The sequence below is a fragment of the Pituophis catenifer genome, unplaced genomic scaffold, assembly GCF_029215685.1.
Source record: "Pituophis catenifer annectens isolate HBS135680 unplaced genomic scaffold, rPitCat1.0.hap2 SCAF_2, whole genome shotgun sequence".
Classification (NCBI taxonomy): Eukaryota; Metazoa; Chordata; class Lepidosauria; order Squamata; family Colubridae; genus Pituophis; species Pituophis catenifer.
Genome location: NW_027256882.1, coordinates 31,107,816 through 31,251,994, shown reverse-complemented (window position 1 = coordinate 31,251,994; position 144,179 = coordinate 31,107,816). Strand labels below are relative to the sequence as shown.

At 43.1% G+C, this 144,179-nt stretch overlaps 3 protein-coding genes, 1 long non-coding RNA gene and 5 pseudogenes across 6 annotated transcripts; all 9 read left to right on the top strand.

Annotated features, from left to right (window-relative positions):
• Nucleotides 1–19,056, top strand: part of LOC139312053 (zinc finger protein 585A-like) — a 26,126-nt pseudogene extending 7,070 nt beyond the window's left edge.
• Nucleotides 19,057–19,840: 784 nt separating this feature from the next.
• Nucleotides 19,841–33,964, top strand: LOC139310065 (zinc finger protein 850-like; annotated as a pseudogene).
• On the top strand, nt 28,931–55,818 carry LOC139312035 (zinc finger protein 268-like). 2 transcript variants are annotated; one of them, XM_070936559.1, is made up of 4 exons: nt 37,986–38,045; nt 42,468–44,554; nt 53,409–53,412; nt 54,827–55,818. In XM_070936559.1, the coding sequence occupies exons 2-4, from the start codon at nt 42,781–42,783 to the stop codon at nt 55,740–55,742; spliced, it is 2,694 nt and encodes an 897-aa protein (XP_070792660.1). In that variant the 5' UTR covers nt 37,986–38,045; nt 42,468–42,780; the 3' UTR covers nt 55,743–55,818. The 2 variants fall into 2 exon arrangements, with proteins under 2 accessions (XP_070792659.1, XP_070792660.1); XM_070936558.1 differs by lacking the exons at nt 37,986–38,045; nt 53,409–53,412; nt 54,827–55,818 and adding an exon at nt 28,931–28,985 and having other exon boundaries at nt 42,468–45,324.
• Nucleotides 55,819–63,738: 7,920 nt separating this feature from the next.
• LOC139312046 (zinc finger protein 850-like) lies at nt 63,739–80,207 on the top strand (annotated as a pseudogene).
• LOC139312051 (uncharacterized) lies at nt 73,859–77,931 on the top strand. The gene is made up of 3 exons (XR_011599962.1): nt 73,859–73,966; nt 74,416–74,558; nt 77,517–77,931. It is a non-coding gene; the product is annotated as an uncharacterized lncRNA (long non-coding RNA).
• A 5,311-nt stretch (nt 80,208–85,518) lies between the features above and the next one.
• On the top strand, nt 85,519–101,185 carry LOC139312039 (zinc finger protein 850-like). 2 transcript variants are annotated; one of them, XM_070936565.1, is made up of 4 exons: nt 85,519–85,586; nt 90,438–92,565; nt 95,394–95,400; nt 99,713–101,185. In XM_070936565.1, exons 2-4 carry the CDS (start codon nt 90,921–90,923, stop codon nt 100,707–100,709), a joined length of 2,649 nt encoding a protein of 882 aa, XP_070792666.1. In that variant the 5' UTR covers nt 85,519–85,586; nt 90,438–90,920; the 3' UTR covers nt 100,710–101,185. The 2 variants fall into 2 exon arrangements, with proteins under 2 accessions (XP_070792666.1, XP_070792665.1); XM_070936564.1 differs by lacking the exons at nt 85,519–85,586; nt 90,438–92,565; nt 95,394–95,400 and adding an exon at nt 96,269–96,335 and having other exon boundaries at nt 99,083–101,185.
• Nucleotides 101,186–106,304: 5,119 nt separating this feature from the next.
• LOC139312029 (zinc finger protein 585A-like) lies at nt 106,305–118,995 on the top strand. The gene is made up of 3 exons (XM_070936552.1): nt 106,305–108,200; nt 110,141–110,683; nt 115,146–118,995. The coding sequence occupies exons 1-3, from the start codon at nt 106,489–106,491 to the stop codon at nt 116,803–116,805; spliced, it is 3,915 nt and encodes a 1,304-aa protein (XP_070792653.1). The 5' UTR covers nt 106,305–106,488; the 3' UTR covers nt 116,806–118,995.
• Nucleotides 118,996–121,652: 2,657 nt separating this feature from the next.
• On the top strand, nt 121,653–126,262 carry LOC139312024 (zinc finger protein 271-like; annotated as a pseudogene).
• A 2,514-nt stretch (nt 126,263–128,776) lies between these two features.
• LOC139312026 (zinc finger protein 850-like) lies at nt 128,777–142,051 on the top strand (annotated as a pseudogene).
• The last annotated feature ends 2,128 nt before the right edge of the window (nt 142,052–144,179 follow it).

The following is a 144,179-nucleotide window of genomic DNA, read 5'->3' as shown; positions in this document are numbered from 1 at the left end:
GTAGCCAAAGGGGAGAGCAACCTGACACACACCCCCTCACGCATCTCCACGCAGCCCCCCAGTGATGGGAGTTGTGGAAATAGGGGGCTGTAGTTTCCTTTCAAACCTGCAGTAAAACAAGTTCAGGTGATCTGCCAGTTATTGATTTCCTTCAGCCTGGGAAGGAGGTTTGCTGTAACCGGTGATATTTTTACGAGTTTTCCACATGTTTGCTGGTTCATTTCTTGAGAACTGATTCTTTAGCTTTTCAAAGTAGCTTCTTTTTGCTGCTCTGATCTCCCTTGTTGTTCTGGCCTGATTGTACAGCATTTTATCACCTTTTCTGTAGGCTTCCTCTTTGGAATGACATAGCTACTTAAGTTTAGCTCTGTTGCTTTCCTAGCCATTGTGACCAGGGAAACACACTGTAAAAGAAAACTTTATCGCAAGTTCAAGAAGTTTGTTTGATGGGCCCCATTTGGGCATTATCACTTAGGGGTGTACTCACTTTTGTTGCTAGCGATTTAGACATTAATGGCTGTGTGTTGCGTTATTTGAAGGGACAGCGCATTTACATTGTTATACAACTGTATACTCACTACTTTACATTTTAACCAAGTGTCATTTTTGTAGACAGAAAATATACATGGATTTTCTACATACATACATATGGTACACATAGATGGAGGGATGTGTTTCTGTCTATTTTGTGAATATATGTGTATCTTTCTTCCTATCCTCAGTATTTCCAGGTATCTATATGATTATAATAATTTGCAATGCTGACAATCTGTGATTTCCACGAGTCAACAATAGAATTTCATGATTGTGTGAAGATTTGAACTTAGTCTTTTATGTGTCATAGTGAATGGCAGTGGCTAATCTGCTGTATTTTCTGGCGTATAAGACAATTGGGCGTATAAGATGACCCCCGACTTTTCCTGTTAAAATATAGGGTTTGGGCTATACTCACCGTATAAGACTACCCCTCTTCCAACGCACACCAAATAAAAATTAAAAACATCAACTGGCTCACCCACAATGTAAAAGCAGCTGTGTGCTAGACCTAAAATGGCTCCTGCAACAAGCAGGAACCTCACCCAGCCACAAAAAGCCCAAAAAAACAACTTTCACACTTTACACACACAAAATTCCACATACAGCTTTGTGAGATTTTGTGTGTTTGTGTAGTTAGAGTGAAACACTACAGAAACATACTAAATCTCAGAAAACTGCACAAATATTATTTTATTTTATTTTTATTTTTATATGAAAGCTAAATTTAAAACTTCCTAAACTTTAAATGGCTAGGTCTAAAAAAGAACAACTAAAAAAAGCCCCAATTAACTATTTTTTTTAAAGCTCCCAAAGGGGAAAAAAACTTACCCAATAGAACAGGGGTCTCCAACCTTGGCAACTTTAAGACTTGTAGACTTCAACTCCCAGAATTCCTCAGCCAGCTTTGCTTTGCTGGCTGAGGAATTCTGGGAGTTGAAGTCCACAACTCCCTGCCTGCTTAATTGCAGGCAGGGAGGTGCTTACTGATGGAATGGATTCAGGCAAGAGAAGCAAGGCAAGTGTTGCGACTAGCAGCTGAGGTAAGCAAGCTGGAGGGGGAAAACTTTTTTCCTTTGACATGGCTCTGGCAATCCCAGCTGAGTTGCCTGATTAGCAGGCAATCAGGCTGGGATCGCCAGAGCCATTTAAGGCTCATCAGAGCCTTTTGGGCTGGTCTGCCTGGTTACAGGAGAACGACACCCAGCATATAAGACGACCCCTAACTTTTGAGAAGATTTTCATGTGTTAAAAAGTCGTCTTATATGCCGGAAAATACGGTACTAGTTTGGCCGTGTTTGCTTTTTCATTGTTATGTATGCTTTTTTTCTTGTTTTCACATCTTGCAACCATATTATAAAGAGTAATTAAAGTATGTCTTTTATGTGAATCTTATAGGCAAAGGGAATGCCAAGAGGAGCCTTCTGGACAGCAGAGAATAAGAAGGAGCTTTAAAAAGGAAAGCGAATCCGGAACATCTGGTAAACAATGTCTTTTCCCTTTCCTCCAGAATACCACAAAACACTTCTCCTTCCCCAGCCATTAAAAGACAAGAGAGAAAAAAAATAGGAAAAGAGTTTTGCGCCAATAAATAATTATTATATGTGGAACTCAAGGAAACATTATATGAAAAATAAAGGTGGAACATTTCCAGATTCAGAAAAAGAGGAAATATCTATAAATCTGTGGGGAGGAAGAGCTCATTCCAGACAATAATGCAGGCCTCACCCTGTGAGGAAACAAACAGCTTGAACCATTCCAGAAGAGATCACAAATATTTTTGAGCACCTCAAGAATCTAAGAGTATCAGTGGTGGAAAAGTTCCACAGATATGCATATAGTAGGAAAAACACAGATTGCAAAGTAGAGCTGATTATGCATCAGAGGATCCACACGGGTGAAAAACCATACAAATGCCCTGAATGTGGCAAAGTCTTTCGCTACACTTCCCAACTTATTGAGCATAAAAGAACCCATACTGGAGAAAAGCCCTACCAGTGCTCACAGTGTGCCAAACAGTTTAGTAAGCATGCTAACCTGGTGAGACATAAGAAGACTCACACTGGGGAGAAACCTTTTGATTGTCCTAATTGTGGGAAAAGCTTCACTCAGAATTCTGACCTGGTAAAACACCAGAGGACTCACACAGGAGAGAAACCATATGAGTGTCCACATTGTGGAAAAAGTTTCAGTTACAACTCTTACTTGATGATACACAAGAGGACACACACTGGAGAGAAACCGTATAAGTGTCCAGAGTGTGGGAAAAGTTTCACTCGGAATTCCAACCTGGTGATGCATCAGAGTACTCACGCTGGGGAGAAGCAATATGAGTGTTCGGATTGTGGGAAAAGTTTCAGTCGGAATTCTAGCTTTGTGAAACACCAGAGAACTCACACAGGAGAGAAACCATATGAGTGTCTATACTGTGGGAAAGCTTTCCGTTGGAATTTTTATCTAGTGATACACCAGAGGACTCACACAGGAGAGAAACCATATGAGTGTCCAGTTTGTGGGAAAAGTTTCAATCAACATTGTAACCTTGTGCAACACCAAAGTACTCACACAGGAGAGAAACCATATGAGTGTCCAGATTGTGGGAAAGCGTTCAGTTGGAATTCTGACCTGGTGAAACACCAGAGGACTCACACAGGAGACAAACCTTATGCGTGTCCAGATTGTCGGAAAACCTTTAGTCGTAATTCCTACTTGGTTATACACCAGAGAACTCACACTGGGGAGAAACCGTATGAGTGTCCAGATTGTGGAAAAAGTTTCAGTAATAAATCTAACCTTCTGAAACACCAGAGGACTCACACAGGAGAGAAACCATATGAGTGTCCAGATTGTGGGAAAGCTTTCAGTTGGAATTCTGACCTGGTGAGACACCAGAGGATTCACACAGGATGAATTCCTGGATTGTGGGAAAAGTTTCAGTTGGACTTCCTACCTGATGGAATAATAGGGAACAAATGTTCCAATTGTCAGAAAGCTTTCGCAACTAGGTCTAATTAATAAGTCATGTCTGTTTACACACAGATCAGAAGCCATTCAGATGCCCAAACTGTGGTCAGTGTTTCGGTCACAATTCTACTATTATTAAAGAAAAGAGGACTCATACAGGAGAAAAACCATCACCATTCTGATTGGAAGGAAAGCTTGATGGGATCTTACAAAACTTTCAAGAGTTCGCAAGGATATACATTGCTTGTTTTCAGCTTGCTGGATTATTTTCTGCCAAAAATCCAAGTTTATTTACACATGAGAGATTCAACTGGAAGAAATGCTCAGACACAAGAGGATTTGCTTGCAAAAATCAGTGAATTAGGAGTTGAACAAGAGTTTTCTGAACGCATAGTAAGAAACTAAATATAATTACGTATAATTAGAATATTCCTAAGGCATCAAACCATTCTTATTGTATCCAATTTGATATATTAAATAAAAGGAGTCCTGGAGGCGTAGTGGTTAGAATGTACTATTGCAGAGACAGTAACCATTCCAAGATACTGATAGTCCTTGACTTACAACCATTCATTTAGTGACCATTCAAAGTTACAATGTCACTAAAAAAATGAGTTATGACCCTTTTTCATACTTAGGACCATTGCAGCATCAACATTCAAATGCTTGGCGACTGATGGTTGCAATGTCCTGGGGTCATGTAATCCCCTTTTGTGACCTTCCGGCAAGCCAAATCAATGGGGAAGCCAGATTCACTTAACAGCTGCAGTGATTCCGTTAACAAATATGGCAAGAAAGGTTGTAAAAGGGGCAAAACTCACTTAACAACTGTCTCGCTTAGCAACAGAAATTTTGGGCTGTGTCGAGGATTCTTGAATTTTATTTCTCATCTCATAGCACAACTCAGTTGAGAAATTTAACTATTTTAATGTCTTGCCTGATTCTTTTTAATCAAACATGTCTTAATATTGAACATGAGGGAGGGGATCTGAGTTGGGAGGTCCAAGCTCTTGTTCTGACCCAGCCTTCACAGAAACAAGAAACAGACTCTTCACAAAGAAAACCCCCTTTTTCAGGGGTGAAATGCTCCCGGTTTGGACCGGCTAGGGCGAGTTGAGAGCGATGGTGGCGGGCAGTTCGGAGAACCGGTAGCAAAAATCCCTGCCCCCGCCCCCCATGCCCAGCTGAGCCGGGCGATCATCAGAGGCTTTTTTTCTTTTAAATGCCTCTGACGAGCCAAGCACTGATGATCCCAGCTGAGTTGCCTGATGGCAGAGGGTTTTTTTAAAAACCCTCTGATGATCAGGCAACTCAGCTGGGATTGTCAGTCTTTTGAAAGCATTTTTTTTACATGGTTTTACATGTAAAAAATGGTTTTAAAAGTAAAAAAAAAAATTGGCCACGCCCACCCAGTCACATTAAACCCCCCCCACCAAGCCACGCCCACAGAACTGGTAGTAACACATTTTAGATTTCACCACTGCCTTCTTTATTTACCTCTTGCGAATTAATTGCATTCATTCACCGAAAGTCCAGACAAGAATCCTGCAAGGAGTTAACTGCAGCAATAGACCTTATCAGTTCATTACGAGAGCTCCCAGCCAAACAGTTGTTTCCTACAACCACCACTCCCCTTTTCTTCTATTTATTCCCCAGCCAGGGTGGGGCCATTCAGCATCCCACATTTGCTTTGTTTCCCTAGTAGACTCTTTGTCCTTTGTTGTTCACCTCTCTTATCTGCTCTGCGCATACATGCATCTGGAACAGGCCCCAGCTGTTCTTCCTCCTCATTCATGTCTGACTGTAAAGGCAGCTGCCTCTCCAGTGGCTGGGAAATGCTGGATGGCCCTGGCTCTGGCTCTGTGTCCGATGCTGAGCATCCATCAGTGCCTTCCCCAGACTCCAGAACTGGCCAAAGTTCTTCCCAAACCTCCTCATTCCCAGGTCCTAAACTCCATGGCTTAGGACCTGGATATTTACGAGACTGCCTTCTGCCACCGAGACCCTCCCACCAGCCAGTATGCTCCCACAGAGGGGGGCTCCTTGGGGTGCCGTCGGCCAAACAATGTCGACTGGCGGCCCCCAGGGGGAGAGCTTTCTCTGTGGGAGCACCTGCCCTCTGGAACGAGCTCCCCCCGGAGATACGGACGATTCCGGATTTACGTACTTTCCGCCGGGCCCTCAAAACTTTTTTATTTCAACAGGCCGGGCTGGCCTAACTCTCCATTTGTTTAATTTTAATTTTAATTTTAAATGGGGTATTTTAATTGTTGGGCCAAATTGTTTAATATATTTTTAAATTGTTTTTAAACTTTGTATGCTATGTTTTTTACTTTTGGCTGTTTACCGCCCTGAGTCCTTCGGGAGAAGGGCGGCATATAAATTTAAATATAAATAAATAAAATAAATAAATTGTCCGAGTCTTCCTCCAGCTCCTCTGGCAGCTGGTGGGACAGAACAGCTGTTTCTGAGCTTCCTTGCCTCTGCAAATGGAGATGTAAGCATATGTGCACGCTTGCCTTCCACTTGTGTGGCCCGGTGGTTTGGGACCCCTATCCTAGGATCAGAATTTTGACCCCCATTGTGGTAGTAAGTCGAAGATTACCTGTATTATATACACTAAAGATTCAACTGTAACTGCAATGGAGAAATGGTTGGTGAAGATGATGGAATTTTCAGAGACAACTATATTGATTTCCTCAATCAGAGAAAAGACATTCTCTACATTCATTACTGATTGGAAGTTTGTCAGAGATTTGCGTGAAAGAAAAAAAAATGAAGTTATCATTAACAGTTGTGATTATAAAAAGAACAAACCAGGTAATAGAAAAGAGGGTTTTTTTGTAACCATAGAGTAAGAAGTAATTTTGTATTTCTAATTATAATTGCTGTAAAGGAGATTGGAAATAACTTCTCTTTATTTCTATCTTTTTCTTTTTACACTTTTAATTTCTTTTTTCTTCTATTTGGTGTATTCGTGTTAGTTTTTAATCTTCTGTTTAAAATTATTAATATAAATTAAAGAATCCAGTGTAAGAGTCAAAGACACTGAATGGAAACCATGAGTTCCAGCGTTAGATTAAGCAGGAAGGTGGCTGCGAGGTGCTATGAAATCCCAATTTGAGATGCCGATTCAGAGGCTGAAAATATGCCCATGCAGATCGGTTGGCTGGCAAAGGGAGTTTAAAATGAGAAAACAGCCTCTTTCTTGGCTCAGGATGCCAACCAGGGACTGCTTTGTATGCTCTCTTGAGTTCCTGAATAAAAAGGGAATCAATAAAATGTATTCATTTTAATTTATTAAATGTATATGCCTCCTATCTGATTATTACAATGTCATAAACAGCAGTATAAAACTATAAGGTTAAAAAGATCAAAAATGGAGCGCATATGTTGAGGTTATTTTATTCCAAATCCTCCATACAACAGCTCAGAGCCAATTGCTGAAATGGCCACTATCACCGTCCGTACCTTATTAGATCTGCATTGAAAATGGAAGTTTAGGGTGTCCCTCTAAAAAGGTCAGCCTGGTGATTAGTCGGCCATGTGCTTTGGTGGGAATGTCAGGGTTCCAAGCCCTGGTGGCGCAGCAGACTAAAGCACTGTTATTAACATCAGCTGCCTGTAATTACTGCAAGTTCAAATCTTACCAGGCTCAAGGTTGACTCAGTCTTCCATCCTTTCTAAGGTAGGTAAAATGAGGACCCGGATTGTGGGGGCAATAAGCTGACTTTGTATAAATATACAAAAGTATGAAGACTATTGCTTAACGCATTGTAAGCCACCCTGAGTCTCCGGAGAAGGGCGGCATATAAATCAAATAAAAAAAACAAAAAAAAACATACCCATATCAAACAAAACTCTGAGGCAGGCAATTTCCTCAAAGAATAGGTTTATTGGATATATCATATTGGCACAGGCTCAAAATATTCCCGCAGTTTTCACCTAAATAAAAGTAAACATTTGTCACTTTCTCAAAACAATCAGTCACATTATCCAATCAGGATACTGTCCAGTTGCTAGGTGACTCCAGTCCCCTACTGAGCACCTGCAGGAATGTCCTCGGTTCCCACGAGAAAGTATTTTGCTTTTTAGAATAGAATTCTTTATTGGCCAAGTGTGACTGGACACACAAGGAATTTGTCTTGGTGCATTCGCTCTCAGTGTACATAAAAGAAAAGATACATTTGTCAAAAATCATAAGGTACAACACTTAATGATAGTCACAGGGAAACAGTCAATATAAATCTTAAGGATACCAGCAACAAGGTTACAGTCATAGTCATAAGTGGGAGGGGATGGGTGATAGGAATGATGAGAAGATTAATAGTAATGCAGACTTAGTAAATAGTTTGACAGTGTTGAGGGAATTATTTGTTTAGCAGAGTGATGGCGTTCGGGAAAAAACTGTTCTTGTGTCTAGTTCTGGTGTGCAGTGCCCTACAGCGTCGTTTTGAGGGTAGTAGTTGAAACAGTTTATTTCCAGGATGTGAGGGGTCTGTAAACACTACAAAAAACACTACAAAAAACAAACAAACTACAACACCCCAACTATCTCTATTCCCTCCTTTCTATCCCTCTTCTCCGGTGTGTCACCACTGAAGTCTCAAAATGGCCTCAGTCAGGCCAGCTTCACGATTGATAGGGATATTCTACTTTTGCTTTTTGATTTCACTTGATATACATTTCCACTCCACATTCCTTCCTGGACATACTAAGTTGCCATGCAAAGCCATTCCCTCGGCCTTAGTTCTTTCCCTAAATATTTATCAGTCTCCTATTTCTGGCTATTGCTTGCTCTCGTGTTTCATCATTTTGGATATGGATGGTGGCATTTCATTAACTTAAACATAAGACTGCAGTTATGACTTTTCTGTTAGAAGATAGATACATAAGCTCTACTCGGCCCCACCAGTCTCTTGATCTCATCCTGTTCTTGAACGTCTCTCCATATTTGTACTGTTAAAATACATCAGTTTGATTCAGAATATAGTCTGCATTCTATGTTGCAAAGCTGCTTTTTCAGGAGGCAACTGGACTATAAATCCTTCCATTCCCCACTTATCTTAGTTAGTGTTACTGCAGTCATTCGCTTAAGAAACATGGGAAGAAAAGTCATAAAATGATGGAATACTCACTTAAACTAATTTTTCACTTAGCAACATAAATTTTGGGCTCAGTCATGGTCCTAAGTCAAGGACTACCTGTATGCAGATGACTAGGGCATGATTGACCGTAACCAGGGTCTGCAGATCCAGGAACAGCCACAACTGGCTCTCAAGTGAATCAGTAATAAAAATGTTAGGATGTAGAGAGTTTTTTATCTCCAGTGACAGCCAAACCCTGCTAAAATGCAGGAATCTTTAGATCAGCTTCCAGCCTGCAAACTAGTGACCTCCAAGTGTTTTGCCCAAGCAGCCTGGGAATTCTCAAGGCTGAAATCATAGTAAGTCTGGAAATTGGGAAGGCTGCTCTAGTGAGCAGGGAGCATAATAGACAGAGAGGATGATAGTGTCTTCTTTTAAGACCCAGCAAGCACCCAGCTAATCTGAAGAAGCTAGAGCTCGGATGATCTTGCTATTGCTGGCACTCTATGGTTAGGCCATAAGCGCGCCTGGATAGTGGCAAATAAGAGTAGAAAGCGCCTGTAGCTGAACAGAAAGGAATTGAGATCATAGAGTCGCGGATGGCTAGTGAGACTGGAAAGCGCCGAGGAACCTCGTCTTCCGGCCTCCTAACGGAGGGGAGCGGCGGCGGCTGGACTTTCTCCTGGGTCGAAGCGGCGGCTGGAAGGTGAGTGGAGGGCAGGTGGGCGGAGAGGCCGGGAGCAAGTCGGGCTCTTCGGTTCGCTCCACGTTGTAGTAGCAGATCAACAACTACGCGGAAATACGTCTCCTCCTGCATATCCCCCCCCCCACCCGCCCAATTTTATTCCCCCGCCCAGAGCTTCACCTTCTAAGTTGCCTGCAAGTTTCTGTTGCTGGGGAGATTTCAACTACACCGTCGCTTTAGGGCCGATTCCGGGTGTTTTTTATGATCCTCTTGTTCTGCTTGCAAGGGAGGAAGTTCACGGGCAACACCGGCGCTTCAAATCTTGCAGAGGCTTCGCCGTCGCAGGATCAGAATAGAGCTGGAAGGGACCCTGGAGGTCTTCTAGTCCAGCCCCGGACTCTCAAGCAGGAGATCCTATAATACCATTTCAGGCAAGTGATTGTCCAGCCTCTCCTTAAAAAACCTCTAGTGATGAAACACCCACAACTTCTGAAGGCAAAGCTGTTCCACTGGCTAATTGTCCTCAGTGTTAGGAAGCTTCTCCTTAATTCCAGGTTGTTTCTCTCATTGGTTAGTTTCCATCCAGTGTTTCTTGTCCTGCCTTCTGCTGCTTTGGAGAATAGGTTTCCCCCTTCTTTATGGGAGCCTCTGAAATACAGGAATACTGCTGTCATGTTACTCCTAGTCCTTTTTTCCCTCTAGACTAGCCATAGCCACATCCTCCAACTGTTTTTCATGTTTTAGCCTCCAAAAGAAAGTTGCTCCTCTCTGCACTTTTTCCCAAAGTGTCAACATCTTTTATGTAATGTGATGATCAAAACTGGATGCAGTATTCCAGGTGTGGTCTTATGAAGGCTTTATAATTTGGTACTAATACTTCACGTGATTTTGATTCTATGCCTCTGTTTATACAGCCAAGGATTGTATTAGCTTTTTTGGCTGCTGCCTCACACACTGCTGCCTCACGTTTAAGTGATCGTCCATTAAGACTCCAAGGTCCCTCTCACAGTTACTGTTTTGGAGCCAGGATTCACCTAATCTATACTTGTACCTTTGGTTTTTTCTGCCCAGATGTAAAGCTTTGCTGTTCTCTTCATTAAATTTCATTTTGTTGGATAGGGCCCATTGTTCAAGTCTCTCAAGATCTTTTTGGATCCTGAGCTTGTCTTCTGGGGTGTTGGCTGTTCCTGCCAGTTTAGTGTCACCTGCAAATTTGATGAGTTTTCCTTCTATTCCCTCATCTAAGTTATTTGGGAAGATATTAAAGAGTACTGGGCCTAAGACAGAACCTTGTCATACCCCTCTGCTTACTTCCCTCCATGTAGATGTAGTACCATTAAGGACTACTTGTTGAGTACAGTTGGTCAGCCAGTTACAAATTCATCTGGTGGTGTTGCTGTGTCCCCCACATTTTTCTAGCTCAGCAAGAAGTAGGTTGTGGTCTTTGTGTACTTTGTCGCTGGTCTCCTAATTTAGTCACTTTATCAAAGAATGAAATAAGATTGGTTTGGTATGATCTGTTTTTAATAAACCCATGTTGGCTATAGTTATAACTTTAGTTGTTTCTACCCTGTTTCCCTGAAAAGACATCCTCTGATAATAAGCCCAATCAGGCTTTTGAGCGCATGTGCTAAAATAAGCCCTCCCTGAAAATAAGCCCTCCCCGAAAATATTTACACACATGCGCAGCCAGTCGCCGCCATTTCCTCTGGTTAAGGTTAGGAAAACAGAGCTGGAAATCAGGTAAGACGGTAAGAAGAGCTCCATCTTGCTCCTTGCACCCCAAAATGATAAGACCTCCCCGAAAATAAGTCTAAATGCTTATTTCAGGATTCAAAAAAAATATAAGACAGGGTCTTGTTTTCGGGGAAAGACAATAGATGTTCACAGATTTGTGTTTTGATTATTTTTTCCAGTATCTTTCCAGGTATTGATGTTAGACTGATTGGTCTGTTGTTTTCTGGGTCTGTTTTTTCCCCTTTTTTGAAGATGGGCACCACACCAGCTCCTTTCCAATCCTCTGGTAGATCCCCAGTGCTCCAAGATTTTATAAAGGTATGATACAATGGTTCTGTCATGCCCCTATCGGAGTCTGACTCTGAGATGGAAGAGGAACAGCTGACAGAGAGCGAGAGAGTGGCTCCATTGGCTGTGGAGGAAACTGGGGAAGGGCAAAGTCAGGCTGGGCAGAGCAGGGGAGAGTTAGAACAAGGGAGAAAGTGTTCTGATGAAGACCAAAGCCCACCCCCTCCTCATCTTAGGGCATGTAGGGAAGAACAGAGAAGAGAGCAATGTGGGTTGCATGGCTTACGAGAGAGGAAAGGGCCCCGATCCCCTTCACAAGATACACCTGGAGCTGGAGTTTAAAAGGAGAGGCAAATGGGAGGGGCAGTTGTCAGGAACAAACACTGAGTGCATGTTCCTGTTCACTGCTTTATCTGAATGGTTTAATTTACAGCCGTGCTACTTCAATTCTGGAATTCCTTATCTTGCTTGCCCTGCCAGATTAATCACCTTAACTTGCCCTGTTGGATTTATGATTGGACGTTTTGTCTGCTTACAGGTTTGTGGAAGGGTTTTTCCCCAGACTGGAGAGTAAAGGGATGTTGGGGGCAAAGTTTGGAGCTAATAAAGGGACTTGTACTTATTTTTTGGCAGTGTTGCCTTTGTGCCACGCCCCGGGTCATCACAAGTTCTGAGCTAACATCTGCCAGCTTTTTCAGAACACTGGGATATAATCCATCAGGTGATTTATATTGATCAAAGTCAGACAGGGGTTCTCTTACCATTTTCTTACTTATTTTAATTTTTATTTCAAGCCTGTCTTTTACAGTTATATTTTTGGTAGGTTGGGCAATAGTTTCATTTTGTGTGAAGACTTACGCAAAGAATGCTGCTCTGCTTTCTCTCTACTGCCTGTTAGTTTCTTGCTATCTTCACTCTTTAGTGAACCAAGTCTTTCCTTGACTTTTTTTTTTTTTGTTATTTATATGTTGAAAGAAACATATTTTTATTCTTTGACTTTTGTTGCAAGTCTTTGTTCATTCTGAGCCTTTCTTTCCTGAGTTTCTCTTTGCAGATTCGGGCTATCTGCTATTCTGTCTTAATTATGTGTCCCGTTTTCCATTCCTTGTACTTATGTTTTTTGTCTTTCAGTTTATTAGAGAGATCTTTATGCAGTCGTTCTGGTTTCTTCTTGGATTCCTTGTTTTTCTTTTTAGTGGTATTTTGTTGGACTGGGCTGATCATATTTTTCAGCATTTCCCTTTTTTCTTGAGTTGTTTTCCCCTTCAGGATTTTTATGCATGAAATTTGTCAAACAACGTTGTCAACTAAGTTGGTTAGGAATCTGTTTGGTCTCCCACTTGCTGCTGAATTTGTCTCCCTATTGATATCAGGGTAGTTACCTCCCATTATTACAGTGGTATGTTTCCTACATATAATTGTTAATTGATTAGCAAAGAGTCCATCTATTTTGTCTGCTTGGTTGTGTGGCCTATAGTATATTCCTATACCAATGTCATTTTTCTTTCCTTTTATATTGGCCCATATGGATTCTAGGAGGTTTTCATCCTTGATTTTGTGTATTTCTGTAGAGATGTAGTGATCTTTTATATATAATGCAACTCCACCTCCTCTTTTGTTAGATCTGTTTCTCTTGAATAGTTTATATCCCTCTATCAGGACATTTCAGTCATGAGTTTCATATCAGTAAGTTTCAGTAATATCAACTATATCATATCTGCCTATACAGTATATCACAGAAGTGAGTACACCTCCTCAGATTTTGTAAATATTTAAGTATATCTTTTCATGTGACAACACTGAAGAAATGACACTTGGCTACAATGTAAAATAGTGCGTATACAGCTTGTATAACTGTGTAAATGTGCTGTCCCCTCAAAATAACAGAACACACAGCCATTAATGTCTAAGCCACTGGCAAGAAAAGTGAGTACACCCCTAAGTGATAATGTCCAAATGGGGCCCAAAGTGTCAGTATTTTGGGCATAGAGTTCACCAGAGCCTCACAGGTTACCACTGGAGTCCTCTTCCACTCCTCCATGATGACGTTACAGAGCTGGTGGATGTTAGAGACGTTGCACACCTCCACCTTCCGTTTCAGGATGCCCCACAGATGCTCAATAGGTTTAGGTCTGGAGACATGCTTGGCCAGTCCATCACCTTTACCCTCAGCTTTTTTAGCAAGGCAGAGATCACTTTGGAGGTGTGTGTGAGGTCGTTATCATGTTGGAATACTGCCCTGCCCATGTTGTGCCCCGTACGTTGCCTGTGCAGCTAGTAGCTGATTCAGACAGCGAGGAGGCTGGTGTGCTGCGCCAGCAGCCTGTGCAGCTGGCACTCGAGTTGGACAATGAGGAGGCTGGAGAAGATGTGGTGCCAGAGGTGGGGATTCAGCCAGAGCCTTCAGAACCTCCAGAAACTCCCTTAAGTAAAGAGGACGAAGAGGAGGAGCCTCTTCTTGATGCACGGGCGCGCAGAGCTGCCAAAAGGCAGGAGTGGCTCCTCAGGAGGAGGTCTCCTCGGGAGTAAGGCTTGGGCTAATTGGCCACTCCCTTAGCCTATTTAGGGAGGAATGCCGATTGAAGTAATTTGCAGGGAACAACTTCGTTCACATACCTTCCTGTCTTGTCTTGCTTATCTTATCAGCTTCCTGCAAATTGCTTCTGGGCATTGTGGCAACCACAGTAAGCTTTCAGTATTATTCTTTGAATTCTTGGCAACAGTTAATTAACAGCCATTGTTGTAAAAACTGGTTTATTTAGTAAACTAAGGTTTTAACAGACTTTGTGTGTGCTGCGTTCTTTGGGGTCTACGTTAGCTGGGGCAGAACAGTCTGGTCCAGTCTCCGAATGGAGGTAATCATGCTCTGCTTCAGTATGTCACAGTACATGTGTTCCCTCAATGGATTGTACATTCCTCAGTGCCGGCAGCACTCATGCAGCCCCGGACCATGACATTCCCACCAACATGCTTGGCTGTAGGCAAGACACACTTGTCTTTGTACTCCTCACCTGGTTGCTGCCACACACGCTTGACACCATCTGAACCAAATACGTTTATCTTGGTCTCAGCAGACCACAGGACATGGTTCCAGAAATCCCTGTCCTTAGTCAGTTTGTCTACAACAAACTGTTTCCAGGGTTTTTTGTGCATCATCTTTAGAAGAGACTTCCTTCAGGGACAACAGGCCTGCACACCAATTTGATGCAGCATGTGGCGTATGGTCTGAGCACCGACAGGCTGACCCCCCCACCCCTTCAACCTCTGCAGCAATGCTGGCAGCACTCATACATCTACTTCCCAAATCCAACCTCTGGATATGACACTGAGCACGGGCACTCAGCTTCTTCTTATAGCCTAGGCCATATTTATGTACAGCAACAATTTGTTGTTTTAGATCCTCAAAGAGTTCATTGCCATGTTGACCTCTCAGTGACCAGAATGAGAGGGGGGGGGGGGATAACACCAAATTTAACACACCTGTTCACCCTTCACATGTGAGACCTTGTAACTTAATTGATCACATGACACTAGGGAGGGAAAACGGATATTTGGGCCCCATTTGGACATTATCACTTAGAGGTGTACTCACTTTTGTTGACAGCGGTTTAGACATTAATTGCTTTGGGTTGCGTTATTTTGAGGAGACAGCATACATACACTGTTATACAAACTGTATAGTCACTATTTTACATTGTAACCAAGTGTCATTTCTTCAGCGTTGTCACATGAAAAGATATACTTAAATATTTACAAAATGTAAGGGGGTGTACTCCTGTGATATACTGTATGTACTAATACTTCAAATTCACCCTGTTTATTCCCTAAGCTTTTAGCGTTAGTGTATGGATGTTTCTTCCGTGCATGCTCACATACTGTACCTATTTCATTTTGTAGAAAGAAAATACACGTGGATTTTCTACATACATATATATGATACACACAGATGGAGCGGTGTGTTTCTGTCTATTTTGCGAATATATGTGTATCTGTGTTCCTATCCTTTGTATTTCCAGGTATCTATATGATTATAATAATTTGCATTGCTGACAATTTGTGGTTTGCACGAGTCAACATTAAAATTTCATGATTGTGTGAAGATTTGAACTTAGTCTTATGTGTCATAATGAATGGCAGTGGTTAATTTACAGTTTGGCATGTTTGCTTTTTCAGTGTTATGTATGTTTTTTTTCTTGTTTTCACATCTTGCAACTATATTATAAAGAGTAATTAAAGTATCTCTTTTATGTGAATCTTATAGGCAAAGGAAATGCCAAGAAGAGCCTTTTGGACGGCAGAGAATCAGAAGCAGCTTTAAAAAGGAAAGCAAATCTGGAACATCTGGTAAACAACATCTTTTTCCTTTCCTCCAGAATACCACAAAACTCTTCTCCTTCCCCAACCAGTAAGAGACAAGAGAGAAAAAAATAGGAAAAGTGTTTTGCGCCAATAAACAATTATTATATGTGGAACTCAAGGAAACATTATATGAAAAATAAAGGTGGAACATTTCCAGATTCAGAAAAAGAGGAAATATCTATAAGTCTGTGGGGAGGAAGAGCTCATTCCAGACAATAATGCAGGCCTCACACTGTGAGGGAACAAACAGCTTGAACGATTCAAGAAGAGATCACAAATCAGTGGTGGAAATGTTCCACACATATGTATATTGTGAGAAAAGCACAGATTGCAAATCAGAGCCGATTATGCATCAGATGATACACACTGGTGAAAAACCATACAAATGCCCCGAATGTGGCAAAGTCTTTCGCTACACTTCCCAACTTATTCAGCATAAAAGAACCCATACTGGAGAAAAGCCCTACCAGTGCCCACAGTGTCCCAAAAAGTTTAGTAAGCATGCCAACCTGGTGATACACCAGAGGACACACAGCGGAGAGAAACCATATGAGTGTTCAGATTGTGGGAAATGTTTCAGTAAGAATTACAACCTGGTGATACACCAAAGAACTCACACAGGAGAGAAACCATATGAGTGTTCGGATTGTGGGAAAAGTTTCAGTAATAAATCTAACCTTCTGAAACACCAGAGGACTCACACAGGCGAGCAACCATATGAGTGTCCAGATTGTGGGAAAAGTTTCAAAAATAATTCTAACCTTGTGATACACCAGAGAACTCACACCGGAGAGAAACCATATGAGTGTTCGGATTGTGGGAAAAGTTTCAAAAATAATTCTAACCTTGTGATACACCAGAGAACTCACACAGGAGAGAAACCATATGAGTGTTTGGATTGTGCAAAAAGTTTCAGTCAGAACTCTAAACTTGTGATACACCAGAGAACTCACACCGGAGAGAAACCATATGAGTGTTTGGATTGTGGGAAAAGTTTCAAAAATAATTCTAACCTTGTGATACACCGGAGGAGTCACACAGGAGAGAAACCATATGAGTGTCTATACTGTGGGAAAAGTTTCAGTCAGAACTCTTACCTGGTGATACACCAGAGGACACACACGGGCGAGAAACCATATGAGTGTTTGGATTGTGGGAAACGTTTCAGTCAGAACTCTTACCTGGTGATACACCAGAGGACTCACACGGGTGAGAAACCATATGAGTGTCCAGATTGTGGGAAAAGTTTCCAGAAGAATTCCAATCTGGTCATACACCAGAAGACTCACACAGGAGAAAAACCATATGAGTGTCCAGATTGTGGGAAAGCTTTCAGTTGCAATTTTTACATGGTGAGACACCAGAGAACTCACACAGGAGAGAAACCATATGAATGTCCAGTTTGTGGGAAAAGTTTCAATCAAAATGGTAACCTTGTGCAACACCAAAGTACTCACACAGGAGAGAAACCATATGAGTGTGCAGATTGTGGGAAAGCTTTCAGTTGGAATTCTGACCTGGTGAAACACCAAAGGACTCACACAGGAGAGAAACCATATGAGTGTCCAGATTGTGGGAAAAGCTTTAGTCTTAATTCCTACTTGGTAATACACCAGAGAACTCACACTGGGGAGAAACCATATGAGTGTCCAGATTGTGGGAAAAGTTTCAGTAATAATTCTAACCTCCTGAAACACCAGAGGACTCACACAGGAGAGAAACCATATGAGTGTCCAGATTGTGGGAAAAGCTTTAGTCATAATTCCTACTTGGTTATACACCAGAGGACTCACACAGGAGAGAAACCATATGAGTGTCCAGATTGTGGGAAAAGATTCAGTCAGAAATGTAGCCTGGTGATACACCAGAGGACTCACACGGGCAAGAAACCATATCGGTGTCCAGATTGTGGGAAACGTTTTCAGCAGAATTCTAGCCTGGTGATACACCAGAGGACTCACACGGGCGAGAAACCATATGAGTGTCCGGATTGTGGGAAAAGTTTCCAGCAGAATTCCAATCTGGTCATACACCAGAGGACTCACACAGGAGAGAAACCATATGAGTGTCCAGATTGTGGGAAAGCTTTCAGTTGCAATTTTTACCTGGTGAGACACCAGAGAACTCACACAGGAGAGAAACCCTATGAGTGTTCAATTTGTGGGAAAAGTTTCAGTTGGAATTCTGACCTAGTGAGACACCAGAGGACTCACACAGAAGAGAAACCATATGTATGTACAGATTGTGGGAAAAGCTTTAGTCATAATTGCTACTTGGTTATACACCAGAGAACTCACACTGGGGAGAAACCATATGAGTGTCTATATTGTGGGAAAAGTTTCAGTCAGAAATCTGGATTGGTGATACACCAGAGGACTCACACAGGCAAGAAACCATATGAGTGTCCAGATTGTGGGAAAAGTTTCAGTAATTATTCTAACCTCCTGAAACACCAGAGGACTCACACAGGGGAGAAACCATATGAGTGTCTATACTGTGGGAAAAGGTTCAGTCAGAGCTCTAGCCTGGTAATACACCAGAGGACTCACACGGGCAAGAAACCATATGAGTGTCCGGATTGTGGGAAAAGTTTCCAGCAGAATTCCAATCTGGTCATACACCAGAGGACTCACACGGGACAGTAACTGTATGAGTGTCCAAACTGTGCGAAAAATTTTAGTCAAAATTCCAACCTACTGATACAGCAACGGACTCACAAAGGAGAGAAACCATATGAGTGTCCAGATTGTCAGGAAAGTTTCAGTTGGAATTCCCACCTGGTGGAATAATAGGAAACTGACATAAAAGAAGAGCCCTTTGAATGTCCCAATTGTGGGAAAGCTTTCACAAGTAGGTCTAAACTAATAAATCATGTCAGTTTACAAACAGATCAAAAGCCATTCAGATGCCCAAACTGTGGTCAGTCTTTCAGTATAAACTCTAGTATTATTAAAGACAAGAGGACTCATACAGGAGGAAAACCATTAGCTTTCTGATTGCAAGGAAAGCTTGATGGGACCTTAGAAAACTTTCAAGATTTCACAAGGATAAAGGTAATGTTTCCCCTCGTACATATGTGCTAGTCGTTCCCAACTCTAGGGGGCAGTGCTCATCTCCGTTTCAAAGCTGAAGAGGCAGCGCTGTCCGAAGACGTCTTGGTGGTCATGTGGCCGGCATGACTAAACGCCAAAGGTGCACGGAATGGAATGCAAGGATATACATTGCTTGTTTTCAGCTTGCTGGGTTACTTTCAGCCACAGCCAAGTTTATTTAGACATGAGAGACTCAACCAGAAGAAATGCTCAGACACAAGAGGATTTGCTTGGAAAAATAAATGAATTAGGAGTTGAACAAGAGCAGAAAACTGCATAGAACGCATAGTAAAAAACTAAATATAACTATGTATAATTAAAATATTCCTAAGGCATCAAACCATTCATTGTATCCAATTTGATATATTAAATAAAGATAGGAGTCCTGGAGGCGTAGTGGTTAGAATGTACTATTGCAGAGACAGTAACCATTCCAAGATACTGATAGTCCTTGACTTACGACCATTCATTTAGTGAACAATCAAAATTAGAACATCACTGAAAAAAGTGACTTATGACCCTTTTTTGTACTTAGGACCATTGCAGCATCAACATTCAGATGCTTGGCAACTGATGGTTGCAATGTCCTGGGGTCATGGGATCCCCTTTTGTGACCTTCCGACAAGCCAAATCAATGGGGAAGCCAGATTCACTTAACAACTGTGTTACTAATTTAACAGCTGCAGTGATTCAGTTAACAAATGTGGCAAGAAAGGTTGTAAAATGGGACAAAATTCACTTAACAACTGTCTCACTTAGCAACAGAAATTTTGGGCTCAGTCACGGTCATAAATCAACGACTACTTGTATGCAGGTGACCAGGGCATAATTGACCGTAACCAGGTTCTGCAGATCCAGGAACAACCAAAACTGGCTCTCAAGTGAATCAGTAATAAAAATGTTAAAATGTAGGAATCTTTAGATCAGCTTCCAGCCTGCAAACTAGTGACCTCCAAGTGTTTTGCCCAAGCAGCCTGGGAATTCTCAAGGCTGAAATCTTAGTAAGTCTGGAAATTGGGAAGGCGGCTCTAGTGAGCACGGAGCGTAATAGACAGAGAGGATGATAGCATCTTCTATTAAGAGCCAGCAAGCACCCAGCTAATCTGATGAAGCTAGAGCTCGGACGATCTAGCTATTGCTGGCTAGATGGCGCTCTATGGTTAGGCCATAAGCGCGCCTGGATAGTGGCAAATAAGAGTAGAAAGCGCCTGTAGCTGAACAGAAAGGAATTGAGACCATAGAGTCGCGGATGGCTAGTGAGACGAAAGCGCCGAGGAACCTCGTCTTCCGGCCTCCTAACGGAGGGGAGCGGTGGCGGCTGGACTTTCTCCTGGGTCGAAGCGGCGGCTGGAAGGTGAGTGGAGGGCAGGTGGGCGGAGAGGCCGGGAGCAAGTCGGGCTCTTCGGTTCGCTCCACGTTGTAGCAGCAGATCAACAACTACGCGGAAATACGTCTCCTCCTGCATATCCCCCCCCCACCCGCCCAATTTTATTCCCCCGCCCAGAGCTTCACCTTCTAAGTTGCCTGCAAGTTTCTGTTGCTGGGGAGATTTCAACTACACCGTCGCTTTAGGGTCGATTCCGGGTGTTTTTTATGATCCTCTTGTTCTGCTTGCAAGGGAGGAAGTTCACGGGCAACACCGGTACTTCAAATCTTGCAGAGGCTTCGCCGTCGCAGGATCAGAATAGAGCTGGAAGGGACCTTGGAGGTCTTCTAGTCCAGCCCCGGACTCTCAAGCAGGAGATCCTATAATACCATTTCAGGCAAGTGATTGTCCAGCCTCTCCTTAAAAAACCGCTAGTGATGAAACACGCACAACTTCTGAAGGCAAAGCTGTTCCACTGGCTAATTGTCCTCACTGTTAGGAAGCTTCTCCTTAATTCCAGGTTGTTTCTCTCATTGGTTAGTTTCCATCCAGTGTTTCTTGTCCTGCCTTCTGGTGCTTTGGAGAGTAAGTTTCCCCCTTCTTTGTGGCAGCCTCTGAAATACAGGAATACTGCTGTCATGTTACTCCTAGTCCTTTTTTCCCTCTAGACTAGCCATAGCCAAATCCTCCAACTGTTTTTCATGTTTTAGCCTCCAAAAGAAAGTTGCTCCTCTCTGCACTTTTTCCCAAAGTGTCAACATCTTTTATGTAATGTGATGATCAAAACTGGATGCAGTATTCCAGGTGTAGTCTTACTGAAGTTTTATAATTTGGTACTAATACTTCACGTGATTTTGATTCTATGCCTCTGTTTATACAGCCAAGGATTGTATTAGCTTTTTTGGCTGCTGCCTCACACACTGCTGCCTCACATTTAAATGATTGTCCACTAAGACTCCAAGGTCCCTCTCACAGTTACTGTTTTGGAGCCAGGTTTCACCTAATCTATACTTGTACCTTTTTTTTCCTGGGTCTGTTTTTCCCCCTTTTTTGAAGATGGGCCTCACATCAGCTCCTTTCCAATCGTCGGGTAGTTCCCCAGTGCTGCAAGATTTTTTAAAGATATGATACAATGGTTCTGAGATAACATCTGCTAGCTTTTTCAGAACTCTGGGATATAATCCATCAGGTAATTTATATTCAGCAATGTCAAACGGGTTCTCTTACCTTTTTCTCATTTCAATTTTTATTTCTAGCCTGTCTTTTTACAGTTATATTTATGGTAGGTTGGGCAATAGGTTTTTTGTGCATCATCTTTAGAAGAGACTTCCCTCCAGGACAACAGGCCTGCACACCAATTTGATGCAGCATGTGGCGTATGGTCTGAGCACTGATAGGCTGACCCCCCCCACCCCTTCAACCTCTGCAGCAATGCTGGCAGCATTCATACATCTACTTCCCAAATCCAACCTCTGGATATGACACTGAGCACGGGCACTCAGATTCTTTGGTTGACGATGGTGAGGCCAATTCTAAGTGGAACCTGTCCTGTTAAACCACTGTATGGTCTTGGCCACCGTGCTGTAGCTAAGTTTCAGGGTCTTGGCAATCTTCTTATAGCCTAGGCCATCTTTATGTAGAGCAACAATTTGTTTTTTTAGATCCTCAAAGAGTTCATTGCCATGAGGTACCATGTTGACCTTCCAGTGACCAGAATGAGAGAGTGAGAGAGGGATAACACCAAATTTAACACACCTGTTCTCCCTTCACACCTGAGACATTGTAACACTAATGGGTCACATGACACCAGGGAGGGAAAATGGCTATTTGGGCCCCATTTGGACATTATTACTTAGAGGTGTACCCACTTTTGTTGCCAGTGGTTTACGCATTGCTTTGTGTTGCGTTAGCACATTTCCACTGTTATACAAGCTGTATAGTCACTATTTTACATTGTAACCAAGTGTCATTTCTTCAGTGTTGTCACATGAAAAGATATACTTAAATATTTACAAAATGTGAGGGGGTGTACTCACTTCTGTGATATACGGTGTGTACTAATATTTCAAATTCACCCTGTTTATTCCCTAAGCTTTTAGCGTTAGTGTATGGGCGTTTCTTCCGTTAATGCTCACATACTATACCTATTTCATTTTGTAGACAGAAAATACACATGGATTTTCTACATACATACATATGGTACACACAGATGGAGCGGTGTGTTTCTGTCTATTTTGCGAATATATGTGTATCTCTGTTCCTATCCTTTGTATTTCCAGGTATCTATATGATTATAATAATTCGCATTGCTGACAATTTGTGGTTTGCGCGAGTCAACATTAGAATTTCATGATTATGTGAAGATTTGAACGTAGTCTTTTATGTGCCATAATGAATGGCAGTGGTTAATTTACAGTTTGGCATGTTTGCTTTTTCAGTGTTATGTATGTTTTTTTTCTTGTTTTCACACCTTGCAACTATATTATAAAGAGTAATTAAAGTATCTCTTTTATGTGAATCTTATAGGCAAAGGGAATGCCAAGAGGAGCCTTTTGGACGGCAGAGAATCAGAAGTAGCTTTAAAAAGGAAAGCGAATCCGGAATATCTGGTAAACAACGTCTTTTCCCTTTCCTCCAGAATACCACAAAACTCTTCTCTTTCCCCAGCCAGTAAGAGACAAGAGAGAAAAAAATAGGAAAAGAGTTTTGCGCCAATAAACAATTATTATATGTGGAACTCAAGAAAACATTTTATGAAAAATAAAGGTGGAACACTTTCAGATTCAGAAAAAGAGGAAATATCTATAAGTCTGTGGGGAGGAAGAGCTCATTCCAGACAATAATGCAGGGTCACCCTGTGAGGAAACAAACAGCTTGAACCATTCCAGAAGAGATCACAAATATTTTTGACCACCTCAAGAATCTAAGGCTATCAGTGGTGGAAAAGCTCCATAGATATGCATATAGTGGGAAAAACACAGATTGCAAAGTAGAGCTGATTATGCATCAAAGGATCCTCACAGGTGAAAAACCATACGGATGCTCTGAATGTGGCAAAGTCTTTCGCTACACTTCTCAACTTATTGAGCATAAAATAACCCATACTGGAGAAAAGCCCTACCAGTGCCCACAGTGCAACAAAAAGTTTAGTAAGCATGCCAACCTGGTGAGACATCAGAGGACACACACTGGAGAGAAACCATTTGAGTGTCCCGATTGTGGGAAAAGTTTCAGTCAGATCTCTTACCTGGTGATACACCAGAGGACACACACAGGAGAGAAAGCATATGAGTGTCCAGATTGTGGGAAATGTTTCAGTAACAATTCCAACCTGGTGATACACCAGAGAACTCACACAGGAGAGAAACCATATGAGTGTCCGGATTGTGGGAAAAGTTTCAATCAGAACTCTTATCTGGTGATACACCAGAGAACTCACACGGGCGAGAAACCATATGAGTGTCCGGATTGTGAGAAAAGTTTCAAAAATAATTATAACCTGGTGAGACACCAGAGGACTCACACTGGGGAGAAACCCTTTGATTGTCCTGATTGTGGAAAAAGTTTCAGTCAGAATTCTGACCTGGTGATACACCAGAGGACTCACACGGGTGAGAAACCATATGAGTGTCCGGATTGTGGAAAAAGTTTCAAAATTAATTCCAAACTGGTGATACACCAGAGGACTCACACAGGAGAGAAACCATATGTGTGTCTATACTGTGGGAAAAGTTTCAGTCTAAACTCTTACTTGGTGATACACAAGAGGACACACACTGGAGAGAAACCATATGAGTGTCCAGTTTGTGGGAAAAGTTTCAATCAACATTGTAACCTTGTGCAACACCAAAGTACTCACACAGGAGAGAAGCCATATGAGTGTGCGGATTGTGGGAAAGCGTTCAGTTGGAATTCTGACCTGGCGAGACACAAGAGGACTCACACAGGAGAGAAGCCATATGAGTGTCCAGATTGTGGGAAAACCTTTAGTCGTAATTCCTACTTGGTTATACACCAGAGAACTCACACTGGGGAAAAACCGTATGAGTGTACAGATTGTGGGAAAAGTTTCAGTAATAAGTCTAATCTTCTTAAACACCAGAGGACTCACACAGGAGAGAAACCATATGAGCGCCCAAAGTGTCAGGAAAGTTTCAGTTGGAATTCCCACCTGGTGGAATAATAGGGAACTGACACAAAAGAGGAGCCCTTTGAATGTCCCAATTGTGGGAAAGCTTTCACAAGTAGGTTTAATCTAATAAATCATGTCAGTTTACACACAGATCAAAAGCCATTCAGATGCTCAGTCACAATTCTACTATTATTAAAGACAAGAGTACTCATACAGGAGAAAAACCATCAGCTTTCTGATTGGAAGGAAAGCTTGATGGGATCTTAGAAAACTTTTAAGAGTTCACGAAGATAAAGGTAAAGGTTTCCCTCGCACATATGTGCTAGTCATTCCCAACTCTAGGGGGCGGTGTTCATCTCTGTTTCAAAGCCGAAGAGCCAGCGCTGTCCGAAGACGTCTCCGTGGTCATGTGGCCGGCATGAGTAAACGGCAAATGCACACAGAACGGAATGCAAGGATATACATTGCTTGTTTTCATCTTGCTGGATTATTTTCAGCCAAAGATCCAAGTTTATTTAGACATGAGAGACTGAACGAGAAGAAATGCTCAGACACGATATTTGCTTGCAAAAATCAATGAATTAGTAAATGAGAATTAGGATTTCAACAAGAGTTTTCTGAAAGCATAGAAAGAAACTAAATATAACTATGTATAATTAGAATTTTCCTAAGGCATCAAACCATTCTTATTGTATCCAATTTGATATATTACAGAAAGATACGAATCCTGGAGGTGTAATGGTTAGAATGTACTATTGCAGAGACAGTAACCATTCCAAGATACTGGTAGTCCTTGAGTTACAACCATTCATTTAATGACCATTCAAAGTTACAACGTCACTGAAAAAAGTGAGTTATGACCCTTTTTCATACTTAGGACCATTGCAGCATCAACATTCAGATGCTTGGCAACTGATGGTTGCAATGTCCTGGCGTTATGGGATCCCCTTTTGTGACCTTCTGACAAGCCAAATCAATGGGGAAGCCAGATTCACTTAACAACTGTGTTACTAATTTAACAGCTGCAGTGATTCAGTTAACAAATGTGGCAAGAATGGTGATAAAATGGGACAAAACTCATTTAACAACTGTCTCGTTTAGCAACAGAAATTTTGGGCTCAATTGTGGTTGTAAGTTGAAGACTACCTGTAATAAAAACAGTTGCCTTGCCCCGCCTGGATACTAATATTCTGCAGTAATATTTCTAAAGATACATTATTTCATGAGAGTCATTCATTTTGTGATGATAGGCCCTAATTGCCCCTCTGCGTGGACTATTTGCTGTAGTTAATTGATGAACTTAGTTACTTGGGACTCTGAGATGGATGGCATACAAATTTATTTGCTGCAGCCAGCAACAATCTCCAATCGACCAGTGCGTTCCCACAGACAGGGCTTCCTTAGGGTGCCGTCTGCCAGACAATGTCAGCTGGCGACCCCCAGGGGGAGAGCTTTCTCTGTGGGCGCACCCACCTTTTGGAACCAACTTCCTTTGGATGGCCCCTGACCTTCACTCGTTTCGCCGTGATTTGAAGACCTGGTTATTTCGTAGCCTGGACTGATGGGGGGGGGGGTTCCTAATAGTTTTTAAATTGATTTTAAATTGTTTAATTCGGACTTTTTAATTTAATAGTGTATTAATGTTATTGTGTATTTTACTGTTGTGAGCCGCCCTGAGTCCATTGGAGATAGGGCAGCATATAAATCACATTAAACTTAAACTTAAACTTAATAAGTAAATAAATGTGAATATACTTAGAATGCAGACGGACAAATGCACAATAAGTATTTTGTGGTTCTTTGGTTCTTTGAAAATATGAAATGCCTTCATTTCATGTAAAATATAAATAATATACAGATGTGGATACTTTTTAATGACTGTGTTTTAAATATTTCTAGAAATGTCTTCCTCAAAGAAAAGTCTAAATAATGTTGGTTGTCTGTTCCACTACAGTTTAATTCTTGTTCTCCAGGGTTTTCTCACCTGCAGTTGAAATATTTCAAATGGTGCGATGGAACTCTCACCTCACAATCAGGAGGCTGTGAGTTCTAGCCTAGGTAGAGGCAGATATTTCTCTCTGTACACAATGGGACTATATCTGCTACAAACTCTGCATTGGTGACAGGAAGGGCATCTGGCCAGTAAACACTCAGCTCCATTCAGTTGCCCTGACTCCACCCCGCAAGGAATACATTGCAAGGTCATTAAATGATAGAGAAAAAGATAAAGGAATTCCGGGTTAATTGACAGATTTGGGATCTCTAATAACTGCACGCCCTGCATTTTGGGGAACAGACTGGACTCTGCCCAATAGCCAGGTTGGTTGGTATTTGGGAATTATGCAGCTGGTATCCATATTAAGACAGAGACACTGACGGTAGTTTTATATAAATTATTTAATATTTATATTTAAAACAAACAAGGTAGACACATCGCTACATCCTGAGGTAAATCATTAGGTAAATCTCAGAACAGCATACAGAGCACACAGAAGAAAAAGGCGGGAAAAAAGGGAAAGGCCCCCTTTACACCCAGCAACCAATCATAATGTAGACAGCCTCATGCAGGATCCCACACTGTTCAACCAATCAACTCTCACTGGGTGTTCTGGTCCACTATGCACTTTACTGTTCCAGCTTTTAAATTAAATATCTGAAGAGCTGGTCTCCAAACAGGCTTGAACTGTTGGCATGAAATGTTGCTTAGAGAGTTTCTGTTTAGAAATCTATCTAGCCAATCTTGCTTCTTTCAACATCTTCCCCTCAGGACACCAAAACAACTAGACACAAAGATACTTTCTTCCCTCATGCCACCACTCTACTAAACATCCAACTCCTACACTACTGTCTTCAGTGGTGGGTTTCAAAAATTTTTACTACTGGTTCAGGGTGTGTGGCTTAGTGGGCATGGCATGGGAAGTATACTGTAAAATCTCCATTCCTACCCCACTCCAGGGGAAGTATATTGTAAAATCTCCATTCCCTCCCCAATCCAGGGGAATGTTACTGCAAAATCCCCATTTCCTCCTAATCAGCTGGGACTCAGGAGGCAGAGAATAGATGGAGGCGGGGCCAGTCAGAATTTTTACTACTGGTTCTCCAAACTACTCAAACTTTCTGCTACCAGTTCTCCAGAACTGGTCCAAACCTGCTGAAACCCACCTCTGACTGTCTTCTGCCCAAAGGTTTTATGTCTATTATTCTTGTCTTCTTATCCTTCTCATGTTTCCTACTACCTTTTCCTATCAGTATATTATTGATCAATTGTATCTTATGATTTATGATTGCCTTATGATGTATGACTATCACTTTGTATGTACACTGAAAGCGTATGCACCGGAGACCATTTTCTTGTGTGCAAAGCATACTTGGCCAATAAAGAATTGTATTCTATTCTTGCCAATTTTTGATTATTTTTTTTCAAATTCCATGTCTGACTACAAGCACTGAATTGCTCCAAGTCTCTCTGCCTTCATTTTTACACCTTTCGTTTTCCATAAAGATTTATCCAATGGCTTGCTGAAATCCAAGTATTCCATCTGCACAGCATTTTGCTGATCTGGTAATTTAATTGCTTCAATCAAAAAAAGGCAATGAGGTTTGTTTGGAAAAACCTGTTTCTAACAAACCCATCCTGGCTTCTACTAATCACCTTGCTTGTTTATAGGTGTTCACACATTCTCTGCTTGATTATATTTTATCCAGGATTTTTCCAGATATTGATGTCAAAATGATTGGCCTATAATTTCCTAGATCATTTCCCCTATTTTTGTAGTTTGGAATCACATCAGTTCTTTTCCAATACTCTGGTATTTCTCCTGTCTTACATAAACTTTCAAAGATTACATTCCGTGGTTCCAAAATTATATCTAGAATTCTAGGCAATGCTGCAATGCAATGCAATGCAATGTATCTATTTATGATGGTTGCACTGTCCCAGGGTGATGTGCTCATCTTTTGTGATCTTCTGACAAGCAAAGTCAATGGGGACGACAGATTCACTTAGCTTAATTAGTGTTACTAACTTATCAACTGCAGTCATTTGTTTAAGAAATACGGGAAGTCTTAAAATTGTGGAATACTTACTTAAACTAATTTCTCACATAGCAACATAAATGTTGGGCTCAGTCAAGGTCATAAATCAAGGACTACCTGTATGCAGGTAACTAGGGCATGATTGACTGTAACCAGGGTCTGCAGATCCAGGAACAGCCACAACGGGATCTCAAGTGAATCATAAAAATGTTAGGATGTAGAGTTTTTTATCTCCAGTGACAGGCAAATCCTGCTAAAATGCAGGAATCTTTAGATCAGCTTCCAGCCTGCAAACTAGTGACCTCCAGGTGTTTTGGCCAAGCAGCCTGGGAATTCTCAAGGCTGAAATCTTAGTAAGTCTGGAAATTGGGAAGGCGGCTCTAGTGAGCAGGGAGCGTAATAGACAGAGAGGATGATAGCATCTTCTATTAAGAGCCAGCAAGCACCCAGCTAATCTGATGAAGCTAGAGCTCGGACGATCTAGCTATTGCTGGCTAGATGGCGCTCTATGGTTAGGCCATAAGCCCGCCTGGATAGTGGCAAATAAGAGTAGAAAGCGCCTGTAGCTGAACAGAAAGGAATTGAGACCATAGAGTCGCGGATGGCTAGTGAGACGAAAGCGCCGAGGAACCTCGTCTTCCGGCCTCCTAACGGAGGGGAGCGGTGGCGGCTGGGCTTTCTCCTGGGTCGAAGCGGCGGCTGGAAGGTGAGTGGAGGGCAGGTGGGCGGAGAGGCCGGGAGCAAGTCGGGCTCTTCGGTTCGCTCCACGTTGTAGCAGCAGATCAACAACTACGCGGAAATACGTCTCCTCCTGCATATCCCCCCCCCCACCCGCCCAATTTTATTCCCCCGCCCAGAGCTTCACCTTCTAAGTTGCCTGCAAGTTTCTGTTGCTGGGGAGATTTCAACTACACCGTCGCTTTAGGGTCGATTCCGGGTGTTTTTTATGATCCTCTTGTTCTGCTTGCAAGGGAGGAAGTTCACGGGCAACACCGGTACTTCAAATCTTGCAGAGGCTTCGCCGTCGCAGGATCAGAATAGAGCTGGAAGGGACCTTGGAGGTCTTCTAGTCCAGCCCCGGACTCTCAAGCAGGAGAGCCTATAATACCATTTCAGGCAAGTGACTGTCCAGCCTCTCCTTTATAAACCTCCAGGAGGCAAGTGTGTTCACATTTCCAGCGTTCTGGTTGTTAACATATGTGCAGCCCACCTCTGGATAGGGCCCATTGTTCAATTCTCTCAAGATCTTTTTGGATCCTGAGCTTGTCTTCTGGGGTGCTGGCTGTTCCTGCCAGTTTAGTGTCACCTGCAAATTTTATGAATTTTCCTTCAATTCCCTCATCTAAGTTATTTGGGAACATATTGAAGAGTACTGGTCCTAAGACAGAACCTGGTCGTACCCCACTGTTTACTTCCCTCCATGTGGATGTAGTACCATTAAGGACTACTGGTTGAGTAGTTTGTCAGCCAGTTACAAATTCATCTGGTGGTGATGCTGTGTCCCCCACATTTTTCTAGCTTAGCAAGAAGTAGGTTGTAGTCTACATTGTCGCTGGTCTCCTAATTTAGTCAAAGAATGAAATAAGATTGGTTTAGCATGATATGTTTTTAACAAACCCATGCTGGCTACTAGTAATAACTTTATTTATTTCTAGATGTTCACAGACCTGTTTTTTGATTATTTTGTGAATGATACAATGGTTCTGAGATAACATCTGCCATCTTTTTCAGAACACTGGGATGTAATCCATCAGGTGATTTATATTGATCAATGTCAGACGGGGTTCTCTTACCATTTTCTTATGTTAATTTTTATTTCGAGTCTGTCTTTTGCAGATATATATATTATATATATAATATATATAATTTGATTTATATGCCGCCCTTCTCCGGAGACTAAGGGCGGCTTACAATGTGTTAAGCAATAGCCTTCATTCTTTTGTATATTTTATACAAAGTCAGCTTATTGCCCCCCACAATCTGGGTCCTCATTTCACCTACCTTAGAAAGGATGGAAGGCTGAGTCAACCTTGAGCCTTGGAGAGATTCGAACCAGCAGAAATTGCAGGCAGCTGTGTTAATGACAGGGTGCACTAAACCACTGTACTATCAAGGCTCTTTTTGGTAAGTTGGGCAATAGTTTCATTTTCTGTGAAGACTTAAGCAAAGAATGCAGCTCTGCTTTCTCTCTACTGCCTGTTACTTTCTTGCTATCTTCACTCTTTAGTGAACAAAATGTTTCCTTGACTTTTTTTTTGTTATTTATACATTGAAAGAAACATATTTTTATTGTCAATTGACTATTGACTTTTGTTGCAAATCTTTGTTCATTGTGAGCCTTTTTTTTCGTGAGTTCATCTTTGCAGATTCTGGCTATCTGCTGATATTCAGCCTTAGTTATGTATCCCGCTTTCCATTCCTTGTACTTACCTTTTTTGTCTGTCAGTTTATCAGAGAGATCTTTATGGAATCATGCTGGTTCCTTCTTGGATTTCTTGTTTTTCTTTTTTAGTGGTATTGTGTTGGACTTGGCTGATCATATTTTTCAGTGTATCCCTTTTTTCTTGAGTTGTTTTCCCCTTCAGGATTTTTATCCATGAAATTTTGACTCTCTGAGTTTGTTAAAATCAGCTCTTCTAAAGTTTAAGACATTGATTGGATTATATTCTATTGCTTGTGTTTGCATTGTATTGAATTCCAGTATGACGTGGTTACTTTCACCCAAGGTTCCAGCACCTTCAACCCCTCCTATCACTTCTTCTCTATTAATAAGAATTAGGTCCAGTATAGTTTTTCCTCTAGTTCCCTCCTCTACTCTTTGGATGACAAAGTTGTCAGCTAAGTTGGTTAGGAATCTGCTCGCTCTCCCACTTGCTGCTGAGTTTGTCTCCCAGTTGGTATCAGGGTAGTTAAAGTCTCCTGTTACTACTGTGGTATGTTTCCTACATACAATTGTTAATTGACTAGCAAAGAGTCCGTCTATTTCTTCCACTTGGTTGCTTGGCTTGTAGTATATTTCTATAACAATGTCATTTTTCTTTCCTTTTATATTGGCCCATATGGATTCCAGGAGGTTTTCATCCTTGGTATTGTGTATTTCTGTAGCGATATAGTGAACTTTTATATATAATGCAACTCCACCTCCTCTTTTGTTAGATTTGTTTCTCTTGAATACTTTGTATCCCTCTATCAGGACATTCCAGACATGAGTTTCATCCCACCAAGTTTCAATAATGGCAACTATATCATATCTGCCTTCATGTACTAATACTTCAAGTTCCCCCTGTTTGTTCCCTAAACTTTCAGCATTAGTGTATGGGTGTTCCTTCTGTTAATGCTCACATACTGTACCAATTTCATTTTGTAGACAGAAAATACACATGGATTGTCTACATACATACATATGGTACACACAGATAGAGGGGTGTGTTTCTGTATTTTTTTTGAGCATATGTGTATCCGTGTTCCTATCCTCAGTATTTCCAGGTACTTTGCAGTCCTGACAATCTGTGATTTGCATGAGTTAACAATAGAATTGTTGTGAATATTTGAACTTAGTCTTTTATGTGTTATAGTGAATGGCAGTGGTTAATCTGGCAGTTTGGCCATGTTTGCTCTTTCATTGTTATGTATGCTTTTTTCTTGTTTTCACATCCTGCAACCGTACTATAAAGAGTAATTAAAGTATCTCTTTTATGTGAATCTTATAGGCAAAGGGAATGCCAAGAAGAGCCTTCTGGACGACAGAGAATCAGAAGCAGCTTTAAAAAGGAAAGCAAATCTAGAACATCTGGTAAAAGTCTTTTCCCTTTCCTCCAGAATACCAGAAAACTCTTCTCCTTCCCCAGCCATTAAAAGACAAGAGAGAGAAAAATAGGAAAAGAGTTTTGTGCCAATAAACAATTATTGTATGTGGAACTCAAGGAAACATTAAATGAAAAATAAAGGTGGAACATTTCCTGATTCAGAAAAAGAGGAAATATCTAGAAGTCTGTGGGGAGGAAGCACTCATTCCAGACAATAATGCAGGCCTCATCCTGTGAGGAAACAAACAGCTTGAACCATCCAAGAAGAGATCACAAATCAGTGGCAGAAAAGCTCCACACATATGTATATTGTGAGAAAAGCACAGATTGCAAATCAGAGCTGATTATGCATCAGAGGATCCACACTAGTGAAAAACCATACGGATATCCCAAATGTGGCAAAGTCTTTTGCTACACTTCCCAACTTATTCAGCATAAAAGAACCCATAATGGAGAAAAGCCCTACCAGTGCTCACAGTGTCCCAAAAAGTTTAGTAAACATGCCAACCTCGTGATACACCAGAGGACACACAGCGGAGAGAAACCATATGAGTGTTCAGATTGTGGGAAATATTTCAGTAAGAATTCCAACCTGGTGATACACCATAGGACTCACACAGGAGAGAAACCATATGAGTGTGTATACTGTGGGAAAAGTTTCAGTCAGAACTCTTACCTGGTGATACACCAAAGAACTCATACGGGCGAGAAACCATATGAGTGTTCGGATTGTGGGAAAAGTTTCAATAATAACTCTAACCTTGTGAAACACCAGAGGACTCACACTGGTGAGAAACCATATGAATGTCCAGTTTGTGGGAAAAGTTTCAGTTGGAATTCTGACCTAGTGAGACACCAGAGAACTCACACAGAAGAGAAACCATATGAATGTCCAGTTTGTGGGAAAAGTTTCAATCATAATTGTAGCCTTTTGCAACACCAAAGTACTCACACAGGAGAGAAACCGTATGAGTGTGCAGATTGTGGGAAAGCTTTCGGTTGGAATTCTGACCTGGTGAAACACCAGAGGACTCACACAGGAGAGAAACCATATGTATGTACAGATTGTGGGAAAAGCTTTAGTCATAATTCCTACTTGATTATACACCAGAGAACTCACACTGGGGAGAAACCATATGAGTGTCCAGATTGTGAGAAAAGTTTCAGTAATAATTCTAATCTTCTGAAACACCAGAGGACACACACAGGAGAGAAACCATATGAGTGTCTATACTGTGGGAAAAGTTTCAGTCAGAACTGTAGCCTGGTGATACATCAGAGGACTCACACAGGCGAGAAACCGTATGAGTGTCTGGATTGTGGGAAAAGTTTCAAAATTAATTCCAAACTGGTGATACACCAGAGGACTCACACAGGAGAGAAACCATATGTGTGTCTATACTGTGGGAAAAGTTTCAGTCTAAACTCTTACTTGGTGATACACAAGAGGACACACACCGGAGAGAAACCATATAAGTGTCCAGTTTGTGGGAAAAGTTTCAATCAACATTGTAACCTTGTGCAACACCAAAGTACTCACACAGGAGAGAAGCCATATGAGTGTGCTGATTGTGGGAAAGCTTTCAGTTGGAATTCTGACCTGGTGAAACACCAGAGGACTCACACAGGAGACAAACCATATGAGTGTCTATACTGTGGGAAAACCTTTAGTCGTAATTCCTACTTGGTTATACACCAGAGAACTCACACTGGGGAGAAACCATATGAGTGTACAGATTGTGGGAAAAGTTTCAGTAATAAGTCTAATCTTCTTAAACACCAGAGGATTCACACAGGAGAGAAACCCTATTAATGTCCGAATTGTGAGAAAGCGTTCATTTCTGACCTGGTGAGACACCAGAGGATTCATACAGGATGAGTTACTGGATTGTGGGAAAATTTCAGTTGGAATTCCCACCTGATGGAATAATAGGAAACTGACACAAAAGAGGAGCCCTTTGAATGTCCCAATTGTGGGAAAGCTTTCACAAGTAGGTCTAATCTAATAAATCATGTCAGTTTACACACAGATCAAAAGCCATTCAGATGCTCAGTCACAATTCTACTATTATTAAAGACAAGAGTACTCATACAGGAGAAAAACCATCAGCTTTCTGATTGGAAGGAAAGCTTGATGGAATCTTAGAAAACTTTTAAGAGTTCACGAAGATAAAGGTAAAGGTTACCCTCGCACATATGTGCTAGTCATTCCCAACTCTAGGGGGCGGTGTTCATCTCTGTTTCAAAGCCGAAGAGCCAGCGCTGTCCGAAGACGTCTCCGTGGTCATGTGGCCGGCATGAGTAAACGCCAAAGGGGCACAGAACGGAATGCAAGGATATACATTGTTTGTTTTCAGTTTGCTGGATTATTTTCAGCCAAAGATCCAAGTTTATTTAGACATGAGAGACTGAACCAGAAGAAATGCTCAGACACAAGAGGATTTGCTTGCAAAATTCAATGAATTAGTAAATGAGAATTAGGATTTCAACAAGAGTGTTCTGAAAGCATAGAAAGAAAATAAATATAACTATGTATAATTAGAATTTTCCTAAGGCATCAAACCATTCTTATTGTATCCAATTTGATATATTACAGAAAGATACGAATCCTGGAGGCGCAGTGGTTAGAATGTAGTATAGTAACGGCAGTAACTGTTCCAAGTTACTGGTAGTCCTTGAGTTACAACCACTCATTTAGTGACCATTCAAAGTTATAATGTCACTGAAAAAAGTGAGTTATGACCGTTTTTCATACTTAGGACCATTGCAGCATCAACATTCAGATGCTTGGCAACTGATGGTTGCAATGTCCTAGGGTCATGGAATCCCCTTTTGTGACCTTCCAGCAAGCCAAATCAATTGGGAAGCCAGATTCACTTAACAACTGTGTTACTAGTTTAACAGCTGCAGTGATTTAGTTAACAAATGTGGCAAGAAAGGTCATAAAATGGGACAAAACTCATTTAACAACTGTCTCGCTTAGCAATAGAAATTTTGGGCTCAATTGTGGTTGTAAGTTGAAGACTACCTGTAATAAGAATAGTTACCGTGCCCCGCCTGGATACTAATATTCTGTAGTAATATTTCTAAAGATACATTATTTCATGAAAGTCATTAATTTTGTCATGATAGGCTCTTAATTGCCCCTCAGCCTGGATTATTTGCTGTAGATAATTAATGAATTTATTTACTTGGGACTGTGAGATGGATGGCATACAAATTTAATAAGGAAATAAATATGAATATAGGATGCCGATGGAGAAATGCACATTAAGTATTATTTTGTGGTTCTTTGGTGGTTTGAAAATATATAATAGGTTTTAATGCCTTCATTTCATGTAAAATATAAATAATATACAGATGTGGATATTTTTTAATGACCGTGTTTTAAATATTTCTAGAAATGTCTTCCTCAAAGAAAAGTCTAAATAATGTTGGTTGTCTGTTCCACTACAGTATAATTCTTGTTCTCCAGGGTTTTCTCACTGCAGGTGAAATATTTCAAATGGTGCGATAGAACTCTCACCTCACAATCAGGAGGCTTTGAGTTCGATCCTAGGTAGAGGCAGATATTTCCCTCTGTACACAATGGGACTATATCTGCTGCAAACTCTGCATTGGTGACAGAAAGGGCATCTGGCCAGTAAACACTCAGCTCCATTCAGTTGCCCTGACTCCACCCCACAAGGGATACATTGCAAGGTCATTAAATGACAGAAAAACAGATAAAAGAATTCCAGGTTAATTAACAGATTTGGGATCTCTAATAACTGCAAGCCCTGCATTTTGGGGAACAGACTGGACTCTGCCCAATAGCCAGGTTGGATGGTATTAGGGAATTATGCAGCTGGTATCCATATTAAGACAGAGACACTGACGGTAGTTTTATATAAATTATTTAATATCTATAGAGCAAACAAGGTAGGCACATCACTACATCCTGAGGTAAATTGTCAAGTAAATCTCAGAACAGCATACAGAGCACACAGAAGAAAAAGGCGGGGAAAAAAGGGAAAGGCCCCCTTTACACCCAGCAACCAATCATAATGTAGACAGCCTCATGCAGGATCCCATACTCTTCAACCAATCAACTCTCACTGGTGTTCTGGTCCATTATGCACTTTACTGTTCCAGCTTTTAAATTAAATATCTGAAGAGCTGGGCTCCAAACAGGCTTGAACTGTTGGCATGAAATGTCGCTTAGAGAGTTTCTGTTTAGAATTCTATCTAGCCAATCTTGCTTCTTTCAACATCTTCCCCTCAGGACGCCAAAACAACTAGACATTAAGATAGTTTCTTCCCTCATGCCACCACTCTACTAAACAGCCAACTCCTACACTACTGTCTTCTGTCCATAGATATTTACCCATTTGTTAGGCTGTATTGCTATTATCCTCCTCCTCATCTTATCCTTCTCATGTTTCCTACTACCTTTTCCTATCAGTATATTATGTGATCAATTATTTTATCTTATGACTTATGATTGCCTTATGATGTATGACTATCATTTTGTATGTACACTGAAAGAGTATGCACCAGAGACCATTTCCTTGTGTGCAAAGCACACTTGGCCAATAAAGAATTGTATTCTATTCTTGCCAATCTTTGATTATTTTTTTTCAAATTCCATGTCTGACTACAAGCACTGAATTGCTCTGAATCTCTCTGCTTTCATTTTTACACCTTTCGTTTTCCATAAAGATTTATCCAATGGCTTGCTGAAATCCAAGTATTCCATCTGCACAGCATTTTGCTGATCTGGTAATTTAATTGCTTCAATCAAAAAAAGGCAATGAGGTTTGTTTGGAAAAACCTGTTTCTAACAAACCCATCCTGGCTTCTACTAATCACCTTGCTTGTTTATAGGTGTTCACACATTCTCTGCTTGATTATATTTTATCCAGGATTTTTCCAGATATTGATGTCAAACTGATTGGCCTATAATTTCCTACATCATTTCCCCCATTTTTGTAGTTTGGAATCACATCAGTTCTTTTCCAATACTCTGGTATTTCTCCTACATATTTTTCTTACATCAACTTTCAAAGATTACATTCCGTGGTTCCAAAATTATATCATCTAGAATTCTAGGCAATGCTGCAATGCAATGCAATGCAATGTATCTATTTATGATGGTTGCACTGTCCCAGGGTCATGTGCTCATCTTTTGTGATCTTCTGACAAGCAAAGTCAATGGGGACGACAGATTCACTTAGCTTCATTAGTGTTACTAACTTATCAACTGCAGTCATTTGTTTAAGAAATACAGGAAGAAAAGTCTTAAAATTGTGGAATACTCACTTAAACTAATTTCTCACACAGCAACATAAATGTTGGGCTCAGTCAAGGTCATAAGTCAAGGACTACCTGTATGCAGGTAACTAGGGCATGATTGACTGTAACCAGGGTCTGCAGATCCAGGAACAGCCACAACTGGATCTCAAGTGAATCATTAATAAAAATGTTAGGATGTAGAGTTTTTTATCTCCAGTGACAGGCAAATCCTGCTAAAATGCAGGAATCTTTAGATGAGCTTCCAGACTGCAAACTAGTGACCTCCAGGTGTTTTGGCCAAGCAGCCTGGGAATTCTCAAGGCTGAAATCTTAGTAAGTCTGGAAATTGGGAAGGCGGCTCTAGTGAGCAGGGAGCGTAATAGACAGAGAGGATGATAGCATCTTCTATTAAGAGCCAGCAAGCACCCAGCTAATCTGATGAAGCTAGAGCTCGGACGATCTAGCTATTGCTGGCTAGATGGCGCTCTATGGTTAGGCCATAAGCCCGCCTGGATAGTGGCAAATAAGAGTAGAAAGCGCCTGTAGCTGAACAGAAAGGAATTGAGACCATAGAGTCGCGGATGGCTAGTGAGACGAAAGCGCCGAGGAACCTCGTCTTCCGGCCTCCTAACGGAGGGGAGCGGTGGCGGCTGGACTTTCTCCTGGGTCGAAGCGGCGGCTGGAAGGTGAGTGGAGGGCAGGTGGGCGGAGAGGCCGGGAGCAAGTCGGGCTCTTCGGTTCGCTCCACGTTGTAGCAGCAGATCAACAACTACGCGGAAATACGTCTCCTCCTGCATATCCCCCCCCCCCACCCGCCCAATTTTATTCCCCCGCCCAGAGCTTCACCTTCTAAGTTGCCTGCAAGTTTCTGTTGCTGGGGAGATTTCAACTACACCGTCGCTTTAGGGCCGATTCCGGGTGTTTTTTATGATCCTCTTGTTCTGCTTGCAAGGGAGGAAGTTCACGGGCAACACCGGTACTTCAAATCTTGCAGAGGCTTCGCCGTCTCAGGATCAGAATAGAGCTGGAAGGGACCCTGGAGGTCTTCTAGTCCAGCCCCGGACTCTCAAGCAGGAGAGCCTATAATACGATTTCAGGCAAGTGATTGTCCAGCCTCTCCTTAAAAAACCTCCAGTGATGAAACGCCCACAACTTCTGGAGGCAAGTGTGTTCACATTTCCAGCGTTCTGGTTGTTAACATATGTGCAGCCCACCTCTGGATAGAGCCCATTCTTCAAGTCTCTCAAGATCTTTTTGGACCCTGAGCTTGTCTTCTGGGGTGTTGGCTGTTCCTGCCAGTTTAGCGTCACCTGCAAATTTGTTGAGTTCTCCTTCTATACCCTCATCTACTGTATTTTTCGGTATATAAGACACACCTTTTTACCCCCCAAAAAGGGGTGAAAATCGGGGTGCGTCTTATACACCGAATGCAACCCCGCCCACCTGTCAGCCCCCACCCTTTGGCCATTTTCGGGCTTTAAAGCACTTTCAGGCGGCAGGGAACCGAAGGGAACAGGCACCTGCCTGTTGTGGGCTGGCAAAGGCCTTCAGGTTGAGCCCCAATGCAGACCAGCCCCCGGCCCCACCCCCTCCAGTGCTCAGCCCGGCTTTGCTTCGGCACAGGCCAGGCTCCCTGGGTGCCTTCAGGTAACGCAGAGCTCACCTTCGGCCTTGGAGCCGCGGTCTCAGCAGCTCAAGCAAGCCGAGGAGCCAGCCAGGTCGAGGATCCAGGGGAGGACGGCTTCTGGGCCCTGCTGGGACACTCCTTTCCCAGCAGCGGGGCCCCATGAGGCCCCGGGCGGAGCCACCACGCCCCACCTCGCCTTGAAGGAGCACTGCCTGCCTGCTGCAGCCAGAGCAGAGCGCCCAGCATGCCTAAGGCGGCCTGGACTGAGAGCCCCAGGTAGGGCAGGGCAGAGGACGGCCTCCAGTCCGGGCACACGTCGCCCAGCGCTGCCACTCCCGAAGAGCTCCGCAGCTTGGTTCAGTGCTGCCCGCCCGGCCCAGGGGAGCCCGCGCGGCGGGGCACTCATCTTCCGGGTGGGCGGCAGGAGGGCCGGCCAGCTGGCGGGGAGAGCTGCCTGAGGTCGGGCCAGATCTGCTCAGCACCTCTGTCGCTGCGAAGGACCCACCGGGTGGAGGTCCCGGATTCCTGGGGGCAGCTGTGCAGGCGTGGAGCCGGGCGGGGGATTGATTGACGCAAGAGCCGCGAGTCCCCTCCCTCAAGGACCAGAGATGCCCCCCCTCGGTGCCTGGGATGGGGCAGCAGGGCCCAGGAACTTCTCCGTAAAGTTCCCACTAAACTTTGCAAAAGTCCCCGAGACTTTCGGGCTTGGCGGCTGGACTGGTCTGGCCTGCGAGTTGTTCTCTCGATCCCCCACACACACACACACACAGACCGTCCCGAAGAGGGTTGTTCCTCAGGCTGTGCTCTGTTCCTCCGCCCAGAGCATGCGAGGGGTCTCTTTGGGGGAAAGTGAGTAGTCCCTGCACCTCTTGCTTGCAGGAGGAGGAGGAGGGTGGTGCCACCTTAAATGCTGGTAGGCAGAGGTAGAATACTTTTTTCCTTGTTTTCCTCCCCCAAAATTAAGGTGGGTCTTACACTCCGGTGCGTCTTATACACCAAAAAATACAGTAAGCTATTTGTGAAGATATTGAAGAGTACTGGGCCTAAGACAGAACCTTGTCGTACCCCACTGCTTACTTCCCTCCATGTGGATGTAGTACCATTAAGGACTACTTGTTGAGTACAGTTTGTCAGCCAGCTACAAATTCATCTGGTGGTGATGCTGGCTATCCCACATTTTTCTAGTTTACCAAGAAGTAGACTGTAGTCTACTTTGTCGCTGGTCTCCTAATTTAGTCACTTTATCAAAGAATGAAATAAGATTGGTTTGGCATGATATATTTTAAACAAACTCATGCTGGCTACTAGTTATAACTTTATTTATTTCTAGATGTTCACAGACCTGTTTTTTGATTATTTTTTTCCAGTATCTTTCCGGGTATTGATGTTAGATTGATTGGTTGGTAGTTTCCTGGGTCTGTTTTTTTTTTTTCCTTTTTTGCAAATGGGAACAACATCTGCTCTTTTCCAATCCTCTGGTATCCCCCCAAAAATAGGCAACCAAAGCATCGCCTTCCTGCTCTTTGCAGATGACGCTGTGATCCTCTCCTGGACACCAGTAGGCCTTAAAAGAGCCTTGCGAGCCCTTCTCCAGTACTTTAATTACAATAAACTGGACATAAAAAAGGCCAAACTGTATTCATGGTATCTAAATGGCCACAAAATAGAGCAGGTAACCACCTTCAAATACCTGTGGATGGTCATTCGGGCCAAAGGTTCAAGAAAAGCACATGGAGAATATGCAGCTGCCTTGGGCCAAAGATCAGCGAGCGCCATTCTTAATTTTTTCCACACAAAGGGAGGATACTATGTCCCTGCTGCTATTAAGCCTTTTGTGGCCAGGTCACTAGCTTTATGTTTTACATCATTAGAAATAGTTCAGTCCAAATTCATTAGATCAATTCCCCAGATGACACCTTGTGTCTCAAATGCACTTTTGCTCCTGGAGACAGGATTGATAAAAGTTGAAGCAAGAATCTGTATAGCATCCTTAAATCTCTGGCTAAAGCTTAACTTCTTTCCACAACGTCTTGCTCCGTTAATCCTCCAAGACAAATTCTCTTCATCATGGATCAAGGCTGTCGAGTCCAACCTTGCCAAATTAGGCTTCTCCCCAGCTTTAATACTCAAGATGGACTATTATCTAACAAGACAAACCTTGCGACAAAGAGGACATTGAGAGGCAGGTGGATTTGGGGAAAGCTCCGCTGTTTCTGGCTCCAGATGCCATTAGATGTGTTGTTGCTCCTGCCAGCTATCTTAGTCAATTGGAATGAGCAATAGTGGTATTGTGTTGGACTTGGCTGATCATATTTTTCAGTGTATCCCTTTTTTCTTGAGTTGTTTTCCCCTTCAGGATTTTTATCCATGAAATTTTATCTCTCTGAGTTTGTTAAAATCAGCTCTTCTAAAGTTTAAGACATTGATTGGATTATATTCTATTGCTTGTGTTTGCATTGTATTGAATTCCAGTATGACGTGGTCACTTTCACCCAAGGTTCCAGCACCTTCAACCCCTCCTATCACTTCTTCTCTATTAATAAGAATTAGGTCCAGTATAGTTTTTCCTCTAGTTCCCTCCTCTACTCTTTGGATGACAAAGTTGTCAGCTAAGTTGGTTAGGAATCTGCTCGATCTCCCACTTGCTGCTGAGTTTGTCTCCCAGTTGGTATCAGGGCAGTTAAAGTCTCCTGTTACTACTGTGGTATGTTTCCTACATACAATTGTTAATTGACTAGCAAAGAGTCCGTCTATTTCTTCCGCTTGGTTGCTTGGCCTGTAGTATATTTCTACAACAATGTCATTTTTCTTTCCTTTTATATTGGCCCATATAGATTCTAGGAGGTTTTCATCCTTGGTATTGTGTATTTCTGTAGCGATGTAGTGAACTTTTATATATAATGCAACTCCACCTCCTCTTTTGTTAGATTTGTTTCTCTTGAATACTTTGTATCCCTCTATCAGGACATTCCAGACATGAGTTTTATCCCACCAAGTTTCAATAATGGCAACTATATCATATCTGCCTTCATGTACTAATACTTCAAGTTCCCCCTGTTTGTTCCCTAAACTTTCAGCATTAGTGTATGGGTGTTCCTTCTGTTAATGCTCACATACTGTACCGATTTCATTATGTAGACAGAAAATACACATGGATTGTCTACATACATACATATGGTACACACAGATAGAGGGGTGTGTTTCTGTATTTTTTTTGAGCATATGTGTATCCGTGTTCCTATCCTCAGTATTTCCAGGTACTTTGCAGTCCTGACAATCTGTGATTTGCATGAGTTAACAATAGAATTGTTGTGAATATTTGAACTCATTCTTTTATGTGTTATAGTGAATGGCAGCGGTTAATCTGGCAGTTTGGCCATGTTTGCTTTTTCATTGTTATGTATGCTTTTTTCTTGTTTTCACATCTTGCAACCGTATTATAAAGAGTAATTAAAGTATCTCTTTTATGTGAATCTTATAGGCAAAGGAAATGCCAAGAAGAGCCTTCTGGACAACAGAGAATCAGAAGCAGCTTTAAAAAGGAAAGCAAATCTGGAACATCTGGTACAAGTCTTTTCCCTTTCCTCCAGAATACCAGAAAACTCTTCTCCTTCCCCAGCCATTAAAAGACAAGAGAGAGAAAAATAGGAAAAGAGTTTTCCGCCAATAAACAATTATTATATGCGGAACTCAAGGAAACATTATATGAAAAATAAAGGTGGAACATTTCCTGATTCAGAAAAAGAGGAAATATCTAGAAGTCTGTGGGGAGGAAGAGCTCATTCCAGACAATAATGCAGTTCTCACCCTGTGAGGAAACAAACAGCTTGAACCATCCAAGAAGAGATCACAAATCAGTGGCAGAAAAGCTCCACAGATATGTATATTGTGAGAAAAGCACAGATTGCAAATCAGAGCTGATTATGCATCAGAGGATCCACACTGGTAAAAACCCATACAAATGCCCCGAATGTGGCAAAGTCTTTCGGTACACTTCCCAACTTATTCAGCATAAAAGAACCCATACTGGAGAAAACCCCTATCAGTGCTCACAGTGTCCCAAAAAGTTTAGTAAGCATGCCAACCTGGTGATCCACCAGAGGACACACAGCGGAGAGAAACCATATGAGTGTTCGGATTGTTGGAAAAGTTTTAATAATAATTCTAACCTTGTGAAACAGCACAGGACTCACACAGCAGAGAAACCGTATGAGTGTGTATACTGTGGGAAAAGTTTCAGTCAGAACTCTTACCTGGTGATACACCAAAGGACTCACACGGGCGAGAAACCATATAAATGTTCGGATTGTGGGAAATGTTTCAACAATAACTCTAACTTTGTGAAACACCAAAGGACTCACACAGGGGAGAAACCATATGAGTGTTCGGATTGTGGGAAATATTTCAGTAAGAATTCCAATCTGGTGATACACCAGAGGACTCACACTGGGGAGAGACCGTATGAGTGTCCAGATTGTGGGAAAAGTTTCAATAATTATTCTAACTTTGTGAAACACCAGAGAACTCACACAGGAGAGAAACCATATGAGTGTCTATACTGTGGGAAAACTTTCAGTAGGAGTTCCAACCTGGTGATACACCAGAGGACTCACACAGGCGAGAAACCATATGAGTGTCCGGATTGTGGGAAAAGTTTCAGTCAGAATTCTTATCTGGTGATACACCAGAGGACTCACACAGGCGAGCAACCATATGAGTGTCCGGATTGTGGGAAAAGTTTCCAGCAGAATTCCAAACTGGTCATACACCAGAGGACTCACACAGGAGAGAAACCATGTGAGTGTCCAGAGTGTGGGAAAGCTTTTAGTTGGAATTCTGACCTAGTGAGACACCAGAGGATCCACACAGGAGAGAAACCATATGAGTGTCCAGTTTGTGGGAAAAGTTTCAGTTGGAATTCTGACCTAGTGAGACACCAGAGAACTCACACAGAAGAGAAACCATATGAATGTCCAGTTTGTGGGAAAAGTTTCAATCATAATTGTAACCTTTTGCAACACCAAAGTACTCACACAGGAGAGAAACCATATGAGTGTGCAGATTGTGGGAAAGCTTTCAGTTGGAATTCTGACCTGGTGAAACATCAGAGGACTCACACAGGAGAGAAACCATATGTATGTACAGATTGTGGGAAAAGCTTTAGTCATAATTCCTACTTGATTATACACCAGAGAACTCACACTGGGGAGAAACCGTATGAGTGTCCAGATTGTGAGAAAAGTTTCAGTAATAATTCTAACCTTCTGAAACACCAGAGGACTCACACAGGAGAGAAACCATATGAGTGTCTATACTGTGGGAAAAGTTTCAGTCAGAACTGTAGCCTGGTGATACACCAGAGGACTCACACAGGCGAGAAACCGTATGAGTGTCCGGATTGTGGGAAAAGTTTCCAGCAGAATTCCAATCTGGTCATGCACCAGAGGACTCACACGGGACAGAAACTGTATGAGTGTCCAGACTGTGGGAAAAGTTTTAGTCGAAATTCCAACCTACTGATACACCAGAGGACTCACACAGGCGAGAAACCATTTGAGTGTCCAGATTGTCAGAAATGTTTCAGTCGTAATTCTGCCCTAGTGTCGCACATGGGGACTCACACAGGAGAGAAACCATATGAGTGTCCAAATTTTGGGAAAGCATTCAGTTGGAATTCTGACCTGGTGAGACACCAGAGGATTCACACAGGATGAGTTACTGGATTGTGGGAAAAGTTTCAGTTGGAATTCCCACCTCGTGGAATAATAAAGAATGCGGCCGCGTGGGTGGTTATGGGTGCAACTCGTTGCGCCCACATGACACCCCTCCTGCGCGAGCTGCACTGGCTCCCAGTGGTCTTCTGGGTGCGATTCAAGGTGTTGGTTACCACCTTTAAAGTGCTCCATGGCATAGGATAGGGTACCTTCGAGACCGACTTCTGCCACCAATAGCCTCCCACCGACCAGTCCGCTCCCACAGAGAGGGTCTCTTCAGGGTGCCATCGGCGAAGTTATGTCGGCTGGCGACACCCAGGGGGAGGGCCTTCTCTGTGGGAGCCCCAGCCTGTGGAATGAACTGCCCCCGGAAATACGTAAGATCTCCGACCTCCGGGTGTTTCGCTGCGCACTGAAGACCCTGTTGTTCCGCCAGGCCGGGCTATTAACATAACGATTTTAAATTGGGATATTTTAAATTTCTGGGATTTTAATTGGAGCCTAATTATTTAATGATTTTAAATTTTAATTGTTGTTTTGTTCTGTGTTTTTCAATAGGCTGTACATCGCCCTGAGTCCTTCAGGAGAAGGGCGGTATAGAAATAAAATTATTATTATTATTATTATTATTATTATTATTATTATTATTATTATTATTATTATTATTATTATTATTATTATTATTATTATGGAACTGACACAGAAGAGGAGCCCTTCGAATGTCCCAATTGTGTGAAAGCCAAGTTTATTTAGACATGAGAGACTCAACCAGAAGAAATGTTCAGACACAAGAGGATTTGCTTTCAAAAATCAATGAATCAGTAAATGAAAATTAGGATTTCAACAACAGTTTTCTGAAAGCGTAATAAGAAAGTAAATATAACTATGTATAATAAGAATATTCCTAAGGCCTCAAAACGATTCTTCTTGTATCCATTTTGATAGGAGGCCTGGAGGTGTAGTGGTTAGAATGTAGTATTGTAAAGGCAACAACCATTTCAAGTTATTGGTAATTCTTGACTTACAATCATTCAATTAGTGACCATTCAAAGTTAGAACATTACTGAAACAAATGACTTATGACTCTTTTTCGAACTTAGGACCATTGCAGCGTCAACATTCAGATCCTTGGCTGCAATGATTGCAATGTCCTGGTGTCATGGGATCCCCTTTTGTGACCTTCTGACAAGCCAAATCAATGGGGAAGCCAGATTCATTTAATAAGTGTGTTACTAATTTAATTGCAGTGATTCTCTTAACAACTGTGGCAAGAAAGGTTGTAAAATGGGGCAAAACTCACTTAACACCTGTCTCGCTTAGTAACATAAATGTTGGGCTTAATTGTGGTTTTAAGTTTCTGCAGTATTCTGCAGTAATGTTTCTAAAGCTACATTATTTCATGAGAGCCATTCATTTCGTCATGATAGGTTTCAATTGCCCCTCAGACTGAACTGTTTGCTATAGTTAATTCATGAATTTAGGGACTTGGCATGTGAGTTAGTGAGATGGATGACATACTAATTTAATTAGTAAATAAATGTGAATATACTTAGGATGCAGACAGACAGATGCACATTAAGTATTATTTTGTGGTTCTTTGGTTGTTCGACTATATAATACAGTAGGCTTCAATGCCTTCATTTCATGTAAAATATAAATAAATAATAGTATATGGAAATGGGTGCTTTTTAATGAGCATGTTTTAAATATTTCTAGAAATTTCCACAAAGAAAGGTCTAAATAATGTCTGTTCCACTACAGTATAATTTTTAAGTGTTCTGCAGGGTTTTCTCACCTACACGTGAAATATTTCAATTGGTTTGTTTCACATTTGCTCATCTTCCAGATTCCTTGAACTTTGTATAGTTTATTTTCTGGAACACTTTGAGTCATATATCGTACTTCTTTTTTTATTCCCCGCTAACACTTTTGTCAAAAGAGAGAGAAAGGTAAGTCCTACTTGCTAAAATATGGACCTTCCATTCAGAATTGAATCTCCTTCGTGTAAGTCAAATCACACCATCCTGGTTCTTGGTTCTGTATAATATACCTCCTTCAAGTCATAGAAATAAAAGATCTCTATCTGGCTTTCCAAAGTGAGAATGGGTTTTCCTGTGAAATATGAAAAAAGATGAAAGAATTCCAGGTGAGTGGTGCGGTGGAGCTCTCACCTCACCATCAGGAGGCTGTGACTTCGATCCTAGGTAGATATTTCTTTCTTCTGTCCAAATGAGACTATATCTCTGCATTGGTGACAGGAAGGGCATCCGGCCAGTAAACCCTCAGCTCCATTCAGTTTTCCTGACTCCCCATCTCAAGGTACCCATTACTGGGTCATTAAACAACGAAGAAGAAGATAAAAGAATTCCGGATCAATTGATAGATTTGGGAGCTCTAATAACTGCAAGCCCTGCATTTTGGGGAACAGAGACAACCCAATAGCCGGGTTGGTTGGTATCAGGGAATTATGCAGCTGGTGTCCAAATTAAGACAGAGATGCTGACAGTAGTTTTATATAAATCTAGTTAGTATCTATATTTAGAGCAAACAAGGTAGGCACATCACTACATCCTGAGGTAAATCGTCAGGTAAATCTCAGAACAGCATACAGAGCACACAGAAGAAAAAGGCGGGAAAAAAGGGAAAGGCCCCCTTTACACCCAGCAACCAATCATAATGTAGACAGCCTCATGCAGGAGCCCACACTCTTCAACCAATCAACTGTCACTGGGTGTTCTGGTCTACTGTGCACTTCAATAAACTGGTTATTCCATTTCAACATCTTCCCCTCAGGTTGCCAAAACAACTAGACAAAAATATAGTTTCTTCCCCTGTGCCACCATTCTACTAAACAGCCAACTCCAACACCACTGCCTTCTGTCAAAAGATATTTACCCATGTGGTAGGCTGTATGGTATTATTCTCCTCCTCTTCTTATCCTCAAGTTTCCTACTACTTCTCCTACCAGTATATTATGTGATCAATTATTGTATCTTATGATTTATGATTGCCTTACGATGTATGACTATCACTTTGTATGTACACTGAAGCGTGTGCAGCAGAGACCATTTCCTTGTGTGCCCAAAGCACATTTTGCCAATAAAGAATTGTATTCTATTCTTTCCAATTTTTGATTACTGAATTGCTCTGAGTCTCTCTGCCTCCATTTTTACACCTTTCATTTTCCATAAAGATTTGTCCAATGGCTTGCTGAAATGCAAGTATACCATCTGCACAGCACTTGCTGATCTGGTAATTTAATTGCTTCAATCAAAAAAAGGCAATGAGGTTTGTTTGGCAAAACCTGTTTCTAACAAACCCATGCTGGCTTCTAGTAATCACCTTGCTTGTTTCTGGTGCTCACACATTCTCTGCTTGATTATATTTTTTCCAGGATTTTTCCAGATATTGATGTCAAAATGATTGGCCTATGCTAATGCTAATACTAATACTAATACTAATACTAATACTAATACTAATACTAATACTAATACTAATACTAATAATATACTATGACTTTCATTGTGTTATACCCTATACCCGTGATTGTGAACCTATGGTATGCATGCCAGAAGTGGCACACAGAGCCATGTTGCCAAGCACGCATGGCATTGCCCATTCGTTTTCTGGGTTTCCAGGGCACATATGTGCACCAGCCAGCTAGTCTGCTGGTTACTGGTGCACATACGCGTGCGATGATCAGCTGGCCTTAATGTCTTAACATTGGGGGGCACTGGCCATGCTGTCGTCACCCACATGCAGCCCAAGCACATCCATCCCTTGCCAGCCAGGAGCTCTGCGGCCAGTCGCTCTCCTGTGCCCGGCTGCCTGCCTGCCTGCATTGTCCCCGCCACCGCCACTGCGAGGAAAGACCCCAAAGCTGCGCTGCCTGGGATCCATGTGGGCTGCTGCAGGGAGAGGCCAGGTATGGCTGGCTGGATGCTGCCTGGAGCACGAGGCTGGCAGGAGCCGCCACCACTGCCTTTTAGCCGGTGCAAACAGCCTGCTGCCACAGCCTGCCACCGCCCTCTCTCTCCCACCAGCTGCTCCAGCCACTACCAGGGAAGTAGCAGCATGAGAACCACCGCCGGGGCGAGGGGGTGACGGCAACAATGGGCGGTTCGGGGGTTTCCTGTCTCCCCACCCGAGCGGGCTTCTGGTGCAGCCTCAGGCCTCCAGGGGGAGGGATTGAAGCCCCGGCCCGCTGCTCCTGGCGCTGCCATCCCCACACCCCCGGCAACAGTGGTTCTCATGCTGCCGCTACCCTGGCAGCACCAGAAGCAGCTGGCGGGGTAGAGAGGGCGGTGGCAGGCTGTGGCGGCAGGCCGTTCGCGCTGGCTAAGAGATAGAGGCTGCATCTGGAGCAGCCACGAGAAGGAGAAGCTGCCAGCGGGGAGGCAAACTGACCCAGGCTCCTCACACATGGAGACCCACCGGCGGGGGAACAGTCATGTAAGTAAGTAGTAAGAGGTGTGCCGGCCAGGAAGCAGTCATGTTCTCTGGTGGAAGAAGGTTGCACCAACCTTTGCTGGCGCAAACGGCCTGCCCGCCTCGCACTCCAGGCAGCATCCTGGCCGGCACGGCTCTTACCACTTACTGTGACCGCTTCTCTGCCAGTGGGTCTCCATGAGTGAGGAGCTGCGGTCTCCTCCGGTCCTCCTGGGGCAGCTCGCCTCCCTGCCAGTGGCTTCTTCTCCTGGCTGCTCCAGGAGCAGCCTCTGTCTCTTAGCTAGTGCAAACGGCCTGCTGCCACAGCCTGCCACCGCCCTCTCTGCCCCGCCAGCTGCTCCTGGTGCTGCCAGGGAAGTGGCAGCACGAGAACCGCTGTTGCCAGGGGTGAAGGGGTGGCAGTGGCAGGAGCAGCAAGCCAGGGCTTCCCTACCTCCCTCCCCCAGAGGCCTGGGGCTATGCCAGAAGCCCACTCAGGTGGGGAGACATGGAAGCCAAGCCCGGCCCGGCCTGCCCATCCTTACCACAATTGCCCCCTTGCCCCGATCAATCTGCTCCTTTCAGAAATTTGCTTTTCTTCCAACGCCAAGACTTGGATCCAGAGGACTGCAGACTGCCTCTGAGCACATGTAGAGTAGAAGACTCCGCTACACTTCAGGGCTGAATGCAGAAAAAGTCACCCCAAGGCAAGGGCTGAGTGACAGGAAGAAGCTGCTGCCGGCTCTGGACCTGGCAGCCCACAGGCTCATCCCAACCTTTACAAGCCGCTGTGGTAACTACACAGCCTCGCCAGCACACCAGAAAGGCCATCACATAGACACAGCAAGAATCGGTTGCCCTGCCTCAGAAACAGCCCTGCCTCAGAATAACGACTTTCTAGGCCCAAAATAGGGAAGGGGAGTCGTGTGCGCATGTGGGGGTGGGGGGGTTCGTATTGCATTATGGGTGCTGGCACCCACACACTTCTGGCACTCAACAACAAAATGGTTCGCCATCACTGCCCTGTATTATACCCTATGACTATCATTCAGTGTTGTACCTTATGATTCTTGATGAATATATCTTGTCCTTTTATGTACACTGAGAGCATATGGACCAAAGACAAATTCCATTCTGCTCTGCTCTGCTCTAGATAGGAAGATAGCATCTTCTACCTAGATCTGGTTTAGAAGCAGTGTGGGTGGGCACTTCAAGGTTTTTGTCTCATATTTCATTATTCTATTAATAGGATGAAACTGGAAATGATTTAGGGCTGCACATACGCCAATCGAAAACTGGCTGGAAGAATCTTCACCCGGCCCCACAGGAGGTGCACTTTCTCGGTCCCTGTTTGCAGGTCCTTCCCCACAAGGGCACCTTCCTTTGGTTTAGTTGCTCCAGGGGGGAGGAGTGCACTCCTGGGGCACCTGAAAGAAAAGGCGTGGGATAGATGGCCATAGAGAAAAGCTATCGACGTGCTCGGGGGGAGTCGGGTACGACTTGATGGCACAGAAGGAAGCGCGGAACCCATGAAAACATCTTGCAAACGCTTTAGAGTGGAAATGGAACGAGCGTGTTTTTCAGCCTTATGTCACTAGATGGCGCTCTACAGAGAAGCAATACTCGTGCCTAGAAAGCAGTGAATACATTACAGTAGTGGCATTGCTAGTCTACTGGGGGGGGGGGGGGTAAGAGGCTTGAGCTGGAAGGCGTTGAAACGATAGAACAGTGGATTGCTAGAGCGGATGTGGAGGAGAGGAGGCGAAGGGCAGAGGGACTTCCTCTTCCAACTGACCCACTGGAGGATAATGGAGCCTCTTGTGCTGCTTGGAGGGTGGAAGCGGCTCCTGGGAGGTGAGTGGAGGGAAGGTCGGAGGAGAAGCCAGGAGCAACTCGGGCCCTTTGGGTTCCTCCGCGGAGTATGAAGCAGAGGAAGCAAAGAGGCTGAAATACTTGGCTGCTGCTGCTGCTGCTTCATGTTCTTTCTCTCCCCAAATGTTTTCATCCTTTTGCTGCATGATTTCAAATTGGTGGCTGTGATTTTTCCAATGGGGGTAAATTGATAAATTTAAAGAAATCTTTATATATATTTCATATTTTTTAACCACGCATCTCCCTCACCTTCACGTAACACTTGATTCCTTTTATGGCATGTTGATTCATTTTCTGGACATGTTGTTTTCCTGGTGATTTTCCTGTGATGTCACACAGGACTCTCGTGCAAGTGGAAGTGCATGCATATATGCACTCTTGCCTGCCACTTGTGCAGCCCGGTGTTTGGGGACCACTGTCCTAGGTTAAAAATTTTGACCCCTATTGTCTAAGATTAACTGTATTATGTACACCGAGGATTCAACTTTAACAACAATAGAGGAATGGTTGGTGAAGATGATGGAATTTTCTGAGACAACTATATTGATTTCCTCAATTGGAGAAAAGACATTCTCTACATTCATTACTGATTTGAAGTTTGTTAGAGATTTATTATTTATTTATTTATTTATTTATTTATTTATTCATTCATTCATTCATTCATTCATTCATTCATTCATTCATTCATTCATTCAATTTATATACCGCCCTTCTCCTAGTGGACTCAGGGCGGTGCACAGCCAAAACTAAAATACATAACAATACAAAATTTAAAATTAATTAAAAGAATTATATACTTTGGCCCAAATTAAAACAGTGCGAATTAAAACCCATTAACAAATTAAAACTAAACAATTAATAACCATTAAAAACTAAAAAAGGGGGGCGGGGTTCACGCCAACCCTGCTTGCTGGAAAAGAAGAGTTTTGAGGGCTCGGCGAAAGACCCGAAGATCCGATATCCTTCTTATCTCCGGGGGCAAATCGTTCCAGAGGGCGGGGGCTGCCACAGAGAAGGCCCTCCCCCTGGGGGTCGCCAGCCGACATTGCCTGGCCGACGGCACCCTGAGGAGTCCCTCTCTGTGGGAGCGTACTGGACGGTGGGAGGCTATCGGCGGCAAGTTATCATTTACAGTTGTGATTATAAAAAAAAACCCAGGTAATAGAGTAAGAAGTAACTTTGTATTTCTAATTATAATTACTTCTTTGCCAGGTATCATTGGACAGGCTGAAATAAGCAGGGAAAGGCAGTACTTCATCTTAATTCCATGCCAATAAGGGTTTTCAAAGGCAAAATCAGCACCTTGAACTGGATCCGCAAGCAAACAGGCAACCAAGGCAGTTTTCGGAGCAGAGGTAAGACTATGACATGTGCTGCTTCAGAAACACACATAGCTTATCCAGCCACTACATGCTCCCCCACCTAAAACTCAAGGGAGCTCATGCAGAGTTTATTGAAGTCATCCAATATGCAGGTAACTAGGGCATGATTGTTCATAGCCAGGGTCTGCAGTTTCAGGAACAACCACAACTGGCTCTCAAGTGAATCAGTAATAAAAATGTTAGGATATAGACAATTTTTGATTTCCAGTGACAGCCAAACCTTGCTAAAATGCAGGAATCTTTAGATCAGCTTCCAGCCTGCAAACTAGTGACCTCCAAGTATTTTGCCCAAGCAGCCTAGGAATTCTCAAGGCTGAAATAGAAATTGGGAAGGCTGCTCTAGTGAGCAGAGAGCATAATAGACAAGAGAGTATCTCCTATCTAAATGTCATTGGAAACAACGTGGGAGACACTTTCAAGTTTTGTCCCGTATTATTGTATTAATAAGATGAAGATGGCAGGCTGTTAATCATTTAGGGCTGTGCCCCAAAACAAGAACTTCATGAACTTTTAGGAGCCAGGAAGCACCCAGCTAATCTGATGAAGCTAGAGCTCGGACGATCTAGCTATTGCTGGCTAGATGGCGCTCTATGGTTAGGCCATAAATGCGCCTGGATAGTTGCAAATACAGTAGCAAGCGCCTGTAGCTGAACTGAAAGGAATTGAGACCATAGAGTCGCGGATTGCTAGAGAGAATATGGAAAGGCAAAGCACTGAGAAACCTTGTCTTCCAGCTTCCTAATGGATGATAGCGATGGCTGTTGTACTTTTTCCTGGGTCCGTCTGCTGCTCTTCCAAACCTGACTCTGTCTGCAGCCAAACATTGGCCAATTTTCTTGCAGCGCTTGTTCAGGGAATCCCGGGAGTGGCAGCATATTGCATGCTTTTCATTCCAAGCAGCCCAGACTGGAAAACGCATGGCTGGGGTGGAACAGCGGTCCTTCATAACAAGCTCCTACCTGTTGCTGCTGCTGCAAGCCCAGCTCTGGCTGCTGGCATGCGATTGTCAGGGCAAGCTTTTCTAAGGTGGGTCATAGAGGAAACAGAGATGAGTTTGCCGGAGTACTGGACTTCCACCACTTGTGCGAGGAACCCAGGTTTGCAGCAACAGTTTGGAACTTGTTAAGAAGGATCGCTCCTACACAGCACACACGCACACATCTCACAGCGCCGGGACCTTCTGTAAGGAGGTGGCAGGAGGGGGGGCATCATAAAGGGACAGGCTGCAGCGGCTGCTTTCCGAGCAGCTCTGCTGCGAAGGGAGGCAGAAAAGTTTGGGCGAGTTGTCTCCTCCTTCTCGGCCTTAAATGTACACACAGAGCAAACAGACACACATCTCATGGCACCAGAGGGACTCACCCACGTGCCATCTCCTCGCAGAAGGTCCCAGGGTCATGAGGTATGTGTGTTTGCTCTGTGTGTACGTTTGAGGCCGAGAAGGAGGAGATAACTTGGCCAAATTTCCTGCCTCCCTTCGCAGCAAAGCTGCTTGGAAGGCAGCCACCGCACCCTGTTCCTTTATGATCCCCCTTCCCCTCCCCCCCTCCCCCCCCCAGCCACCTGGTTACAGTATATAGAGCGCTGGAATGTATGATCATAAAAATTTGCAGTGCTAAAAATCTGTGATTTGCATGAGTGAACAATAGAATTGTTGTGAATATTTGGTCTTTTATGTGTCATAATGAATGGCAGTGGTTAATCTAGCATTTTCACATGTTTCCTTTTTCATTGTTATGTATGATTATTTTTCTTGTTTTCACATCTTGCAACCATATTATAAAGAGTAATTAACATATCTCTTTTATGTGAATCTTATGGGCAAAGGAAATGCTAAGAGGAGCCTTCTGGATGGCAAAGAATCAGAAGCAGCTTTAAAAAGGAAAGCGAATCTGAAACATCTGGTAAACGTCTTTTCCCTTTCCTCCAGAATACCACAAAACTCTTCTCTTTCCCCAGCCAGTAAGAGACAAGAGAGAAAAAAAATAGGAAGAGTTTTACACTGATAAACAATTATTGTATGTGGAACTCAAGGAATCAGTATATAAAAAAATAAACGTGGAACATTTCCAGATTCAGAAAAAGAGGAAATATCTAGAAGTCTGTGAGGAGGAAGCACTCATTCCAGACAATAATGCAGGCCTTACTCTGTGAGGAAACAAACAGCTTGAAGACAAGATATTTGTGAAGCTTGAACCATTCAAGAAGAGATCACAAATATTTTTGACCTCCTCAAGAATCTTAAGAGTATCAGTGGCCGAAAAGCTCCACAGATATGCATATGGCGGGAAAAGCACAGATTGCATATCAGAGCTGATTATGCATCACACTGGTGAAAAACCATACAAATGCTCTGAATGTGGCAAAGTCTTTCGCTACACTTCCCAACTTACTGAGCATAAAATAACCCATACTGAAGAAAAGCCCTATGAGTCCCCACAGTTTAGCAAAAAGTTTAGTAAGCATGCCAACCTGCTGATACACAAGAGGACACACACCGGAGAGAAACCATATGAGTGTTCGGATTGTGGGAAATGTTTCAGTAAGAATTCCAACCTGGTGATACACCAAAGGACTCACACAGGAGAAAAACCATATGAGTGTCCAGATTGTGGGAAAAGCTTTAGTCATAATTCCTACTTGGTTATACACCAGAGAACTCACACTGGGGAGAAACCATATGAGTGTCCAGATTGTGGGAAAAGTTTCAATAATAATTCTAACCTTGTGAGACACCAGAGGACTCACACAGGAGAGAAACCATATGAGTGTCTCTACTGTGGGAAAAGCTTCAGTCAGAACTCTTGCCTGGTGATCCACCAGAGGACTCATACAGGCGAGAAACCATATGAGTGTCCAGATTGTGGGAAATGTTTCCAACAGAATTCCAATCTGGTCATACACCAGAGGACTCACACAGGAGAGAAACCATATGAATGTTCAGATTGTGGGAAATGTTTCAGTAAGAATTCCAACTTGGTGATACATCAAAGCACTCACACAGGAGAGAAACCATATGTGTGTTTATACTGTGGGAAAAGTTTCAGTCTCAACTCTTACTTGGTGATACACAAGAGGACACACACCGGAGAGAAACTATATGAGTGTCCAGTTTGTGGGAAAAGTTTCAATCAACATTGTAACCTTGTGCAACACCAAAGTACTCACACAGGAGAGAAGCCATATGAGTGTCCAGATTGTGGGAAAGCGTTCAGTTCGAATTCTGACCTGGCGAGACACCAGAGGACTCACACAGGAGAGAAACCGTATGAGTGTCCAGATTGTGGGAAAACCTTTAGTCGTAATTCCTACTTGGTTATACACCAGAGAACTCACACTGGGGAGAAACCTGTATTGTTGTAGAAAATGAGAGTCTGAAACACATTCCTGGGTCAGACAGATCCATTTATTTGCGCAAAGGTTCAGTGCTTTGTTTGATTCTTGCAAACTGAACAAAGAATGATTATGATTTCACTATTTAAATATGTTTTCAAGACAAAGAGTTCTATGAGCCTTTCCGGCTTCCATATATGGTTACATTAAAAACACATTACACTTACGTTACACTTTACTAATTATCAAACCATTACCTACTATTTAATAAAATTATTTTCGCTACACATTTTTACTACTCCATCATTTACTCATAATAAAACTATTACGACTTACTAACCCATCACTTTATGTTTTACAACTGTCCTTTAAGTGCTGTAATGTTTAAATGCAGAAATTATGGCTATACTTTAAACAATAAGTAACCTGTCTCCCATGTATATCCGTCCAGATGTTCACATTTGATTCTATTAAGAAGATGTATAGAATCAGTGGGTTTGACACAGGACCATAGGTCAAGTAATTATGGGGACATCCAGGAACTAATTGCTTAGTTTCTTCTCTTTATCCAAGTCAGTCATTCACTAGAACCCTACTTTTAGCTTTCCTGATGAATGGCAGCTGAAGATATATTTACCAATAATGGAGTCTAGCTGCCTTTAGCCAGCACGTATACTTATGTGAATAGATAAGTTCACTCAAAGTTTATTCAGAGTTCATAGGATTTGATCTGACTTTATATACCTGACTTGGAATGATTATTTCTTTTATTCACCTTTTATTTACCTCAGTATGAGTGTACAGATTGTGGGAAAAGTTTCAATAATAAGTCTAATCTTCTTAAACACCAGATGATTCACACAGGAGAGAAACCATATTAATGTCCAAATTGTGTAAAAGCGTTCATTTCTGACCTGGTGAGGCACCAGAGGATTCACACAGGATGAGTTACTGGATTGTGGGAAAAGTTTCAGTTGGAACTTCCACCTGGTGGAATAATAGGGAACTACAAAAGAGGAGCCCTTTGAATGTCCCAATTGTGGGAAAGCTCACACGTTTATTAGATTTATTAATCTAATAAATTATGTCAGTTTACACACAGATCAAAAGCCATTCAGATGCCCAGTACTCATAAAGGAGAAAAACCATCAGCCAAGTTTATTTAGACATGAGAGACTCAACCAGAAGAAATGCTCAGACACAAGACGATTTGCTTGCAAAAATCAATGAATTAGTAAATGAGAATTAGAATTTCAACAAGAGTTTTCTGAAAGCAAAGAAAGAAACTAAATATAACTATATATAATTAGAATTTCCCTAAGGCATCAAACTATTCTTATTATATCCAATTTGATATATTACAGAAAGATAGGAGTCCTTGAGGCATAGTGGTTAGAATGTACTATTGCAGACACAGTAACCATTCCAAGATAGTTACAACCATTCATTTAGTGAGCATTCAAAGTTACATCACTGAAAAAAGTGAGTTATTACCCTTTTTCGTACTTAGGACCATTGCAGCATCAACATTCAGATGCTTGGCAACTGATGGTTGCAATGTCCTGGGGTCATGGGATCCCCTTTTGTGATCTTCTGACAAGCCAAATCAATGGGGAAGCCAGATTTACTTAACAACTGTGTTACTATTTAACAGCTGCAGTGATTCAGTTAACAAATGTGGCAAGAAAGGTTATATATATTTTTTTACTACCGGTGCTGTGAGTGTGGCTTAGTGGGCATGGCTTGGTGAACCCGGCATGGGAACTAAAATCTCCATTCCCACCCCACTCCAGGGGAAGATTACTGAAAAATCCCCATTTCCTCCCGATCAGCTGGGACTCAGGAGGCAGAGAATAGATGGGGGTGGGGCCAGTCAGAATTTTTAGTACCGGTTCTCCGAACTACTCAAACTTTCCGCTACCGGTTCTCTAGAACTGATCAGAATCTGCTGAAACCCACCTCTGTCTGTCCTCTGCCCAAAGGTTTTATGTCTATTATCCTTGTTTTCTTATCCTTCTCATGTTTCCTACTACCTTTTCCTATCAGTATATTATGTGATCAATTATTGTATCTTATGACTTATGATTGCCTTATGATGTATGACTATCAATTTTATTATCAATTATCAATACACTGAAAGCGTATGCACCGGAGACCATTTCCTTGTGTGCAAAGCACACTTGGCCAATAAAGAATTGTATTCTATTCTTTCCAATTTTTGATTATTTTTTTTTCAAATTCCATGTCTGACTAAAAGCACTGAATTGCTCAGAGTCCCTCTGTCTTCATTTTCACTTTTCATTTTCCATAAAGATTTGTCCAATGGCTTGCTGAAATCCAAGTATACCATCTGCAGAGCATTTTGTTGCTCTGGTAATTTAATTGCTTAAATCAAAAAAAGGCAATGAGGTTTCTTTGGCAAAACCTGTTTCTAACTGAAGGGAAACAATAATAAGGATATAATAAATAATACTAGAATATGATATACTGGTATACTAGATTCTGTAACAATTAGGTTCCTGTAATACATATATTCCTTTGTATTTGTATCACATATATTATGCCTTTATATTTGTATCTCCTGTAACAAACATATTCTGTTATTAGACCTCTGTAATGTATCTGGTATTTGTCAAATGTATGTCCCTGCCATTTGACCTGAACTCATATTAATCTTCTTTCTGTGCTATCTAAAAGCATGGTACCTATCTCAGTTGAAACTACAGCCATCAAGAAAGGGATAATTTACACCTCAGCCCTAATTTATGTTTGATCTGGATAAACTCCTGTCTTCCAGAGCCAGGGAGCTAAGTGGCCAATTGAGTAAACAAAGAAATGCTTAAGATAAAACTAATTGGGAAGTTTCTATTCCCCCTTGCAGGGCAACAAGGAATTCACAAACCTAAATTAGGAGGCCAGAATTGGGTACTAAGGTGACGTCTCTGAGGATATAAAAGGACACCATACCTTCCCCAAGGTGTGGCTATCTCCTCACATGCATTGTATCTGTATGTTCTGGATATAGTTCCACCCAGTATTTTGTTTTTGGCCATAAATAAAATCTGCTTTTTGCAAGCCTCGTCTTGAGTCTCTCTTTGGCATTCTGGTGACTCAAGTATATTTTGGGACCTTACATAACAAACCCATGCTGGCTTCTAGTAATCACCTTGTTTGTTTATAGGTGCTCACACATTCTCTGCTTGATTATATTTTATCCAGGATTTTTCCAGATATTGATGTCAAACTGATTGGCCTATAATTTCCTACATCATTTCCTCCATTTTTGTAGTTTGGAATCACATCAGTTCTTTTCCAATACTCTGGTATTTCTCCTACATATTTTTCTTACATCAACTTTCAAAGATTACATTCCGTGGTTCCAAAATTATATCATCTAGAATTCTAGGCAATGCTGCAATGCAATGTAATGCAATGTATCTATTTATGATGGTTGCACTGTCCCAGGGTCATGTGCTCATCTTTTGTGATCTTCTGACAAGCAAAGTCAATGGGGACAACAGATTCACTTAGCTTTATTAGAGTTACTGACTTATCAACTGCAGTCATTTGTTTAAGAAATACGGGAAGTCTTAAAATTGTGGAATACCCACTTAAACTAATTTCTCACGTAGCAACATAAATGTTGGGCTCAGTCATGGTCCTAAGTCAAGGACTACCTGTATGCAGGTAACTAGGGCATGATTGACTGTAACCAGGGTCTGCAGATGCAGGAACAGCCACAACTGGATCTCAAGTGAATCATTAATAAAAATGTTAGGATGTAGAGTTTTTTATCTCCAGTGACAGACAAACCCTGCTAAAATGAAGGAATCTTTAGATCAGCTTCCAGCCTGCAAACTAGTGACCTCCAGGTGTTTTGCCCAAGCAGCCTAGGAATTCTCAAGGCTGAAATCTTAGTAAATCTGGAAATTGGGAAGGCGGCTCTAGTGAGCAGGGAGCATAATAGACAGAGGGGATGATAGTGTCTGCTATCTAAACGTCATTGGAAACAACGTGGGAGACGCTTCCAAGTTTTGTCCCATATTATTCTATTAATAATATGAAGATGACAGGCTGTTAATCATTTAGGGCTGCGCCCCAAAACAAGAACTTCATGAACTTTTAGGAGCCAGGAAGCACCCAGCTAATCTGATGAAGCTAGAGCTCGGACGATCTAGCTATTGCTGACACTCTATGGTTAGGCCATAAGCGCGCCTGGATAGTGGCAAATAAGAGTAGAAAGCGCCTGTAGCTGAACAGAAAGGAATTGAGATCATAGAGTCGCGGATGGCTAGTGAGACTGGAAAGCGCCGAGGAACCTCGTCTTCCGGCCTCCTAACGGAGGGGAGCGGCGGCGGCTGGACTTTCTCCTGGGTCGAAGCGGCGGCTGGAAGGTGAGTGGAGGGCAGGTGGGCGGAGAGGCCGGGAGCAAGTCGGGCTCTTCGGTTCGCTCCACGTTGTAGCAGCAGATCAACAACTACGCGGAAATACGTCTCCTCCTGCATATCCCCCCCCCCACCCGCCCAATTTTATTCCCCCGCCCAGAGCTTCACCTTCTAAGTTGCCTGCAAGTTTCTGTTGCTGGGGAGATTTCAACTACACCGTCGCTTTAGGGCCGATTCCGGGTGTTTTTTATGATCCTCTTGTTCTGCTTGCAAGGGAGGAAGTTCACGGGCAACACCGGCGCTTCAAATCTTGCAGAGGCTTCGCCGTCTCAGGATCAGAATAGAGCTGGAAGGGACCCTGGAGGTCTTCTAGTCCAGCCCCGGACTCTCAAGCAGGAGAGCCTATAATACGATTTCAGGCAAGTGACTGTCCAGCCTCTCCTTAAAAAACCTCCAGGAGGCAAGTGTGTTCACATTTCCAGCGTTCTGGTTGTTAACGTATGTGCAGCCTACCTCTGGATCGGGCCCATTGTTCAAGTCTCTCAAGATCTTTTTGGATCCTGAGCTTGTCTTCTGGGGTGTTGGCTGTTCCTGCCAGTTCAGTGTCACCTGCAAATTTGATGAATTTTCCTTCTATTCCCTCATCTAAGTTATTTGGGAAGATATTGAAAAGTACTGGGCCTAAGACAGAACCTTGTCGTACCCCTCTGCTTACTTCCCTCCATGTAGATGTAGTACCATTAAGGACTACTGGTTGAGTAGTTTGTCAGCCAGTTACAAATTCATCTGGTGGTGATGCTGTGTCCCCCACATTTTTCTAGCTGAGCAAGAAATAGGTTGTAGTCTATTTTGTCGCTGGTCTCCTAATTTAGTCACTTTATCAAAAAGAGCCTTGATAGTACAGTGGTCTAAGCACCCTGTTATTAACACAGCTGCCTGCAATTTACTGCTGGTTCGAATCTCTCCAAGGCTCAAGGTTGACTCAGCCCTCCATCCTTTCTAAGGTAGGTGAAATGAGGACCCAGTTTGTGGGGGCAATAAGCTGACTTTGTATAAATATACAAAAGTATGAAGGCTATTGCTTAACGCATTGTAAGCTGCCCTGAGTCTCCGGAGAAGGGTGGCATATAAATCAAATTTAAAAAAAAAATGAAATTAGATTGGTTTGGCATGATATGTTTTAAAAAACCCATGCTGGCTACTAGTTATAACTTTATTTATTTCTAGATGTTCACAGACCTGTTTTTTGATTATTTTTTTCCAGTATCTTTCCAGGTACTAATGTTAGACTGATTGGTCTGTAGTTTCCTGGGTCTGTTTTTTCCCTTTTTTGCAAATGGGAACAACATTAGCTCTTTTCCAATCCTCTGGTATCCCCCCCCAAAAAATAGGCGACCAAAGCATCGCCTTCCTGCTCTTTGCAGATGACGCTGTGATCCTCTCCTGGACACCAGTAGGCCTTAAAAGAGCCTTGCGAGGCCTTCTCCAGTACTGTAATTACAATAAACTGGACATAAAAAAGGCCAAACTGTATTCATGGTATCTAAATGGCCACAAAATAGAGCAGGTAACCACCTTCAAATACCTGTGGATGGTCATTCGGGCCAAAGGTTCAAGAAAAGCACATGAAGAATATGCAGCTGCCTTGGGCCAAAGATCAGCGAGCGCCATTCTTAATTTTTTCCACACAAAGGGAGGATACTATGTCCCTGCTGCTATTAAGCCTTTTGTGGCCAGGTCACTAGCTTTATGTTTTACATCATTAGAAATAGTTCAGTCCAAATTCATTAGATCAATTCCCCAGATGACACCTTGTGTCTCAAATGCACTTTTGCTCCTGGAGACAGGATTGATAAAAGTTGAAGCAAGAATCTGTATAGCATCCTTAAATCTCTGGCTAAAGCTTAACTTCTTTCCACAACGTCTTGCTCCGTTAATCCTCCAAGACAAATTCTCTTCATCATGGATCAAGGCTGTCGAGTCCAACCTTGCCAAATTAGGCTTCTCCCCAGCTTTAATACTCAAGATGGACTATTATCTAACAAGACAAACCTTGCGACAAAGAGGACATTGAGAGGCAGGTGGATTTGGGGAAAGCTCCGCTGTTTCTGGCTCCAGATGCCATTAGATGTGTTGTTGCTCCTGCCAGCTATCTTAGTCAATTGGAATGAGCAATAGTGGTATTGTGTTGGACTGGGCTGATCATATTTTTCAGTGTATCCCTTTTTTCTTGAGTTGTTTTCCCCTTCAGGATTTTTATCCATGAAATTTTATCTCTCTGAGTTTGTTAAAATCAGCTCTTCTAAAGTTTAAGACATTGATTGGATTATATTCTATTGCTTGTGTTTGCATTGTATTGAATTCCAGTATGACGTGGTCACTTTCACCCAAGGTTCCAGCACCTTCAACCCCTCCTATCACTTCTTCTCTATTAATAAGAATTAGGTCCAGTATAGTTTTTCCTCTAGTTCCCTCCTCTACTCTTTGGATGACAAAGTTGTCAGCTAAGTTGGTTAGGAATCTGCTCGATCTCCCACTTGCTGCTGAGTTTGTCTCCCAGTTGGTATCAGGGCAGTTAAAGTCTCCTGTTACTACTGTGGTATGTTTCCTACATACAATTGTTAATTGACTAGCAAAGAGTCCGTCTATTTCTTCCGCTTGGTTGCTTGGCCTGTAGTATATTTCTATAACAATGTCATTTTTCTTTCCTTTTATATTGACCCATATGGATTCCAGGAGGTTTTCATCCTTGGTATTGTGTATTTTTGTAGAGATGTAGTGAACTTTTATATATAATGCAACTCCACCTCCTCTTTTGTTAGGTTTGTTTCTCTTGAATAGTTTGTATCCCTCTATCAGGACATTCCAGACATGAGTTTCATCCCACCAAGTTTCAATAATGGCAACTATATCATATCTGCCTTCATGTACTAATACTTCAAGTTCCCCCTGTTTGTTCCCTAAACTTTCAGCATTAGTGTATGGGTATTCCTTCTATTAATGCTCACATACTGTACCTATTTCATTTTGTAGACAGAAAATACACATGGATTGTCTACATACATACATATGGTACACATAGATAGAGGGGTGTGTTTCTCTATTTTTTTTAAACATATGTGTATCCGTGTTCCTATCCTCAGTATTTCCAGGTACTTTGCAGTCCTGACAATCTGTGATTTGCATGAGTTAACAATAGAATTGTTGTGAATATTTGAACTTAGTCTTTTATGTGTTATAGTGAATGGCAGTGGTTAATCTGGCAGTTTGGCCATGTTTGCTTTTTCATTGTTATGTATGCTTTTTTCTTGTTTTCACATCTTGCAACCGTATTATAAAGAGTAATTAAAGTATCTCTTTTATGTGAATCTTATAGGCAAAGGGAATGCCAAGAAGAGCCTTCTGGACGACAGAGAATCAGAAGCAGCTTTAAAAAGGAAAGCAAATCTGGAACATCTGGTACAAGTCTTTTCCCTTTCCTCCAGAATACCAGAAAACTCTTCTCCTTCCCCAGCCATTAAAAGACAAAAGAGAGAAAAATAGGAAAAGAGTTTTGTGCCAATAAACAATTATTGTATATGGAACTCAAGGAAAGATTAAATGAAAAATAAAGGTGGAACATTTCCTGATTCAGAAAAAAATGAAATATCTAGAAGTCTGTGGGGAGGAAGCGCTCATCCCAGACAATAATGCAGGCCTCATCCTGTGAGGAAACAACCAGCTTGAACCATCCAAGAAGAGATCACAAATCAGTGGCAGAAAAGCTCCACACACATGTATATTGTGAGAAAAGCACAGATTGCAAATCAGAGCTGATTATGCATCAGAGGATCCACACTGGTGAAAAACCATACAAATGCCCCGAATGTGGCAAAGTCTTTTGCTACACTTCCCAATTTATTCAGCATAAAAGAATCCATACTGGAGAAAAGCCCTATCAGTGTTCACAATGTCCCAAAAAGTTTAGTAAGCATGCCAACCTGTTGATACACCAGAGGACACACAGCGGAGAGAAACCATATGAGTGTTCGGATTGTTGGAAAAGTTTTAATAATAATTCTAACCCTGTGAAACAGCACAAGACTCATACAGGAGAGAAGCCATATGAGTGTTCGGATTGTGGGAAATATTTCAGTAAGAATTCCAACCTGGTGATACACCAGAGGACTCACACAGGAGAGGAACCATATGAGTGTGCAGAGTGTGGGAAAGCTTTCAGTTGGAATTCTGACCTAGTGAGACACCAGAGGATCCACACAGGAGAGAAACCATATGAGTGTCCAGTTTGTGGGAAAAGTTTCAGTTGGAATTCTGACCTAGTGAGACACCAGAGGATCCACACAGAAGAGAAACCATATGAATGTCCAGTTTGTGGGAAAAGTTTCAATCGTAATTGTAACCTTTTGCAACACCAAAGTACTCACACAGGAGAGAAACCGTATGAGTGTCCAGATTGTGGGAAAAATTTCAGTAATAATTCTAATCTTCTGAAACACCAGAGGACTCACACAGGAGAGAAACCATATGAGTGTCAATACTGTGGGAAAAGTTTCAGTCAGAACTGTAGCCTGGTGATACACCAGAGGACTCACACAGGCGAGAAACCATACGAGTGTCCGGATTGTGGGAAAAGTTTCCAGCATAATTCCAATCTGGTCATACACCAGAGGACTCACACGGGAGAGAAACCATATGAGTGTCCAGACTGTGGGAAATGTTTTAGTCGAAATTCCAGCCTGGTGATACACCAGAGGACTCACATGTGCGAGAAACCATATGAGTGTCCGGATTGTGGGAAAAGCTTCCAGCAAAATTCCAATCTGGTGATACACCAGAGGACTCACACAGGAGAGAAACCATATGAGTGTCCAGAGTGTTGGAAAGCTTTCAGTTGGAATTCTGACCTAGTGAGACACCAGAGGATCCACACAGGAGAGAAACCATATGAGTGTCCAGTTTGTGGGAAAAGTTTCAGTTGGAATTCTGACCTAGTGAGACACCAGAGAACTCACACAGGAGAGAAACCATATGAATGTCCAGTTTGTGGGAAAAGTTTCAACCATAATTGTAACCTTTTGCAACACCAGAGAACTCACACTGGGGAGAAACCATATGAGTGTCCAGTTTGTGAGAAAAGTTTCAGTAGTAATTCTAACCTTCTGAAACATCAGAGGACTCACACAGACGAGAAACCGCATGAGTGTCTGGATTGTGGGAAAAGTTTCCAGCAGAATTCCAGTCTGCCGCCCGAACCCGCGATCCCTTTCCCGATTCCAAACATGGTGTGTGTGCAGAGACAAAAAAAAGTGTACCGTGTTTCAGGTGGCGGATCTGGCCAGGAGGAAAGAGAAGAGTCTGCTGAGAAGGAGGACGGGAGCGCGTGGCTCTGCAATGTGCAGAAAAACACTTTTAGGCGTCAGCGCTACAATCTCCTCCCCGAATCCAAAGCACTTCCCAGTTCCCCGCTGCACATTGCAGGGGAACCAGTCGCCACCTGAAGCGCGACTCTTGAGGTTTGCATTTTGGAATCCGGGGAGCGATGGCTGGAAAGGAGGAATGTTTCCCTTTAGGGGGTCCCATTCAGTTTGGCTTGGCTCCTGGGCGCGGAGAGGGTTAGGCAGCGGCGGCGGCGGCTCCTCACATTGTGAAGTCAGCACGGCCAGAGAGGTGACCAGCCGCAAATCGTGGCACCCGCCTTGTTTCCCAAAGCTGCTGGGCAGATCCCCCCCCACTGTCCCGAAGAGGGAGGGTTGTTCCTCAGGCTGTGCTCTGTCCCTCCCCCCAGAGCATGCTAGGGGTCTCTGGGGGAAAGCGAGTAGTCCCTGCACCTCTCGCTTGCAGGAGGAAGAGGAGGGCGGCGCCACCTTAAATGCTGGTAGGCAGAAGTAAAATACTTTTTTCCTTGTTTTCCTCCCCCAAAATTAAGGTGCGTCTTATACTCCGCTGCGTTTTATACACCGAAAAATACGGTATATGCTGCCCTTCTCCCGTAGGACTCGGGGCGGCTCACAACAATAAAACAACCCGACAATAGATAAAAATTAAATAATATTAAAAACCAATTAAAATCCCCAAATCCCCAAGTTAAAATCCACGGCAGATCAGGGAAGTTGCTGAAAGAGTCATGTCTTTAGGTTGGCGCAGAAGGTGCGGAGGTCGGGGGCTGCCGGGGCCTGGTGGGCAACCCATTCCAGAAGGTCGGTGCAACCACAGAGAACGCCCTCATCCTGGGGACCTCCAGCCGACACTGTCTGACCAAGGGGACCCTGAGGAGGGCAGCCCTATGTGAGCGCACTGGGCGGTGGGAGGCCGGTAGCAGGTGATCCTGCAAATACCCCGGGCCCATGCCATGAAGGGCTTTATAGGTGAGTACCAGCACCTTGAAGCAGATCCGTAGGACCACCGGCAACCAGTGCAGCTTGCGCAATAGTGATGTTATATGGGAGTAGCAGGACGCACCAGTAACTACTCGCGCGGCCGCATTCTGGACCAGATGGAGCCTCCGGGTGCACCCCAAGGGCAGCCCCATGTAGAGGGCATTGCAGTAATCCAACCGAGAGATAATGAGAGCATGAGTGACCGTACGGAGGGTGTCCCTGTCTAGAAAAGGGCGTAACTGGTGCACCAGGCGAACCTGTGCAAATGACCCCCTTGTCACAGCCGTTAGATGGTCCACTAAAGACAGCCGTGAATCAAGGAGGACGCAAGATTACGAACCCTTTCCGAGGGAGCAAGACACTCCCCTCCCATCAACAGTGATGGGGGAGCTAGAACATGGGACGCCGGTATCCACAGCCACTCTGTCTTGAAGGGATTGAGCTTGAGCCTGTTCCTACCCATCCAGACCCATACCGCCTCCAGGCACTTAGACATCACGGAAAGGGCATCACTGGGTTGGTCTGGGGTGGAGATGTAAAGTTGGGTATCATCAGCGTACTGATGATACCGCACCCCGAAACCACGAATGATCTCACCCAGCAGCTTCATATAGATGTTAAAGAGCAGGGGGGAGAGAACCGACCCCTGCAGTATCCCACAAGTGCGGGGCCTCGGAGAGGATCTCTGACCCCCTGCCCAAACAAACTGCATACGGCCCGAGAGGTAGGAGGAGAACCACTATAAAACAGTGCCCCCACCCCCAACCCCCCGAGACGTTGCAGTAAGATACCATGGTCGATGGTATCAAAAGCCGCTGAGAGGTCAAGTAGCACCAGGATGGAGGAATAACTCATCCCGGGCCCGCCAGAGATCATTCACCAAGGCGACCAATGCCGTTTCCATGCTGTGTCCACGCCTGAAGCCTGATTGGTATGGGTCTAGATAATCAGTCTCCTCCAGGAATTGCAGAAGCTAGTACGCCACCACAGACAGAACAACCTTCACTATAAAGCGAAGGTTGGAGACAGGATGAAAGTTGTTCAGGGAGGCTGGAACCAGGGCAGGCTTCTTGAGGAGGGGACGAACCACCGCCTCCTTGAGTAAGGCAGGGAAGACCCCATCTCTGAATGAAGCATTGATAATCGCCCGGATCCAGTCTCCAGTCACCTCCCTGGTTGCCGCAACAAGCCAGGAGGGACAAGGGTCCAGTAAACATGTGGAGGCCCCCAGTCTACCCACAATCCTGTCTGCTTCCTCCATAGAAATAGGATCAAAGTCAACCCAGCTGTTACCTCCAAGATCTGCTCCCATCCCCTCGTTGGATCCTGCCGATGGGAAGGGGATTGTATCCATTTTTATAGGAGTCCTGGAGGTGTAGTGGTTAGAATGTAGTATTGCAAAGGCAATAACCATTTCAAGATATTGGTAATTCTTGACTTACAATCATTCAATTAGTGACCATTCAAAGTTACAACATTACTGAAAAAAGTGACTTATGACTCTTTTTCGTACTTAGGACCATTGCAGTGTCAACATTCAGATCCTTGGCTGCAATGATTGCAATGTCCTGGGGTCATGGGATCCCCTTTTGTGACCTTCTGACAAGCCAAATCAATGGGGAAGCCAGATTCATTTAATAAGTGTGTTACTAATTTAATTGCAGTGATTCTCTTAACAACTGTGGCAAGAAAGGTGGTAAAATGGGGCAAAACTCACTTAACACCTGTCTCGCTTAGTAACATAAATGTTGGGCTTAATTGTGGTTGTAAGTTTCTGCAGTATTCTGCAGTAATGTTTCTAAAGCTACATTATTTCATGAGAGCCATTCATTTCGTCATGATAGGTTTCAGTTGCCCCTCAGATTGAACTGTTTGCTATAGTTAATTCATGAATTTAGCGACTTGGCATGTGAGTTAGTGAGATGGATGACATACTAATTTAATAAGTAAATAAATGTGAATATACTTAGGATGCAGACAGACAGATGCACATTAAATATTATTTTGTGGTTCTTTGGTTGTTCGACAATATATAATACAGTAGGCTTTAATATCTTCATTTCATGTAAAATATAAATAAATAATAATATATAGAAATGGGTGCTTTTTAATGAGCATGTTTTAAATATTTCTAGAAATTTCCACAATGAAAGGTCTAAATAATGTTGTCTGTTCCACTACAGTATAATTTTTAAGTGTTCTGCAGGGTTTTCTCACCTACACGTGAAATATTTCAATTGGTTTGTTTTGCATTTGCTCATCTTCCAGATTCCTTGAACTTTATATAGTTTATTTTCTGAAACAATTTGAGTCATATATCGTACTTCTTTTTTTCATTTCCCGCTAACACTTTTGTCAAAAGAGAGAGAAAGGTAAGTCCTACTTGCTAAAATATGGACCCACAGTTCAGAATTGAATCTCCTTCATGTAAGTCAAATCACACCATCCTGGTTCTCGGTTCTGTATAATGCACCTCCTTCAAGTCATAGAAATAAAAGATCTCTATCTGGCTTTCCAAAGTGAGAATGGGTTTTCCTGTGAAATATGAAAAAAGATGAAAGAATTCCAGGTGAGTGGTGCGGTGGAGCTCTCACCTCACCATCAGGAGGCTGTGACTTCGATCCTAGGTAGATATTTCTTTCTTGTGTCCAAATGAGACTATATCTGGTGCAAACTCTGCATTGGTGACAGGAAGGGCATCCGGCCAGAACAGTAAATCTCAGAACAGCATACAGAGCACACAGAAGAAAAAGGCGGGAAAAAAGGGAAAGGCCCCCTTTACACCCAGCAATCAATCATAATGTAGACTGCCTCATGCAGGAGCCCACACTCTTCAACCAATCAACTGTCACTGGGTGTTCTGGTCTACTGTGCACTTCAATAAACTGGTTATTCCATTTCAACATCTTCCCCTCAGGTTGCCAAAACAACTAGACAAAAATATAGTTTCTTCCCCTGTGCCACCATTCTACTAAACAGCCAACTCCAGCAGCACTGCCTTCTGTCAAAAGATATTTACCCATGTGGTAGGCTGTATGGTATTATTCTCCTCCTCTTCTTATCCTCAAGTTTCCTACTACTTCTCCTACCAGTATATTATGTGATCAATTATTGTATCTTATGATTTATGATTGCCTTACGATGTATGATTATCACTTTGTATGTACACTGAAGCATATGCAGCAGAGACCATTTCCTTGTGTGTCCAAAGCACACTTGGCCAATAAAGAATTGTATTTTATTCTTTCCAATTTTTGATTACTGAATTGCTCTGAATCTCTCCACCTTCATTTTCAGCTTTCATTTTCCATAAAGATTTGTCCGATGGCTTGCTGAAATCCAAGTATACCATCTGCACAGCACTTGCTGATATGGTAATTTAATTGCTTAAATCAAAAAAAGGCAATGAGGTTTGTTTGGCAAAACCTGTTTCTAACAAACCCATGCTGGCTTCTAGTAATCGCCTTGCTTGTTTATAGGTGCTCAAACATTCTCTGCTTGATTATATTTTTTCCAGGATTTTTCCAGATATTGATGTCAAATTGATTGGCATATGATTTCCTCCATCTTTTCCCCCCTTTTTGTAGTTTGGAATCGCATCAGTTCTTTTCTTTTTTTTTTAATTAAATTTTATTAACATAAACAAACGTAAAACACAAATACATGTAAACACTTATACATTAACAAAAAGTCAATTGACTAACTTCTAGAAAACCTTCGCATCGGTGATTAATGTCCATTTAACCAATTCTCCTTAATCATACTATTTACAAATTTTCTTGCTTATACCTTAATACATTCATAGAAGTTCAGCAGTATCTTTCTACAATCATATTAACCATTTATTTATACAATCCTACGGCTCATCTCATGTATCCATTTCTGCAATTCTTGAGTTATGTTCTCCTAGTGTCCTATGTTGTTGGCCCTATCCTTCCTTCTAATCATGTGTACCATTTTTGCCAAACTAAATAAAAGTCAGTGTTCTCTTTATCTTGGAGCTCTTTTGTGAGCCTATCCATCTCTGCGCATTCATTTATTTTTGTTATTATTTTTTCTTCTGTTGGTATTATCTCGGATTTCCAATTCTGAGCGTACACTATATGTGCCGCTGTCAATATGTGGATGGTAAGATATTTTATCTCCTTGGTACACTGTGGTGTAGTCATTCCAAATAGAAAGAATTCTGGTTTCATTTCTACACTTTGCCTCGTCGTTTCTTCAATTATTCTCTTAATCTCTTGCCAGTAGTGTTGTGCCTTCTTGCAAGACCACCAGAGATGGTAATATGTCCCCATTTGTGTCTTGCACTTCCAACACATTGGTGATGTGTTTGGAAACATTTTAGCCAAACGTGCCGGAGGAAGGTGCCATCTATAAAATATCTTGTATAAATTTTCTTTGTATGGAATCAACAGTGTCATCTTATAATTTTCTGCCCATAGCTTGTTCCATCTGTCCAACTCTATATTGTGACCTATATTACTTGCCCAGCTTACCATGTTTTCTTTCACTGTTTCCTCCTCTAATTTATACCTTATTAAATATCCATAAATTTTAGATATTATTTTCTCATCTGTGCCTTTGTGCATCAGTTCTTTTCCAATACTCTGGTATTTCTCCTGTTTTACATAAACTTTCAAAGATTACATTCCGTGGTTCCAAAATTATATTGTCTAGAATTCTAGGCAATGTTACAAAACAATACTATACTATATACTATACTAATACTAATACTATTACTAATACTAAAACTAATAATATACTATGACTATCATTGTGTTATACCCTATACCCATGATGGTGAACCTATGGTACGCGTGGCAGCAGTGGCACACAGAGCCATGTCACCCGGCACGCATGGCGTTGCCCATTCCTCTTCCGGGTTTCCAGAGCACACATCTGCACCAGCCAGCTAATCTGCTGGTTATTGGTGCACATGCGTGTGCGATGATCAGCTGGCCTTAACGTCTTAGTGTGCGGGTGCACCGGCCATGCTGTCGTCACCTGCATGCAGCCCAAGCACATCCATCATTGGCCAGCTAGGAGCTCTGTGGCCAGTCGCACCCCTGCGCCCGGCTGTCTGCCTGCCTGCCTCGTCCCTGCCACTGCGAGGAAAGACCCCAAAGCTGCGCTGCCTGGGATCCACGTTTGCTGCTGCAGGGAAGGCTGGGTATGGCTGGCTGGACACCTCTGGAGCGCGAGGCTGGCAGGAGGAGCCACCGCTGCCTCTTAGCCAGCGCAAACGGCCTGCTGGCACAGCCTGCCACCACCCTCTCTCCCCCGGCAGCTGCTTCCGCCATTGCCAGGGAAGTGGCAGCACGAGAACCACCGCCGGGGCAAGGGGGTGGCGGCAAGGATGGGCAGTCCTGGGCTTCCCTGTCTCCCCACTCAAGCAGGCTTCTGATGCAGCCTCAGGACTCCCGGGGGAGGCTTTGAAGCCCCGGCCCGCTGCTCCTGGCGCTGCCACCCCCACACCCCCGGCAACAGTGGTTCTCATGCTGCCGCTTCCCCGGCAGCACCAGGAGCAGCTGGCAGGGCAGAGAGGGCGGTGATAGGCTGTAGCGGCAGGCCGTTCACACTGGCTAAGAGACAGAGGCTGCTCCTGCAGCAGCCAGGAGAAGGAGAAGCTGCCGGCAGGGAGGCGAGCTGGCCCAGGAGGACTGGAGGCTCCTCACACATGGAGACCCACTGGCGGGGAAGTGGTCATTTAAGTAAGCAGTAAGAGGCGTGCAGGCCAGGAAGCAGTCATGTTCTCTGGTGGGAGAAGGTTGCGCCAAACTTTGCTGGCGTGAACAGCCTGCCCGCCTCGCACTCCAGGCAGGATCTGGCATGGCTGGATGCTGTCTGGAGCGTGAGGCAGGCAGGCCATTCACACCAGTAAAGGTTGGTGCAACTCTCTCCCGCCAGGGAGCATGACCGCTTCCTAGCCAGCACGGCTCTTACCACTTTCTGTGACCGCTTCTCTGCCAGTGGGTCTCCATGAATGAGGAGTTGTGCTCTTCTCTGGTCCTCCTGAGGCAGCTCGCCTACCTGCCAGCGGCTTCTTTTCCTGGCTGGTCCAAGAGCAGCCTCTGTCTCTTAGCCAGTGCAAACAGCCTACTGCCACAACCTGCCACCGCCCTCTCTGCCCCGCCCACTGCCCTTGGTGCTGCCAAGGAAGCGGCAGCACAAGAATCGCTGTTGCCGGGGGTGAGGGGGTGGCGGGTGCCAGGAGCAGCAGGCCGGGGCTTCCCTACCTCCCTCCCCCCAGAGATCTGGGGCTATGCTAGAAGCCCGCTCGGGTGGGGAGGCAGGGAAGCTCGGCCCACCCATCCTTACCGCAGCTGCCACCTTGCCCCCAATCTGCTCCTTTCAGAAATTTCCTTTTCTTCCAACGCCAAGACTTGGATCCAGAGGACTGCAGACTGATTCTGAGCACATGTAGAGTAGAAGACTCTGCTACACTTAAAGGCTGAATGCAGAAAAAGTCACCCCAAGACAAGGGCTGAGTGACAGGAAGAAGCTGCTGCCAGCTCCCACAGGATCATCCCAAGCTTTACAACCTGCTGTGGTAACTACACAGCCTCGCCAGCTCACCAGAAAGGCCACCGCATACAGACACAGCAAGATGTTTTATGTACACTGAGAGGATATGGATCAAAGACAAATTCCTTGTGAGTCCTATCACACTTGGCCAATAAAGAATTCTGTTCTGTTCTGTTCTGTTCTGCTCTGCTTTGCTCTAGATAGGAAGATAGTATCTTCTACCTAGATCTGGTTTAGAAGCAGTGTGGGTGGGCACTTCAAGGTTTTTGTCTCATATTTCATTATTCTATTAATAGGATGAAGCTGGAAATGATTTAGGGCTGCAGATTTGCCAATCGAAAAACTGGCTGGAAGAATCTTCACCCGGCCCCAAAGGAGGTGCACTTTCTCGGTCCCTGTTTGCAGGTCCTTCCCCACAAGGGCACTTTCCTTTGGTTTAGTTGCTCCAGGGGGGAGGAGTGCACTCCTGGGGCACCTGAAAGAAAAGGCGTGGGATAGATGGCCATAGAGAAAAGCTATCGACGTGCTCGGGGGGAGTCGGGTACGACTTGATGGCAGAGAAGGAAGCGCGGAACCCATGAAAACATCTTGCAAACGCTTTAGAGTGGAAATGGAACGAGCGTGTTTTTCAGCCTTATGTCACTAGATGGCACTCTACAGAGAAGCAATACTCGTGCCTAGAAAGCAGTGAATACATTACAGTAGTGCCATTGCTAGTCTACTGGGGGGGGGGGGGGAAGAGGCTTGAGCTGGAAGGCGTTGAAACGATAGAACAGTGGATTGCTAGAGCGGATGTGGAGGAGAGGAGGCGAAGGGCAGAGGGGCTTCCTCTTCCAGCTGACCCACGGGAGGTTGATGGAGTCGGCGGAGCCTCTTGTGCTGCTTGGAGAAATCTTTATATATATTTCATATTTTTTAACCACGCATCTCTCTCACCTTCACGTAACACTTGATTCCTTTTATGGCATGTTGATTCTTTTTATGGACATGTTGTTTTCCTGGTGATTTTCCTGTGATGTCACACAGGACTCTCGTGCAAGTGGAAGTGCATGCATATATGCACTCTTGCCTGCCACTTGTGCAGCCCGGTGTTTGGGGACCCCTGTCCTAGGTTAAAAATTTTGACCCCTATTGTCTAAGATTAACTGTATTATGTACACCAAGGATTCAACTTTAACAACAATAGAAGAATGGTTGGTGAAGATGATGGAATTTTCTGAGACAACTATATTGATTTCCTCAATTGGAGAAAAGACATTCTCTACATTCATTACTGATTGAAAGTTTGTTAGAGATTTGCATGAAACAGAAAAAAAATTGAAGTTATCATTTACAGTTGTGATTATAAAAAAAATCCAGGTAATAGAGTAAGAAGTAAGTTTGTATTTCTAATTATAATTACTTCTTTGCCAGGTATCATTGGACAGGCTGAAATAAGCAGGGAAAGGCAGTACTTCATCCTAATTTCATGCCAATAAAGGCTTTCAAAGGCAAAATCAGCACCTTGAACTGGATCCGCAAGCAAACTGGCAACCAAGGCAGTTTTCGGAGCAGAGGTAAGACTATGACATGTGCTGCTTCAGAAACACACATAGCTTATCCAGGCACTGCATGCTCTACCACCTAAAACTCAAGGGCAGCTCATGCAGAGTTTATTGAAGTCATCCAATATGCAGGTAACTAGGGCATGATTGTTCATAGCCAGGGTCTGCAAGTTCCAGGAATAGCCACAACTGGCTCTCAAGTGAATCAGTAATAAAAATGTTAGGATGTAGACAATTTTTGATTTCCAATGACAGCCAAACCTTGCTAAAATGCAGGAATCTTTAGATCAGTTTCCAGCCTGCAAACTAGTGACCTTCAAGTATTTTGCCCAAGCAGCCTGGGAATTCTCAAGGCTGAAATCTTAGTATTTTAGAAATTGGGAAGGCTGCTCTAGTGAGCAGAGAGCATAATAGACAAGAGAGTATCTCCTATCTAAATGTCATTGGAAACAATGAGGGAGACACTTTCAAGTTTTGTCCCGTATTATCCTATTAATAAGATAAAGATGACAGGCTGTTAATCATTTAGGGCTGTGCCCCAAAACAAGAACTTCATGAACTTTTAGGAGCCAGGAAGCACCCAGCTAATCTGATGAAGCTGGAGCTGGGACGAGCTAGCTATTGCTGGCTAGATGGCGCTCTATGGTTAGGCCATAAATGCGCCTGGATAGTTGCAAATACAGTAGCAAGCGCCTGTAGCTGAACTGAAAGGAATTGAGACCATAGAGTCGCGGATTGCTAGAGAGACCATGGAAAGGCAAAGCACTGAGAAACCTTGTCTTCCAGCTTCCTAATGGATTATAGCGATGGCTGTTGTACTTTTTCCTGGGTCCGTCTGCTGCTCTTCCAAACCTGACTCTGTCTGCAGCCGAACATTGGCCAATTTTCTTCCAGCGCTCGTTCAGGGAATCCCGGGAGTGGCAGCATATTGCATGCTTTTCATTCCAAGCAGCCCAGGCTGGAAAACGCATGGCTGGGGTGGAACAGCGGTCCTTCATAACAAGCTCCTAACTGTTGCTGCTGCTGCATGCCCAGCTCTGGCTGCTGGCATGCGATTGTGAGGGCAAGCTTTTCTAAGGTGGGTCATAGAGGAAACAGAGATGAGTTCGCCGGAGTACTGGACTTCCACCACTTGTGCAAGGAACCCAGGTTTGCAGCAACAGTTTGGAACTTGTTAAGAAGGATCGCTCCTACACAGCACACACACACACCTCTCACAGCACCGGGACCTTCTGTAAGGAGGTGGCAGGAGGGGGGGCATCATAAAGGGACAGGCTGCAGCGGCTGCTTTCCGAGCAGCTCTGCTGCGAAGGGAGGCAGAAAAGTTTGGGCGAGTTGTCTCCTTCTTGGCCTTAAATGTACACACAGAGCAAACAGACACACATCTCATGGCACCAGAGCAGCAGACGGACTTCAGGGCAAACAATCTACTCCTCAAGCTCCCAATGCCTGAACTGGCGAGTTGGAAGAGAGATCTGCCGTAGTGCTAGTAAGTAACCAAATAGGCTTTTTGCTTCCCCTCGCCCCCCCATCCCGATCCAGTGCGGCGCAGACAGCCTAATGGAGGCGGAAAACAGGAGGTTTCCATTGGCCCTTCTCCTTTTTCCCGCCTAGCCTCCTTTTGCTAGCATTTGGCAGACAGGCTCGGGAGGCAGTTGTGATCTTTAGATGAGCTTTTATTTTATCAGCCCAATGGCGGCCGGGAGGTGGGGGGGGCGGTACGTAGGAAGTAACCCTGTCTCTGCAGCATCGGTCATGTGATTGGGTGAAGCCCACTCAAGGTCACACCAGGGTGCTGCCCCACCTTGCCATGAGTGACATTGATTTGGCTACGCCCACTCAGTCACATTACCCCCACCAAGCCACTCCCAAAGAACCGGTAGTAAAAAAATTTAAATCCCACCACTGACTATTGTGGTATGTTTTCTATATACATTTGTTAATTGATTAGCAAAGAGTTCAACTATTTCTTCTGCTTGGTTTGGTGGCCTTTACTTCTTCTCTATTAATAAGAATTAGGTCCAGTATAGTTTTCCCTCTAGTTCCCTCCTCTACCCTTTGGATGACAAACTTGTCAGCTAAGTTGGTTAGGAATCTGCTCGATCTCTCACTTGCTGCTGAGTTTGTCTCCCAGTTGGTATCAGGGTAGTTAAAGTCTCCTGTTACTATTGTGGTATGTTTCCTACATACAATTGTTAATTGACTAGCAAAGAGTCCGTCTATTTCTTCCGCTTGGTTGCTTGCCCTGTAGTATATTTCTACAACAATGTCATTTTTCTTTCCTTTTATATTGACCCATATGGATTCTAGGAGGTTTTCATCCTTGGTTTTGCGTATTTCTGTAGAGATGTAGTGAACTTTCATATATAATGCAACTCCACCCCCCCTTTGATAGGTTTGTTTCTCTTGAATAGTTTGTATCCCTCTATCAGGACATTGCAGACATGAGTTTCATCCTACCAAGTTTCAATAATGGCAACTATATCATATCTGCCTTCATGTACTAATACTTCAAGTTCCCCCTGTTTGTTCCCTAAACTTTCAGCATCAGTGTATGGGCGTTCCTTCTGTTAATGCCCACATACTGTACCTATTTCATTTTGTAGACAGAAAATATACATGTATTTTCTACATACATACATATGGTACACACAGATAGACGGTTGTGTTTCTGTATTTTGGTGAATACATGTGTATCTCTGTTCCTATTCTCAGTATTTCCAGGTATCTTATATGATCATAAATATTTGCAATGCTAAAAAATCTGTGATTTACACTAGTCAGCAATAGAATTTCATGATTGTGTGTATGTTTAAAGTTAGTCTTTTATGTGCCATAATGAATGGCAGTGGTTAATCTAGTATTTTGGCTTGTTTCCTTTTTCATTGTTACGTATGCTTATTTTTCTTGTTTTCTTGCAACCATAATATAAAGAATAATTAAAGTATCTCTTTTATGTGAATCTTATAGGCAAAGGGAATGCCAAAAAGAGGCTTTTGGACGATAGAGAATAAGAAGCAGCTTTAAGAATTAAAGCGAATCTGGAACATCTGGTAAACAACCTCTTTTCCCTTTCCTCCAGAATACAAGAAAACTCTTCTCTTTCCCCAGCCAGTAAGAGACAAGAGAGAAAAAAATAGGAAAAGAGTTTTGCGCTGATAAACAATTATTGTATGTGGAACTCAAGGAAAGATTAAATGAAAAATAAAGGTGGAACATTTCCAGATTCAGAAAAAGAGGAAATATCTAGAAGTCTGTGGGGAGGAAGCACTCATTCCAGACAATAATGCAGGCCTCACCCTGTGAGGAAACAAACAGCTTGAAGACAAGATATTTGTGAAGAGTTCACAAATATTTTTGACCTCCTCAAGAAACTAAGACTATTAGTGGCGGAAAAGCTCCACAGATATGCATATGGCGGGAAAAGCACAGATTGAAAATCAGAGCTGATTATGCATCACACTGGTGAAAAACCATACAAATGCTCTGAATGTGGCAAAGTCTTTCGCTACACTTCCCAACTTATTGAGCATAAAATAACCCATACTGGAGAAAAGCCCTACCAGTGCCCACAGTGTAGCAAAAAGTTTAGTAAGCATTCTAACCTGTTGATACACAAGAGGACACACACCGGAGAGAAACCATATGAGTGTTCGGATTGTGGGAAAACTTTCCAGCAGAATTCCAACCTGGTGATACACCAAAGGACTCACACAGGAGAGAAACCATATGAGTGTCCAGATTGTGGGAAAAGCTTTAGTCATAATTCCTACTTGGTTATACACCAGAGAAGTCACACTGGGGAGAAACCATATGAGTGTCCAGATTGTGGGAAAAGTTTCAGTCAGAATTCTAACCTTGTGAAACACCAGAGGACTCACACAGGAGAGAAACCATATGAATGTTCAGATTGTGGGAAATGTTTCAGTTGGAATTCTGACCTAGTGAGTCACCAGAGGATCCACACAGGAGAGAAACCATATGAATGTCCAGTTTGTGGGAAAAGTTTCCAGCAGAATTCCAATCTGGTCGTACACCAGAGAACTCACACAGGGGAGAAACCGTATGAGTGTCCAGATTGTGGAAAAAGTTTCATTAATAATTCTAACCTTCTGAAACACCAGAGAACTCACACAGGAGAGAAACCATATGAGTGTCTATACTGTGGGAAAAGTTTCAGTCAGACCTGTAGCCTGGTGATACACCAGAGGACTCACACAGGGGAGAAACCGTATGAGTGTCCGGATTGTGGGAAAAGTTTCAAAATTAATTCCAAACTGGTTATACACCAGAAGACTCACACAGGAGCGAAACCATATGTGTGTCTATATTGTGGGAAAAGTTTCAGTCTAAACTCTTACTTGGTGATACACAAGAGGACACACACCGGAGAGAAACCATATGAGTGTCCGGATTGTGGGAAAAGTTTCAGTATGAATTCCTACCTGGTGATACACCAAAGGACTCACACAGGAGAGAAACCATATGAGTGTCCAGATTGTGGGAAAGCGTTCAGTTCGAATTCTGACTTGGCGAGACACCAGAGGACTCACACAGGAGAGAAGCCATATGAGTGTTCAGATTGTGGGAAAACCTTTAGTCGTAATTCCTACTTGGTTCTACACCAGAGAACTCACACTGGGGAGAAACCATATGAGTGTCCTGATTGTGGGAAAACCTTTAGTCGTAATTCCTACTTGGTTAAACACGAGAGAACTCACACTGGGGAGAAACCATATGAGTGTCCAGATTGTGGGAAAAGTTTCAATAATAATTCTAACCTTGTGAGACACCAGAGGATTCACACAGGTGAGAAACCATATTAATGTCCAGATTGTGGGAAACGTTTCCAGCAGAATTCCAATCTGGTCGTACACCAGAGGACTCACACAGGAGAGAAACCATATGAATGTTCAGGTTGTGGGAAATGTTTCAGTAAGAATTCCAACTTTGTGATACACCAAAGCACTCACACAGGAGAGAAACCATATGTGTGTCTATACTGTGGGAAAAGTTTCAGTCTCAACTCTTACTTGGTGATACACAAGAGGACACACACCGGAGAGAAACTATATGAGTGTCCAGTTTGTGGGAAAAGTTTCAATCAACATTGTAACCTTGTGCAACACCAAAGTACTCACACAGGAGAGAAGCCATATGAGTGTCCAGATTGTGGGAAAGCGTTCAGTTCGAATTCTGACCTGGCGAGACACCAGAGGACCCACACAGGAGAGAAACCGTATGAGTGTCCAGATTGTGGGAAAACCTTTAGTCGTAATTCCTACTTGGTTATACACCAGAGAACTCACACTGGGGAGAAACCTGTATGAGTGTACAGATTATGGGAAAAGTTTCAGTAATAAGTCTAATCTTCTTAAACACCAGAGGATTCACACAGGAGAGAAACCATATTAATGTCCAAATTGTGGGAAAGCATTCATTTCTGACCTGGTGAGATACCAGAGGATTCACACAGGATGAGTTACTGGATTGTGGGAAAAGTTTCAGTTGGAACTTCCACCTGGTGGAATAATAGGGTACTACAAAAGAGGACCCCTTTGAATGTCCCAATTGTGGGAAAGCTTTCACAAGTAGGTCTAATCTAATAAATCATGTCAGTTTATACACAGATCAAAAGCCATTCAGATGCCCAGTACTCATAAAGGAGAAAAACCATCAGCTTTCTGATTGGAAGGAAAGCTTGATGGGATCTTAGAAAACCTTTAAGAGTTCACAAAGATAAAGGTTCCCCTTGCACATATGTGCTAGTCATTCCCAGCTCTAGGGGGTGGTGCTCATCTCTGTTTTTAAGTCGAAGAGCCAGCGCTGCCTCAAGATGTCTCCAAGATCATGTGGCTGGCATAAGTAAACTGCAAGGGCGGACAGAACGGAATTCAAGGGTATACATTGCTTGTTTTCAGATTGCTGGATTATTTTCAGCCAAAGATCCAAGTTTATTTAGACATGAGAGACTCAACCAGAAGAAATGCTCAGACACAAGACGATTTGCTTGCAAAATTCAATGAATTAGTAAATGAGAATTAGGATTTCAACAAGAGTTTTCTGAAAGCAAAGAAAGAAACTGAATATAACTATATATAATTAGAATTTTCCTAAGGCATCAAACCATTCTTATTGTATCCAATTTGATATATTACAGAAAGGAGTCCTGGAGGCGTAGAGGTTAGAATGTACTATTGCAGAGACAGTAACCATTCCAAGATAGTTACAACCATTCATTTAGTGACCATTCAAAGTTACAACATCACTGAAAAAAGTGAGTTATTACCCTTTTTCGTACTTAGGACCATTGCAGCATCAACATTCAGATGCTTGGCAACTGATGGTTGCAATGTCCTGGGGTCATGGGATCCCCTTTTGTGATCTTCTGACAAGCCAAATCAAGGGGGAAGCCAGATTCACTTAACAACTGTGTTACTAATTTAACAGCTGCAGTGATTCAGTTATCAAATGTGGCAAGAAAGGTCATAAAATGGGATAAAACTCACTTAACAACAGTCTTGCTTAGCAACAGAAATTTTGGGCTCAATTGTGGTTATAAGTTGAAGACTACCTGTAATAAGAACACTTGCCTTGCCCGGCCTGGATACTAATATTCTGCACTAATATTTATTTCATGAGAGTCATTAATTTTGTCATTATAGACCCTAATTGCCTCTCAGCCAGGACTATTTGCTGTAGTTAATTGATGAACTTAGTTACTTCGGACTGTGAGATGGATGGCATACAAATTTAATAAGTAAATAAATGTGAATATACTTATGCACAAATGCATATTAAATATTATTTACAATATTCATTAAATTTTGAAATGTCTTCATTTCATGTAAAATATAAATAATATACAGATGTGGATACTTTTTAATGACCGTGTTTTAAATATTTCTAGAAATGTCTTCCTCAAAGAAAAGTCTAAATATTGTTGGTTGTCTGTTCCGCTACAGTATAATTCTTGTTCTCCAGGGTTTTCTCACTGCAGGGAAATATTTCAAATGGTGCGATAGAACTCTCACCTCACAATCAGGAGGCTGTGAGTTCTAGCCTAGGTAGAGGCAGATATTTCTCTCTGTACACAATGGGACTATATCTGCTGCAAACTCTGCATTGGTGACAGGAAAGGCATCTGGCCAGTAAACACTCAGCTCCATTCAGTTGCCCAGACTCCATCCCGCAAGGGATACATTACGGGGTCATTAAATGACAGAGAAGTTGATAAAAGAATTCTGGGTTAATTGACAGATTTGAGATCTCTAATAACTGCAAGCCCTGCATTTTGGGGAACAGACTGGACTCTGCCCAATAGCCAGGTTGGTTGGTATTAGGGAATTATGCAGCTGGTATCGAAATTAAGACAGAGACACTGACGGTAGTTTTATATAAATTATTTAATATCTATATTTAGAGCAAACAAGGTAGGCACATCACTACAGCCTGAGGTAAATCGTCAGGTAAATCTCAGAACAGCATACAGAGCACACAGAAGAAAAAGGCGGGAAAAAAGGGAAAGCCCCCCTTTACACCCAGCAACCAATCATAATGTAGACAGCCTCATGCGGGAGCCCACACTCTTCAACCAATCAACTGTCACTGGGTGTTCTGGTCTACTGTGCACTTCAATAAACTGGTTATTCCATTTCAACATCTTCCCCTCAGGTTGCCAAAACAACTAGACAAAAATATAGTTTCTTCCTCCGTGCCACCATTCTACTAAACAGCCAACTCCAACACCACTGCCTTCTGCCAAAAGATATTTACCCATGTGGTAGGCTGTATGGTATTATCCTCCTCTTCTTATCCTTCTCAAGTTTCCTACTACCTTCTATCAGTATATTATGTGATCAATTATTTTATCTTATGATTTATAATTGCCTTACAATTACTGCATATGCAGTAGAGACCATTTCCTTGTGTGTCCAAAGCACACTTGGCCAATAAAGAATTGTATTCTATTCTTTCCCATTTTTGATTACTGAATTGCTCTGAATCTCTCCACCTTCATTTTCAGCTTTCATTTTCTATAAAGATTTGTCTGATGGCTTGCTGAAATCCAAGTATACCATCTGCACAGCACTTGCTGATATGGTAATTTAATTGCTTCAATCAAAAAAAGGCAATGAGGTTTGTTTGGCAAGACCTGTTTCTAACAAACCCATGCTGGCTTCTAGTAATCACCTTGCTTGTTTATAGGTGCTCAAACATTCTCTGCTTGATTATATTTTTTCCAGGATTTTTCCAGATATTGATGTCAAATTGATTGGCATATAATTTCCTACATCATTTCCCCACTTTTTGTAGTTTGGAATTGCATCAGTTCTTTTCCAATATTCTGGTATTTCTCCTGTTTTACATAAACTTTCAAAGATTACATTCCATGGTTCCAAGATTATATTGTCTAGAATTCTAGGCAATGCTACAAAACAATACAGTACAGTACAGTACTATACTATATACTATAGTAATACTAATACTAATATTAGTACTAATACTAAAACTAATAATATACTATGACTATCATTGTGTTATACCCTATACCCGTGATCATGAACCTATGGTACGCGTGCCTGAAGAGGCACACAGAGCCATGTCACCCAGCACGCGTGGTGTTGCCCATTCCTCTTCCGGGTTTCCAGGGCACGTATGTGCACCAGTCAGCTAGTCTGCTAGTTACTGGTGCACATGCACGTGCGATGATCAGCTGGCCTTAACGTCTTAGCCTGTGGGGGCACCGGCCATGCTGTTGTCACCCCCATGCAGCCCAAGCATATCCATCCCTTGCCAGCTAGGAGCGCTGCGGCCAGTCGCACCCCTGCGCTCGGCTGCCTACCTCGTCCCCGCCACTCCCATTGTGAGGAAAGACTCCAAAGCTGCGCTGCCTGGGATCCACGTGGGCTGCTGCAGGGGAAGGCCGGGTATGGCTGGCTAGATGCCTCTGGAGCACGAGGCTAGCAGGAGGAGCCACCGCTGCTTCTTAGCCAGTGCAAACAGCCTGCTGCCACAACCTGCTGCCGCGCTCTCTCCCCCACCAGCTGCTCATGCCACTGTCAGGGAAGTGGCAGCACGAGAACCACTGCTGGGGGCGAGGGGGTGGCGGCAAAGATGGGTGGTCCAGGGCTTCCCTGTCCCCAACCCAAGTGGGCTTCAGGGGCAGCCTCAGGACTCCAGGGGAAGGCATTGAAGCCCTGGCCCGCTGCTCCTGGCGCTGCCACCCCATCGTCCCTGGCAATATGGCTGGACGCTGTCTGAAGCGTGAGGCAGGCAGGCTGTTCGCGCCAGTAAAGTGCCAGGGAGCATGACCGCTTCCTGGCCAGCACGGCTCTTACCACTTTCTGTGATCGCTTCTCTGCCAGTGGGCCTCCATGAGTGAGGAACTGCGCTCTCCTCCGGTCCTCCTGGGGCAGCTCGCCTCCCTGCCAGCAGCTTCCCCTGGCTGCTCCAGGAGCAGCCTCTGTCTCTTAGCCAGTGCAAACGGCCTGCTGCCACAGCCTGCCACTGCCCTCTCTGCCCCGCCATCTGCCCCTGGTGCTGCCAGGGAAGCGGCAGCACGAGAACCACTGTTGCCGGGGGCGAAGGGGTGGCGGTGGCAGGAGCAGCAGGCCGGGGCTTCCCTACCTCCCTCCCCCCAGAGGCCTGGGGCTATGCCAGAAGCCCGCTTGGGTAGGGAGACAGGGAAGCTCGGCCCACCCATCCTTACCGCAGCTGCCCCCTTGCCCCCGATCAATTTGCTCCTTTCAGAAATTTGCTTTTCTTCCAACACCAAGACTTGGATCCAGAGGACTGCAGACTGCCTCTGAGCACATGTAGAGTAGAAGACTCCGCTACACTTCAGGGCTGAATGCAGAAAAAGTCACCCCAAGGCTAGGGCTGAGTGACAGGAAGATGCTGCTGCTGGCTCCGGACCTGGCAGCCCACAGACTCATCCCAAGCTTTACAAGCTGCTGTGGCAACCGCGCAGCCTCGCCAGCTCACCAGAAAGCCCACCACGTACAGACAGAGCAAGAATTGGTTGCCCTGCCTCGGAAACAGCCCTGCCTCAGAATAACGACTTTCCAGGCTCAAAATAGGGCACACGGGGCCTCCCGGAGCGCATGTGCAGGTGGGGGGGGGTTCGCATTGGATTATGGGTGCTGGCATGCACACACTTCTGGCACTCAATGACAAAAAGGTTCGCCATCACTGCCCTATACTATACCCTATGACTATCATTCAGTGTTGTACCTTATGATTCTTGATGAATATATCTTGTCCTTTTATGTACACTGAGAGCATATGGACCAAAGACAAATTCCATTCTGCTCTGCTCTGCTCTAGATAGGAAGATAGTATCTTCTACCTAGATCTGGTTTAGAAGCAATGTGGGTGGGCACTTCAAGGTTTTGTCTCATATTTCATTATTCTATTAATAGGATGAAGCTGGAAATGATTTAGGGCTGCACATACGCCAATCGAAAAACTGGCTGGAAGAATCTTCACCCGGCCCCACAGGAGGTGCACTTTCTCGGTCCCTGTTTGCAGGTCCTTCCCCACAAGGGCACCTTCCTTTGGTTTAGTTGCTCCAGGGGGGAGGAGTGCACTCCTGGGGCACCTGAAAGAAAAGGCGTGGGATAGATGGCCATAGAGAAAAACTATCGACGTGCTCGTGGGGAGTCGGGTACGACTTGATGGCACAGAAGGAAGCGCGGAACCCATGAAAACATCTTGCAAACGCTTTAGAGTGGAAATGGAACGAGCGTGTTTTTCAGCCTTATGTCACTAGATGGCGCTCTACAGAGAAGCAATACTCGTGCCTAGAAAGCAGTGAATACATTACAGTTGTGTCATTGTTAGTCTACTGGGGGTGGGGGTGGGTAAGAGGCTTGAGCTAGAAGGCGTTGAAACGATAGAACAGTGGATTGCTAGAGCGGATGTGGAGGAGAGGAGGCGAAGGGCAGAGGGACTTCCTCTTCCAGCTGACCCACGGGAGGTTGATGGCGTCGGCGGAGCCTCTTGTGCTGCTTGGAGGGTGGAAGCGGCTCCTGGGAGGTGAGTGGAGGGAAGGTCGGAGGAGAAGTCGGGCCCTTTGGGTTCCTCCATGGGGTATGAAGCGGAGGAAGCAACGAGGCTGAAACACTTGGCGACTGCTGTTGCTGCTTCATGTTCTTTCTCTCCCCAAATGTTTTCATCCTTTTGCTGCATGATTTCAAATTGGTGGCTGTGATTTTTCCAATGGGGTAAATTGGTAAATTTAAAGAAATCTTTATATATATTTCATATTTTTTAACCACGCATCTCCCTCACCTTCACGTAACACTTGATTCCTTTTATGGCATGTTGATTCATTTTCTGGACATGTTGTTTTCCTGGTGATTCACCAGAGAACTCACACAGAAGAAAAACCATTTGAGTGTCTGGAGTGTGGGAAAGATTTCAGTGCTCAGTCTAGCCTCATAACTCCTGTAAGGTTACACACAGGGGAGAAACCATTCAAATGCCCAGATTGAGGACAGTGTTTCACTGATGTGTGTAGAGGATTCTTGAATTTCATTTCTCATCTCATTGCAAGGTCAACTGAGAAATTTAACTATTTTAATGTCTTGCCTGATTCTTTTTAATCAAATATGTCTTACTTAATATTGAACATGAGGGAGGGGATCTGAGTTGGGAGGTCCAAGCTCTTTCTTAGCTTCCTTGCCTCTCGTGCAAGTGGAAGTGCATGCATATATTTATTTTATTTATTTATTTTTAAATTTGTATACCGCCCTTCTCCCTGACGACTCAGGGCGGTGAACAGCCAAGTAAAAGCATAAACTACAAACATTAAAATACAATTAAAAAGATATATATAAATTTGGCCCCATGATTAAAAACAATAACAAACAATTAAAAACATTTTAAAAAGTGTTAGGCCAGCCCAGCTTGCTGGAAAAAGAAGGTTTTAAGGGCACGGCGGAAGGCACTGAGGTCTTGGATTCTCCTTATCTCTGGGGGCAGCTGATTCCAGAGGGTAGGTGCCCCCATAGAGAAGGCCCTCCCCCTGGGGGTCACCAGCCTACATTGTTTGGCTGATGGCACCCCGAGGAGGCCCTCTCTGTGGGAGCGCACAGGTCGATGGGAGGCCGTCGGTAGCAGCAGGCAGTCTCGAAGATAACTAGGTCCTATGCCATTGAGCGCTTTAAAGGTGATAACCAACACCTTGAAGCGCACCCGGAAGATCACTGGGAGCCAGTGCAGCTCACGCAGGAGAGGTGTTGTATGGGAGCACCATGCGGCTCCCGTGACTACCTGCGCGGCCGCATTCTGGACCAGTTGGAGCCTCCGGGTGCTCTTCAAGGGGAGCCCCATGCAGAGAGCGTTGTAGTAGTCCAGGCGAGAAGTGACGAGGGCATGAGTGACTGTGCACAGGGAATCCCGATCAAGAAAGGGCCGCAACTGGCGGATCAGGCGAACCTGACAGAAGGTCCCCCTGGCTACAGCCGTCAGATGTTCCTCCAAGGGCAGCTGCGTATCTAGGAGGACTCCCAGATTGCGCGCCCTCTCCGCGGGGGCCAAAGACTCGCCCCCGGTTGTCAGTGATGGAGTCAACTGGCTATATCGGGATGCCGGGAACTACCGCCACTCAGTCTTGGAAGGGTTGAGCTTGAGCCTGTTCCTCCCCATCCAGATCCGCACAGCCTCCAGGCACTGGGACATCACTTCAAGGGCATTGTTGGGGTGGCCTGGGGTGGAGATGTACAGCTAGGTGTCATCAGCGTACTGATGGTACTTCACCCCAAAGCCACGGATGATCTCACCCAACAGCTTCACATAAATGTTGAACAGGAGGGGCGAGAGGACCAACCCTTGCGGCACCCCGCATATGAGGGGCCTCGAGGTCGATGTCTGCCCCTCTGTCAACACAGACTGCGACAGGTCAGAGAGAAAGGAGGAGAACCACTGCAACACAGTGCCTCCCACCCCTAACTCTTCCAACCGGTGCAGCATGATACCATGGTCGATGGTATCAAAAGCCGCTGAGAGGTCTAACAGGACCAGGACAGAGGAGCACACCCTGTCCCAAACCCTGCAGAGATCATCTACCAACGTGACCAATGCCGTTTCCATGCTGTACCCGGGCCTGAAGCCCGACTGGAACGGATCCAGATACGATGCTTCATCCAGGTGCTGGGGGAACTGTTGCGCAACCACACTCTCAACAACCTTCGCCACAAAGCGAAGGTTGGAGACCGGACGATAGTTTGCCAACATTGCCGGGTCCAGGGAAGGCTTCTTGAGGAGAGGCCACACCACCGCCTCTTTCAAGGCGGCGGGGAAGTCACCCTCACCCAACGAAGCATTTTTTTTTTTAATTTTTAATTTGATTTATATGCCGCCCTTCTCCGGAGACTCAGGGCAGCTTACAATGTGCTAAACTAAGTATAATCCCTTGGAGCCAGCCTTGCGTCACTTCCTGGGAAGTCAGCACTAACCAGGAAGGACACGGGTGCAATAAACAAGTGGTCGTGTTCAGTCTGCCCAGAATCCTGTCCACGTCCTCAGGGGTCACAGGATCAAACTCATCCCAGATAACAGTCTCAAGACCTGACCCAGTCCCTTCCCCTGAGACTACCCAGTTGGAGTCCAGATCTTCCAGAATTTGAGTGATTTTGTCATACAGATACTGAACAAAATCCTCGGCTCTACCCTCCAAGGGGTCCTCCCGCGCTTCCTGGTGGAGCAGGGAGCGGGTCACCCTAAAGAGGGTGGCCGGGCGGTTATCTGATGACACAATAAGAGCAGCAAAATAACTACATTTCGCTGCTTTTATTGCCACTAGGTAATTCCTAATATGGGATCTTACTAGTGTCTGGTCAGATTCAGAAAGACTGGCCCTCCAACTACTCTCTAGGCATCTTTTCCGGCGCTTCAACTCCCTCAGCTCCTCGGTGAACCAAGGAGCCAATTGAGATCAGCGCCGGGTCAGAGGCCGCAAAGGCACGACCCGATCCACAGCTCCAGTGGCCGCCCTATCCCAGGCGGCCACTAGGTCTCCAGTCGAGGCGTGTGCCAGAGCCTCAGGACAGGCCCAATGAATCTGTCAGGTTCCATCAGGCGTCTGGGACGGAACCATCTCACTGGCTCCGCCTCCCTACGGCGGGATGCAGTGGTTCGAAGGTCGAGACGAAGGAGAGAGTAATCTGACCATGACAAGGGCTATATCCCCTATCTCAAGATAGGGCTATATCCCCTATCTCAAGATCACTCAACCATTGTCCAGAGACAAAAATCAGATCCAGCGTGTTTCCCCCCATGTGGGTAGGGCCATGAATAAACTGGGTCAGGTCCATACCTGTCATGGAAGCCATGAACTCCCGAGCCACCTCAGACGTCTCATCCATGGACGGCAGGTTGAAATCCCCCATGACCATATGCCTGGGGGTGTCAACGTTGAGTAGCTCGGACAGGACTGTTGCCACGTGGCAGGGAGCCAGGTACGTGATCAGCAAACCCATCTGAACACCATGACCCCATTTCAGAAGGAGGGATTCATAACCGGCCGTCTGAGGAACAGTGGCTTCCCTCGGTCTCAGACCTTCTTTAATGATAACTGTTACCCCCCCTCCCCTCCCCTGTGACCTCGGCTGATGGAATGCTTGGAAACCTGGGGGGCACATTTCAATGAGGGGAACCCCCCCTTCTGGCCCAACCAGGTCTCGGTAATACCTGCCAGGTCCGCACCCCCTTCCTGAACAAGATCACAAATGAGGGGGCTTTGTTTACTACGGACCTGGCATTGCACAGCATCAGCCGAAGGCCCGGGTCCTGAGCGTCTATGCAACCTGGGGGGCGAGAGGGTTGCCCTGGGGGCCGGAGCATGCCACCGCTTGTAGACAGCGAGTGCGCACTCCCCTAACACGATATGGCCCCCTGCTCCTGCCATATCTACCCCTCCCACCTACAGTATTGATGTTCAGAGCACTATCCAGACGAGCTCTAACCCCCCCCCTCGACCCCAGGTCCTCCATCCCCCACGCCGTGCTTCATGGCCAGGCCAGACCCTCCCCCTTGTGGGTTATCCCCCATACTCACACCCAAGTTCCAATCTGACCCTCCCCCTCCCTGGGACCCCTTAAAAGTTTGACTAAAAATTTCAATAGAAAACCCCTCAATCCCCTAGTTTTCACATGCCATCTCTCTGGGTCCCAAAACCCGTCCTTGAGGTGGGCGCTCGATAGTGAGGAGGGCCACATCTACAAGAGGGGGGAATCTCGCAGCGCAAGAAGATCTAGGAGGTTTTCATCCTTGGTTTTGCATAATTCTGTAGCGATGTAGTGATCTTTTATATATAATGCAACTCCACCTCCTCTTTTGTTAGGTCTGTTTCTCTTGAATAGTTTGTATCCCTCTATCAGGACATTCCAGTCATGAGTTTCATCCCACCAAGTTTCAGTAATGGCAACTATATCATATCTGCCTTCATGTACTAATACTTCAAATTCACCCTGTTTGTTTCCTAAACATTCAGCTGTATAGGCGTTCCTTCTGTTAATGCTCACATACTGTACCTATTTCATTTTGTAGACAGAAAATATACATGTATTTTCTACATATATACATATGGTACACACAGAGGGGTGTGTTTCTATATTTTGGTGAATACATGTGTATCCGTGTTCCTATTCTCAGTATTTCCAGGTAACTTATATGATCATAAAAATTTGCAGTGCTAAAAATTTGTGATTTGCACTAGTCAGCAATAGAATTTCATGATTGTGCCATAATGAATGGCAGTGGTTAATCTAGTATTTTGGCATGTTTCTTTTTTCATTGTTATGTATGCTTATTTTTCTTGTTTTCACATCTTGCAACCATATTATAAAGAGTAATTAAAGTATCTCTTTTATGTGAATCTTATAGGCAAAGGGAATGCCAAAAAGAGGCTTCTGGACGATAGAGAATAAGAAGCAGCTTTAAGAAGGAAAGTGAATCTGGAACATCTGGTAAACAACGTCTTTTCCCTTTCCTCCAGAATACAAGAAAACTCTTCTCTTTCCCCAGCCAGTAAGAGAAAAGAGAAAAAAAATAGGAAGAGTTTTGCACTGATAAACAATTATTGTATGTGGAACTCAAGGAATCAATACATAAAAAAATAAATGTGGAACATTTCCAGATTCAGAAAAAGAGGAAATATCTAGAAGTCTGTGGGGAGGAAGCACTCATTCCAGACAATAATGCAGGCCTCACCCTGTGAGGAAACAAACAGCTTGAAGACAAGATATTTGTGAAGAGGAGTTCACAAATATTTTTGACCTCCTCAAGAATCTAAGACTATCAGTGGCGGAAAAGCTCCACAAATATGCATATGGCGGGAAAAGCACAGATTGAAAATCAGAGCTGATTATGCATCACACTGGTGAAAAACCATACAAATGCTCTGAATGTGGCAAAGTCTTTCGCTACACTTCCCAACTTATTGAGCATAAAATAACCCATACTGGAGAAAAGCCCTACCAGTGCCCACAGTGTAGCAAAAAGTTTAGTAAGCATGCCAACCTGCTGATACACAAGAGGACACACACTGGAGAGAAACCATATGAGTGTTCGGATTGTGGGAAATGTTTCAGTCAAAATTCCAACCTGGTGATACACCAGAGAACTCACACTGGGGAGAAACCATATGAGTGTTCGGATTGTGGGAAAAGTTTCCAGCAGAATTCCAACCTGGTGATACACCAGAGAACTCACACAGGAGAGAAACCATATGAGTGTTCGGATTGTGGGAAATGTTTCAGTAAGAATTCCAACCTAGTGATACACCAAAGGACTCACACAGGAGAGAAACCATATGAGTGTCCAGATTGTGGGAAAAGCTTTAGTCATAATTCCTACTTGGTTATACACCAGAGAACTCACACTGGGGAGAAACCATATGAGTGTCCAGATTGTGGGAAAAGTTTCAATAATAATTCTAACCTTGTGAAACACCAGAGGACTCACACAGGAGAGAAACCATATGAGTGTCTATACTGTGGGAAAAGCTTCCGTCAGAACTCTTGCCTGGTGATCCACCAGAGGACTCACACAGGCGAGAAACCATATGAGTGTCCAGATTGTGGGAAACGTTTCCAGCAGAATTCCAACCTGGTCATACACCAGAGGACTCACACAGGAGAGAAACCATATGAATGTTCAGATTGTGGGAAATGTTTCAGTAAGAATTCCAACTTGGTGATACACCAGAGGACTCACACAGGAGAGAAACCATATGAATGTTCGGATTGTGGGAAATGTTTCAGTAAGAATTCCAACCTGGTTATACACCAGAGGACTCACGCAGGAGAGAAACCATATGAGTGTCCAGATTGTGGGAAAAGTTTCAGTCATAATTCTGACTTTGTGAAACACCAGACAATTCATACAGGAGAGAAACTGTATCAGTGTCCAAATTGTGGGAAAACATTCACTCGGAATTCCAAGCTGGTGATACACCAGAGAACTCACACAGGAGAAAAACCATATCAGTGTCCAGATTGTGGGAAAAGTTTCAGTCAGAATGCCCATCTGGTGATACACCAGAGAACTCACACAGGAGAGAAACCGTATAAGTGTCCAGATTGTGATAAATGTTTCCAGCAGAATTCCAACCTGGTGGTACACCAGAAGACTCACACAGGACAGAAACCATATGTGTGTCCAGACTGTGGGAAAAGTTTCAGTCGAAATTCCAACCTGGTGATACACCAGAGGACTCATACAGGAGAGAAACCATATGAATGTCCACATTGTCAGAAACATTTCAGTCTTAAATCTGCCCTGGTAACACACATGAGAACCCACACAGGAGAGAAACCCTATGAGTGTCCAAATTGTGGGAAATGTTTCAGTCAGAATTCTACCCTAATGATGCACCAGAGGACTCACACTGGAGAGAAACCATACAAGTGTCCAGTTTGTTGGAAAAGTTTCAGATATAATTCCAGCCTTGTGCAACACCAGAGGACTCACACAGGAGAGAAACCATATGAATGTCCAGTTTGTGGGAAAAGTTTCAATCATAATTGTAACCTTGTGAAACATCAAAGTACTCACACAGGAGAGAAACCATATGAGTGTCCAGATTGTGGTAAAGCTTTCAGTTGGAATTCTGACCTGGTGAGACACCAGAGGATTCACACAGGATGAGTTACTGGATTGTCCTGGAGGCACAGTGGTTAGAATGTACTATTGGAAAGGCAATAACTATTTCAAGATACTGGTAGTCCTTGTCTTACAACCATTCATTCAGTGATCATTCAAAGTTACAACATCACTGAAAAAAGTGACTTATAACCCTTTTTCATACTTAACAGTAGGACCATTGCAGCATCAACATTCAGATGCTTGGCAACTGATGGTTGCAATGTCCTGGGATCATGGGATCCCCTTTTGCGATCTTCTGACAAGCGAAATCAATGGGGAAGCCAGATTCACTTAATAGTGTTACTAATTTAACAGCTGCAGTGATTCAGTTAACAAATGTGGCAAGAAAGGTTATAAAATGGGACAAAACTCACTTAACAACTGTCTCGCTTAGCAACAGAAATTTTGGGCTCAATTGTGGTTGTAAGTTGAAGACTACCTATAATAAGAACACTTGCCTTGCCCCGCCTGGATACTAATATTCTGCAGTAATATTTCTAAAGATACATTATTTCATGAGTCATTAATTTTGTCATGATAGGCTCTAATTGCCCCTCAGCCTGGACTATTTGCTGTAGTTAATTGATGAACTTAGTTACTTCAGACTGTGAGATGGATGGCATACAAATTTAATAACTAAATAAATGTGAATATACTTAGGATGCATATAAAGTATTATTTTGTGGTGGTTTGAAAATATATAATAAGTTTTAATGCCTTCATTTCATGTAAAATATAAATAATATACAGATGTGGATACTTTTTAATGACTTATGTTTTAAAGATTTCTAGAAACGTCTTCCTCATAGAAAAGTCTAAATAATATTGGTTGTCTGTTCCGCTGCAGTATAATTCTTGTTCTCCAGGGTTTTGATTTATTTTGCATTTGCTCATCTTCCAGATTTCTTGAACTTTGCATATCTTATTTTCTGGAACAATTTAGTCATACATCATACTTTTTTTTTCATTAACTGTTTTTTTTTCATAACACTTTTGTCAAAAGAGAGAGAAGGGTAAATCCTACTTGTTCATTATGGACCCGCAGTTCAGAATTGAATCTCCTTAGTGTAAGTCAAATCGTGTGCTTCTCAAATCACACCATCCTGGTTCTTGGTTTTGTATAATGTATCTCCTTCAAGTCATGGAAGTAAAATATCTCTTATCTGGCTTTCCAAAATGAGAATGGGTTATCCTGTGAAATATGAAAAAAGATAAAAGAATTCCAGGTGACTGGTGCGCTGGAACTCTCACCTCACAATCAGGAGACACTGACTTTGATCCTAGGTAGAGGCAGATATTTCTCTCTGTACACAATGGGACTATATCTGCTGCAAACTCTGCATTGGTGACAGGAAAGGCATCTGGCCAGTAAACACTCAGCTCCATTCAGTTGCCCAGACTCCATCCCGCAAGGGATACATTACGGGGTCATTAAATGACAGAGAAGTTGATAAAAGAATTCTGGGTTAATTGACAGATTTGGGATCTCTAATAACTGCAAGCCCTCCATTTTGGGGAACAGAGACTGGAATCTGCCCGATAGACGGGTTGGTTGGTATCAGGAAATTATGCGGCTGGTATCCAAATTAAGACAGAGACACTGATGGTAGTTTTATATAAATTATTTAATATCTATAGAGCAAACAAGGTAGGCACATCACTACATCATGAGGTAAATCTCAGAACAGCATACAGAGCACACAGAAGAAAAAGGCGGGAAAAAAGGAAAAGGCCCCCTTTACACCCAACAACCAATCATAATGTAGACTTCCTCATGCGGGAGCCCACACTCTTCAACCAATCAACTGTCACTGGGTGTTCTGGCCAACTGTTCAATTCACAGTTCCAGCTTTTAAATTAAATATCTGAAGAGCTGGGCTCCAAACAGACTTGAACTGTTGGCATGAAATGCTGCTTAGAGAGTTTCTGTTTAGAATTCTATCTAGCCAATCTTGCTTCTTTCAATATCTTCCCCTCAGGACGCCAAAACAACTAGACATTAAGATAGTTTCTTCCCTCATGCCACCACTCTACTAAAAGGGGCTCCAACACCACTCCCTTCTGCCCACAGATATTTACCCATCGGTTAGGCTGTATTGCTATTCTCCTCCTCATCTTATCCTCATGTTTCCTACTACATTTTCCTATCAGTATATTATGTGATCAATTATTTTATGATTTATGATTGCCTTATGATGAATGACTATCAATTTGTATGTACACTGAAAGCGTATGTACTAGAGACCATTTCCTTGTGTGTCCAAAGCTCACTTGGCCAATATAGAACTGTATTCTATTCTATTTTTTGATTTTTTTTTTTCAAATTCCATGTCTGACTACAAGCACTGAATTGCTCTCAATCTCTCTGCCTTCATTTTTACACCTTTAATTTTCCATAAAGATTTGTCTAATGGCTTGGTGAAATACAAGATCTGCACAGCGTTTGCTGATCTGGTAATTTAATTGCTTAAATCAAAAAAAAGCAATAAGGTTTGTTTGGCAAAACCTGTTTCTAACAAACCCATGCTGGCTTCTAGTAGTCACCTTGCTTGTTTATAGGTGCTCAAACATTCTCTGCTTGATTATATTTTGTCCAAGATTTTTCCTGATATTGATGTCAAACTGATTGGCCTATAATTTCCTAGATCATTTCCCCAGTTTTTGTAGTTTGGAATCGCATCAGTTCTTTTCCAGTACTCTGGTATTTCTCCTGTTTTACATAAACTTTCAAAGATTACATTCTGTGGTTCCAAAATTATATCATCTAGAATTCTAGGCAATACAATACAATACAATACAATACAATACAATACAATACAATACAATACAATACAATACAATACAATACAATACAATACAATACAATACAATACCATACCATACCATACCATACCATACCATACTATACTAATAATATAGTATAGATAGGAAGATAGTATTTTCTACCTAGATCTGGTTTAGAAGCAGTGTGGGTGGGCACTTCAAGGTTTTTGTCTCATATTTCATTATTCTATTAATAGGATGAAGCTGGAAATGATTTAGGGCTGCACATACGCCAATCGAAAAACTGGCTGGAAGAATCTTCACCCGGCCCCAAAGGAGGTGCACTTTCTCGGTCCCTGTTTGCAGGTCGTTCCCCACAAGGGCACTTTCCTTTGGTTTAGTTGCTCCAGGGGGGAGGAGTGCACTCCTGGGGCACCTGAAAGAAAAGGCGTGGGATAGATGGCCATAGAGAAAAGCTATCGACGTGCTCGGGGGGGGAGTCAAATACGACTTGATGGCAGAGAAGGAAGCGCGGAACCCATGAAAACATCTTGCAAACGCTTTAGAGTGGAAATGGAACGAGCGTGTTTTTCAGCCTTATGTCACTAGATGGCGCTCTACAGAGAAGCAATACTCGTGCCTAGAAAGCAGTGAATACATTACAGTTGTGTCATTGTTAGTCTACTGGGGGTGGGGGGGTAAGAGGCTTGAGCTGGAAGGCGTTGAAACGATAGAACAGTGGATTTCTAGAGCGGATGTGGAGGAGAGGAGGCGAAGGGCAGAGGGACTTCCTCTTCCAGCTGACCCACGGGAGGTTGATGGCGTCGGCGGAGCTTCCTGTGCTGCTTGGAGGGTGGAAGCGGCTCCTGGGAGGTGAGTGGAGGGAAGGTCGGAGGAGAAGCCGGGAGCAAGTCGGGCCCTTTGGGTTCCTCCACGGGGTATGAAGCGGAGGAAGCAACGAGGCTGAAACACTTGGCTGCTGCTGCTTCATGTTCTTTCTCTCCCCAAATGTTTTCATCCTTTTGCTGCATGATTTCAAATTGGTGGCTGTGATTTTTCCAATGGGGGTAAATTGATAAATTTAAAGAAATCTTTATATATATTTCATATTTTTTAACCACGCATCTCCCTCACCTTCACGTAACACTTGATTCCTTTTATGGCATGTTGATTCATTTTCTGGACATGTTGTTTTCCTGACAAGCAAGGAGTTTCATGAACTTGCTTGCCAGTGTTTTAAATCTGCAGAGATGTTGGATACCATTTCGTCTGTTAACGACCGCACCTTTTTAAAAATTAGATCAAAAAATCTGAGGGAATCTTTCTGGGACTTGTTGTACAGAGGAATACACATACATTTTCTTCATACATGAATTCATAGATGTGTAAATTTCTGTGTGCACATACGTATATGGTATAATCTTCAGCATTTTCAGGTAAATTTTATATTGTCAATTTACAATGCTAAATGATTTGCCTAAGCCAAACATTTGATTTTTTTTTTTTTAATTTGATTTATATGCTGCCCTTCTCCGGAGACTCAGGGTGGCTTACAATGCGTTAAGCAATAGCCTTTATACTTTTGTATATTAATACAAAGTCAGCTTATTGCCCCCACAAACTGGGTCCTCATTTAACCTACCTTAGAAAGGATGGAAGGCTGAGTCAACCTTGAGCCTTTCATTGAATTTCATTGTATCTATGAATGGATATTTGAACTTGGATCTTGCTAGTTTTCTGTATGCCAAATGTGTTGTAATTAATGTTATAGATTAAGCTAGTATTTTTTTTTATATTTTGTTTTATTTATATAACATTCAATTTTCATCAAACTGCATATTCTGGATATAATTATTTATATTTATACATCATTATATTTAGTCATCATATTTATAATATAATAACATAATTTAATAACCGTAATACTTAACATTTAACATCTTTAACGACTCTTCTCTATACCATTTCCTCCCTTTATATCTCCTCCTTTCTAACTTCTGTTTGTTATCTAGCCATTGATGAAATGCGTCCCATATCAAAAAATATTCAGTTTCTTCTTAATCCTTAATAGCAAATGTTAATCTATCCATTTCTGCATAGTCTAATATTTTTTTAATTACATTCTCCTCAGAGGGGATCTCATCACTTTTCCATTGTTGCGCAAATACAATTCTAGTTGCCGTTAGTATATGCAGAATCAAATGTGCAAACTTTTTTCTAGTAGAATGCCTAACAAAAATATCTCTGGTTTCAGGTCTATATGTAGTTTTATTTATTTATTTTATTTATTTATTTTTCAAATTTATATACCCCCCTTCTCCCGAAGGACTCAGGGTGGTGTACAGCCAAAATAAAAACATAAATACAAACATTAAAACCAATTTAAAAAGATATATATATGTTTGGCCCCAAAATTAAAAGAACAAATAACAAAACTATTGAAAACATTTTAAAAAAAGTGTTAAGCCAGCCCGGCTTGCTGAAAAAGAAAGGTCTTCAGGGCATGGCAGAAGGCACCGAGGTCTTGAATTTTTCGCATCTCTGGGGGCAGTTGATTCCAGGGGGCAGGTGCCTCCACAGAGAAGGCCCTCCCCCTGGGGGCCACCAGTCTACATTGTTTGGCCGATGGCACCCTGAGGAGGCCCTCTCTGTGGGAGCGTACTGACCGGTGGGAGGCTATTGGTGGTAGCAGGCGGTCCCGTAAATAACCAGGTCCTAAGCCATGGAGCGCTTTAAAGGTGATAACCAGAACCTTGAAGTGCACCTGGAAGACCACCGGGAGCCAGTGCAGCTCGCGCAGGAGAGGTGTTACATGGGAACTCCACGTCGCTCCCATAACCACCCGCACGGCCGCATTCTGCGCCAGTTGGAGCCTCCGAGTGCACCTCGAGGGGAGCCCCATGTAGAGAGCGTTGCAATAGTCCAGACGAGAGGTAATGAGGGCATGAGTGACTGTGCGTAGGGAGTCCCGATCTAGAAAGGGCGAACCTGATGAAAAATCCTCCCGGTCACGGCCGTCAAATGCTCATCTAAAGACAGCCGTGAATCCAGGAGGACGCCCAAGTTGCGAGCCCTATCCGTGGGGGCCAATGATTCACCCCCAATAGTCAGCGATGGCACCAGCTGACTATATCGGGATGCCGGAAACCACAGCCACTCAGTCTTGGATGGGTTGAGCCTGAGCCTGTTCCTCCCCATCCAGATCCGCACAGCCTCCAGGCACCGGGACATCACTTCAAGGGCATCATTGGGGTGGCCCGGGGTGGAGATGTACAGCTGGGTATCGTCAGCGTACTGGTGGTACTTCACCCTGAAACCACGGATGATCTCACATAGATGTTGAACAAAAGGGGCGAGAGAACCGACTCCTGAGGCACCCCACATATGAGGCGTCTCAAGATCAACCTCTGCCCCCCTGCCAACACAAACTGCGACCGGTCCGAGAGAAAGGAGAACCACCGTAACACGTTGCCCCCCATCCACAACTCTTCCTACCAGCGCAGCATGTTTTTTCCAGCCATGTGTGTATTTTAGTCCAATATATTGGTTACTAAACTAGCATTTTTATATGCTTGCTTTTTCATGGTAATATATACAGGGTTTTTTTTCTGTTTTCACAGGTTCTGCAGCTATTTTTTTAAACCACAATGAAACTAATCCATTAATATGAATCGTGTAGACAGAGGATGTCAAGAAGAGCACCCTGGATTCAAGAGGAGTTTGAATCAAAGCACCACCAGTTAGAGTTTTGAAATATTTTTTAACTCCTGAAGAATCCAAGATTATCAGTGTTGGAAAAACCCGACAGTCTATCTGTTGTGTGGGGAAACACAGATTGCTGATCACAGGTGATTTATGCAAGAGAGGATCCATACCACAAAAAAAAAAGCAAAAATGCTTGGAATGTGGCAAACGCTTTACTCAGAACAACTTCCTCATGGAAGCACCCCTACTGGAGAGGAATTCTACCAGTGCTCCCAATGTGGCAAAAGGTTTAGTACACACACCAGTCTGGTGAGACATAAGAAGACTCATACTGGGGAGAAACCCTTTCATTGTCCTGATTGTGGGAAATGTTTCACTCAGAATTCTGACCTGGTGATACACCAGAGGACTCACACAGGAGAGAAACCATATGTGTGTCTCGAGTGTGGGAAACGTTTCAGTAAGAATTTCAATCTGGCGATACACCAGAGGATTCATACAGGAGATAAACCATTTGAGTGTCTGTATTGTGGGAAAAACTTCAGTCAGAATGCCAACCTGGTAATACACCAGAGGACTCACACAGGAGAGAAACCATATGAGTGTCTGTATTGTGGGAAAAGTTTCAGTCAGAATGCCAACCTTGTGATGCACCAAAGGACTCACACAGGAGAGAAACCATTTGAGTGTCCAGATTGTGGGAAAAGTTTCCAACAGAATTCCAAGTTGGTGATACACCAGAGGACACACACAGGTGAGAAACCATATGAATGTCTGGATTGTGGGAAAAGTTTCAAGGAAAATTCCACCCTACTGTTACACCAGAGGACTCACACAGGAGAAAAACCATATGAGTGTCCAGATTGTGGAAAAGCTTTTAGTAGGAATTCCAACCTGCTGATCCATCAGAAGGCTCATACTGGAGATAAACCATATGAGTGTCCAGATTGTGGGAAAGGTTTCAATTGGAATTCAGATCTGGTGATACACCAGAGGATCCATACAGGAGAAAAACCGTATGAGTGCCTGGATTGTGGGAAAAGTTTCAGTCGGAATTCCCACCTGGTGGAACACCAGAGAACTCACACAGGAGAAAAACCATACGAGTGTCCTGATTGTGGGAAAGGTTTCTATCGTAATTCTAATCTTGTGGTACACCAGAGAACTCACACTGGGGACAAACCATACCAGTGTCTAGAGTGTGGTAAGAGTTTCCATTGGAATTCTGCCCTGGTGATTCACCAGAGAACTCACACAGGAGAAAAACCATTTGAGTGTCTGGAGTGTGGGAAAAGTTTCATTCGGAATTCCGATTTGGTAATACATTGGAGGACTCACACCGGGGAGAAACCATATGAGTGTCCGGATTGTGGGAAAGATTTCAGTACTCAATCTAGCCTCATAAATCATGTAAGGTTACACACAGGGGAGAAACCATTCAAATGCCCAGATTGCGGACAGTGTTTCACACAAAATTCCTCTTTTATCACACACAAGAAATTCCACATGAGACAAAATTTGACGTGTTTAGAGGATTCTTGAATTTCATTTCTCATCTTATTGCAAGCTCATCTGAGGAATTAACTATTTTATTGTCTTGCCTCATTCTTTTTAATTAAATATATCTTAGTATTGAACATGAGGGGATCTGAGTTGGGAGGTCCAAGCACTTTCTGAGCTTCCTTGCCTCTTGTGCAACTGGAGATGCACGAATATGTGCATAATTGCCTGCCATTTGTGCGGTCCAGTGTTTGGGGACCCCTGTCCTAGCATCAAAATTTCGATTCCCATTGTGGTAAGTTGAAGATTACCTACTATTATATACACCAAAGATTCAGATTTAACAGCAGTGGAGGAATGGTTGGTGAAGATGATGGAATGTTCTGAGACAACTATATTGATTTCCTCAATCAAAGAAAAGACAGTCTGTATGTTCATTACTGATTGGAAGTTTGTTAGACATCTCTGAATAAAAAAAATGAAGTCATCATGTACAGTTGTGATTATAAAAAAACTAACCAGGTAACAGAAAAGAGAGTTTTTGTAATAGAAGTAATTTTGTATTTCTAATGTTACTGTAAAGGAAGTAATTCCTTTAAACAAAATATAATTACTGTAAAGGAAGTAACTTCTCTCTATTTCTCTTTTTCTTTTTTACACTTTTAATTTCTTTTTTCTTCTCTTTGCTGTAGTCGATCGTGTTTTTAATCATCTGTTTAAAATTATTAATATAAATTATATTTAAAAATCCAGTGCAAGAGTCAAAAACACTGAATGGAAACCATGAGTTCCAGTGTTAGATTAAGCAGGAACGTGGCTGCCAGGTGCTATGAAATCCCAATTTGAGATGCCAATTCAGAGGTTGAAAATATCCCCGTGCAGATCGGTTGGCTGGCAAAGGGAGTTTAAAATGAGAAAACAGCCTCTTTTTGGCTCAGGATGCCAACCAGGAACTGCTTTCTATGTCGTCTTGAGTTTCTGAATAAAAAGGGAATCAATAAAATGTATTAATTTTAATTTATTAAATGTATATGCCTCCTATCTGATTACTACAATGTCATAAGTAGCAGTATAAAACTATAAGGTTAAAAAGATCAAAAAATTGCCCGCATATGTTGGGTTTATTTTATTCCAGATTCCTCCATGCAACAGAGCTCGGAGTCAATCGCTGAAATGTCCACTATCACCGTCCGTACTTTAGATCTGCATTGAAAATGGAAGTTAAGGGTGTCCCTTTAAAAAGTCAGCCTGGTGATTAACTGGCTTTGGTGGGATATTCTACTTTTGCCTTTTGATTTCACTTGATAGACATTTCCACTCCACATTCCTTCTTGGACATACTAAATTGCCATGCAAAGCCATTCCCCCCACCTTAGTTCTTTCCCTCAATATTTATCAGTCTCCTATTTCTGGCTATTGCTTGCTCTCGTGTCTCATCCATTTGGATATGGACGGTGTCATTTCATTAACTTAAACTGCAGTCATGACTTTTCTGTTAGAGGATACAGATACATAAGCCCTACTCGGCCCCACCAGTCTCTTGATCTCATCCTGTTCTTGAACGTCTCTCCATATTTATACAGTTAAAATACATCAGTTCGATTCAGAATATACTCTGCATTCTATGTGTTTCCTTTTGTAATTAAATGAAAAGCTTTCTCCCTCCCCCCACTTTTCCCCGTAAGTTGAGAGGAAAGTGTAAAATTAAAATTGGGGAAAGTAAAAGCTGCAAATGGATCACAGTAGGGGTAAAGAAACACAATAGGGATTTAACCCATTATTATTGTTAACTGATAAGGTATTTGTTATCTGACCCCAATTCAAATCCAACTTTATTTATTTGCAACCCTCCTTTATTCTCCTTCAATTTAGCCATTCTAAAGTCGTCCTCAAAAACTTACATTTTTATTATTTATTTATAAATGAAATTTCTATACTCCCACCCTGCCCCCAAAATCAATGTTGGGCGATGTATAACAATGAGATTAAAAACCACAGCCATGTCAACGACATACATAAAAATCTACGCTAAGAAATAAGTAACTCTACAACTCCCCCAGGCAATAAAATGGATGGAAACAGCCACCTCAGCAGTGGAACCATCTGAGCATATCTCATATCTTAAGAGCCCCAGGCCTGAGGATGAAGCCACGTCTTGAGAGCCTTCCAGAAGCTCAGAAAGGGTGGAATTAATCTCATTTCAGGGGAGAGGATATTCCATAAGGTGGGAGCCACAGCAGAGAAGGCATGTTTCCTCGGACCCACCAAATGGAGATCCCCAGTTGATGGTCCCTGCCGCATGACTTCTTTGCCAGGTATCATTGGACAGGCTGAAATAAGCAGGGAAAGGTGGTACTTCAGCTCAGGCCCATGCCAGGAAGGGCTTTCAAAGGCAAAACCAGCACCTCGAATTGGATCCGCAAGCAAACTGGCAACCAAGGCAGCTCACGGAGCAGAGGCATGACATGTGCTGCTTCAGAAACACATATAGCTTATCCAGCCATTGCATTCTCTACCAGCTAAAACTTTTGGATGCTCTTCAAGGGCAGCTCATGCAAAGGCTATCAACGTCATCCAATACAGGTAGTCCCTGACTTATAAAAGTTCATTTAGTGACCATTTGAAGTTAGAACAGCACTGAAAAAAGTGGCTTATCATTTTTCACACTTATGCACACCACGCTGATGGTCATGTGATTTACATTTGGATGCTTGACCACTGGTTCGTGTTTATGACGGTTGCAGTGTCCCAGGGTCATACGATCATCTCTTGTGATCTTCTGACAAGCAAAGTCAATGGGGACGACAGATTCACTTAGCAACCGTGTTACTAACTTATCAACTGCAGTGATTCGCTTAACAAATATGGCAAGAAAAGTGGTAAAATGGGGCAAAACTCATCTAACACAAATTTCTCAATTAGCAACATATATTTTGGGCTCAATCGTGGTTGTAAATCCAGGACTACCTGTATGCAGGTAAGTAGGGCATGATTGACCGTAACCAGGGCCTGCAGTTCCAGGAACAGCCACAACTGTCTCTGAAGTAAATCAGTAATAAAAATGTTAGGATGTAGAGAGTTTTTGATCTCCAGTGACAGCCAAACCCTGCCAAAGTGCTGGGATCTTTAGATCAGCTTCCAATCTGCCAACTAATGGTCTCCAAGTGTTTTGCCCAAGCAGCCTGGGAATTCTCAAGGCTGAAAGTAATGTGGAAATTGGGAAGGCTGCACTCCCCAATAATACAATAATACCAATAATTATTGGTACAAGGAATACCAATAATACATGATAGTATCTCCTATTTAGATGAAGTTGGAAACAACGTGGGTAGACAATACCAGGTTTTGTCCCGCAGTATTCTAGGAATAGATGGCAGGCTGTCAATCATTTAGGGGCTGCGGATAAAAAACAAGAACTTCGTGAACTTTTTAGGACCCAGCCAGCACCCGGCTAATCTTATGCAGCTAGAGATAGGATGATCTGGCCATGGGTCGCTAGATGGCGCTCTATGATTAGGCAGCAAAGCACGCCTGGAGAGTCGCAAATACAGTAGCAAGCGCCTGCAGCCGAACTGAAAGGAATTGAGACCACAGAGTCGTGGATTGCTAGAGGGAATTAGGAGGAGAGAAGCACAGGGAAGCCTGTTTTCCCACCTGCTTGAAGTGGCGAAGCGGCTCCTGGAAGGTGAGTCGGAGGAGAAACCGGGAGCAAGTCGGGCTCGTTTTATCCAGCAGTAGGTAAACTTATTGCAATACATTTTGGAGAGAGAGCCCTGCAGTTGGTAGATTCTAACCACTCTTTGAGACTCTGCCTAACTTAAACTCTTTTATTTTGAGTGATGATGATTTTATTTCCAGGATGGGAAGCCAAACATCTCAGATGAAGCATCTTTGGTCCAGTGGCTACGATTTAATCTTTTTATAGATACTTTTGGTTGGATGATTTGAGTTTTGATTGGCATATTAGACTTACATACCGCTTCACAGTGCTTTTACAGCCCTCTCTAAGCGGTTTACAGAGTCAGCCTATGGCCCCCAACAATCTGGGTCCTCATTTTACTGACCTTGAATGAATGGAAGTGTAAGGTCCCAAAATGTACTTGAGTCACCAGAATGCCAAAGAGACAAGGCTTGCAAAAAAGAAGCAGATTTTATTTTTATTTTATTTATTTAATTTGTATACCACCCTTCTCCAATAGGACTCAGGGCGGTGAACAGCCACGGTAAAAACACAACATATAAAATTTAAAAACAATTTAAAAAACATTAAATACTTTTGGCCATCAATTTAAAATAATCCAATTAAAACCAATTATAAATTTAAAACCGTAAGGATGGGGTCAAGCCAGCCCGGCTAGATGGAATAGATGTGTTTTCAGGGCCCGACGAAAAGTCCGGAGGTCTGGTATCGTGCGTATCTCTGGGGGTAGGTTGTTCCAGAGGGCAGGTGCCGCCACAGAGAAGGCTCTCCCCCTGGGGGTCGCCAGCCGACATTGTCTGGCCGACAGCACCCTGAGGAGGCCCTCTCTGTGTGAGCGAACTGGCCGGTGGGAGGCTATTGGCTATTTAGGGCCAAAAACAAAATACTGAATGAAGCTATAGCCAGAACATACAGATACAATGCATGTGAGGAATAGCCACACCTTGGGAAAGGTATGGCATGTTTTATATCTTCAAAGGAATAAGGTTAGTACCCAATTCTGGCCCCTCTGGCCCATGCTTTCCTTGTAGCCCTGCATTGGCTGTGCAGCAAGGAATGGGGGGGGGGGCTGAGTGCTTAACATCAGAAGGGCTGGGTGCTTAGCAACAAAGGTATTTGCCTGGTGTAATCCTGGCAAACTATGACATATTCCGTTCCATGCACCGAGGTGTACAAAAAACCAAGTTAGATCACTGGCAATTCCGATTCTTAGCAAAGCAATTCTTACAGAAGCAAAACAGCAAGTCAAACCAATTCTACTGACTCTACTATTATTTATCTCCCTACAGAAGGCTGAGCCAGTCAAATAATTCCTGGCACTGAGTAGTGATAATCTTTAATACTTCATTCTAACCACTGCTCCCCCACAGCCTAAAACCGTTCCTTTAAATCTTGCCTTGGGCACCATTTCCTTTGTTAATGCCCACATATTCTTTGTACCTATTTCTGAAACTTTTTGCAGACAGAAAATACACACATATTTTCTACATGCGTACATACATACATAGGGGAGCATTTCTGTATTTCTTTGAGCATATATGTTTCTCTGTATAATCCATTCTCAGTATTTCCCGGTATATATGATGATAACAATTTGAAATGCTAACATTTTGAAATTCACCCGAGTCACCAAGAAAATTTCACGATTGTGAGAATATTTGAATTTGGATCTTGCTATGTGTCATGATGAATGTTAGCGGTTAATGTGTTACTCTAATTTTGGCATGTTTGTTTTTTCATTGTAATATATGTATTTTTTCTTGTTTCCACATCTTGTGCAACCATTTTATAAATAGTAATTAAAATCACCTTTTTATGTCAATCTTATAGACAAAGAGAATGCCAAGAAGAGCCTTCTGGACAGCAAAGAATGAGAAGCAGTACTCAGAAGGAAAGCAAATCCTTTCCTGCAGAAAACCACAAAACTTCTTCTTCCCCAGCAAGTGAGCAACAAGTGAGGAAAAAAAAATAGGAAAAGAGTTTTGAGCTGGAAAAAAAATATTTTATGTGGAACTCAAGGAAACATTAAATGAAAAGGTAAAGGGGGAACATTTTCAAATCCACAAAAAAGGGGAAAATATTTAGAAGTCCGTGGGGAGGAATCAGTCATTTCAGACAGTAATGCAGGCCTCACCCTATGAGGAAGAAAACAGCTTGAATCAAAGTACCATCCAAGAAGGGATCACAAATATTTTTTACCTCCTCAAGAACCCAGACATATCAGAGGTGGAAAATCTCCACAGATGTGCATATTGTGGGAAAAGCGCCGATTGCAAATCAGAGCTGATTATGCATCAGAGGACCCACACTGGTGAAAAACCATACAAATTCTCTGAATGTAGCAAAGCCTTTCCCTACAAGTCCCAACTTCTTGAGCATAAGAGAACCCATACTGGAGAAAAGCCCTACCAGTGCCCACAGTGTAGCAAAAAGTTTAGTAAGCATTCCACCCTGGTGATACACAAGAGGACACACACCGGAGAGAAACCATTTGAGTGTCCAGAGTGCGGGAAAGGTTTCAGTCGGAATTCCAACCTGGTGATACACCAGAGAACTCACACTGGGGAGAAACCATATGTGTGTCAAGATTGTGGGAAAAGTTTTATTCAAACTTCTGACCTGGTGATACACCAGAAGACTCATACAGGAGAGAAATTGTATGTGTGTTCACATTGTGGGAAAAAATTCATTCGAAATTCTGACCTAGTAATACACCAGAGGACTCACACTGGAGAGAAACCATATAAGTGTCCAGATTGTGGAAAAAGCTTTAGTCGGCATTCCCATCTAGTAATACACCAGAGGACTCACACTGGACAGAAACCATATGAGTGTCCAGATTGTGGGAAAAGCTTTAGTCGGCATTCCCACCTAGTGATACACCAGAGGACTCACACAGGAGAGAAACCATATGAGTGTCTGTATTGTGAGAAAAGTTTCAGTCAGAACTCTTACCTGGTAATACACCAGAGGATACACACAGGAGAGAAACCGTATGAATGTCCAGATTGTGAGAAAAGTTTCAGTGGGAATTCCAACCTTGTGAGGCACCAAAGGACTCACACAGGAGAGAAACCATTTGAGTGTCCAGATTGTGGGAAAAGTTTCCAGCAGAATTCCAAGCTGGTGATACACCAGAGGACACACACAGGCAAGAAACAATATGAATGTCTGGATTGTGGGAAAAGTTTCAAGAAAAGTTCCACCCTACTGTTACACCAGAGGACTCACACGGGAGAAAAACCATATGAGTGTCCAGATTGTGGAAAAGCTTTTAGTAGGAATTCCAACCTGCTGATCCATCAGAATGCTCATACTGGAGATAAACCATATGAGTGCCCAGATTGTGGGAAAGGTTTCAATTGGAATTCAGATCTGGTGATACACCAGAGGATTCATACGGGAGAAAAACCGTATGAGTGCCTGGATTGTGGGAAAAGTTTCAGTCGGAATTCCAACCTGGTGGAACACCAGAGAATTCACACAGGAGAAAAACCATACAAGTGTCCTGATTGTGGGAAAGGTTTCTATCGTAATTCTAAACTTATGGTACACCAGAAAACACACACCGGGGACAAACCATACCAGTGTCTAGAGTGTGGTAAGAGTTTCCATTGGAATTCTGCCCTGGTGATTCACCAGAGAACTCACACAGGAGAAAAACCATTTGAGTGTCTGGAGTGTGGGAAAAGTTTCATTCGGAATTCTGAGTTGGTGATACACTGGAGGACTCACACCGGGGAGAAACCATATGAGTGTCCGGATTGTGGGAAAGATTTCAGTACTCAGTCTAGCCTCATAAATCATGTAATGTTACACACAGGGGAGAAACCATTCAAATGTCCAGATTGCGGACAGTGTTTCACACAAAATTCCTCCTTTCTCACACACAGGAAATTCCACATAAAACAACATTTGACGTGTGTAGAGGATTCTTGATTTTCATTTCTCATCTGTCATTGCAAGCTCATCTGAGGAATTAACTATTTTAATGGTCTTGCCTCATTCCTTTTGATCAATATGTCTTAATATTGAACATGAGGGGATCTGAATTGGGAGGTCCAAGCACTTTCTGAGCTTCCTTGCCTCTTGTGCAACTGGAGATGCACGCATATGTGCACAATTGCCTTCTACTTGTGCAACCCGGTGTTTGGGGACCCCTGTCCTAGGATCAAAATTTTGATCCTCATTGTGGTAGTAAGTCGAAGAGTACCTGTATTATATACACCAAAGATTCAGATGTAACCCCAATGGAGGAATGGTTGGTGAAGATGATGGAATGTTCTGAGAAAACTATATTGATTTCCTCAATCAAAGAAAAGACTGTCTGTACGTTCATTACTGATTGGAAGTTTGTCAGAGATTTGTGTGAAAGAAAAAAAAAATGAAGTCATCATGTACAATTGTGATTATAAAAAAACTAACCAGGTAACAGAAAAGAGAGTTTTTGTAATAGAAGTAATTTTGTATTTCTAATGTTACTGTAAAGGAAGTAATTCCTTTGAACGAAGTATAATTACTGTAAAGGAAGTAACTTCTCTCTTATTTCTCTTTTTCTTTTTTACACTTTTAATTTCTTTTTTCTTCTCTTTGGTGTAGTCGGTCGTGTTTTTAATCATCTGTTTAAAATTATTAATATAAATTATATTAAAAAATCCAGTGCAGGAGTTAAAAACACTGAATGGAAACCATGAGTTCCAGTGTTAGATTAAGCAGGAACGTGGCTGCCAGGTGCTATGAAATCCCAATTTGAGATGCCAATTCAGAGGTTGAAAATATCCCCGTGCAGATCGGTTGGCTGGCAAAGGGAGTTTAAAATGAGAAAACAGCCTCTTTCTTGGCTCAGGATGCCAGCCAGGACTGCTTTCTATGTCGTCTTGAGTTTCTGAATAAAAAGGGAATCAATAAAATGTATTAATTTTAATTTATTAAATGTATATGCCTCATATCTGATTACTACAATGTCATAAGTAGCAATATAAAACTATAAGGTTAAAAAGATCAAAAAATTGGCCGCATATGTTGGGTTTATTTTATTCCAGATTCCTCCATGCTACAGAGTTCAGAGCCAATCGCTGAAATGTCCACTATCACCGTCCGTACTTTAGATCTGCATTGAAAATGGAAGTTTAGGGTGTCCCTTTAAAAAGTCAGCCTGGTGATTAACTGGCTTTGGTGGGATATTCTACTTTTGCCTTTTGATTTCACTTGATATACATTTCCACTCCACATTCCTTCTTGGACATACTAAATTGCCATGCAAAGCCATTCCCCCCACCTTAGTTCTTTCCCTCAATATTTATCAGTCTCCTCTTTCTGGCTATTGCTTGCTCTCGTGTCTCATCCATTTGGATATGGACGGTGTCATTTCATTAACTTAAACTGCAGTCATGACTTTACTGTTAGAAGATACAGATACATAAGCCCTACTCGGCCCCACCAGTCTCTTGATCTCATCCTATTCTTGAACGTCTCTCCATATTTATACAGTTAAAATACATCAGTTCGATTCAGAATATACTCTGCATTCTATGTGTTTCCTTTTGTAATTAAATGAAAAGCTTTCTCCCTCCCCCCACTTTTCCCCGTAAGTCGAGAGGAAAGTGTAAAATTAAAATTGGGGAAAGTAAAAGCTGCAAATAGGGATTACAGTAGGGATAAAGAAACACAATAGGAATTTAACACATTATTAACTGATAATTGTTATCTGATCCTCATTTCCCCTTCCATTTCCACCCTCCAATTCAAATCCAACTTTATTTGTAACCCACACATATGTGTGTCAGGATTGTGGGAAAAGTTTCTGTCAAAATTCCAACCTTGTGATACACCAGAGAACTCACACTGGGGAGAAACCATATGCATGTCAAGATTGTGGGAAAAGTTTTATTCAAACTTCTGACCTGGTGATACACCAGAAGACTCATACAGGAGAGAAATTGTATGTGTGTTCACATTGTGGGAAAAAATTCATTCGAAATTCTGACCTAGTAACACACCAGAGGACTTACACTGGGGAGAAACCATGTAAGTGTCCAGATTGTGAGAAAAGCTTTAGTCAGCATTCCCACCTAGTGATACACCAGAGGACTCACACAGGAGAGAAACCATATGATTGTCCAGAGTGTGGGAAAAGCTTTAATACTAGATCAAATCTGACCAGCCACATGAAGTTGCACACAGGAGAAAAACCTTATGAGTGTCCAGACTGTGGGAATCGTTTTAGTTGGAAGTGTGACTTGCTGATTCATCAGAGGATTCACACAGGGGAGAAACCGTATGAATGTCCAGATTGCGGAAAAGGATTCAGTACTAGGTCTAGCCTTATAAATCATGTAGGTTTACATACAGGGGAGAAACCATTCAAATGTCCAGAATATTAGCGATGCTTCTCACAAAATTCTTCCCTTGTTGCACATAAGAAAATCGATTTGGTGCAGAAAGTGATGGGTGTAGAAAAGAACTGATTGTCATTTTTAATCTCCGTTTTGAAATGTTTCTGAGAAATTAGTTAATGTCTTACTTGATGCTTTTTAGTTGTCATGTATTAGACATGATGGAAGAGAGAAATAATTGAAAAAAAATATTTTGATTTTATTATAAGTTAATGCATATATCTGGCTATATGAGGATTTATAGAATGTCAGGGAACCACGCAGCCGGTGTCCAAATGATGTCATAGACACACAAACTTGTAATTTTATGTAAATAAATATATTTTACATCTAATTTACAGCAAACAAGATACTCAGGCATGAGTTAAATCACAGAGCACACAGAAGAAAAAAGGGGGAGGGAAAGGAAGTTCCTTTATACCCACAGCAGCCAATCACAGCGCAGATTGCCTCAAACAGAAGCCAGCACTCTAACCAATCAATTATAATTGTGTGTTCTGGCTCATTGTATAACCCCACTGTTCCAGCTACTAAGTTTAAATAAGATATTTAACAGAAATTGTGCAATTGCTGCAAAAATGGCTTTAGGGGTGTTTTTTGCTTTGTGATCAGAAATGATCATTGAATTGCAGCTTCCAAAGTTTCAGCCGCCTTCAACCTGAGTGACCACAAAATTTCAAGCTCCATAAATCCCCAGCTAGCAGAAAATAACGGAATCATAGGAGGTGGACAGAGGAGATATATTTGCTGCCTTGGGTTATTTCTACATATAATAAAGGCAGAATAAAAACATGTATTCATCTATATTTATTTGATCAAAAAATGTACGTGGCAGCCCACCCTAATACAGAATATATTGCAAACGGCAAAAATACAGAGCCTCAAAATACAAGCCACAGTTGATGGCATTTTGATGGTCAGAGAATTCCAGAAAGGTGATCCTTGCTTTTGTTCGAATTAGAAGTTAACTAGGCCTTCTGGCCTTACTAACAAGGTTGACGCCCGGTGCCATTCTTGCTTGAAACTAATAATTTTTCTCCTTGCAAGGAGTTACGTTGAGGGAGTTAGCTGTGGGATGAGTGGCATATACATTTGATAAAGAAATGCATTGTGCCTCAAGCAACTTGCAGACGGGCAGCTTAACAGGTCCAGGTTTTGATTCCTCTCTGTTGCCTTTGATTTATTTAAAACATTTACATAGCCATCTGTGTTAAGAAAACTTTGGCCAGCTCCCTGTCAAAAATTAAGATAAAAACCATACTATTAAAATCATACGCATAAAAACAAAAACCTGGTGCCAAATCCAGCTTCTGATGTGCAGTCGCCTCTTCTTATCCCAGTGCTTTGTGGGTGGGTGGGAGTTAGGTTTTTACAGAACACTAAAGGCCTGCCCAATGTCAGGGAGAAAAGGGTTTATAGGGAGGGGCTGCAATGGGAAAGGCAGACTTCCGAGCTCCCATCAAATGACAATATTTCAAGAAAGGGACTAGGAGTACGTCTATCATATCTGACATGTTAGGACAGTCAGATGGAAAAGTAAGGTAGGTAGGTAGGTAGGTAGGTAGGTAGGTAGGTAGGTAGTAGATAGATAAGTGAGTGAGCGGGCAAGACAGTTTTAAAGGTGATGAGCAGCATTTTGAATTGTCCCTGGAAAAAACTGAATCCAGTGTAGCTTGCACAATAAAAAACGTTACATAGGCAACCTAGGGCCCCCCCATTACTCTGTGTGTTGCTGTATTCTGGAATACTTGAAGTTCCTAAGTGGTGTAGGCCAGGGGTCACCAACCTTTCGGACCTCAGGAACCACTAAATTCATAATTTTAAATCCCGTGGACCACTAATACGAATCCAGTGTGCCGCTCACTGAAGCTCCTGGACTCCCAGTGACGGGATGGGGTCCTTCAGGCAGTTAGTTTGACCTCCTGTTTCTGCAACCTTAAACACTCAAAGAGCCATTTGAACCTGTTTCCCACAGAAAACAAAACACAGGGATCTGTCATCTCTCTCCCCTCTCTCTGCCTCTCTCTCATCTCTGTTTCTCTCCCCCTCCTTTGTCTGTCTGTCTATCTCATCTCTCTGGATTTCTCTGAGGAATGGACTTCAGGCCAGAATCCATTTTTAAGATGGCGCTCCACAAATAAGCGGCACTGGAGCGTAGAAAGCAGTGAATACAGTACAGCGGCGGCCGAGCTATTCCAGGCAAGGGGCAGAGGCTGAGATTGAACGGTTGGAACGATAGAGAAATGCATTGCTAGAGAAGATGTGGAGGAGGGGAGGCGAAGGGCAGAGGGGCTTCCTCTTCCGGCTGACCCACGGGAGGTTGGTGGCGTCGGCGGAGCCTCTTGTGCCGCTTGGAGGGTGGAAGCGGCTCTGGGAGGTGAGTGGAGGGAAGGTCGGAGGAGAAACCCGGAGCAAGTCGGGCCCTTTGGTTCCTCCACGGCGTATGAAGCAGAGAAAGAAAAGAGGCTGAATAGTGTTGGCTGCTGCTGCTTCATATTCTTTTCTTTCCCAAATTTTATTCCTCTGGGGCTGCACTACTTAAAACTGCTGCCTGTGGTTTTACCAATGGGAGTTTGGGGGAATTTAAAAAAATCTTTATATTGATTTGTTTCATATTTCTTAACCTTACATCTCCCTCAGTCTCCACATAACTCTTGAATTCCTTCTGATTTTATTGATCCGTTTTATTGACCTGTCAAATGTGGAGTTTCTTTTTTTTTTTAATTTGATTTATATGCCGCCCTTCTCCGGAGACTCAGGGCCGCTTACAATGTGCTCAACAATAGCCTTCATCCTTTTGTATATTTATACAAAGTCAGCTTATTGTCCCCACAACTGGGTCCTCAATTTACCTACCTTAGAAAGGATGGGCCCCATAATTAAAAGCAATGACAAAACAATTAAAAACATTTTTAAAAAGTGTAAAGCCAGCCAGGCTTGCTGAAAAAAGAAAGTTTTGAGGGCACGGTGGAAGGCACCGAGGTCTTGGATTCCCCTTATCTCTGGGGGCAGCTGGTTCCAGAGGGTAGGTACTCCCACAGAGAAGGCCCTCCCCCTGGGAGTCACCAGCCTACATTGTTTGGCTGAAGGCACTCGAGGAGGCACTCTCTGTGGGAGCGCACAGGTCGATCTCCCTCAGTCTCCACATAACTCTTGATTCCTTCTGATTTTATTGACCCGTTTTATTGATCTGTCAAATGTGGAGTTTCATGGGCAAAACAGATGTTTTAAATCGTGCATAGGATTTGGGCATCATTTCATCCGTTAGTGTCCCACTTTTCTAAAATGAGATCAAAGAATTTGAGCGAATACCCTTCTGGGATATTTTGCAGACTGAAATAAACGTAAGAGTTTTTTACATACACAAATTCATAGATGTGTATTTTATGTGTGCATATCTGTATAATCTTCAGTATTTTCAGAAATATTTTATAATAATTTACAATGCTAATAATTTACACAATGCGAAAAGAAACCTTAATGATTGAATATGATATTTGAAGTTAGATTTTTTTATGTGCCAAATGAACCATAATTATTACAGGTTAAAGTACCATTTTGAAACTTCTCCATGGTAATATATGTGGGGCTTTTTTTTTTTTTTTTTTTTGCTGTTTCCTCATGTTCTGCAGCCAGTTTTCCTAACAATAATGATACTAACTCATTAATATGTATATTACAGACAAAGAAGTTGCTAAGAAGAGGACTGTGAATAACAGAATGAGAAGCAGCATTAAAACAAAAACAAAAAAACAACCAAAATCTTTTCTACTTCCTCCAGAAAGTATAAAAACTCTTCTCTTTCCTCAGGAAATGAGAAACAAGGGAAAGAATAACAAGAATAAAGTTTTGAGCTGGAAACAATAGAGTATTTGGAACCCAAGGAAAGATTACATGAAAAGTCAAAGGGGATAATTTCCAAATTCAGAAAAAGTGGAAATAACTGGAAGTCTGTGGGAAGGAAAAGTTCCCTTGGATAGCCAAAATGGAATGTCATTAATGAAAGCCTTTGAGGAAGGAAAGAGCGACTTAATCCAAAGTACCTGCAGGTAAGAGCTCAGAAATATTTTTGGCCTCCTCAAGTATGCAAGAATATAAATCTTAGAAAATCACACAGTGGGCCTATTGTCAAAAAAACAACAGATTGCAGATCACAGCTAATTATGCAAGAGAGAGTCCACACCAATGAAAATCCACACCAATGCTCATAGAGCGGCAAAGGTTTTACTCAGAACAGCTCCCACATGGAAACACTCACACTGGAGAGTAGGCCTACCAGTGTCCCAATCTGGCAAAAGCTTTAGGATGCCACCCCATTCTGGTGAGACACAAGAAAACTCGCACTGGGCAGAAACTCTTTGAATGTCCTGATTGTGAAAAAAGTTTCACTCGGAATTCACATCTGGTGATACACCAGAGGACCCACACTGGAGAGAAACCATATGAGTGTCCTGATTGTGGGAAAACTTATACTTGGAAGGCTGATATGATGAAGCATCAGAGGACTCACACGGGTGAGAAATTGTATGAGTGTCCACATTGTGCAAAAGGTTTTAGTCAGACTTCCAAACTACTGATACATCAGAGAACTCACACAGGAGAGAAACCATATGAGTGTCTGTATTGTGGGAAGAGTTTCAAGCAGAATTCCAATCTAGTGATACATCAGAGGACTCACATGGGAGATAAACCATATGAGTGTCAGGATTGTGGGAAAAATTTCACTCAAAATGCCAACCTAGTGATACACCAGAGGACTCACACAGGAGAGAAACCATATAAATGTCTGGATTGTGGGAAATGTTTCAAGCAGAATATCAAACTGGTGATACATCAGAGAACTCACACAGGAGAGAAACCATATGAGTGCCCAGATTGTGGGAAGAGTTTCAAGCAGAATACCAGCCTGCTGATACACCAGTGGACTCACACAAGAGAGAAACCGTATCAGTGTCCAGATTGTGGAAAAGGTTTCAATTGGAATTCCGAACTGGTAATACATCAGAGAATTCACACTGGAGAAAAACCGTATCAGTGCCTGGATTGTGGGAAAAGTTTCAGTAGAAATTCCCACCTGGTGGAACACCAGAGAATTCACACAGGAGAAAAACCATATAAGTGTCCTGATTGTGGGAAAGGTTTCTCTTGGAATTCTAACCTGGTGGTACACCAGAGGACTCACACAGGTAACAAACCATATCAATGTCTGGATTGTGGTAAAAGTTTCAATTGGAATTCTGCTCTGGTTATACACCAGAGGACTCATACAGGAGAAAAACCATATGAATGTCTGGAATGTGGCAAATGTTTCATTCGGAATTCCGATTTGGTTATACACCAGAAGACTCACTTGGGAGAGAAACCATATGAGTGTCCAGATTGTGGGAAAAGTTTCAGTAAGAATTTCAATCTGGTGGTACACCAGAGCACTCACACAGGAGATAAACCATATGAGTGTCCGGAATGTGGGAAGCGTTTTAGTCAGCATTCCAACTTGGTGATACACCAGAGAACTCACACAGGAGAGAAACCATATGAGTGTCCGGATTGTGGGAAGAGTTTCAAGCAGAATGCCAACCTTCTGATACATCAGAAGATTCACACAGGAGAAAAACCATATGAGTGTCTTGAGTGTGGGAAAAGTTTCAGTAGGAATTTCAATCTGGTGGTCCACCAGAGAACTCATACAGGAGAGAAACCATATAAGTGTCCTGATTGTGGGAAAGGTTTCTGTCGGAATTCTCACCTGGTGGTACACCAGAGAACTCATACAGGCAACAAACCATATCAGTGTCTGGATTGTGGTAAAAGTTTCCATTGGAATTCTGCCCTTGTGATACACCAGAGAACTCACACCGGAGAAAAACCATATGAGTGTCTGGAGTGTGGGAAAAAATTTGTTCAGAATTCCAAGCTGGTGATACACCAGAGGACTCACACAGGAGCGAGACCATATGAATGTCCGGATTGTGGGAAAGATTTCAGTATCAGGTCTAGCCTTATAAATCATGTAAGGTTACACATAGGGGAGAAACCATTTTAATGCTTAGATTACTGATGGTGTTTCATACAAAACTCCTCTCTTATCGTACAGAAGATATTCCACAAGGAGTAATTTGATGTGTCTAGAGGAATCTTCAATATCATTTCTGTTCTCTCATTGCAAGCTCAGCTGAGAAATTAACTATTTTGATTTCTCAGCTGATTCTTTTTAATCAAACATGTCTTATTATTAAACATGAAGGAGGAGATCTGTGTTGGGAGATCCAAGCCCTTTCTGAGCTTCCTTTCTTTGGCCCAGTGCAATTGTTCCCTTCCACGCAGGGTAGACAGGTGAAGTCCTATGGTTGGCTAGCGAAAGAAACCTGCCCAACAACGAAATTCCCTTTTGCACATAGAGGGGAACTGCCTGCCCTCTTCTGGCAGGTAACATTTTCACTCTGTTTGCTTGATGAGTTACATGGTCTGTTAGTGATCGCGACTTGGAGGGGGCAGGATTCCGGTTGTTGAGAGAGGCAATTATATGAGTATATAGCTTTATGACCACAATGACGTAGGACCAACATTTCTGTCCCATTGTTGTCATAAGTCAATGATCACCTGTATTCTATGCACCAAAGTGGAAAGTCTCAACTTTAACCGCAATGGAATGGTTGTCGAGGATGATGGCATTTGTTGAAATGAATAATTGACTTCCTCAGTCAGAGAAAAGACATTTTCCACATCCCTTGCTGATTGAAAACCCTTTAGAGGCTTGTGTGAAACAGAAAAAATAAAGTTATGACTTATAGTTTTGATTATTAAAAACCAGGTAATTGTAAAAAAAAAAAAGTTATTTTTATAACCATCGAGTAAGATATAATTTTGTATTTCTAATTACATTCACTGTAAAGGAAATTGGAAGTAGCTTTACTTTATTAATTCTTGTTAATATTATCTTCTGTTTAAAATAATAATTAAGGCAAAGGTTGCCCCTGACCACTTGTATCCAGCTCTAGGGAGTGGTACTCATCTCTTGTTTCTTACCTGAGAGAGCCAGTGTTGTCTGAAGACACTTCTGTGGTCATGTTTGTTACTAATAAAAATAATGTTTATTATTTATAATAAACATTATATAATGTTTACTATTATTATATAAAAAACAGGAAAAAAAGACAAGAATCAAGGACCCTGAATGAAAAGCCACAAGTTCCAGTTCAGTGTTAGGCAGGAAAGTGGCTGCCAGAAGCTGCTGGATGCTAATTTAAAATGCCAACTGAGAGGCAGAAAGTATTTCTGTGCAGGTAGGTTGGCTGGTCTGCGGATTTAAAATGAGAAAAGATCCTTTCTTTGCCCAAGATGTAACCCAGGAAGTGCTTTATATGCCATCTTGAGTTTCTGAATAAAAAGGAAATAAAATTTATTTGTTTTCTTAAATTTATATGCTTCCTATCTCACTATCAGAGGAGGCATGATGGTCAGCAATTAAATATGCTGAGGACGTCCGTAGGAATATTGACAACCTGGGTTAGAAACCCACATGCCACACAACAGGGTGAGCTACTGTTACTTTCTGCAGGTCCTGCACACCTAGCAGTTCGAAAGCATGCAATTTTTTTTAGGTCATTTAATGACCCTGTAATCCTTTGCGGGGTGGAGTCTGGGCAACTGAATAGAGCTGAGTGTTTACTGGTTGGATCCACTTCCTGTCTCCAATGCAGAATTTTGCAGCAGACCTAGATTTAAACTGGGTCTAACTCAGGGGTCTCCAAACTTGGTGACTTTTGGACTTCACCTCCCAGAGGCTGGCTGGGGAGATACATTCTCATTGTGCCAAGAGAGAGATATTATCAGCCTCAACCTAGGATTGAACTCACAGCCTCCTGATGATGAGAGCTCTAGGCTACCACAACACTCCTTGAAAGTATGCAAATGTGAGTAGATAAAGAAGTACCACTTTGGTGGAATGGTAACAGCATTCTGTTTAGAGCCACATGAACTGGCTCTCTCAACTAAAACAGGTAAGCACCGCCTCCTAGAATCGACTGGACAGAGGAAACCTTTACAAGCAAAAAGGCCTGCCAAATTTTATATGAAATAGTTCCCATAAAATAGTTTATGGGAAAGAGTTCCCATTGGGCTGGAGCTGCAGTAGAAAAGGTTTATTTCCAAGCTCCTATCAGCAAAATGTAAAGGAATGGACAAGGAGCATGCCCCCCTATCTCAACCAGTAGAAGAGGTAGATTTAAAAATAATAAAGGAGAATAATGACAGGTGCCCTAGTGACACAGACTTAGAATGCAGTATTGCCAGCTGACTGTGCCCATACACTGTAATTTGATCCTGACGGGGCTCGAGGTTGAAAGCCTTCCATCCTGAGATCTGTAAAAGGACCCAGATTGTTGGGGGAAATATGCTGATTCTGTAAAACAAGACTGCTATAAAGCGTTCTGTGGTGGTATATGTATCTAAATGCTATTGCTATAATAAATACAGTAGCTTTAAAGGGGATGACCAGTAACTTGAATTGTACCTGTAAAGAAAACAATCCAGTGCAGCTCTCATCACAAACATGTTGCAAAGGCAATCTAGGGACTCATTACTGTGTGTGCTGTTGCGTTCTGCACCATTTGAATTTTCTGGGTGGTCCAGTGCAGTGATCCAAATAGGAGGTGACCCATGCGGAAGGCCGCCTGGTCCAGAAAAGGGTACAATTGGCACAGTAGATCAGAGGTCACCAACCGGTGGTCCGTGGACCGTTGGTAATCCGTGGGAAATTTTTGGTGGTCCGCAGCACACCCGGGTGGAGGAGCTGCTCCGGGATGACCAATGGCCAGTCCTGTGACTAGAGCTCTGGAATATGGGACTGGCTAGGCAGCTCATGGTGGGGCTGAAAATCTCCGCCGTAGGTGGACATACTTGCAACTTTGCAGTTGGTACAACATGCAAGGAGTAGTGCAACCCTCGCTGGCTGGAACGAGGTAATGGTGCAAGGTGGGGTTGGTGACGCAGGTGGGCCGAAGCAATGGGTGGCGGAAATCTGTGGCTCTTTCGTCCCCCTGCTGTGGCTTCCTGTCTGCTGAACCCACCGGTGGCTGGCCCACACCTTGTCCTCCCCTCCCTGTTACTCCTTGCCCAGCCTGAGAAGGAAGGGAAGGGTGGGGGATGGAGATTCGCTCCATATTTCAGACCGGAGCGACGATTCATCTCTTGCTGGTTCTCGCAGGCGTTTCTTCCGGCCCTTGTTGGTGCTCTGCAAACCTCAGTGTCTTTGGGAGACATGCAACTTCCTCTCAGCTGTGAGACACTAGCCTGGCCTGGCCATTTCTGTCTGCCATTGCTGTTGGCACCTCAATGGCCTGCCTGCTGCTTTTGTAGCTCAGTTATATTTAGCGTGCTTCACAACAGGGAAGACAGCATCTCTTCTCCTCTTGGAGCCCAATACAATGCAGAATATCCGGGTCGGGCAAATGTCTCGGGACGGAGAGCAGGTCCTGTGTCTCCCCAAGCACCGAGGAGCGTCCAGCACCAACAAAGACCAAAGAACCACCCGCGAGACCCAGAGAGTGCCAGAGAATCAGAATGACAGAGAGAGAGAGAGAGAGAGATGAGAGAAAGAAAGAAAGAGATGAGAGAGACAGAGGGGAGAGAGAGAAAGATATGAGAGAGAGAAAGGGGGGGAGAGAGAAAGATGAGAGTGAGAAAGAGTGATGAAAGAGAGATGAGAGAGACAAAAAGATGAGAGAGACGGGAGAGAGATATGAGAGAGACAGAGAGAAGGTGGAGGGAGAGAGAAAGATGAGAGTGAGTGAGAGTGATGAGAGACAGACAGAAAAAGATGAGAGAGACGGGAGAGAGATATGAGAGAGAGAGAAGGGGGAGGGAGAGAGAAAGATGAGAGTGAGTAAGAGTGATGAGAGAGACAAAAAGAGATGAGAGACAGAAAAAGAGATGAGAGAGACAGGGGAGAGAGATAGAGAGAGAGAGAGAAGGGGGAGGGAGAGAGAAAGATGAGAGAGTGAGAAAGTGATGAGAGAGACAAAAAGAGATGAGAGACAAAAAGATGAGAGAGACAGGGGAGAGAGATATGAGAGAGAGAGAGAGAGAGAGAGAGAAGGGGGAGGGAGAGAGAAAGATGAGAGTGAGTGAGAAAGAGTGATGAGAGACAGAAAAAGAGATGAGAGAGAAAAAGAGATGAGAGAGACGGGAGAGAGATATGAGAGAGAGAGAGAGAAAGATTAGAGTGAGTGAGAAAGAGTGATGAGAGACAAAAAGAGATGAGAGACAGACAGAAAAAGAGATGAGAGAGAGATGGAAGCAATGTGGATGGGCACTTCAGGTTTTTTGTCCCTTATTTCCTTCTTTTATTAATGGGATGAAGCTGGCAATTGTTTAGGCTAGTCTCTCGTTTCCTATTTGCACATCATTCCCCCAAGGGTGCTTTTCTTTGGTTTAGTTCCCGCTTCTTCCAAAGGATGCTTGCAGCTCAGCTCCAGGGACAATGGATGCCCTCTTGGGGGACCTGAAAGAAAAGGTTTTGGGATGGAGCCTCAGGGAGAAAAGCTACCGATGAGCTCGATGGGAATCAAATAGGACTTGTTGGCACTTAAGGAAGCACGGAATCCATGAGAACATCTTCAAACGCCTTAGAGTAGAACGAGCATGTTCTTCCGCCTTCAGGCGCTAGATGGCGATCTACAGAGAAGCAATATTGGCGACTAGAAAGCAGGTACTGTACAACTGCAGCATAGCTATTCAAGGGAATGGAGAGAGGCTGAGCTTGAACGTGTTGAAACGATAGAGTATTGGCTTGCTAGAGAGGATTGCCAACGTCCAATTACGGATATGGCACAAGAAGGAAAAAAGGATGTCGACGAGGGGAGGCGAAGGTCAGAGGAACTTCCTCTTCCGGGTCGCCCACGGGAGTATGATGGCGTCGGCGGAGCCTCTTGTGCTGCTTGGAGGGTGGCAGCGGCTCCTGGGAGGTGAGTGGAGGGAAGGTCGGAGGAGAAGCCGGGAGGAAGTCGGGCCCTTTGGGTTCTTCCACGGAGTATGAAGCAGAGAAAGAAAAGAGGCTGAAGCATGGCTGCTGCTGCTGCTGTATATTCTTTCCCTACCCGAATTTTATTCCTCTGGGGCTGCACGATTTAAAACTGCTGCCAGTGGTTTTACCAATGGGAGATTTGGGGAATTTTTATTTTATTTTATTTTATATCAAATTTATATACCGCCCTTCTCCCTGAGGACTCAGGGCGGTGTACAGCCAAAGTAAAAACATAAACTACAAACATTAAAATACAATTAAAAAGATATATATATATATATATATATTTGGCCCCATAATTAAAAGCAATGACAAAACAATTAAAAACATTTTAAAAAAGTGTTAGGCCAGCCTGGCTTGCTGAAAAAAGAAAGTTTTGAGGGCACGGCGGAAGGCACCAAGGTCTTGGATTCCCCTTATCTCTGGGGGCAGCTGGTTTCAGAGGGTAGGTGCCCCCACAGAGAAGGCCCTCCCCCTGGGGGTCACCAGCCTACATTGTTTGGCTGAAGGCACTCGAGGAGGCCCTCTCTGTGGGAGCGCACAGGTCGATCTCCCTCAGTCTCCACATAACTCTTGATTCCTTCTGATTTTATTGACCCGTTTTATTGACCTGTCAAATGTGGAGTTTCATGGGCAAAACAGATGTTTTAAATCTTGCATGGGATTTGGGCATCATTTCATCCGTTAGTGTGCCACCTTTCTAAAATGAGATCAAAGAATTTGAGCGAATACCCTTTTGGGACATTTTGCAGACTGAAATAAACAATAAACAGGAATATTTTATAACAATTTTCAATGCTAATATGATTTACACAGTGCAAAAAGAAAAGGATTGAGTGGAGATCTGAATTTAGATTTTTTAATGTGCCAAATGAACCATAATTATTACAGGTTAAAGTACCATTTTGATACTTTTCCATGGTAATATATGTGGGGCGCTTTTTTTTGGTGTTTCCTCATGTTTCTGCAGCCATTTCTTTTTAACAATAATAATACTAACTCATTCATATGGATCTTACAGATAAAGAAGATTCTAAGAAGAGGACTGTAAATAACAGAGAATGAGAAGCAGCGTTAAAACAAAAACAAAAAATCAACCAAAATCTTTCCCACTTCCTCCAGAAAGTATAAAAACTCTTCTCTTTCCTCAGAAGATGAGAAACAAGGGAAAGAATAACAAGAATAAAGTTTTGAGCTGGAAACAATGGAATATGTGGAACTCAAAGAAAGATTACATGAAAAGTCGGGATAATTTCCAAATTCAGAAAAAGTGGAAATAACGAAGTCTGTGGGAAGGAAAACTTCCCTTGGATAGCCGAAATGGAATGGCATTAATGAAAGCCTTTGTAAGGGCTTTCAAAGTACCTGCAGGTAAGAGCTCAGAAATATTTTTGGCCTCCTCAAGTATGCAAGAATATAAATGTTAGAAAATCACACAGTGGGCCTATTGTCGAAAAAAACAACAGATTGCAGATCACAGCTAATTATGCAAGAGAGGGTCCACACCAATGAAAATCCACACAAATGCTCATAGAGGGGCAAAAGTTTTACTCAGAACAGCTCCCACATGGAAACACTCACACCGGGGAGTGGGCCTACCAGTGATCCCAATGTGGCAAAAGCTTTAGGATGCCACCCCACTCTGGTGAGACACAAGAAAACTCACATTGGAGTGAAACCCTTTGAATGTCCTGATTAAGTTTCACTGTGAATTCCCACCTAGTGATACACCAGAGGATTCAAGCTGGAGAGAAACCATATGAGTGTCCTGATTGTAGGACTTATACTTTGAAGTCTGATCAGATGAAGCATCAGAGGACTCGCACGGGAGAGAGATTGTATGAGTGTCCACATTGTGCAAAAGGTTTTAGTCAGACTTCCAAACTGGTGATACACCAGAGAACACACACAGGAGAGAAACCATATGAGTGTCTGGAGTGTGGGAAAAAATTCATTCAGAATTCCAAGCTGTTGAGACACCAGAGGACTCATATGGGAGAGAAACCATATGAGTGTCTTTATTGTGGGAAAAGTTTCACTCAGAATGCCAGCCTAGTGATACACCAGAGGACTCACACAGGGGAGAAACCATATGAGTGTCACGACTGTGGGAAAAGCTTCACTCAGAATTCCAACCTGATGATACACCAGAGGATTCACACAGGAGAGAAACCGTATGAGTGCCTGGATTGTGGGAAAAGTTTCAGTCGAAATTCCCACCTTGTGGAACACCAGAGAACTCACACAGGAGAGAAACCATATAAGTGTCCTGATTGTGGGAAAGGTTTCTTTTGGAATTCTAAGCTGGTGGTACACCAGAGAACTCACACAGGAGAAAAACCATATGAGTGTCTGGAGTGTGGGAAAAGTTTCAATTGGAACTCTGCTCTGGTGAAACACCAGAGGACTCACACAGGAGAAAAACCATTTGAGTGTTTGGAGTGTGGGAAAAGTTTCACTCAGAATTATGACTTGGTTATACACCAGAGGACTCACTCAGGAGAGAAGCCATATGAGTGTCCGGATTGTGGGAAAAGTTTCAGTAAGAATTTCAATCTGGTGGTACACCAGAGCACTCACACAGGAGAGAAACCATATGAGTGTCTGGACTGTGGGAAACATTTCAGTCGAAATTCCCACCTGGTGGAACACCAAAGAACTCACACAGGAGAGAAACCATATAAGTGTCTGGATTGTGGAAAGAGTTTCAAGCAGAATTCCAACCTTCTGATACACCAGAAGACTCATACAGGAGAGAAACCATATAAGTGTCCTGATTGTGGGAAATGTTTCTGTCGGAATTCTTACCTGGTGTTACATCAGAGAACTCATACAGGCATCAAACCATATGAGTGCCTGGATTGTGGGAAACGTTTCACTCAGAGTTCCAACCTGGTGATACACCAGAGAATTCACGCCAGAAAAAAACCATATGAGTGTCTGGAGTGTGGTAAAAAATTCATTCAGAATTCCAAGCTGGTGATACACCAGAGGACTCACACAGGAGCGAGACCGTAATGAATGTCTGGATTGTGGGAAAATTTTCAGTAATATGTCTACCCTTATAAATCATGTAAGGTTACACATAGGGGAGAAACCATTTTAATGCCTAGATTGCTAACAGTATTTCGGACAAAATTCCTCTGATCGTACAGAAGATATTCCACAAGGTGTAATTTGATGTATGTAGAGATATCTTGAATATCATTTCTGATCTCTCATTGCAAGCTCAGCTGAGAAATTTACCATTATAATTTCTCAGCTGATTCTTTTTAATCAAACATGTCTTTGTTTTTAAACATGGTAAATATGGTGGGCTGGCGAAAGAAACCTGCCCAGCAACAAAATTCAGCTAAGCAACAGAGTTGAGCACTGCCTCCTAGAATTGGAGATGACAGACAGGAAACCTTTAGGAGGAAAAAGGCCTGCCAAATTTTATGGGAAAGAGTGTTCCCATAGGGTTGGAGCTACAGTAAAAAAGGCTGACTTCCTAGCTCCTATCATCAAAATGTAAAGGAATGGAGAAGGAGCATGCCTACCTACCCCCATCTCAACCAATAGAACAAGTAGATGCAAAAATAATAAAGGTGGGAGAATAATGTCAGGTGCCCTATTGACACAGTGCTTAGAATGCAGTATTGCCAGCTGACTCTGCCCACAGCCTGTCATTTGATCCGGACGGGGGTTGAGGTTGATCCTTCTGGGATCTGTAAAATGAGGACCCAGATTGTTGGGGGAAATATGCTGACTGTAAAGGGAGACTGCTGTAAAATATTCTGTGGTGGTATCTGTGTCTATATGTTACTGCTATAATAAGTAGGTTAAGAGGGGATGACCAGTAACTTGAATTATACCTGTAAAGAAATCAATCCAGTGCAGCTCTCATCACAAACATGTTACATAGGCAATCTAAGGACTCTCATTACTGTGTCCACATTAGGTGAATTTTCATAATTAGTTTATAAAAAGTGACATGACATGACCACATCATTTATTGAGGGCAATTCCAGTAATACCTGATTATTACAATGTCATAAGTAGCAGTATAAAACTATAAGGTTAAAAAGATCAAAAAATTGGCCGCATATGTTGGGTTTATTTTATTCCAGATTCCTCCATGCTACAGAGCTCAGAGCCAATCGCTGAAATGGCCGCTATCACCATCCGTACTTTAGATCTGCATTGAAAATGGAAGTTTAGGGTGTCCCTTTAAAAAGTCAGCCTGGTGATTAACTGGCTTGGGTGGGATATTCTACTTTTGCCTTTTGATTTCACTTGATAGACATTTCCACTCCACATTCCTTCTTGGACATACTAAGTTGCCATGCAAAGCCATTCCCCCCACCTTAGTTCTTTCCCTCAATATTTATCAGTCTCCTATTTCTGGCTATTGCTTGCTCTCGTGTCTCATCCATTTGGATATGGACGGTGTCATTTCATTAACACAAACTGCAGTCATGACTTTACTGTTAGAAGATACAGATACATAAGCCCTACTCGGCCCCACCAGTCTCTTGATCTCATCCTGTTCTTGAACGTCTCTCCATATTTATACAGTTAAAATACATCAGTTCGATTCAGAATATACTCTGCATTCTATGTGTTTCCTTTTTTAATGTAATTAACTGAAAAGCTTTCTCTCCCCCCCCTCCCCACTTTTCTCCCTGTAAGTCGAGAGGAAAGTGTAAAATTAAAATTAGGGAAAGTAAAAGCTGCAAATAGGGATCACAGTAGGGGTAAAGAAACACAATAGGAATTTAACCCATTATTATTGTTAACTGATAAGGTATTTGTTATCTGACCCTGATTTCCTCTTCCATTATCACCCCCCCCAATTCAAATCCGACTTTATTTATTTGTAACCCTCCTTTATTCTCCTTCAATTTAGCCATTCTAAAGTCCTCCTCAAAAACTTACATTTTTATTATTTATTTATAAATGAAATTTCTATACTCCCAGCCTGCCCCCAAAAGCAATGTTGGGCGATGTATAACAATGAGATTAAAAACCACAGCCATATCAACAACATACATAAAAATCTATGCTAAGAAATAAGTAACTCTACAACTCCCCCAGGCAATAAAATGGATGGAAACAGCCATCTCAGCAGTGGAACCATCTGAGCATATCTCATATCTTAAGAGCCCCAGGCCTGAGGATGAAGCCACGTCTTGAGAGCCTTCCAGAGGCTCAAAAAGGGTGGAATTAATCTCATTTCAGGGGAGAGGATGGGGACCACAGCACAGAAGGCACGTTTCCTCGGACCCACCAAATGGAGATGCCCAGCTGATGGTGCCTGCCGCATGTCTTCTTTGCCAGGTATCATTGGACAGGCGGAAATAAGCAGGGAAAGGTGGTACGTCAGCTCAGGCCCATGCCAGGAAGGGCTTTCAAAGGCAAAACCAGCACCTCGAACCGGATCCGCAAGCAAACTGGCAACCAAGGCAGCTCACAGAGCAGAGGTGTGACATGTGTTACTTCAGAAATACATATAGCTTATCCAGCCATTGCATTCTCTACCAGCTAAAACTTTTGGATGCTCTTCAAGGGCAGCCTGGTGGTGCAGTGGACTAAACTACTGTTAAAGTAGTATTTAGCTGCCGGCTGCTTGCAATTACTGCGAGTTCAATTCTCACAAGGCTCAAGGTTGACTCAGCCTTCCAAGGTAGGTAAAATGAGGACCCAGTTTGTGGGGACAATAAGCTGACTTAGTATAAAATAGAATACCGCTTAGGGGGGGCCAAAAGCCCTACTAAGCAGGTATATACAAAAGTATGAAGGCTATTGCTTAAAAGCATTTTATGCCGCCCCAAGTCTCCGGAGAAGGACAGCACATAAATCAAATAAATAAATAAAATTTATTGACGTCATCCAATATAGGTAGTCCTTGACTTATAAAAGTTAATTTAGTGGCCATTTGAAGTTAGAACAGCACTGAAAAAAGTGGCTTATGATCATTTTTCACATTTATGACGGTATCACCATGCTGATGGTCATGTGATTTACATTTGGATGCTTGACCACTGGTTCGTGTTTATGACGGTTGCAGTGTCCCAGGGTCATACGATCATCTTTTGTGATCTTCTGACAAGCAAAGTCAATGGGGACGACAGATTCACGTAGCAACCGTGTTACTAACTTATCAACTGCAGTGATTCGCTTAACAAATATGGCAAGAAAAGTCGTAAAATGGGGCAAAACTCATCTAACACAAATTTCTCACTTAGCAACATATATTTTGGGCTCAATTGTGGTTGTAAATCCAGGACTACCTGTATGCAGGTAACTAGGGCATGATTGACCGTAACCAGGGCCTGCAGATCCAGGAACAGCCACAACTGTCTCTGAAGTAAATCAGTAATAAAAATGTTAGGATGTAGAGAGTTTTTGATCTCCAGTGACAGCCAAACCCTGCCAAAGTACTGGAATCTTTAGATCAGCTTCCAATCTGCCAATTAATGGTCCCCGAGTGTTTTGCCCAAGCAGCCTAGGAATTCTCAGGGCTGAAAGTAATGTGGAAATTGGGAAGGCTGCACTCCCCAATAGTACCAATAATTATTGGTACAAGGAATTCCAATGATAGTATCTCCTATCTAGAGGAAGTTGGAAACAACGTGGGTCGACAATACCAGGTTTTGTCCCGCAGTATTCTAGGAATAAGATGAAGATGGCAGGCTGTCAATCATTTAAAAAACAAGAACTTCGTGAACTTTTTAGGACCCAGCCAGCACCCGGCTAATCTTATGCAGCTAGAGATAGGATGATCTGGCCATGGGTCGCTAGATGGCGCTCTATGATTAGGCAGCAAAGCACGCCTGGAGAGTCGCAAATACAGTAGCAAGCGCCTGCAGCCGAACTGAAAGGAATTGAGACCACAGAGTCGTGGATTGCTAGAGGGAATTAGGAGGAGAGAAGCACAGGGAAGCTTCCTACCTGGGGCTGTCCTGTTTTCCCACCTGCTTGAAGTGGCGAAGCGGCTCCTGGAAGGTGAGTCGGAGGAGAAGCCGGGAGCAAGTCGGGCTCGTTTTATCCAGCAGTAGGTAAACTTATTGCAATACATTTTGGAGAGAGAGCCCTGCAGTTGGTAGATTCCAACGACTCTTTGAGTCTCTGCCTAACTTAAGCTCTTTTATTTTGAGTGATGATGATTTTATTTCCTGGATGGGAAGCCAAACATCTCAGATGAAGCATCTTTGGTCCAGTGGCTACGATTTAATCTTTTTATAGATACTTTTGGTTGGATGATTTGAGTTTTGATTGGCATATTAGACTTACATACCGCTTCACAGTGCTTTTACAGCCCTCTCTAAGCGGTTTACAGAGTCAGCCTATGGCCCCCAACAATCTAAGTCCTCATTTTACTGACCTTGAATGAATGGAAGTGTAAGGTCCCAAAATGTACTTGAGTCACCAGAATGCCAAAGAGAGAGAGACTCAAGACAAGGCTTGCAAAAAAGAAGCAGATTTTAATAAGGGCCAAAAACAAAATACTGGATGAAGTTATATCCAGAACATACAGATATAATGCATGTGAGGAATAGCCACACCTTGGGAAAGGTATGGCACGTTTTATACCTTCAAAGGAATAAGGTTAGTACCCAATTCTGGCCCCTCTGGCCCATGCTTTCCTTGTAGCCCTGCATTGGCTGTGCAGCATGGAACAGGGGGAGCTGAGTCTTAGCAACAGAAGGGTTGGGTGCTTAGCAACAGAGGTATTTGCCTGGTGTAATTTTTTTTTTAATTTGATTTATATGCCGCCCTTCTCTGAAGACTCAGAGTGGCTTACAATGCATTACGCAATAGCCTTCATACTTTTGTATATTTATACAAAGTCTATTGCCCCCACAAACTGGGTCCTCATTTTACCTACCTTAGAAAGGATGGAAGGCTGAGTCAACCTTGAGCCTGGTGAGATTCGAATTTACAGAAATTGCAGACAGCTGGTGTTAATCACAATGCTTTTAGTCTGCTGAGCCACCAGGCCCTTTTTAATCCTGCCAAACTATGACATGTTCCGTTCCATGCACCGAGATGTACAAAAAAACAAGTTAGATCACTGGCAATTCCGATTCTTAGCAAAGCAATTTTTACAGAAGCAAAACAGCAAGTCAAACCAATTCTACTGAGACTACTATTATTATGTCTCTACAGAAGGCTGAGCTAGTCAAATAATTCCTGGCACTGAGCAGTGATAGCCTTTAATACTTCATTCTAACCACTGCTCCCCCAGAGCCTAAAACCGTTGCTTTAAATCTTGCCTTGGGCACCATTTCCTTTGTTAATGCCCACATATTCTTTGTACTATTTCTGAAACTTTTTGCAGACAGAAAATACGCACATATTTTCTACATGCGTACGTACATACATGCATAGGGGCGCATTTCTGTATTTCTTTGAGCATATATGTTTCTCTGTATAATCCATTCTCAGTATTTCCCGGTATATATGATGATAACAATTTGAAATGCTAACATTTTGAAATTCACCCGAGTCACCAAGAAAATTTCACAATTGTGAGAATATTTGAACTTGGATCTTACTATGTGTCATGATGAATGTTAGCAGTTAATGTGTTACTCTAATTTTGGCATGTTTGTTTTTTCATTGTAATATATGTATTTTTTCTTGTTTCCACATCTTGTGCAACCATTTTATAAATAGTAATTAAAATAACCCTTTTATGTCAATCTTATAGACAAAGAGAATGCCAAGAAGAGCCTTCTAGGCAGCAGAGAATGAGAAGCAGTACTCAGAAGGAAAGCAAATCCTTTCCTGCAGAAAGCCACAAAACTTCTTCTTCCCCAGCAAGTGAGCAACAAGTGAGGAAAAAAATAGGAAAAGAGTTTTGAGCTGGAAAAAAAATATTTTATGTGGAACTCAAGGAAACATTAAATGAAAAGGTAAAGGGGGAACATTTTCAAATCCACAAAAAAAGGGAAAATATCTAGAAGTCTGTGGGGTGGAATCAGTCATTTCAGACAGTAATGCAGGCCCCACCCTATGAGGAAGAAAACAGCTTAAATCAAAGTACCATCCAAGAAGGGATCACAAATATTTTTTACCTCCTCAAGAACCCAGGCATATCAGAGGTGGAAAACCTCCACAGATGTGCATATTGTGGGAAAAGCGCCGATTGCAAATCGGAGCTGATTATGCATCAGAGGACCCACACTGGTGAAAAACCATACAAATGCTCTGAATGTAGCAAAGCCTTTCCCTACAGGTCCCAACTTCTTGAGCATAAGAGAACCCATACTGGAGAAAAGCCCTACCAGTGCCCACAGTGTGACAAAAAGTTTAGTAAGCATGCCACCCTGGTGATACACAAGAGGACACACACCGGAGAGAAACCATTTGAGTGTCCAGAGTGCGGGAAAAGTTTCAGTCAGAATTCCAACCTGGTGATACACCAGAGGACTCACACTGGGGAGAAACCATATGTGTGTCAGGATTGTGGGAAAAGTTTCCGTCAAAATTCCAACCTGGTGATACACCAGAGGACTCACACAGGAGAGAAACCATATGTGTGTCAAGATTGTGGGAAAAGTTTTATTCGAACTTCTGACCTGGTGATACACCAGAAGACTCATACAGGAGAGAAATTATATGTGTGTTCACATTGTGGGAAAAAATTCATTCGAAATTCTGACCTAGTAACACACCAGAGGACTCACACTGGAGAGAAACCATATAAGTGTCCAGATTGTGGGAAAAGCTTTAGTCAGCATTCCCACCTAGTGATACACCAGAGGACTCACACAGGAGAGAAACCATATGAGTGTCTGGAGTGTGGAAAAAGTTTCAGTCGGAATACTGACCTGGTGATACACCAGAGGATTCACACGGGGGAGAAACCGTATGAATGTCCAGATTGTGGGAAAAATTTTACTCGAAATTCTGACTTGGTGATACACCAGAGGACTCACACAGGAGAGAAACCATATGAGTGTCTGTATTGTGAGAAAAGTTTCAGTCAGAATTCTTACCTGGTGATACACCAGAGGATACACACAGGAGAGAAACCGTATGAATGTCCAGATTGTGAGAAAAGTTTCAGTCGGAATTCCAACTTGATTATACACCGGAGAAGGACTCACACGGGCGGCATACAGTATGAGTGTCCAGATTGTGGGAAAAGTTTGAGTCGGAATTCCAATCTGATGATACATCAGAGGACTCACACTGGAGAGAAACCATATGATTGTCCAGAGTGTGGGAAAAGCTTTAATACTAGATCAAATCTGACCAGCCACATGAAGTTGCACACAGGAGAAAAACCTTATGAGTGTCCAGACTGTGGGAAAAGTTTTAGTTGGAAGTGTGACTTGCTGATTCATCAGAGGATTCACACAGGGGAGAAACCGTATGAATGTCCAGATTGTGGAAAAGGATTCAGTACTAGGTCTAGCCTTATAAATCATGTAGGTTTACATACAGGGGAGAAACCATTCAAATGTCCAGAATGTGAGCGATGCTTCTCACAAAATTCTTCCCTTGTTGCACATAAGAAAATCCATTTGGTGCAGAAAGTGATGGGTGTAGAGAAGAACTAAATGTCATTTTTAATCTCCATTTTGAAATGTTTCTGAGAAATTAGTTAATGTCTTACTTGATGCTTTTTAGTTGTCATGTATTAGACATGATGGAAGAGAGAAATAATTGAAAAAAAATATTTTGCATATAAGTTAATGCATATATCTGGCTATATGAGGATTTATAGAATGTCAGGGAACCACGCAGCCGGTGTCCAAATGACGTCATAGACACACAGACTTGTAATTTTATGTAAATAAATATATTTTACATTTAATTTACAGCAAACAAGAGACTCAGGCAAACAGGAACATCATGAGTTAAATCACAGAGCACACAGAAGAAAAAAAAGGGGGGGAAGGGAAGTTCCTTCATACCCACAGCAACCAATCACAGCACAGATTGCCTCAAACAGAAGCCAGCACTCTAACCAATCAATTATAATTGTGTGTTCTGGCTCATTGTATAACCCCACTGTTCCAGCTACTAAGTTTAAATAACAAGATATTTAACAGAAATTGTGCAATTGCTGCAAAAATGGCTTTATGGGTGTTTTTTGCTTTGTGATCAGAAATGATCATTGAACTGCAAAGTTTCAGCCGCCTTCAACCTGAGTGACCACAAAATTTCAAGCTCCATAAATCCCCAGCTAACAGAAAATAACGGAATCATAGGAGGTGGACAGAGGAGCTATGTTTGCTGCCAAGGAGTTACATTGGGGGAGTTAGCTGTGGGACGAGTGGCATATTCATTTGATAAAGAAATGCATTGTGCCTCAAGCAACTTGCAGATGGACAGTTTAACAGGACCAGCTTTTGATTCCTCTCTGTTGCCTTTGATTTATTTAAAACATTTACATAGCCATCTGTGTTAAGAAAACTTTGGCCAGCTCCCTGTCAAAAATTAAGACAAAAACCATACGCATAAAATCATACGCATAAAAACAAAAACCCAGTGCCAAATCCAGCTTCTGATGTGCAGTCGCCTCTTCTTATCCCAGTGCTTGGTGGGTGGGTGGGTGGGAGTTAGGTTTTGATGACGTTTTTACAGAACACGAAAGGCCTGCCCAATGTCAGGGAGAAGAGGGTTTATAGGGAAGGGCTGCAATGGGAAAGGCAGACTTCCGAGCTCCCATCAAATGACAATATTTAAAGAAAGGGACTAGGAGTACGCCTATCATATCTGACATGTTAGGACAGTCAGATGGAAAAGTAAGGTAGGTAGGTAGTAGATAGATAAGTGAGTGAGCGGGCAAGACAGTTTTAAAGGTGATGAGCAGCATTTTGAATTGTCCCTGGAAAAAACTGAATCCAGTGTAGCTTGCACAATAAAAAACGTTACATGGGCAACCTAGGGCCCCCCCATTACTCTGTGTGTTGCTGTATTTTGGAATAGTTGAAGTTCCTGAGTGGTGTAGGCCAGGGGTCACCAACCTTTCGGACCTCAGGAACCACTAAATTCATAATTTTAAATCCCGTGGACCACTAATACGAATCCAGTGTGCCGCTCACTGAAGCGCCTGGACTCCCAGTGACGGGATGGGATCCTTCAGGCAGTTAGTTTGACCGCCTGTTTCTGCAACCTTAAACACTCAAAGAGCCATTTGGACCTGTTTCCCACAGAAAACAAAACACGGGGATCTCTCATCTCTCTCTCCCCCCCTCTCTGTCTCTCTCTCATCTCTGTTTCTCTCCCCCCCCCCCTTTGTCTGTCTGTCTGTCTCATCTCTCTGGATTTCTCTGAGGAATGGATTTCAGGCCAGAATCCATTTTTAAGAAGGTTTTCTTCTGGTCAGCTGAGGAGATACAGTTCTCAAACAGGAATGTGTATAACAATTACTTGATAGAAAGAAGGAAGGAAGGATTCAAACTGCTAAACTGCTGACCTTTTGATCGACAAGCTCAGTGTCTTAGCCACTGAGCCACCACATCCCTCTGCACATGCATACTACTATCCTTTTCACAACGCTTTCAAGGATTTCTTTGAAAACTGTATTAGTTTTGTTTATCAAATATAGTTAGCTTCTTTCCGAGCTCCCTTTCTCCAGGCCCTGGTATGTACTGGTAATCCTTGATTTGCAACAATTTATTGTTTTCAACGGCACTGAAAAAAGTGATTTATGACCATTTTTCACGCGACCATTGCAGCATCCCCATGATCATATGATCAAAATTTAGACTGTTGGCAATTACCTCATATTTATGATGGTTGCAGTGTTCTGAAGTCATGGGATCTCCTTTTGCAACCTTCTGACAAGTCAACGGGGAACCCAGATTCCCCTGCATGACTAACTTAACACCAGCAGTGATTGGCTTAACAACTCTGGCCAGAAAGGTGGTAAAATGGAGCAAAAGTCATTTAATAAATATCTCATTTAATAAATGTCTCACTTAACAGCAGAAATTTTGGGCTCAGTTGTGGTTGTAAAGCCGAGGGCTACCTATATGTGTCTCACTCACTTTATTATTTATTTATTTATTTGTTTCAATTTCTATACCGCCCTTCTCCAATTAGGACTCAGGGCGGTGAACAGCCAAAGTAAAAAACAGGACATACAAAATTTAAAAACAGTTTAAAATAATTAAATATTTTGGCCGTAAATTAAAACAACCCAATTTAAAATCAATTTAAAATTTAACTCAAGCCAGCTCAGCTAGTTGAAATAAATAGGTTTTCAGGGCCCGACGAAAAATCCGGAGGTCTGTTATTGTATGTATCTCTGGGGGGAGGTTGTTCCAGAGGGTGGGCACCGCCACAGAGAAGGTTCTCCCCCTGGGGGACGCCAGCCGACATTGTCTGGCGGACGGCACCCTGAGGAGGCCCACTCTGTGCGAGCGTACTGGCCGGTGGGAGGCTATTGTTGGCAGAAGGCGGTCTTGTAGGTACCCCGGCCCTAAGCCATGGAGCGCTTTAAAGGTGGTCACCAACACCTTGAAGTGCACCCGGAAGACCACCGGGAGCCACTGCAGCTCGCGCAGGAGAGGTGTCACATGGGAGCGCCTCGTCGCCCCCATAATCCCCTGCGCGGCCGCGTTCTGGACCAGCTGGAGCCTCCGGGTGCACCCCAGGGGGAGCCCCATGTAGAGAGCGTTGCAGTAGTCCAGGCGGGAAGTGATGAGTGCCTGAGTGACTGTGCGTAGGGAGTCCCGATCTAGAAAGGGGCGCAACTGGCGGATCAGGCGAACCTGATAAAAAGCCCCCCTGGCCACGGCCGTCAAATGATCTTCTAAAGACAGCCGTGCGTCCAGGAGGACGCCCAAGTTACGAGCCCTCTCCATGGGGGCGAGTGATTCGCCCCCAATAGCCAGCGATGGCGTCAGCTGGCTATATCGGGACGCCGGAAGCCACAGCCACTCGGTCTTGGAGGGGTTGAGTCGGAGCCTGTTTCTCCCCATCCAGGCCCTCACGGCCTCCAGGCACTGGGACATCACTTCAAGGGCATCGTTGGGGTGGCCTGGGGTGATGTACAGCTGGGTGTCATCAGCGTACTGATGGAACTCCACCCCGAAGCCACGGATGATCTCACCCAGCGGCTTTACATAAATGTTGAACAGAAGGAGCGAGAGGACCGACCCTTGTGGCACCCCACAAGCAAGGTGCCTCGGGGTCGACCGCTGCCCCCGTCAACACAGATTGCGACCGGTCAGAGAGGTAGGAGGAGAACCACCGCAGAACAGTGCCCCCCACCCCCAACCCCGCCAACCGGTGCAACATGATACCATGGTCGATGGTATCAAAAACCGCTGAGAGGTCTAACAGGACCAGGATAGAGGAGCAACCCCTATCCTGAGCCCTCCAGAGATCATCCACCAACGCGACCAATGCTGTTTCCGTGCTGTGCCCAGGCCGGAAGCCGGACTGGAGCGAGTCTAGATAGACAGCTTCATCCAGGTACCGGGGAAGCTGTTGCGCTACCACACTCTCAACAACCTTCGCAACAAAGCGAAGGTTGGAGACTGGACGATAGTTAGCCAAAACAGCCGGATCCAGAGAGGGCTTCTTGAGGAGGGGCCTCACAACCGCTTCTTTCAAAGCGGCCGGCAGGACCCCCTCACTCAAAGAAGCGTTAACAATCTTCTGGAGCCAGCCTCGTGTCACCTCCCGGAAGGCCAGTACCAACCAGGAGGGACACGGGTCCAATAAACATGTGGTCGCGTTCAGACGTCCCAGGACCCTGTCCATGTCCTCGGGAGCCACAGGATCGAACTCCCCCCAGATAACACTCTCAAGACCTGCCTCAGTCATCCTGTCCGGACATACCCAGTCAGAGGCCAGCCCTTCCCGAATCTGAGCGATTTTGTCATACAGATACTGCACAAAGTCCTCAGCTCGGCTCTGCAAGGGGTCATCCCGCGCTTCCAGGTGGAGGAGGGAGCGGGTCACCCTAAACAGGGCGGCCAGGCGATTATCTGATGACGCGATAAGAGCGGCAAAATAGCTAGATTTCGCCGCTTTTATCGCCACTAGGTAGGTCTTAATATGAGACCTCACCAGTGTTCGGTCGGATTCGGAGCGGCTGGTCCTCCAACTACTCTTTTCCGGCGCTTCATCTCCCTGAGCTCCTCGGAGAACCAAGGAGCTAGGTGAGTTTGGTGCCGGGTCAGAGGACGCAAAGGCACGACACGGTCCAAGGCCCCGGCAGCCGCACTATCCCAGGCGGCCACCAGGTCTTCAGCCGAGTCATGAGCCAGAGTCTCAGGAAATGGCCCAAGCTCCATCTGGAACCTATTAGGGTCCATCAGGCGCCTGGGGCGGAACCACCTGGTCGGTCCCGCCTCCCTGCGGCGGGGTGCAGCGGTTAGAAAGTCCAGTCGACCTAATGACCTAATTTTAACCTTTCACCTAATGGAGATTTCTGTGCTAAGCACATGGCATTTAGCAGGCTTAAAAGTTCCTCCTACAGGAACAAAGCTAGCTTGTGGGGAATCTTAGCTTCAAGATCCTACCTAGGAGTGAGGCTAGATCTCTTGGAGCCTCTGGCCTGCTGGTGATTCCATCGTAACATTTTGGAATGTAGAGAGGTTTTGAGGGTGAGCTAAGCCAACTACGTAGAACTCTTTAGATCAGCTTTCAATAAACTAGCGCCCTCCAAATGTTTTACCCAAGCTGACTGGGAATATTCAGGGCAGGAATCTTAACTCCTCTGGAAATTGGGAAGGCTGCTCAGAGGAATTCTGCCCTCTAGTGAGATTTAGGCCCCGCAAGAATGCAGATGGAAAAATAATATCTCCTGTCTAGATAGGTTTGGAAGCAACGTGGACGGGCACTTCAAGGTTTTGTCCTGTATTTCATTCTTCTATTAATGGGATGAAGCTGGCAATTGTTTAGGCCAGTCTCTCATTTCCTATTTGCACATCATTCCCCCAAGGGTGCTTTTCTTTGGTTTAGTTCCTGCTTCTTCCAAACGATGCTTGCAGCTCAGCTCCAGGGGCCATGACTGCCCTCTTGGGAGACCTGAAAGAAAAAGCGTGGGATAGATGGCCATGGACAAAAACTACCGCCGAGCTCGGTGGAAGTCGAATAGGGCTTGATGACACAGAAGAAAGCAAAATTCAATGAAAGGGCGAGCGTGATTTTCGATCTTATGTCACTAGATGGCGCTCCACAAATAAGCGACACTGGAGCGTAGAAAGCAGCGAATACAGTACAGCGGCGGCCGAGCTATTCTAGGGAAGGGGCAGAGGCTGAGATTGAACGGGTTGGAACGATAGAGTAATGCATTGCTAGAGAAGACGTGGAGGAGAGGAGGCGAAGGGCAGAAGGACTTCCTCTTCCGGCTTACCACGGGAGCATAATGGCGTCGGTGCAACCTCTTATGCGGCTTGGAGGGTGGAAGCGGATCCTGGGAGGTGAGTGGAGGGAAGGTCGGAGGAGAAGCCGGGAGCAATTCGGGCCTTTTGCTTTGCTCCACGGAGTATGAAGCAGAGAAAGAAAAGAGGCTGAAGCATGGCGGCTGCTGCTGCTGCTGCTGCTGCATATTCCTTCGCTCCCCAAATTTTATTCCTCTGGGGCTGCACTACTTAAAACTGCTGCCTGTGATTTTACCAATGGGAGATTTGGGGAATTTAAAAAAAATCTTTATATTGATTTGTTTCATATTCCTTAACCTTACATCTCCCTCAGTCTCCACATAACTCTTAATTCCTTCTGATTTTATTGACCCGTTTTATTGACCTGTCAAATGTGGAGTTTCATGGGCAAAACAGATGTTTTAAATCTTGCATGGGATTTGGGCATCATTTCATCCGTTAGTGTGCCATCTTTCTAAAATGAGATCAAAGAATTTGAGCGAATACCCTTCTGGGACATTTTGCAGACTGAAATAAACAATAAACAGGAATATTTTATAACAATTTTCAATGCTAATATGATTTACACAGTGCAAAAAGAAAAGGATTGAGTGGAGTTTTAAACTTAGATTTTTTAATGTGCCAAATGAATCATAATTATTACAGGTTAAAGTACCATTTTGATACTTTTCCATTGTAATATATGTGGGGCTTTTTTTTTTTGGTGTTTCCTCATGTTTCTGCAGCCATTTCTTTTTAACAATAATGATACTAACTCATTCATATGGATCTTACAGATAAAGAAGATTCTAAGAAGAGGACTGTAAATAACAGAGAATGAGAAGCAGCGTTAAAACAAAAACAAAAAATCAACCAAAATCTTTTCCACTTCCTCCAGAAAGTATAAAAACTCTTCTCTTTCCTCAGAAGATGAGAAACAAGGGAAAAAATAACAAGAATAAAGTTTTGAGCTGGAAACAATAGAGTATGTGGAACCCAAGGAAAGATTACATGAAAAGTCAAAGGGGATAATTTCCAAATTCAGAAAAAGTGGAAATAACGAAGCCTGTGGGAAGGAAAACTTCCCTTGGATAGCCGAAATGGAATGGCATTAATGAAAGCCTTTGTAAGGGCTTTCAAAGTACCTGCAGGTAAGAGCTCAGAAATATTTTTGGCCTCCTCAGTTATGCAAAAATATCAGTGTTAGAAAAACACAGAGTGGGCCTATTGTCAAAAAAACAACAGATTGTAGATCACAGCTAATTATGCAAGAGAGGGTCCACACCAATGAAAATCCATACAAATGCTCATAGAGGGGCAAAAGTTTTACTCAGAACAGCTCCCACATGGAAATACTCACACCGGGAGTAGGCCTACCAGTGATCCCAATGTGGCAAAAGCTTTAGGATGCCACCCCACTCTGGTGAGACACAAGAAAACTCACATTGGAGTGAAACCCTTTGAATGTCCTGATTAAGTTTCACTGTGAATTCCCACCTAGTGATACACCAGAGGATTCAAGCTGAAGAGAAACCATATGAGTGTCCTTATTGTAGGACTTATATTTGACGTCTGATCTGATGAAGCATCAGAGGACACGCATGGGAGAGAGATTGTATGAGTGTCCACATTGTGCAAAAAGTTTTAGTCAGACTTCCAAACTAGTGATACACCAGAGAACTCACACAGGAGTGAAACCATATGAGTGTCTGGAGTGTGGGAAAAAATTCATTCAGAATTCCAAGCTGTTGAGACACCAGAGGACTCATATGGGAGAGAAACCATATGAGTGTCTTTATTGTGGGAAAAGTTTCACTCGGAATGCCACCCTAGTGATACACCAGAGGACTCACACAGGGGAGAAACCATATGAGTGTCACGATTGTGGGAAAAGCTTCACTCAGAATTCCAACCTGATGATACACCAGAGGATTCACACAGGAGAGAAACCGTATGAGTGCCTGGATTGTGGGAAAAGTTTCAGTCGAAATTCCCACCTTATGGAACACCAGAGAACTCACATAGGAGAGAAACCATATAAATGTCCTGATTGTGGGAAAGGTTTCTTTTGGAATTCTAAGCTGGTGGTACACCAGAGAACTCACACAGGAAAAAAACCATATGAGTGTCTGGAGTGTGGGAAAAGTTTCAATTGGAATTCCGCTCTGGTGAAACACCAGAGGACTCACACAGGAGAAAAACCATATGAATGTCCAGATTGTGAGAAAAGTTTCACTCAGAATGCCAGCCTAGTGATACACCAGAGGATTCACACAGGAGAGAAACCGTACGAGTGCCTGGATTGTGGGAAAAGCTTCACTCAGAATTCCAACCTGATGATACACCAGAGGGTTCACACAGGAGAGAAACCGTATGAGTGCCTGGATTGTGGGAAAAGTTTCAGTCGAAATTCCCACCTTGTGGAACACCAGAGAACTCACACAGGAGAGAAACCATATAAGTGTCCTGATTGTGGGAAAGGTTTCTTTTGTAATTCTAAGCTGGTGGTACACCTTAGGACTCACACAGGAGAAAAACCATATGAGTGTTTGGAGTGTGGGAAAAGTTTCATTCAGAATTACGACTTGGTTATACACCAGAGGACACACTCGGGAGAGAAGCCATATGAGTGTCCGGATTGTGGGAAAAGTTTCAGTAAGAATTTCAATCTGGTGTTACACCAGAGCACTCACACAGGAGAGAAACCATATGAGTGTCTGGACTGTGGGAAACATTTCAGTCGAAATTCCCACCTGGTGGAACACCAAAGAACTCACATGAGAGAAACCATATAAGTGTCTGGATTGTGGAAAGAGTTTCAAGCAGAATTCCAACCTTCTGATACACCAGAAGACTCATACAGGAGAGAAACCATATAAGTGTCCTGATTGTGGGGAAAGTTTCTGTCGGAATTCTTACCTGGTGTTACACCAGAGAACTCATACAGGCATCAAACCATATGAGTGCCCGGATTGTGGGAAATGTTTCACTCAGAGTTCCAACCTGGTGATACACCAGAGAATTCACGCCAGAAAAAAACCATATGAGTGTCTGGAGTGTGGTAAAAAATTCATTCAGAATTCCCAGCTGGTGATACACCAGAAGACTCACACAGGAGCGAGACCGTAATGAATATCTGGATTGTGGGAAAGATTTCAGTAATATGTCTACCCTTATAAATCATGTAAGGTTACACATAGGGGAGAAACCATTTTAATGCCTAGATTGCTAACAGTGTTTCAGACAAAATTCCTCTCTTATCATACAGAAGATATTCCACATGGTGTAATTAGATGTATGTAGAGATATCTTGAATATCATTTCTGATTTCTCATTGCAAGCTCAGCTGAGAAATTTACAATTATAATTTCTCAGCTGATTCTTTTTAATCAAACATGTCTTTGTTTTTAAACATGGTAAATATGGTGGGCTGGCGAAAGAAACCTGCCCAGCAACAAAATTCAGTTAAGCAACAGAGTTGAGCACTGCCTCCTAGAATTGGAGATGACTAGACAGAGGAAACCTTTAGGAGGAAAAAGGCCTGCCAAATTTTATGGGAAAGAGTGTTCCCATAAGGATGGAGCTGCAGTAAAAAAGGCTGACTTCCTAGCTCCTATCATCAAAATGTAAAGGAATGGAGAAGGAGCATGCCTACCTACCCCCATCTCAACCAATAGAACAAGTAGATGCAAAAATAATAAAGGTGGGAGAATAATGTCAGGTGCCCTATTGACACAGTGCTTAGAATGCAGTATTGCCAGCTGACTCTGCCCACAGCCTGTCATTTGATCCTGACGGGGGTTGAGGTTGATCCTTCTGGGATCTGTAAAATGAGGACCCAGATTGTTGGGGGAAATATGCTGACTAAAGGGAGACTGCTGTAAAATATTCTGTGGTGGTATCTGTGTCTATATGTTATTGCTATAATAAATAGGTTTAAAGGGGATGACCAGTAATTTGAATTGTACCCTGTAAAGAAATCAATCCAGTGCAGCTCTCATCACAAACAGGTTACACAGGCAATCTAAGGACTCTCATTACTGTGTGCACATTTTGTGAATTTTCATAATGAGCTTATAAAAAGTGAGCACATCATTTAATGAGGGCAATTCCAGCAGTTCCACTTGTTATAACTCCAGGACCACGTGGGTCATTAAGTGAGTATTTCATGTGACTCTGATGTGGGAAGAGGTAGGAGTCCCAGTCAAGCAGGTCAGCAGCTGAGAGCTATGGGCAAGTGGGTGGTTTCCAGGCCTGCTCCTTTCTGGGCCTGGAAGAAGAATTGAGAGCCAAGTGCTAAAGCCCAGGACTCTAGAACAGCTTTCTACAAGCTAGCGCTCTCCAAAGATTTTGCCCAAGCTGCCTGGGAATATTCAGTGGTGGAATCTTAACTCCTGGAAATTAGGAAAGCTGCTCAGAGGAATTCTGCCCTCTAGTGAGATTTAGGCCGTGCAAGAATGCAGATGGAAAAATAGTATCTCTTGCATAGATGTGTTTGGAAACAAGTGGGTTTTTTTGTCCCTTATTTCCTTTTATTAATGGGATGAAGCTGGCAATCTTCATTTAAGGCTACACATACACACAAGACCTTTATCAACTTTTATGATGCAGTACCTGGCTAATCTTGTGAAAGTAAGTATGGTCAGGCTTTGCTCTTCTTTTTTTTTATGATTTTTTATTACAGACTTTGCTCTTCAAGCTTCCCTCAGTTACAAATATAATTTTGGGGAGTTATCCTGCACCCCTAAGGGGAAGAACTGGCTGGAAGACTCCACTGATCTCCAAGGGAGGTGCGCTTTCTTGTTGCCTGATGGCACATTGTGTTCTCCCCACGGATTGCTTTCCCTTGTTTACTTCCTACAAAAGAAGCTCCTGGCTCAGTTTATTTATTTATTTATTTTGTTATATTTCTGTACTGCCCTTCTCCTGCGGGACTCAGGGCAGCCAGGATAAAACATAGCATATAAAATTCAAAAACATTTAAAAAAACAATTAAATAATATTGGCCCGAATTTAAAACAACCCAATTAAAACCGAAATTTGATTAAAAACTAAGAGGATGGGACTTCCGGTTTCCTTGTCTTCGGCGTCGGCGGCGCTCTTTGAAGCTCCGCCAGCCCCGCCGCCTGTAGAGCCGCTTCGAAACGAAGAAGCGGCTCGAAAACTTCTAGATCCTAAAGGATTGAAGAAGAGAGATCGCAGGGCACTGGTTGAGCCCCTGTGACCCCCCAGGGAAGTTTCTGGGGAGAGAACAGGCGTGGCTCCCTTCCAGCCTGCTGAAACTCCGGGCGACGTGGGACGATTCTGCTTTTGCAGAACAAGCCGGCTGCAGGAAACTTAAAGCGAAAGAACCGGCTTTAATAAACAGCGAAACTACCTGAATCCTGAAATTTGGAAACGCAAGTATCAGCACTTTATTGACTTTCAATTTGAGAAATGCGAGTGAGTGAAAGTGCTTTGAAAAGAAAAAAATATGGCGCCTAGCCTCAGAGTTAACGAGCCAGTGAATGTGGATTGGTGAAGTTATCTTGTTTTGTTACAAAGTTTCCAAGTTGTTACAAAGTTGCCCTGCTTGTTAAAAGAGAAACAATAATTTCTCCCTTTTTAATACTGGACTTTGCTTTATTCCAGTCTTTATTTGATTAAATCTGGGGGATTTTTTTAGAAGTTTTTGTGCAGGAGGGAAAGGAAAAGGAACCTCCCTTTTCAGAAAAACTAGATCACGAGCCAGGATGGCTTCAAAGAAGCAGGAAGGGAAGGCGTCAGGGGGGGGATCCCCCACACACAAACATGAAAAGCAACCTCCCCCTGCTCAACAGTTACAAACTCAGAAAAAAGAATTTGATGTGGGAGATTTAAAAGAATTTATTTCTAAAACTTTGGATGACAAATTTCAAAAATCCCAACAGGAGATAGATGATAAACTTCAAAAATCACATCAGGAATTTATGCAGGAAATTAATGAAGTTAAAGACATGGTGAATCAGAATCAAAAAAAGGTGACCAAAAAAATATCAGAAGTGGCGTCTGGCCTGGTAGAATTTATTGGGAAAGTTGATTTTAAAGTTGAAG

Coding starts and splice junctions, on each gene's coding strand:
- LOC139312035 (XM_070936559.1), top strand. CDS start 42,781: ATGCAGTTCTCACCCTGTGAGGAAACAAACAGCTTGAACCATCCAAGA.
- LOC139312039 (XM_070936565.1), top strand. CDS start 90,921: ATGCATCACACTGGTGAAAAACCATACAAATGCTCTGAATGTGGCAAA.
- LOC139312029 (XM_070936552.1), top strand. CDS start 106,489: ATGCAGGCCTCACCCTATGAGGAAGAAAACAGCTTGAATCAAAGTACC. Junction 108,201..110,140: donor TTACACACAGGGGAGAAACC/ATTCAAATGTCC, acceptor TGTAACCCACAC/ATATGTGTGTCAGGATTGTG. Junction 110,684..115,145: donor GGAAAAGGATTCAGTACTAG/GTCTAGCCTTAT, acceptor TTGTGAAAAAAG/TTTCACTCGGAATTCACATC.